The sequence below is a fragment of the Oreochromis aureus genome, linkage group 3, assembly GCF_013358895.1.
Source record: "Oreochromis aureus strain Israel breed Guangdong linkage group 3, ZZ_aureus, whole genome shotgun sequence".
Taxonomy (NCBI): domain Eukaryota; kingdom Metazoa; phylum Chordata; class Actinopteri; order Cichliformes; family Cichlidae; genus Oreochromis; species Oreochromis aureus.
Genome location: NC_052944.1, coordinates 80,921,454 through 81,065,632, shown reverse-complemented (window position 1 = coordinate 81,065,632; position 144,179 = coordinate 80,921,454). Strand labels below are relative to the sequence as shown.

General features: G+C 39.8%; 4 protein-coding genes across 9 annotated transcripts; 2 read left to right on the top strand and 2 right to left on the bottom strand.

Annotated features, from left to right (window-relative positions):
• Window positions 1-27,062: 27,062 nt before the first annotated feature.
• LOC120437698 (carcinoembryonic antigen-related cell adhesion molecule 1-like) lies at window positions 27,063-85,414 on the top strand. Of its 5 annotated transcripts, XM_039608214.1 has the most exons (9): window positions 27,063-27,273; window positions 71,811-71,868; window positions 71,957-72,067; window positions 72,345-72,683; window positions 73,709-74,035; window positions 75,849-76,187; window positions 77,666-77,728; window positions 80,904-81,239; window positions 83,499-85,414. In XM_039608214.1, the coding sequence occupies exons 3-9, from the start codon at window positions 72,007-72,009 to the stop codon at window positions 83,705-83,707; spliced, it is 1,674 nt and encodes a 557-aa protein (XP_039464148.1). In that variant the 5' UTR covers window positions 27,063-27,273; window positions 71,811-71,868; window positions 71,957-72,006; the 3' UTR covers window positions 83,708-85,414. The 5 variants fall into 5 exon arrangements, with proteins under 5 accessions (XP_039464148.1, XP_039464150.1, XP_039464149.1 ...); XM_039608216.1 differs by lacking the exon at window positions 71,811-71,868 and having other exon boundaries at window positions 71,976-72,067; XM_039608215.1 differs by lacking the exon at window positions 71,811-71,868.
• On the top strand, window positions 52,849-54,830 carry LOC120437700. Of its 2 annotated transcripts, none has more exons than XM_039608220.1 (2): window positions 52,849-53,219; window positions 53,355-54,830. In XM_039608220.1, the coding sequence occupies exon 2, from the start codon at window positions 53,448-53,450 to the stop codon at window positions 54,645-54,647; it is 1,200 nt and encodes a 399-aa protein (XP_039464154.1). In that variant the 5' UTR covers window positions 52,849-53,219; window positions 53,355-53,447; the 3' UTR covers window positions 54,648-54,830. The 2 variants fall into 2 exon arrangements, with proteins under 2 accessions (XP_039464154.1, XP_039464155.1); XM_039608221.1 differs by having other exon boundaries at window positions 53,355-53,484.
• Window positions 54,838-57,249, bottom strand: LOC120437699. The gene is made up of 3 exons (XM_039608219.1): window positions 56,882-57,249; window positions 56,146-56,737; window positions 54,838-55,745 (listed from the first exon to the last, which is right to left on the bottom strand). The coding sequence occupies exons 2-3, from the start codon at window positions 56,516-56,518 to the stop codon at window positions 54,865-54,867; spliced, it is 1,254 nt and encodes a 417-aa protein (XP_039464153.1). The 5' UTR covers window positions 56,519-56,737; window positions 56,882-57,249; the 3' UTR covers window positions 54,838-54,864.
• An 8,810-nt stretch (window positions 85,415-94,224) lies between the features above and the next one.
• Window positions 94,225-131,488, bottom strand: LOC120434398. The gene is made up of 8 exons (XM_039602471.1): window positions 131,322-131,488; window positions 130,186-130,596; window positions 130,010-130,095; window positions 129,407-129,543; window positions 128,882-128,941; window positions 128,335-128,534; window positions 95,013-95,136; window positions 94,225-94,241 (listed from the first exon to the last, which is right to left on the bottom strand). The coding sequence occupies exons 2-8, from the start codon at window positions 130,366-130,368 to the stop codon at window positions 94,225-94,227; spliced, it is 807 nt and encodes a 268-aa protein (XP_039458405.1). The 5' UTR covers window positions 130,369-130,596; window positions 131,322-131,488.
• Window positions 131,489-144,179: the final 12,691 nt, after the last annotated feature.

Genomic DNA, 144,179 nt, shown 5'->3' with positions numbered 1-144,179 from the left:
ACCCTCTCAAGGTTATCCACTGCTGTTCAAGTCAGTGATTTAATGTTTAATGTATGCAGTACTGATTCTGTCCAACAGAGGGCAGTGATGGCGCTATAGTTGTCCTGCACTGCATTATGCGGAAAGAAGAAGAGCTGCAGCGGAGCAGATAGCCGGCAAGCTAGAAGAAGAACGCACCGAGCGCATTGAGTACCGAAGAGAATAAGGACTGTTTTTCTAAGTGTTAAGGTTCTTACAGTTACAGACTTATTAGGATTTGCTTACCATGCATCCCTTTTTCCAGTTGTTTTTTTACTTTGTTGGGACATAGTGCGAGAGACAGTTGCTGGATACTCGATCGGCGATTGGAAGGTGAATCCAGTGGGTTTTTTTTTTCCAGAGACGCATCGCTCCACCCAGAAGGACGGCGAACGAGGATTTTACTCATCTTTGCAGATAAGCACTGGGCTTATCCACACACACACACTACCCGGGTAGATTGACAAAGTTTTCTCAGAGCTCTGAATTTATTTTATTATTATTTTTACTTCAACACCATATTTTACTCTTTTTCCTTTCCTCACCAAACCAGAGTGGTTGGTGGAGGTAGAACTGTGATAAGAGACATAAATGGACTAATACTAATATGGAAACTGAATTGACTGACTGAAGGGGGATTGTATTGGGTTTTGTCTCAGAAGTGTTATTAACATTCTGCATATTATTGAAGTTGCTGATGGGACTGTTATGTGTTGCGTTGTAATAAATGCCATAGAGTGTTCTCTATAAGACAGCATAAGGAGGTGTTCTAGTTTTCTTGTTCCTCTTCTCCTCATTGAAAGTACCTAGAATATCCATGTCCCTAAGTTAATCAATTAAGGGATCGATTACATATACAAAAATAATACAACAGTGAATACGTCTATTCATAGGCAGAGGAAAGTTAGTGCGTAGGGAGTGAAGATAAGAGTGGTTCAGGTGTATGCGTGTGTGTTGTGAGATTCAGAAGGACGCAGCCTCTCTTCTTGTTAGGGAGCGCAGATAAGAGTGTCCAGCTCTCCTCTTCCTGGCAGGAGTGAAATAATAACAGCTTATTCAGCTGTGAGAAAGAATTTATAAAACAGTCCTGTAGTGGACAACAGTCTAAGTCATCAAAAGGTCAACATACAGTATTCTATCATATGCAAACTTATATCATTAAAAGCTTATACTGACTACTAAGTACAATTTTCCATTGACAATATCCATAAGTCTTAGGTACTTTTAATGTTGTTAATCATATTATTTGTCCATGTGATAATGTCCAAGCTATACTGTTGGAGTCAAATTGTTAAATGCTGTCATTGTTTTACTTAAATTTGTAAGTCTTAGTTCAAACATCATGATCAAAGACATTCTTTTGTTTCTGACTCCCTCACCAGCCTGTCGAATGGTGAGGGAGGCTGTAGTGTTTTATTATAGGGGACAAATCCTCTGTGAAGGTTCTGTTTTCTTGTTTAGTAAGCTTCCTGCCTTTTTGACCCTTTTGTGGGCAGGAGGTCACATATACACACCCCCAAACACACACACACACACACACACGTGGATACGTACATGTACACATGCATAAACAAATCTTAATCTTATATACATAAAATACAGGATGAATGTACATAAGGTGCAATTCCAGTCTGGCTGTGGGAGCAACCTCTTTTATTTCATGAATTAGTCTCAGTCGCTCGTTACTTTAGTTTAAATTATTTATTTGTCAATTTATGTCATTGGCAGAGAAGCTAAATCATGTGAACTTCATCGTCTAACTCAGGGTCAGACGTGTATGGAAGAAATGAAGTTTGCTGGATGAGAATTATCATGTGCAATGCTCCAGTTTGACCACATGGGGGCAGTGCTGTTACACACTCAGACTGTAGGACATAATAACAGTGTTGGAGTGTGAAAGTAAATCAGCTTTAAAACATAAACTGTCTTTTTTTTCTGAGTATTTCCAGAGTGATTTCTGATGACATCAAACTATTTGTGTGTTTGTTGTCACAGCAGCAGCAGCCATCAGTGACACCAGCACACACAAGCAACACAACAGCAGGTCAAAATACTCAGAGGTACAATTCATTTCTAATGTCTGACCAGTTTGTAGTTTATGTGTCTGAGTTCAGTTTAAAAACTTAAAAAAACTGATCACAAGTTTCAAACAAACAACATATAAGAACATAAGATGGAAACAAACACACAGAGGTGTGAAACAGTGTTTGTTTCCTTCCTGGTTTTCTGTTTTTTGTATGTTTGTCACATTTAAATGTTTCAGATCAAACACATTAAAATATTAAACAAAGAAAACACAAAATTAAGTTCGTAAATGGAGGTGTTTGTTATTAAGGGAACAAATCCAATTCTACATGGTCCTGATGAGGGCTTATAGAAAATGTGAATAAGGACTCAAAGTGTGTGCAGAGAGCCGTCATGTACTTGATAACATGACAACAGGACAGCCCTGAGCCCTCAGAGGCCTCAAACCCATTAACTGCAGATGTTTGTCACACATATGATTCCATGAAGGGACAAATGATTGAAGCCTGCATGTATTTCTGTGCATTTCTTTAAGAGACACAGAGCTTTGGGATTATAGCAGAAAAAGCAAAAAGTGGAATCAAAACATGAAAACAATGTGTTTATGTGGTGGCTGTAGCTCAGGCGGTAGAGCAGGATTGGAAGGTTGGTGGTTCAGTTCCTGGCTTCCCCGTAGTCTGAATGCCAAATATCCTTGGGCAAGATACTAACCCCGTGTTACTCTCAGATGCATCCATCAGAGTGTGAATGTTAGATAGGCACTAACAGCTTAGAAGAAGTGAATGGATTAGTTGTATGAAGTACTTTGAGTGCTCAGATAGAGTAGAAAAGCGCTTTATAAGAACCAGTCCATATACCATGGTGGCTCACACACACACACATGGACATCAAGTCATGACATGGAGCTTTCTTTCTGACTTGATGCAATAACATGATTCTGCTCAAACATCTATATACTCATATTCATGAATCCCATGACAATTGGGGGGTTTCATGATTTCTTTGAACTTTTGTTTTTCCAGGGTGTAATTATTGCACTTCAATGTTTTTTTCAATAATTTTACAATGCAAATCACTTTGTATTGTAAATCCTAAAAAAATCCTAAATGTATCCACTGTAACTTTTCTGTTGAGAGGAAGTTTCTGGGTGTAATTATATTTTTTTAAAGCGGAGATTCTCGTGTGGAAAACAGCAAACACGACTCTCCAGCTGCCCCGGAGCAGACAGCAATCATTGCACTAGACATGCTTTAGCATGTTTCAGACACACCTTCGTGCTCAGTGCAGCCATTACCTGTTTTCTCTAAAAGACAAGAAAACCTAAATGAATCACACAGATGTGAACTACAAAGACTGTTTCACTGTAACTGCAGGAAGTCTAACAGTAAAACATCCCTGCCTTATGCCCGTCGGCCTGTGGCAGTTGCTGCTGGGAGCGGTTATTACTGAGAGGGAGATGTTATCAGAGCTGTCATCGGCTCAGAGTCGTTATCACAGCACCAAAACTTTGTCTCTGTCAGTGAACTGGGATGAGCTTCTTCTTCTCTGCTGGATCTGAAACAAAGGCAGCTGTTACTGTGTTAGATTAATGTCTGAATGTTGAAACATCTTATTAAAAGTAAAGATGTGCGCATACAGGCACGTGTCACAGTGATGGCTGAGGATCTGACAGTGAGTCGTGCTCTGTGCTCTTCTGCACATCACAGAGGTCACTTTATAATCATGCAGCTCTCACAGAGTCTCAGTCCTCAGAGTCCCCTGGCCAGCATGAGATTCCATATTTTCTTAAAACAGAGCCTAATGGGAGCATGTAAAGGGAAAAAAGTACTGGGCCAAGGATTGATCCTTGAGGGACCCCACAAGTAAGGGGGTGGATGTGGATGAAGAGCCACCAGAACAACCTCTGTCAGTTAAATAAGACCCAAATCATTCAAGTGCAGTTCCGTTAATACCCACGCAGCTCTCCATCCTTGACAGTAGAATCCCATGATCCACTGTATCAAATTCAGCACTCTGCTCTAAAAGCACTAAAATGGCAGAATTACCTGAGTAAGCAATGAAAAAAGATCATCAAGAACTTTTAAAAGTATCGTTTCAGTTTCTATGTAGCACGTTGAAACCAGACTGAAATGTTTCTGAGATGCCATTAATTTCCAGAAAAGCCTGAAAACAATTTTCTCCAGGACTTAGGACAGGGAGGGGAGTTTAGAGAGTCTTCTTAAAGATGGTGAAAGATGTACTCTTAGCCCCTCCATTTACGGCCATTTACGTGAAAAGAGACCAACTCTGAATGGAGGAGGGGGCCTAAGAAGAGTCTAGGAGGAACTTTTACCTTTTTCTGATGATTTGTAACCAGCTGACAGGTGGAGCGTGATCATGGGAGGATTCATGGACGGTTCCTGTGAACACAGTTGAACCATGAGGACACCTTTACTCATGGCTGTCTGTGAGCTCCTGATGAACACATGAATGGAAACAACAGCATGAAAAATAACCTGAACATTAATAAACACGTAGAGAAGGAAACATCATGATGGCAGCTGCTGGATTCTGTCAGCTTTTTATTTCAGGTTGTTTATATAATCGCTGATCCTATAAAACCCAGAAACAGCAAATTATTCTCTGATCATCATTTCAGAGCATGTTGAAGTAAAGGCTGTGGTTACAGCAGATCAACAACTTCGTTCTTCTTTCTTCTCTTTGACAAAGACAAACATCTTCAGGACTGAAAGGTTACAGGATATTTGACACAGTGATGCTGATGCTATCAGATGGTCACTGTGACAATGATTTCTATCAGAGAGTTTTCCCTGAAATGTAAATCAGATGAATTTTCCTCCATCATCTTCTCATTGATCTAAAGGTTCTCACAGCTTTCAGAGAAAAACATGTAAAAGCTCATCCTCAAGTTTGATGATGTTTGAGCCTCTCGTTTGTGCTGCTTTTGGCACAATGCTGGTCTTAGTAGACAAATTAATGAACAATCTTGGTAGATCATCACAATAATTGACATAGAAAATTACATCCATCTTATTTTTTATATTTACCTGCTGTGATCCAGAGTAACTCCTCTCCTCCTCCCTGTTTAGGATTTCTGTGACTGCAGTAAAATATCCTCCATCACTTATGCCCTTACAAATTCATTCATGGTCATTTTAAAGGCTGCAATACAACAAAAGGCATTGATGATTACACAGAACCTTAAACACATTTATCAGCTCATATACTGTTAATCTTTAGAGAGCTTATCTAAATCTATGTTTTAAATGAATTATGTTCATGAATGAATTAAGATGCAGTTTGCAGTGGTTTTTTTCCAGGTCTTTCTGTTTCCTTGCAGTGCAGACACAGCTCTGCAGCACTCTCTACATATGTCTGTGAAGGTTCTCAGTCATCCAGGCCATCGTAGTCTAAGGAGCTTGGAAAGAAAAGCGTCTGGACTTCTTTAAGCATCTTGAAGATGTTTCATCTGAGAAGCTTCTTCAGTTCTAAGAGCAACTGGTGGAGAGTCCCACATTTTTAAGACCTGCTGGCAGTGTCCCTAAGAGGGTTGTGGACCCCCTATTGTATAACCTTGGCTGATTGTGATCTACACCCACCTACACCTTGGCTCATGGGATTGGGCAGATTAGGCAACGGGAGCTCCACGACCCTCTTAGGGACACTCTCTTTAGGGCTTCAAAATCTGGGATTCCCAACCATTTGAATTTGGTCAATGTCTAATTAAATTCACATTCAGATAAAAAGGCCTCAGACAGCACTCAGTATTTTCTCACATATAATCTGATGTTAACTATCGTGGTCCCTCAGTCCTCGCCACATGACCTGATCTCATCTTATTGTTTTTGTTTTCTGCCTCCTCCCTGGTTTGTGTTTGTACTGGTCTTTGTGCATTGACAATATGAGGCCTAAGAGGAGACAGTTAAGTGACGGAAGTGACGGACAAGGTAAGCGACTCATGTTGTAACTGACGTCAGACGTCGGAGATTTTGGCGGAAAATTAAAGCGAATGGTAGTTTAGATTTGAACAAATTCCTTTAAGCTTCAGTATTACCAAATACACTTATCAATTGTCTTATAACTAACAACATTTGTCTAAATCATCTCCAACACCCTGGAGAACAACGGGGAGAGTTTGGAGGCTCTCCAAGATTACATTGATCAGTGCTTTCAGGATCTTATGATGAAGAAGGCCCAGAGTGCAGCTTCCCCAGCCAAACCTGACATGCCGTCGAAAAGACTTTGCCCGGCAGACTCCCCCGGCACAACATCGCCAGCCGGCAAAGATATTGCCGACATATTGGAGTCAATCGACCAATGATTGTCCACTTTCGACGCAAGGCTGTCCTTGGTGGAGATTCTTCACCGGGAATTTAAATGCTTGCGAGAATCCCTGGAGTTCAGCCAGCAGTAGGTGGAAACGCTCGCTGCTGAAAATGCCACGCTAAGGGAGGCGGTGAAATGTCACACAGACAATGTTACTCAGCTAAATAGAGAAAATAAAAAAAATAAAAGAAACAGTTATTGATCTACATGCTCGTAGCATGCGTGATAATCTGGTATTTTCTGGTATTCCAGAAGCCGCTGGAGAGGACGCGGAGACTACAGTAAAAAGCTTCATCAAAACCCACCTGAAGCTGCCGGAGGACACGGTGAAGAACATCGTCTTCGATAGGGTGCATCGCCTCGGCCTCATGCGGGCTGCAGCCGGGAGACCACGTCCTATCGTGGCCAAATTCGGCCACTTCAAACAAAAGGAACATGTGAAAAGCCGCGGCAGGGAATTAAAAGGAACGGACTTCAGCGTGAACGACCAGTTCCCCAAAGAGATCCTGGAACGACGCAGGGTCCTCTTCCCAATCCGACGCGGCTTCATCCAGAAGGGCTCCCGCGCTGCCATCGGTGTGGACCGGCTGTACATGGACGGACAGCTCCACCGCGACCCCGGCATCACTCCGTGGCTGTATTAACTTCACACCAGATAAGATTCCGCTACCCCATTTCCCCATCCACTCACACTAACTTGCATTAACGTCTGTTTAACTTACCGGTATCAAATCGCATCTTAGGTGTGATATCATAGCAGTATTAACACCGTCACTCTCCGTCAATGGTTTGATTGGAATGTTTCCGGTTTTTTTTCCTTCTCGTTTTTTTACTTCTCTTCTTCCCCCTCTTGTTTTTATGCTGCTCACCCTTGTCCTTGGTTTCTTTCTTTCTTTTTTTCTTATCTTTCACTGCTTCGATCACCTGCTTCCACACTCATCCACAAACAACATCCTTTATTTCGACACATACGCACAGCACGATCACGCACAGTCATGCACTCAACGGCAGCACATTTACATCAGTCAGACAGCGCACACAGTCGTATAGGATACATACACTTAAGCCAAGCATACTCATATTAGTAAATATGCAAACACATAGTCAGACTCAGGGAGCATCTCGCCACACATTTTTTCTCTCTCTCCCTCTCTTTATTTATGAACAAGTGATGTATTCTCTCCCTGCTGCTGCGGAGTCGGGGCGGTCTGCTTCTCCCACCGCAGGGAAAAAGGGTAACACCACCTGGGTCTGGGTGCAGTTTCCCCTCCAGGGCAAGGGTACCTAGACCCGGTTCTTAGAGTACGCTTGGGGAGTGTGATTGTGTGTACAGTGTCTCTCTATGTCTGTCTCCACGTTGGTTGAGTGTTGAGTAATTGCTTATGAGAGCATGAGGGTGGGAATGGATGTTTGTATCTGTGTGTGCCTGTATGTCTGTGTCTATATGTCACGTTGGGTATCAGACGCCACCTCTCTGGGGACATCTCAGGCCCTCCAATGTATGGAGGCCTATCTCCCCCCACCACTTCCCCTGCCAGTGGCAGACGCCCTCAGACATCGGTGCGTTGGTGGTTCTTTGTGTCCGGGGATGGGCGTCCAGGTACACACCGGCTCACTCCTTGGTGGCTGCTTGTCGGGGCCTGGAGCCTGGGGCTCGCTCGGGCCACTCCAAGGGTGGGGTGCCCTCTCCACACACCCTCTTTTTCCCCCTCTTTCTTTCTCCCTTTTCTTTTCCTCATTTAAGTCTGTCCCGTATCTAGCAAGTGAAAATAAAATAAAAAATAAAATAAACAATAAAAGGTGAATCAAATAGACCATTACGGCAAGGCTGGGATGGTCCATTTGGTAAAGTAAATCCGTTGGGCATCTTTCTTTGCCTTTAGACAATAATTCTGATGGCAAAAGAACCAAACGGGACAGGCAAAAAAAAAAAAAAAAAGACAATATGAGGTCTTTGTCCTGCCTTCTGATTTCCACACACCTCCACATAATATTTCAAAACTCGAAAGGGATTGAGAAGTGAAATAGTGATAATAGTAAAATAGTGAAAATGCCAGTATCCAGAAGACTCGTGTTTCTAAGCCAGTTGGCACCCGTACCGTAATATACATAAGAAAAGTGCAACAAGATTGTAGGTGAGCGTCTAGCTTGACTGTACTTTGCATGGGAGGGCTCACTTGACCACAGTCTTGCAACAGTCTGCTTCCCCATAGCTGTCGCATTTGACAGAGTTCTGATGGTCTCTGCTGAAGCTAATATATTGTTAAGTAATGCAGCTGCTTCATTTAGCAACATGGCTGCTAGCAGGTTGCTGAGTAGACAGCTGTATGTTTGAAATGGTCCACTTTTCCCTTCATTTTCCTTGTGAGGAAACAACTTCCTGTACAACTGAAATGCCTTGGTTTTCAGTGGAGTGTATGAGAGTGTTTCAGTAATAATGTCCCTTACAGCACCTCATAGATCTGACTGAGCTCAGGCTCCATTTTCTACAGGGAGATGCTCAGAGAGCAGGTGCTGCACAGAACACACCCTGTTCAACCTGTGTGTGTGACTGACTCCAGCTCAGACAAAAGGCTGGATCAGCTGGTTCAACAGATCAGCAGTTTGCATAATTTTCATCTATGCAAACACCAAACAAAGTCCTGCACACAGTGTGTTTAGTATGTTATCTATTAGTAATCATCTTTAACTCTGTAAAAGTGTCCCAAAATGTTGATTCTGTTCATCTGGACGTAGCGTTTTCACTGGGAGAAACATTTCGTCACTCATCCAAGTGACTTCTTCAGTCTCAACTGACTGCAAGTTTCCACAACCTTATAAACAATAACTTTTTCACTAAGGAGCGCAGCAATTTCCTAATGTTGTAAACCTGCTCAACATTTGGCAATAAAACCCTTTTTGATTGATTTGATTTTGATTTGATTTGTACAATGACCAGTGTTGGTCAAGTTACTTGAAAAAAGTAATCAGTAACTAATTACTGATTACTTCCCCCAAAAAGTAATCCCGTTACTTTACTGATTACTTATTTTAATTAATTACTTATATACTTAGCTAGTTTTTAAAAACACAATTTACAACCTGAATAGGTAATAAAGTGATAGATCTTTCAGCCCAATTCTACTTTTTCTGCATAATCCATCATACAAAATGTAATCAAATGAAAATGTCTCTTTTTAAAACTTTAAATCTTTTAACTTTATGCATCAAGCAAAAACTTAATTATATGCAACATTCTCTGACTGGAAGAAATTTGTTTAACATTTAAACCTATTTTCTGCACATTCCAGCACATAAAATAAAATATTTTTGTGTGTTTACACTCACTCTTTCAAATAGATGCAAGTAAAACACAGCAGAAAATAAATAAAATCAAAGACTAGCGGTCCTGTTGCTCTATTTTCACCTGTAAAGCAGGAGTGGGGTAGGCGGAGGTTTACCCTGGTGCAGGTGTGCCACAGCAGTCAGTTGAAGAATCCGCCAGTGTCTCTGTGAATTTTCCATTACGTCGTAGCGCACTCGCTGCTTGCTTGAAAGTTTAGGGGTTTTTTTCGCTGTAAAAAGGAGTTTTCTTCCCACGCACAACGGACACTAATGTTTTTGTCACTTTTTATGGAATCAAACTCAAAGTAAGGTCAGTACTTCCACGCTTTAAACGCTGCACGCTCATACTCTCTCCCGCACTGGATATATTGTCCATTGTTGATCTGCACACAGCTGTTGTCAGGAACGTCGCACTCGCCTACGTCACTGTCATGAGACATTCTCGCAAAAAAATCACGGTTTTAGTAACGCAGTAACGCAGCGTTCCTACGGGAAAGTAACGGTAATCTAATTACCATTTTTGCAATAGTAATCCCTTACATTACTCGTTACTTGAAAAAAGTAATCAGATTACAGTAACGCGTTACTGCCCATCTCTGACAATGACTGAAACCAGCTCACTAAATGAACAATGGGCTGTGAGGTGAGTTTCTGATCATTAAAATGCAAATTGTTCCATTCACAGAGAGTTGTGGAATGGCTGTTATCAAAGCATTGTAAATTCAATCAATCAGTTTATTTATAAGCACAAATAAAAACAACACAGGTTGACCAAAGTGCTGTACAGAATAAGAAGTAAAACAAACACACAATGAGAACAAAACAAAACCTCAGTCACAATTAAAAGCTAGTCAGTAAAGATGTGTTTTCAGATGGGATTTAAAAATGTCTAGTGTTGGAGAGATCCTTATTTGAAGAGTCAGACTGCTCCAAAGTTTAGGTGCAGCAATCACACAGGCCCGGTCTCTGTGTTGTTGTGAATGTATTATTGTGGGATCTACTGTACAATATAAATTCAATTCAATTCAATTCAATTTTATTTACATAGCGCCAAATCACAACAAAAGTCGCCTCAAGGCGCTTTATATTATACAGTAGATAGCACAATAATAAATACAGAGAAAAACCCAACAATCATATGACCCCCTATGAGCAAGCACTTTGGCGACAGTGGGAAGGAAAAACTCCCTTTTAGCAGGAAGAAACCTCCGGCAGAACCAGGCTCAGGGAGGGGCGGGGCCATCGGCTGTGACCGGTTGGGGTGAGAGAAGGAAAACAGGATAAAGACATGCTGTGGAAGAGAGACAGAGATTAATAACAGATATGATTCGATGTAGAGAGGTCTATTAACACATAGTGAGTGAGAAAGGTGACTGGAAAGGAAAAACTCAGTGCATCATGGGAATCCCCGGCAGCCTACGTCTATTGCAGCATAACTAAGGGAGGATTCAGGGTCACCTGGTCCAGCCCTAACTATATGCTTTAGCAAAAAGGAAAGTTTTAAGCCTAATCTCGTCACGCTGACAGATCTCTTCTTGTTTAAATAAATGTTATAAATAAACTGATGGCGTCTCTTAGGATTCACTTCTGTGTCTGAAACAGTTTTAGTTATAAACCAGGAGACGGTCTGAGGCTGATTTTCACTTCACTCTGATGGTCACAGAGAACAAAGAGCTAAATTCAGGAAACCAGGATAAGATTTACAAATAAATACTTGAAAAACACATTTTGTTAGAAATCAGCACATTTAACAGTCGTGTGTAGTGTTTATAAAACAGAAAAAGACAAAATCCTCACACACTGAACTTTAGATGATTAATCTTCCTGCTGCTAATATATGAGTGATGTGTTTAAACTGAAGCAGCAGATTTACTCTCTTTTAGAAACTGTCAGACTTTAAAGGTTAAAGAAAGATAAGAGTCCACAGGAGGCAGTGTGTGTACAAACTCTGATCAGACGGGGTGGAGGTTCATCCACCCAACACGTGCTCCATGCTGCTGATTGTGATTCGGTGGAAGCAGATGATGTAAGTGTAAAAAAAATGAAGAAGAAGGTCCTTTCCCATCAGGTGGAGAGCAGCAAAAAGAAAGGAATGGTAGCCAAGAGTTATAAAACCTCATACATACAGTATGTTTATAGATGATATCACTATTTTGTATTTTCAATTAAGCACATGCACGTAAAAATGCTGCACCAATAAAAGAAGCAATTGTGTGTGTCAAACAAAGCCCATGAAAAGGGTTTAAATTGGATGTTTCAATAGAGAAACTGCAGACACGCAGTGAAATTTAAGAGCATCACAGTTTAAAAATGTATTTAACACTGAAAAACAAGAAAAAACGTTTTATGTTATGGTCATGAATGTAATATAAACAAATGAATAACAATTTTATTGTCTGTTTGTTTCCCAAAGTAATCAAACCCATATAACAAAGCAGCCGCTAGAGGGAGCTCTAGGGCAGTTTACAACCATAATAACCAGTTTAACTTGTAAATGGCAGAACAAAATGAACAACAATTTTATTGTTTGTCAATGAGACCACATTGTGTGTTATTTTACTTTGTACAGTAAAACGGTTCTATTAAGCATAAAACTCAACAAAGAACTCAGATAAAGTACCCTTTATCACTATTTATACATTTTAATGATTATGCCGTCACTGAGGTAATCAACGCTTAAGTAGTTAAGACCAAATTTTTGTCCTCATGTAGCACAATTTTGTTTCGATACTTTCTTTTTATTGTGTTTCTTTTTAACAATATACAGGGGAGATGGGGGATAACAACAAAGAAAAAAGAGGGAGAAAAAGACCGTGTTACTACAGTTAGATCCTTTTTCGATTTCAATGTGATAGTTTTTTCCTGTCGACTTTATATATTCAGTCCATTTCTCCGACTTTCGATAGTATTGATCCTCATGAGTCCTTATTCTGTAAGTCAATTGTTCCATGATTTGTATTTTGTCTATAATTTTCATCCATTCGTCCTGTGATGGTGGGTCTATTTGTACCATTTTCTTGTATTTGCTTTTTTACAGGCTGCTAGCATAATTTTCAATATGTATCTATCTTCTTTCAAGACGTTTCACATAATGACACCAAGATATAATAGTGTACAAAACTTGGATACATAACCCAGAATTTTACCTATAACTAAGTGAACATCCTCCCACAATTTTGCGATCTTAGGACAGAACCAGAACACATGTGAATGATTCACATTTACGTCTCCACAGCTTCTCCAACACGGCTGTGGTAATGAAGTGTGTTTGTTCCTAATTTTTGGTGTTAAAAAAACTCTAATTACATTTTTCCAACAATGTAATCTCCAGACACGTAATGATGTCGTTGACTGCTGTGTTTTCCAGATTTGTGACCATTCCTCGTCAGATATATTCACTCTCTCTCTGACTGCCACTTCAGTTTTACATACGCTGTTGTAATCCCTCTTACCTCCATTATATGCCTGTAAATTGTAGAGATTATTCTGAATTTGTTTGTGTTGCAGGTTTCAGTTATGGTTTTAATTATTGAATTTTTGTTCAGATTTACACTGTTTTATTTCTTTATTGAAAAAATCCCTAATCTGCAAATATCTATGGTGATCTTGATTACTTAGATCATATTTTTATTTAATCTCCTGGAAATTCATGAAGTTCCCATTTTTAATTAATGTGCATATTGCTGTTTATCCATTAGGAATCCAATGTTTAAATCTCTGGTCAATAGAACCAGGGATAAAACCCTTGTCATCAGTTATCCACCTAAGCAGTCTGAGCTCTTTTTCTAGCTTTTCGTACCAGATTAAACCATATTTTTAGCATAAACTGAGTGACTATATTCACCTGTTTAATTACACTCATTGCTTCTTCTTTGTCTCCAATAAGACTTTGAATTTGTCTTCCTTGTACTGATTTTTCTCAATTTTTCCATTTAGCAACATAATCTTTGTCACACCAACAGATTACAATTTGTGCAGCATGAAAATATCCCTTAAGGTTTGGGAGTGCCAAACCCCCCTAATCCTTACTTATCTGTAGTGTTTGATTCTCAGTCTGTGATCATTCCATATAAACTTGGAAATGATTTTGTCCCATAGTCTGAATTGTTTTTCAGGTATTTCAATGTCTAATGGAAGGGCAGCCCACCTGTCCAAATCGCTCTTAATTTCTTTGTCTAGTTCGACGTAATTATGTTTACATAGATCCTCAGTGTTTTGTGATAGAGTGACCCCAAGATATGTAGAATAATTTATTTAAAACATTTATTATTATGTTGAATATTTTGGGAATGTTAAAAACACTTGTTGTTGAGAGCTAATATGCACCTCAGAGAAGAATGTATTCCTCCAGAGTTCATTATGTTTGCCAAATATATTCATATTCCACATCAGAATCAGAATCTGAGAAGCTGTATTAATCCTAGAGTGAAATTGAGTATTCATAGCAGCACACATACAACAGACAACAAAACAATTGTATATAATGTTGGGGCGATCGTGAGTTAGGAGTTCGCCTTGTAATCGGAAGGTTGCCGGTTCGAGCCCCGGCTTGGACAGTCTTGGTCGTTGTGTCCTTGGGCAAGACCCTTCACCCGTTGCCTAATGGTGGTGGTCAGAGGGCCCGGTGGCGCCAGTGTCCGGCAGCCTCGCCTCTGTCAGTGCGCCCCAGGGCGGCTGTGGCTACAATGTAGCTTGCCATCACCAGTGTGTGAGTGTGTGAATGGGTGGATGACTGGATGTGTAAAGTGCTTTGGGGTCCTTAGGGACTATTAAAGCACTATACAAATACAGGCCATTTACAATGAAGTGAGGGAGTGGAGCTATAAATAGATTAATATATATGAAAACAAACATAAATATAAACATTGGGACACAAGTATTAACTCTAATGTTTCAGGGATATAGCAGATAATATAAGTGTACAGGTGTGCAAGTAAACATTGTGGCATACAAAGTCTCAAAGTGCAGTAAATTATGTTTAAACCAATTCAATATGTGTGTCTGACACAAGTGGATGAATGAAAGAGTCTAATATCAGCAGGAAGGAAAACCCTCATGTATCATTCCCTCAGAGAGCTTAAAGGAATTTAAGGTTAAAGGAATTTTGGTGCTGAAAATGCTCTTCAGATTGTCTTGTGTGTTATGGAGGGGGTGGGAGTCATTGTCCTTGATTACCAGCAGTCTGTCACTGACCACCTCCTCCAGGGTGGAAGCATCACATCAACAACAAACTCTGCCTTCCTGATGACTTTTAGTTTGTTTACATCCTTTTCTTTCACGCCTGTATTCCAGCTTGAAAAAGCAGACTGATTGAAGATCAGCAGACCACTGCATACACTGAACAACCAAAGGCTCTGTAGGAAGTAAAGCCACCCTCGACCCTTTTTGTTGACAGTGGGTGTGTGGGCAGACAACTCTGGCTTGTCACCCAGTTTGATTCCCTGGTATTTGTAAGATGGGACTATCTGCACATCAAGACCATCAAATGTGACATTAAAAAAATGACATGATGACATTGCCCTCGGTCAGTTTACCGAGCATTTCTCAGTTTTGTACTTTATAGTTCTGTTTATTTTATCACTGTTAGTGAGTCATGGATTATTTAATGTTATGCTGACATTATGTGTTCTTTTGTTTTCAGCTTCATATTGCTTTTCAGTGTAGTTCACTTTCAGTGTTCCACACGTGGATGGAGGACCTGTTAAAACACTCTAGTGTTAAGTCACTTTTGTCTTCATGTCTGTTTACAGTTCTGTCAGTGTCAAGCTCGTGTGTCTTAGTTCAGGTTTTGTTTTGGTGGCCTCTTGTCTCTGTCTTGTGTTTAGTCTTACTTCCCCTGTCTTGTTATTCCCGATTTATCCCTGCTGTGTTACGCAGCGTCTCCAATTCCCCTAAACACCATCCTATGTATAAATGTGGCCAATCTCCCTGTCTGAAGCATCAATTCATCTATATATTGTGTTTTCCTATGCCTTAATTGAGCGTTCCCTGGTGTCTCCCAGTTACAGTGTGTGTTACTACCAGTAAGGTGGGTAGTTCACGAGGTGCCAAAAACACACAAAAGGAATATATCAGAATGAATATATCATTTGAATTTATACAGTTTAATTCATTCTGGTGTTAGCAATTAAATTTTATGTGTCTAGCACCAAATCACAAAAGCAGTCATCTCAAGACACTTTATGTTGTTGGGTAAAAATCCAACAATAATACAAAGAACAGCCCAACAATTTAATGATGTCATGGTTGGCTGTGTGGCAGGCAGGCAGGAGAGGTGGATCCAAAATGCAGGACTCAGACACGGGAGTTCAACTTAAAGCGCAGCTTTATTGCTGGGAAAAAACCTTGAATTAACTAAACTCACCAAAAAGACAACAAAAGACGGAACAGAAGAACTAAGGTCTGAAACACTGGAAAACAAAACTAAACCTGAGCAGATGACTAAACGCAAGGAACACTGGAAACAGAACACACAGCTAGTTGAGGGTACGACACGACACTGAGCAAGGGCAAACACAGGGCTAATATACACAGGGTAGTAATGAGGGAATGGGCAACAGAAGGGAGACACAGCTGGGAGAGATCAGGGCTGACGAGACAGGGGAACCAAGCTGCACACACTAACATAAGACAAAGACTTTCACAATAAAACAGGAAACATGAACCCAACACAAAGACGCAGACTCGACACTGAGAGACAGACAGAAAATGACACCTGGCACTAAACCCACACAAAACATGAGAACACAAATCCTAATCACAAATAAACAGAAACAAGAACCAAGTAATCATCATCACCACCACCACCATAATCAGCAATACAAGAGAATGAGAAATCCATCATTCAAAAATAAACCAAAACATAATAAACTCAAAATACTGGGTCCGACGGACCCAGAACCGTGACAAATGACCCCATACACTGTAAGAAGTCATCTATAGAATTTACCCAATAAATCTGAGGTAACAATTTGCATAGACGTTTTTGTGGTAGATTTAGTTCAATATATTGTGTATAAAATAGCTTCAATAAAAAGCTATGAAACACTTAATTAAATTGGGTAAAATTTACCCCATATTTATATATACATTCAACAGCTACTTACTCATTGAAATTAGGTAAAATTATCTCCTGTTTGCTAGTTGGTAATACCTGATAATTACTAATAAAATTTAATTATTATCAGTTGATAAACATTACCTATTCATATAAGGTAAAATGTACCCCCCAAAAAAGATATTCAAATGGTTCATCATCTCAATGTTTTTATTCCATAAAAACACAGAATAAAGTGCAACACAACAGCTAATGCAGACAACACTTTCAAAGGCCACTTAGTCCATTTTAAAAGCCAAAAGCACAGAAACTCTACAAGGTTGTTTCTGTGCATGTACATTATCAAACATATGTATAGATAGAACAGAACACTAACACCAACATTCAATAGTTTCTGTGCTTGCTGTCAGAAGAAAAATTACAGCTCCATCAAGCTATGTCTGGACAAAATATCCTCTGGGAACAAGAGGGGAAATGTCTGTGCATTGCATAAGCTTATTTTTGAGGCCATGGACCTTGTTCAGTAGTTTCGCCCCGTCAGGTTCCAAAAATAGTTTTTGAAAAGTGTCAAATGTGTTCTTCAGCTCCTTCGGATATTCGAGGTTGAGGGCATATATCAGTCCCATCAGTTGTACACATGCCTTTGTTCGGCTTCCACATCCCTCCATCACTTGGTTTCCCTCAATCACAATGAACACATCTGATGGATCCTCCTCAGCCATGATGTTGTGGATCACGATCACCTTCATCATATTGTCTGTGTAATCCTCACATTCCTACATGTTAAAAAGAAAGAAACAAACAGCATACACATGTTTTATTTTATTTAAGATGCTTTTTCAATATATTTCAGTTGACCTAAAGAGGGGAGCGGACAGAAGATGAATGGAGAAGGGGAGAACAGGGGATAGGAGAGGACAGGAGAGAACATTAGGATCCCTTGAGTTAATAAGTAATCTGTTATCAATATGACATACCTGGCAGTCATGAAAAAGATCTTCTTGTCTTTCCCCGAGGTAGCTAATGAGGCAGCAGATAACAACATCCCTTTTCTTCTCAATGCTCTGTGTCTGTAGGGAGATACAATTTCGTGAAAAGACTAAGTCGAGTGATTTACTTACATTAAGACTGAATTCAAAACAAAAACATGGCTGATGCCTCTCTCCAGCTTTCAACAGGTGAGAGGCTGGGTACACCCTGGACAGTCAATCACAAGGCAACATAGAGACAGACAGGATAAACGACCATGCACGCACACACACACTCAAACCTAAGGACAATTTGGAGAGACCAGTTAACCTAACAGCCATGTTTTCTGACTGTGGGAGGAAGCTGGAGTACCCGGGGGGGAACCCACACATGCACAGGGAGAACATGCAAACTCCATGAATAAAGACCCTGGGCCAGGATTTGAACCCAGGACCGTCTTGCTACCCAATGCAGCCCTCCATAATTACATATTTGTGAAAAAAGTCAAATAACATACGTCATTCAAAGTGTCCAGCAAAGGTCTCATCTTGGAACCAGCAGCTCCTCTTTTGGCACGCATAAGCTGCAAAAGACCTGGTGTGTACTCATCAAGTTTCAGGATGAATGTCTCCACCAAGGAAACTGTGGTGATGCGTCTGAACTCTTCGATGATCTAAGAAGTAAGGGGACAAAAACAATGAAATTTTAAATGACAGACTAGGTCTCATAGTTATAACATGAATGTTTTTTTATTTATTTGTTTTGCTGCTGAAAAATCTCCCTATAGCTGGAGTTCATGATGCTGCTGTGTCCTAGTGTTTCCACGCAATGCGATCAGCTGAGCGGATAATGAAGCATATACGTGAGCAAAGCTGTATCTGCATGACAGAACAAGCGACTACTGCCGCGCACATTTTTAAATACAAGCAAGCTTCAGAGCTTTTTCAGAAAGTTCTGGTGCTGCTAAAACAAAGCCGCCAGTTACAGCTGGGAGAAAGCTTTCAGTGAGCTCTCCGCGATGATGAGGAGCTACAGATCAATGGGGAGACGCAGAGAGATGCAACAGCTGACTGTTGGGAATGATCTGCCCAATGTTCATAGAATCTCAAAGACATGCAGGATTTAAGTTTGTTTACCTGTTTTATGTGCTGACCCAGAAGCAGAGCCACCACAACTTAAGGATTGCCCCTCTCATTTCTCAAAAAAAAAATCGTCTGACGTCCATTTTCTTTTCCATCAAGGCAGGAAAGTAGTTTGCAAAGACCGTGATTGTAATTATTGGGGGTGTCCAAATTCACGGGCTGCATCCTCCTGGGGACGCATTTGTAGACCGATTACGCCACAGCGACGCGCCGAAGGCTGACCAAATTCGTGGCCTCCTCCGAATGTAGCCGACAAATGCATCCTCCTTTTCCTCGAATTTGAAGGATGGGTCGGGTGTGTCCTTCGTGGCCCACCATATCCCAGAATTCATAGCGTGGCCCAGCCAAACTCCAGTTTCCGGCAATGGCGGCCGCTACTAAGTTTTAAAATTACTGTTATTAATCCTTCTGGGTCACAAAATAAACCTTTAACATATTTTCAGGCGAGAATGTGGGTGTGCAAACTGCAACTATCTGCTCCGTTTATCGAGACATTGCATATTTGCAAAAGTGCTTCGAGGGCAGCACGGTGGCACGGTGGTTAGCACTGTTGCCGCACAGCAAGAAGGTCCTGAGTTCAATTCCACCATCAGGCCGGGGTCTTTCTGTGTGGAGTTTGCATGTTCTCCCCGTGTTTGCGTGGGTTCTCTCCGGGTACTCTGGCTTCCTCCCACCGTCCAAAGACATGCAGCTTGTGGGGATAGGTTAATTGGATAATCCAAATTGCCACTAGGTGTAAATGTGCGAGTGAATGTGAGTGCGAATGGTTGTCTGTCCCTGTGTGTTAGCCCTGCGACAGACTGGCGACCTGTCCAGGGTGTACCCCGCCTCTTGCCCTATGACAGCTGGGATAGGCTCCAGCGCCCCCCGCGACCCTGAAAAGGATAAGCGGAAGTGAATGGATGGATGAAAGTGTTTCGACGTTTTCGGAGATGTCTGTTACCCACCAGCTCGATAGCTAGCCGAGAGCTCGAGGGTTACTAGAGCCGCCGAGAACGGCACAATCCCGGCACATCATTTTCAGATCACCGCGGTCTTTCGCTACTCTAGTTAAACATAGGTTTACATCCGGCCTATCCGACCTTCTGAGGACCGTCCCATGTAAGCCGGTGCACCGGGTCCTCAGGAGAATTCAGCCCATGAATTTGGACACAACCTCAGCGTTCCGATTACCAGTCCGGGACTGGTCATGCATGCTGACTGATAAAAAGCGCACCACGAACACATTTCATTGCAACTTACCGACAGTTGTCTAGACGGTTAACAGACAGATTCAAAGTTTTATTTCAAGTAATGGTCCATTACACAGACGCAAGCAATACAAGTGAAGTGTAATAGCTCATTACTTCAAAAATTACCATTTGCATGCGCTATTATATATTATTCACCCTGTTTAAATAGCTTACCTTCACTTCTGTGGTTTGATGGAAGCCGGAGAAAGGACCCAGAATTTGCTTGCTGCCCCGCTCAGTCAAAAAGCGCGGTCTGGCACATGCGCAATTAGGAACATAAGACTCATTATTTGGGGGTATATTTTACTGCATTTTTTAATGTAATGTTGTTACTGTTAGGAAAAGGGTATAATTAACCCATTACTTTATAATTCCTTGGCTGAGTGCAATAATGGAGTAAATTTTATATGATTTGCATAGATTATATATACCTCTCTCCAAAATAGCTTTTATCAGTGTATGAGGAAGCATTTAGTCAAAGTGTCACGGTTTGCGGGTGCAAGCCGTGTGGGAATTAATTAGGACCAGGCAGCGGCAGCTCAAGTGCAGGTGAGAATTTATTAACAGTAAAATAAACAGAAATGGCGAGTGACACTAACAGGTAAACCTAAACTGGGAAAACTAACAAAGCAAACCAGAAACGAAGATGCAGGGAGGTCCGAGGAAACACACATGGAGAGACGCAGGGAGATCCAGGGGAAACAACACAGACGAACCAGCAACGAGGACAAGTGAACACACACAATAAATACACACCAGTAATCAGGGGGATGGGAAACAGGAGGGAACACACCTGGGAGACATAACAGCTGACGAGGTGGGGAAACGTAAACAGGACACACTGACATAAGACACAGACCGTCACAATAAAACAGGAACTACACATATAAGGACACACACGGGCCGAACAGAGAAAACACTAAACAGAAGAACAGAACAAAAATCACACTAAATAGAAACACAAAATGCTGGCTCAAACGGACCCAGGATCATGACACAAAGTGAGAAAGAAAAACTCCATTTGTAAAGGTAGAAACCTCTGGCAGAACCAGGCTCAGGGAGGGACAGCCATCTGCTGTGACTGGTTCAGGTTGATGGGAAGGAGGCAGGACAACATACACACTCTGGAAGAGAGCAAGAGATACATACTAACTAATGATTAAATGCAGAGAGGTGTATAAACACAGAGCGAGTGAATAAGAAAAACTACATACATCATGGGAGAGCCTTCAGTTTTCAGGCCCCTCTTCTGTGGAACCAGCTTCCAGTTTGGATTCAGGATACAGACACTATCTCTACTTTCAAGATTAGGCTTAAAACTTTCCTAATTGAATATACCAGGCACTGCATCTACAAGGACAGCACTCCCTTCCACTCTTTACTTGAAGCAGCTAAAGGTGAGTTTTTTTTTTCTCATTTAGTCCAAAGTTCAATAAGGCAGATCTGTAGTCAGTCATCTGCCTCTTTTCACAGGTGTTTGGTTTCTTTCTGTTCTTTACATCACTACCACTTTCCCACGTTGTCACTCTCAATACTTTTGTAGTTACTCTAGTTCAGTCATTTTCTTGCCTGCCCTTCAAACTTCATGCAACTCACATCCTCCCCATCTAACACAGTTTATTTTGAGGAGATAAACAGTCCGTCTGTAACTCTCCAATTGTTTAGTTTGTCTAATAGTAAAAACAGAAACACTGTAGGATCACTGGTGGCTGTTCTTACATGCACACAGAAATGAAAATGAAACACAGGGCTCTAGAGTGTGGTCACACTCTAGAGCCCGTAACATTTTTCAGTGGTGCGACAAAAAAAAAAAAAAAAATGTTAAAAAAAAAAAAAAATCTCTGCAACTCTCCGTGTGGTCAACAACAGACACACGTTATGCCCCTATCGTGGACTAAACCAATCCGAGATAGTCAGGGGCGGGACCTCTCTGATTGGCCGTGGTCCAGTTGAAAGTGCAGTTGGAAGAGGGAGGTGAGTAGCTTGAATAAAGCGATATCGATTCATTAAATCCTGAATTGACTTTTAAATATAACTGTGTTTTGCCAGAAACGCCAGATTCTCGGATTAAAGCTCACAAAACTATTTCAACAACCACCAAACAGCAAATGAGAGCAGGTACACGGATTCCACACAAAGACGTAAACACAGACCCCACGCATCAGAATCAGCTTTGTCTTTCTCGGCTTTCTCACCCCACGGCCCTAACACGGACACGCTGTCGGAGCTCAGTGATTCTGATGCGTTGGGTCCGCTCTGTGTTTATGTCTTTTTGCGCTGATTCTAAGCTGCAGGTTTTGTCTCTCCAACCAAAATTCACCGAGCCAGCAGCAAAAGAAGCAGCAAGCTACGCTTCATATTTGATGATGTCGTCATGAATTCCCTCTGACTTTTGCTGTTTTGCTTCCACCACGATAAAAATCCCACTTCATGCACAGCTCTCTCTCTCTCTCTCTCTCTCTCTCTGTGTACTTCAAGAACAGTTTCCCGTCTCAAATCTCTGTTTTCTGCATTATTCATTCGCTTATTACCCACCAGTCTACCGTTGTTTACAGCGCTGTCTTTTTCTTTTTTCACTTAAATGACCTCGGACAAGAAAGCTTAATTTCTGCTGTTCAGTACTGAAGAAATTTGAACTTTTTAAAATTATGCAAAATTGCAGAATATTGCAGAATATTTTTAAGGTTATCTGCTATAAAAAGCCAGACCAGGAAAATCTCCTTCATGTTTTTCTGTGTTTTATTCTCAGTTACTTTGACACAAAGGCATCTGCTGTGATGGTCACAATTCTGATGAAGTCTCATGTGTATCAGTACTGATAAATGATCAGAATTATAATATTTCTGACTGTCTGAGGCAAAATTGAAACGAATCAGGACTTTGAGAACCGGAATCGAATGGATTATAGAAATCAGTGATGATACCCAGCCCTAGTGAGCAGCCTAGGCCCAACAGAAGTGGATGTAGCTGTGGGTAATAAGGAAAGATGAAAAGAACTATTGATAACTTTTTTGTTAAGTTAAGGCCTGATCCGTCTGAAATTCATAGCCAGCTCTGAAACGCTGCCATTAATCTATGAATGCTGAAAAAGCAGCAGTGTATCCAGAAAACACATTATATACTGCAATAAATGCACTGCCCAAGTGTCCCCTCTCCCCACTGCCTTTCAGCAGCAGGCAGCAGCAAACAGGTCGTCAGAGGAGGCCGAGATGATGATTAAGTTTAACATTTTCTACAATATTGACAAAGCACTTTAAGCACAAGTTTGTTAGTTAATCATTTAGAAATGAATATTGTCTGTATGGACTGCAACTTCCCCCCAAAGAAAGTGCACAGGTAAAACTGCGGTGTTAAGCGATGCGGTTGAAAAATTTGAGTGTGCCTAACTTTTGTGCCGGTACGCCTAACTTTTTATAGTTAGGCGTACCGGTGCGCCCATGTCAAAAAGTTAGTCTAGAGCCCTGAAACATGTTGTTTCTTTTATTTTTGAGATCTGACACACACACAGATTTACCCACATATGAGACAAACAAAAACCAACAACAAGGAAAAAGGAAAAATGAGCCCTTAATACAGACCATGAGCAGGGACCAGGACAAACCACAAACCAATCACTGCTTTAAGACTGAGCCAGTTGCTCCTCTGAGATTTTTAGGGCGGTTCCCCTCACAAACTTTATAGTGTAAGACATCACTGTGTTCACTTTGGTTATTAACCAGTTTGTGCCCTAAAATTTAATTCAACATCATTCCACTTTATTTTATTTCAATTGGCAAATACATTTGTAGAATGCATGTTGATGTTCAAAATAAAAATGTAAAAAAAGATTAGAAGAAAACATTGATTATAATTACAGAGCTTCTGTTAAAAAAAAAAATCAATATCATGGTCCACACTCAGATTTCTCAGACCATTCTACTTAAATACTTGGACTTAACAGAACTCACTGCTCTCAACTATTAATTTAAATTTGTAATCAGACGAGACACAGTCTGTGAACATGGATTCAGAAACTCATGTTAAACTGTATTTTATCAAAGTTGTCAAAATTTTAAAGAAATTTCATATTCAAATACATCATCTCCAACAAAATGTCGACTGTGACAGACAAACAGAAAAATCAGAATATCAGACAGCTACACCCTCAGCATCCACACAGTCAGACCATGAAACCTATAAATCATGTCTTTAGCTCATTAATCCACTATGTCCAGTGACTGCCATCTTAGGCCTTTTCCCGACTGATTATCAATCATGGAACACATAAAAACGACTAATAGTATGTATTACACAAAAACAAGCTAACAGCTAACTGAATTGGGTTTCGGTACAGATGTATGTTCGGTATCTACTGTGATATTAAAAAAGTCAAATAGTGTCATTTAGCTGGTTCAGGTATGAAGCCTGGAGTTTGTCTCATCCCCAAATCATTAAATATGGTAAATGGACCAGTTTCATAAAGTGCTTTTCTACTCAAGCATAAAGTGCTGATATTACATAGAGATTTATTCCAGGCTGCATAGAAAGGCTTTTATTAACATCAGGTGTAGCCTCTGCACGAGGGTGGAGCCTATTTACCGCCTTTAACTCAGATAAAACCAAATCTGATGTTCCAACAGTGTTCATGCTGAAAATTATTACCTGCAATGCTCCAGTTTGACCTCACGGTGGCAGTGCTGTCTCACTGTATAATGGCTACACTCAGACTACAGGAGAGAACAAAGGGTCTACTAAAACTGATGTTTTATGACGTCTTTACGACATCATGCTGATGTCAGCTGATGACATCATCAGGTTTTATAGATCATGCTGATGTCAGCAGTGTTAATATGTAAATCTAGTGCAGTATATTAATCTTTGTGTCAGTGTGAAGTCACATAATGTTGCACTGAAAAAAATAATATTTTAAAAAGCTCCAAGAAAGTGTTCATGATCTCCAATGACTAATATAATGCTTTAATGTTTGGAGATGGAAACTAAAGCTTTGTCCTCATTCACGTGACCCTGACCTTTGACCTTTGTATTTATTATCTTTACCCACATGATTGGAGCAGAACTGCAAATCTTTGGCTTCTATAACCTGTAAAAACTTCAGATTTTAAGATGTTTTCATGCAGTGTGTGATTTTGTGACACTTTATGGCGTCAATGTGACGTCGTATTGAAAAAATAAACTGTGTGTTGTTCAGCTCTCTTCATGTCCTTTCATATCACACAACATGACAGTGGTTGTGTGTCTGTTGTCACGGCAGCAGCAGCCATCAGTGACACCAGCACACAAAAGCAACACAACAGCAGGTTCAAACACTCAAAGAGCTGCATTACATTTGAATGTGTGACTGGTTGCTGAGCTGTTTGATGTTATGTGTCAGAGTTCAGCTTCACATGTTTGAAATAATAACACATTTCTGGGAGCAACAATGACAGAATAAGGAACAGGACAGACGATGACGACCTTCTTCTGTTGGACATGTGCACATCAGTTATATGCATTCATCCAGTGCTGTTTCACACACACACACACACACACACACACACACACACACACACACACACACACACACACAACAATCAGTGCTTCTTGTTGCTGTTGTTGGTTTTTAGATCTACAGATGTAGACAACAACAGTACACTACACTAAAAGCTCAACTTGCCAAAAGTACAGCAAGGATTTTGTGGAAATGTTCTATCCTGTGCAGAAAAAAACAAATTTACACTCAAAATTGCTGCTGGATTTATGACTCAATGTGCACAATCATCAGTTTTATTTTGGTTATTTTGGGATTTATTTTTATCTGTAAGGAAGTTGTGGAAGTAAACTGTTACTCTGATACCAACAGACACAAGACTAAGACCCCTTCACAGGGATGTTGACGGGGGTTGTGATATCTACAAGACAACAGGGCCATAAATCTGCTGTTATGGAAAGCAGCCTTCTCTAACTCTACAGGCCTCATTGGACAGTGATAGATGGTTGTCATGGTAACAGGAGTGTTCCTGACAGAAGGGGCATCCGTGGTTCGACCATGGTTCAGGGGGTCTGGGAAGATCATCTTTTAACCGCAAGGTTGCCGGTTCGATCCCCTGCTCTGTCTGTCCTGGTCATTGTGTCCTTGGGCAAGACACTTAACCTACCGCCTACTGGTGTTGGCCAGAGGGGCCGATGGTGCGATATGGCAGCCTCGCTTCTGCCAGTCTGCCCCAGGGCAGCTGTGGTCACAGCTGTAGCTTGCCTCCATCAGTGTGTGAATGAATAGTAGAATTGTAAAGTGCTTTGAGGGTCTTGAAAAGCGCTATAAAATACAATCCATTATTATTATCATCTCCAAATAAGGAGATTCCCAGAAAGCTGTAGAAGAAGAAACATAAGCCAAAGTGCTGGATTCAGCCAAATAAGGAGGACTGTGGCCTTTCTCCAACTTTTGAACAATGACCTTAGTATCCTGTTTTTCACACATAATGAAAAGCATTTACTGCCTGGCAGCAGCAGCCTTTTGTCTCTGAGCCGGAGCGAGAAAGTCCATGGCGTCATCTAATACTAATTTTAAGTTCTAACCATTTTGATAATAAATTGTGAAAACTTATTATTGAAGTGTGTTTGTTTTCTCTCTCACATAAAAACCTACAGTTACCAAATCAGACTCATTCTAAATCAACCAGCATTGAAAAGCAGGAGCAGTGACAGTATTCATTTTAAAGTCTGTCTGAATTAAACTCAGGTATAAAAATCTTGATGAATGACTCAAATGTAAAATGATTCATTTAATCATTACTGTCAAAATCATATTAAGCAAACATTAGAAATAAAGGTTCCTCGTGAGCTCCCACATGAGCTCTCCTTACAGACTGGAAGTTTGTACTTTGGAATTTAGGCCCAGTTTCAAGGTCATATCAGAAAATATTTACACAAAGCAGACCCGCCTCATCCTCTGTCCTATCCTGTCTTTTATAGTTATAGTAAAGGCTTTGCTTCACTCAGTATCAGAGTTACAGTCAGAGAGGTCAGAGACCAGGACTTCATCAGGATTATTCTGTTTACTTCAGTTTTACAGTTTGATTCACACTCACAGCTGATTTGGACGGATTCCATTAACACGCTTTTTTCAAGTTTTCACATTTTGATTTTTTTCCCATCACAATGAGGAGCAGAAACTGAGGATTTCCCTGAACTCCTGACAACAGTAAGTGATCTCACATCTGCTGGTTTATGTTGTTCAATTCAAAATCCTCACATACAAAGTCTTAAATAATCAGGCCCCATCTTATCTTAATGACCTTGTAGTGCCATATCACCCTATTAGAGCACTTCACTCTCGCACTGCAGGCTTACTTGTTGTTCCTAGAGTATTTAAAAGTAGAATGTGAGGCAGAGCCTTCAGTTTTCAGGCCCCTCTTCTGTGGAACCAACTTCCAGTTTGGATTCAGGAGACAGACACTATCTCTACTTTAAAGTAGAGGCTAAAACCTTCCTTTTAGCTAAAGTATATAGTTAGGGCTGGATCAGGTGACCATGAATCCTCCCTTAAATGCTGCAATAGGTGTAGGGGGACTCCCGTGATGCATTGAGTTTTTCTTCCATGTGTTAAACTCTAGCTCTCTTCCAAAGCATGTCTTCTATCCTGTTTTCCTTCCCTCTCCCCATCCGGTCGCAGCAGATGGCCGCCCCTCCCTGAGCCTGGTTCTGACGGAGGTTTCTTCCTGTTAAAAGGGAGTTTTCCTTGCTCGGTCATAGGGGGTCATTTGATTGTTGGGTATTTCTCTGTATGGACTATTGTAGGGTCTACCTTATAATATAAAGCACCGTGAGGTGACTGTTGTTGTGATTTGGTCCTGTATAAATAAAATTGAATAGAATTGTTCAGGTTATTTAGTTGATGTTAATCAGTTTATAATAATGTTCAAAAGTTCCAGATGTCTCAGTGCATCTGTTCACAGTTCTGGACAATGAAGCAGCAGAAACACACACACAGACATAAACAGCAAATATTCTGCAGACAGAGGATGTTTGTGTTTCAGCTCTTCCTTCTTGATGGAAATGAGAAGAATGTGAAATCAAACCAGTTTGTCTTTCTGTCAGGTTTAAACAGCATTTATTATTAATCCCTCATGACTACAGCTAAATGCTGCCTCCTCCATGAAGTCATTTTGAAGTCCTTTGGCTGATGATGGTCTTTAGTATGTAGCTGATGATTGATGATGAGATACATTATGTTTTGTGTTGTTCTGTGGAGATCATTCAAAAACTGAACCTGTTAAACACTCAGACCTGCTTTAGATTATTTATTTGTCACATGCATGGTTATACAGATATAACACACAGTGCAATGTGACCTGAAACGCTCCTCAACTGTGCAAAAAAGAGAGAACTTTATACACAGTGAATGAGTGTATATATATATATGAGTATATTTTCTGACCCACTTTACGATCGTTCTACAGTTCAACGTAACACGTGGCTCAACTTTCTTAAGATATGAATCTGACATTTTGAGATCAAGCGATTGGCTAAAAAACAAATTTTGATCTTTATTTAAACCTTAAATGTAATCTGATGTAGGTTTAAACTCAGGTTCAGTTATTCACTGAAAATACCAACAGACTCAGACATTTAGAACAAACTAAGAGTCAGATCAGCAGAAACAGAGAACACGGACATGTAGGGAACTGAGGACTTAAATACTCTGACTGATGAGGATGATAATGAGAGACACACAGCTGAACATAATCTGACACATAGAAAGTAGAACTAGAACTAATGACACTGAGGCAGAGACAGAGGGCTGGCACGGTGAAGCGGGAAACATGAATGTGGAAAATAAACTGAACATGAACTGAAAACACTGAGTCAATGACCCAGGAACCCTGACAAATTCACAAAATACAAGATTACATGACTGGACTTTTTCACTCATTTCTATTTCAGTCCTGCCTGACATTATTCAGTGAAACTCAAGTGACTCTTTGACAAGCCAATTACCTCTAACCTGTGAGTTACTCAAAAAGAAACCTGCCAACATAAGGCATGTGTTGCGAAATCAGTTTCACCCCGGTTCTTTTTATTCCTCGGGCATCCAGAGACGGGACCGGACTCAGTAGTCATTTTCACAAAAACTTTTATTCATCTTCAGTTAAACATGCATCTTCTAGAAGGGGAGATGTGCAAGGCCGGTGTCCCTCTGCAGATCTTCCACCTCTTTGTTAGTTACAGTCAGCTTTATAGAAGTGACTCCATCATAAAACCCCCATGGTGTGCTGCAAACTCTGTGTTTGTGTATGTATGCGCGAGCACGTGAGTGCCTGTGTGTGTGCATACCCGTGTGTCTATGTGAGTGCACGTGAGTGACTGTGTGCACGTACCTGTGTGTATGTGTGAGTGCACGTGAGTGAGTGTGGGTGTGTGAGTGTAACAGTCAAAGCACTGTGTGTGTGTCTCTGTGTACGTGACTTCCTGCCGGTCATAAAAGTAATCTCCTCACTCAATCTACACCAAATTCCTTTAGACAACATACAAAACAGAGTTAACATATTACAAACACTGAGACCCCCACTCTGCATCCACTAGGCCATTGGCCTCTTGTTGTCTTACATTTACATTTACATTTACATTTAAGGTGGATGGTCTCCTGCAAACCTACTTCCAAGTTATGGCAATTATGAACTTTTATTAAAGGTACAAGCATCAGCATCCCCCAACTGTAGCTTCCTGTCTCCTTTTATGACAGCAGATCCCCAGTGTCAATAAATTCCTTTCCCTGTACACAATTACACACTCTCTCAGGCCTACAGCTAAGCCAAACTAAAACACACAAACAAATCCTTCCCAAACTGTTTAGGGCTGTATTTGCCCCAGTGGTGGTTCTCAAGGCTTCTTGAAGGAGCATCCATATTGACTTTAAATATTTCAGCATTATATACTTAATAATACTAGAGTTTTTGTTTTTGCCTAAACAATTATTATTATTAAAGATATTACGTATTTGTTAAATGTGATTTTGTGGAAAAAGTATACTTCTCAAACCTGTGTCGTGACAGCTTCAGCCTGCTCTGTGGGCACATCTGAGTGTGGCGGTTCTTCTTGCTGATCCTTAGAAAAATAATAAAATTACAACTTTACACAGAATAATTAACACTGAACACATAGAGCACATGAAAAATATCTGTCTCAAGCAGAACTTCAGTTAATCACTCTCTACATTACATGAACAGGTTTTGACAATATAATTTATCTTTATCTAGTTTTATATGTTGTCACATTTAGAAAGAATGGTAAGTGATAGAAATGTAACACATGGATAATCAATATAAATTGATCGCCTTCTATGACAGCAATAACTACCAATATTTGTAATTAATTCACTGACATCATGTATTTTATGAGCTAGCTGTGGGCATGTATAAAGTTTACAAAGGGATATCATGATGATGGTTCTAAAAGTTGTGGAAGAGTAATAATGTTTTTAATTATAAAATGTATTATGGCCAGTGTTGGGAAGGTTACTTTTAAAATGTATTCCATTACGGATTACAGAATACATGCTCCAAAATGTATTCTGTAACGTATTCCGTTACGTTACTCAATGAGAGTAACGTATTCTGAATACTTTGGATTACTTAATATATTATCATGCTTTTTACAACTATGTGAATGTACTATTGCTGTGTGATTTATTACTATTACTGAAGGTCCGCGGCTCCTAACCATAGTAAAGGGACCTCTGACTAATACAGTGGGTTCCGTGTCGGGCTCGTAGCCGAAAAATAGCTTTACTTTGTTGTCTGGGTCAACTTTGCTAGCGAGAGACAGAGAGAGGCGTTGAAAGGCTGCTCCAACGGAACTTATTGTTTTCGGAGGAAAACACGAACACAGTGTACAGTCGAGTCTTAATAGCTTACTTACAAATGGGCTCCTCAGGCACTCTTCTTGGCTGCAGTGGTTATTATTATATTTACATGCTTCCAGCTCCCGTTTTTGCTCGATGACAGCTCGTACTTTTCCACTCTCCTTTTTCTCCCTCCCTTGCTCACAGACACATAACGGGTATGGCAGTCCATTCTCCCTGCAGCACGGACTACACTGCCCATGATGCTACATTCTTTAGAGCTATTCCTTTAGCATTCTGCCTATTAGCTTAGCACAACAACAACAACAACAACAAAAAGGCTGTAAGCCTTATTACTAAGGCTTATTAATATTATTATTATTAATTAATTATTATTAATATTACTTATTAATCTAATTACTAAGCAGTAATGCTGCCGCCTGGAACAACAGAACGTAGCTGTCAAACAAAACCCAAACAGTCCTGACCCGCGACAATATGAAACAGGAAAGTAACGCAGTGTAATCCATTTATTTTAACAAAGTAACTGTATTCTAAATACCACCTTTTTAAACGGTAACTGTAACGGAATACAGGTACTCATATTTTGTATTTTAAATACGTAACGGCGGTACATGTATTCCGTTACTCCCCATACGGTAAAAAAATACATTTTTCCTGGCCAAAATATATTTCAAATATATGGTAAATATATTTTGTATTTGTGATGCTCCAAAAAATATATTTTTGAAATTGAAAATATATTTCTTTCAAACCAAAATACATTTCAAAACATATTTTAGGGTGAAGAAAATACATTTCCAACCTTGCAGTAGAATGTATATCAAAGTATCCTTTATTTAAAATGTATTTAGTGCAATAATGATGATAATAATACTAAAAGTAACATGTTTTATGCACATCTGCAAAAAACAGTTGGATTCAAACAAAACAGAGTCAAAGGTCTATCACGAATTAGGTTGTTTATTCATTTGCTTACAGTATTTCACATTACACAATATCTCACTATAATGTAGCGTTCATTGACTTTGAAATTATCTGTCAGTGATACAGTAAACAAGATACAACAACTGCTATGTACACTTTAGTTTTGACAATATATACAATATAGTACTTAAAGGAACACACTCCACTTTTTTTTGGAAATAGGCTCATTCTCCATCTCCTCAGAGTTAAAAATGCAGCGTCTTCTTTTTAGATCCGTATGTTAATAGAACTCTGGAGCGTGATCTTACGGGATGGGGCGTAGCCAGGATTTTTGGTCGAGGCGCCATATTAGCAGGCCAAACAAATGCTTGCTGTGTGGCCGGTTGTAATGTTAGATTGCACTACCGGCAAAGGAATAAGCTTGAAAACAGGCTCTCTTTTCATTGTTTCCTCACCTGGAAGCATCATGAGGGAGCTTATGTGTTGGATGTTACCAAAAGAAGGCGTCTAGCCTGGATAGCAGCTGCGAAACGAGCTGATATTCAGTTCTCTACCATCCCCAGATATCTGTTGGTGTGCTTCAGTATTTTCATTCAGGTAAGTTCTAAATAAGTTCATATTATTCTTTATAGCCTGTTAGTTTTATTTTCAATGCGCTCTGAGATCATAGCACAAACTTAGAACAAACATGCAGAACTACCTTCTATTTATAGAGTTGCTAATTATTTGGCATTATTGCAGCAAACCAGCCTATGAAATGAATGAAACAAATCCTGACTGGGTTCCAACACTACACACGGGGCACTACAAAATCCCTGCTTCAAACTACATGCTACACACCACCATACCAATCAGATTACTTCTTCCATGTGTGGGTAAAAAGGTGACCCTCCTGGATAAGATGGCAAAGGTTTGCTGCGTTTTGGTGAACATGTGCCCCAGTGTGGTAGTAAAACCAGGGAAAAATGCTCTTGTTAAATACTCTTAAGTCTTGTGCTGTTTATGTAGTGATAAGTTTTCAAAAGAGACAGTAAATTACAGAATGCTAGTAGTGGGTGATATTATTTAAATGCTGTCATGATTTTATGTGAACATTTTGTCATTTGTAAACTATACATAACATTGATTCTACATTGTAACTGATTTGATGTTCTACAAAGTGCTTTTAATTAAAAATAGGCAAACATTTCTTTGTTTCTTTATTCAACTTTTGAACAGTGTTACTTAGTAAGTACATATTCAGTAAATGCAAATTATTTACATGCCCCCCTAAATTAAAATATTATGGGTTATTCAGAACAGAACTATGCTTGGAAAATATTGTCCCATCAGTTGATCCAACTCCTCCACAGTAGCAGGTGGAACTTTTCTTTTTTGAGGACGGCTTCTTTTACCTGTCACTACAGATGGTCTGTTTATGTTTTGATCGAGAGCCTTTTTTGGGCAGCTGAAGAGGAGAAGTCTATCTTATGGCCAACCTCTGGCTGTGTCTTGGTCATATTACCAGGCAAAACCCAGTATGCAGGTTCATCTGTAACAGTCCTTGTGCCACAAATCGGCACTGTTGCTTCTACATTAAACAGAAGAGCAGCAACATGGCTGCAGGTCTCCACGACTCCGGCCATAAAGGTGCAGTGGGCGGCTTCAACCTTCCCTGTGATGCTCACAATCACCTGTGGCTGCAATGCTGCAATTCAGTCTTTAAGAGTGCAGTACCTGAAACACACACAGACAAAGTTCATTTAAAGACAAGAACTTTAATAAGCCAAGGCCGACATGAATGTGTTTTATCTACTTTCATATCCATTTATCATAAATGTAACAAATAAAGTGTTTTTATGTATCCATCTATAGAACGCTGCATGTTATATTCTAAATCTGCCTGTTTCTTTTTAGAAACCTAGCAGCAGAAAATGAACCTAAAGTATGTAATGCAAGGATGTAATCACTTTCAAGAGGGAGAAAGCATAAAGTTCGACTTTAAGTGACAATTATGGACACCTAATATGATAAGGAGATTCTGCAGGTCATTAATCAATGTATAAAACTAAAACAGATTGTATTTTTAGTGACACAGGACACAAACAAGGAAGCAAGATGTGTAATTAGGATTATTTATAATAAATATGAATTAATTAGGGCAATTTCTTTAACCATAAAGAATAACTAAATCCTTCAGGACAATGTCACATCAATGCACTGAACTCACTATGTTATCCCTCTAACAGAGCCTCTACATGTTCTCACTGTAATTTCCCCTCATGAATGAATTTATGCTGCACTAATTTGAATGTTCGGGGGGAATCAAACGCATTTTACTCGCAGTACTCAAGCTGACTTACCTTTGCTTGAATGACGGCGTACTCACAACGTGGAGGCTTAAAAATAGCCAAATCTTGTACCCAGTCCTTGGTGAATTGGATGTGCGCCTCCAGAGATTTATAATTGCGAAATTGGTGCGCCGTGTATGCGCTGACTCCACAGACAAGGTATGAGAGTAGATCATGCTAAGTCAATAGCGGTTTGGTCTTCAGGGTTTCTACTCCACGGCAGTATTTCATACGGGTCCACATTTCAACAATCAAGTACCGTCTCTTTGCATCTGGACACAATCTGTCTCTATACCGTCATTTTCTTTTGAGCTACGTTTCAGAATGGTTCGTGGCAATCTTGTTTTGATTCGCAGCCTGCCAAGATGGTGCTGCGCTCCCACAATGCATTGCGACATTACGTCAACTCCAAAGCCCTTGCGTGCAGGAGTATGCGCATGTGCATTGCCATGGTGGTTTAAAAAATAAAGATATAATGAAAAGTAATTAATAAAAATTTAATATTTAAACATTCCCACAAATGTGCAATGAACGTGCAAAAACTCTCTTTATTAGTTGTTGCTTTTCTTTTTTTTTTCTTTTTTTTTTTTTTGAAAATAATGACCTCTCTGAGGCCGAATTCCGACAGTGAGAGGAACGGCCGGATACAGGAGACGGGAAGAAACAAGCCGATTATGTTCGCGTTAATTAAGTGGTTGGAAGATGTAAAATTCTCAATCCTGCCAACTGAACATATACACGAGATTTTAATGAGGATGAATAATTAGCCGGCATGGAGGAAAGCGGACCTTTATTTGGTGGAGTGGCGACAAGAAGCCAAAAGACGGGTGGCGGTCTATGAAGCCTCCATCATCAAGCTAGCAGGTGCCTTTTCTCATATAATATTACTTTATTCTCGCTTATTTGGCGCAGGCGTGAGAGCTGCCACCCAGGACAAAGAGAAATATAAGTATATCACGTTATAACGTGAAAAGTTTATCGTTCTAACAATATACTATCATGTTTATACAATATACTTTTCGTGTTTGGACATTGTATGAACAATGTACATAATTATCACATCCGTACAATATTGTGCGAACGTGATAATTATAACGTGATATTATATTATACAAACATGCAAAGCATAATGTTAGAACAATAAACATTTCACGTTATAACGTGATATAGCTCTATTTTGCTTTTGCCTGGGTGGCAGCTCCACGTTTCCATAATTTGGTAATCAAAATATGTAACTTAATTAATTATGTTGTGACGTACTTTTGCCTTTTCTTATTATTCTGCCTTCTCAGAAAGGGAAAAAAATACAAATAAAATTGTTTACACTTGTTATATACAATAACTATCAAAACCTATTCACATTTAATTTGGCTTTCACAGAAATCCCACCTCTCCTTCTGGCTACAGAGGACTTACTTACCAAGGTTAGAAACAAAGCACAGTTATGCTTTATTAATGTTCGCTAATTACAATGTTCCACATTTCCTTGCTTTTTAAGTCATTTTAGGCTTTTTAGAGTTGTTGTTTTTGTTTTTTAGCAGTAATGTTTCTGCCTATTTATTTCAGCCCATGAAATCGAATGCAGATCTTCCTGATGTGAGATTTACATAAATGTAAGTAATTTTGTTTGTCATTGTCATTAATGTTGTTGCTGTTGTTGTTTTTGTGAAGTTTGCAATATAAACCTAGCAAGCATCAGTCAGCACAGTGACTAACCTAAACAGATTCTTGCTTTATTCACATATATTATATGTAATTATATATACCTGCACATTGTACCTAGGGTTGCAGCCACTTGGCCCCACCCATTGTTGTGACAGCCCTGACTGTACACTGCATCTGAACAGGGAACAGTCTGCCACATTAATGTATTTTAAGTGACTTGTTTGTAATACATGAATTTGCTTCTTACAGATGTCAAAGTCTCAACCTCATGCTGCCCTCCCCATCCTCCTAAAGTAAGTATTTGTTGTTGTAGTTTTTATGCAGTGTCTGTGTCACATGCTAATCATAATTATTGAAATAACTGTTTTCTAACAGATTTTCCAAAACACTAGTTATGTTTGTTGTCATTCAGACTAATACTACTGCTTAGACATTGCTTAGTGGTCATGCATGTTTGACAAGCTTGTTATGATACCAAAACAGTAGGCCTATCACAATAATCGATATATTGACTTAACACACAATACATGTACATGACCTCAATAATTGTTGATGATGCAATTTATCTGCCATTATATAAAAAAAAAATATAATAATAACAACACAATAACATTAAATAACATTGTTTTCTATTTATTAGAAAATTTACTATTTATTCAATTTTTATGGTATCTAATATTTTGATACCTAATTTCCATGATCTAAATATTTTCAAAATTAGATGTTGGTTTGTCAATTGAAAGTGTGTAGATCTTGCATTATTATGGTGTTATATTATGATTATACATTCAAAGACATAAAATGGTCTTAAAATCACAATGACATAACTTGTCGCTATTGTTTATGGGGCAATATACAGACCAACAAAAGTTGTTATCGTAACAGGCCTTCAAAACAGACGGTTTTATGATTGATAAATTCAAAAATAAATACATTTAATTTCTCTGAGATTCTCTAATATTCAGTTACAGTTCACAACACAGCTACCTGTACATGCAGTATTATACTGTAAATATAAATCTCTGCATTTAGCATCCCACTAGAAGAGTCACAGTTACTGCCTCTTTTTTTTTTTTTTTTTTTTTTACAAATACCTGTACTATTACTAACACATTTACTGTTTTACTTTTAGCCTGTGGATACAAATGCAGATTTCCTTAATGTAAGTTGTGCATTTTAATTACATCATGTTATTTTTATTATTATTTATTTATTTTATTTTACATTCAAATATTTCAAGCTTCTTGGTTAAAGAAGCTTGATTGCTAATAGGTAAAGAATAGTTCACCTATAATTGATATTCCCAATTAATTTCTCACCTCTGATTGAATGCCTTTGTTTGTTTGCCTTTTTTGACTATAACAAAACATTTTGCAGGATATATATGGTGAATATATATGCATAGATACAGTCGTAGTGCTTGACACATGCACACAGCAGTAGATGTACTAAAAGGAAATAGTTACAATCATGATGTTGATTGCTGATGTCAGTATATATATTTTAGAGGAATGTTTTGTTTTTCACCCAAAATGAACTATATTGCTTCAGAAGAGATTTATTACCCTACCTGACTCTTATATATTGTTTTTGTTTTGTTTTGTTATTTTCAGGTTCAATGGTGCGTGTTCTTCTAATGGCCGCCTTCCCACTGGAGGTTTTGATCCACAGCAATTTAAAAGGTAAACAGCTTTGAAAGTCAGTTCAAATGGTTAGCTAATAGTATTCTAAAAAGCCTACTTCTCTGTCACCAGTTTCTTTACCAAAAAGTACCCATAAAAGTATCTCTCAATAGCATATCATTGTAGTTCAAATGTTTAGTTGTACAAATATCAGATTTTTGGAAATCTAAAACTAGTCAAACACTCAAATGTTTATGCCTTTTATAGGAGGACAGAGCAAAACGGACATCGGCACAGAGTGAAGAACTGCCCTTCACAAGGACACTATGACAGCCATATATAGTAAGTGAAGACTTTCTGTGTATCTAAAATTGCATACAGCACAAGTAACTTACTGTTAGCGCCATTTATAGTTATTACATGTTTTATTTTGAAAAGCCTGAAAAAGATGTGGTGCTTTTGTTGTGAAAGGTTTTGTGAGAAATAAAACAAGCGAATGGCGGAGCGACACGATGGTTTTACTTAATGTAATGGCTATGTTGTTTCTTCTTGGAGTTCTCTATTTTTCTTATATCTAAAATAAGAGTCTGGATGGACAAGAGGCTGTTTTCTGGCGTCGTTGTTGTACAAACCGACGCGTAAAACAGCCTCTCTTGTCCATCCAGACTCTTATTTTAGATATAAGAAAAATAGAGAACTCCAAGAAGAAACAACATAGCCATTACACTTGCTTTGCAACCATTAAAATAGGTTGTAAAGTAAGTTACCAATACAAATAGGTGATGATGCATTGTGGTGGGTGGTCTCAGACAAAGAAGGTCAACAGATTTATGAATGCTGGAGGGTAAGGAGAGACAACCAAAAGGGGTGTTAGCATTACTATAATGTGAACTGGATAGACTTTCCATCTAGGAAAAAAAAGAGGTAAAATTATGCGTAAAATATATCTGTATTAATATCTGTATCTATATAAACAGAAATATCTGTTTGCTAAATGAAGCCAGCTAACATAAATCATATTTTTATTTTAACTCTGATAAAAGTAATAGAACTGTGACTTTTGTTTGTTACAGTGGCAGTAAGGAAGAGGTTTCCCAATGTGTCCAGAAGGGCTTTGAGGATTGCAGTGAAAGCTGGGGAACTGAGACTGCTGGAAAAGGAAAAGAAATTACATTTTAAGTATGTTGACTTATGTTAATACAATCACACAGAAAAATATACACACACACACACACATATATATATATATATATGTGTGTGTGTGTGTGTGTGTGTGTGTTCTTTTAGAATGTTTAAGTATGTAATGAGAATAAAATTATAAAATTAATATTCTTTGCTTGATTGATATGCTATATGTATGTTTTAAACATCAAATAAAGATTTCTTTCAGCTGTTACATGTGAATGTTTTCTTAGAAATATATGAAGGGTTAAATTGATATATTTTTGAATGATTTTAAATAAGTTTAAATTGTATTTTGAAATATATTTTATAAATATATTTCAAAATATAAAAAACAAGCCAAAAAATATATGTGTTAAAACACATTTCAAAATATATTATAAATATATTTTTAAATATATTTCAAAATATACAAAAATGGCCAAAAATATATGTGCTAAAATATATTTATATTTTAAAATGTATTTTAGCACATATATTTTTGGCCATTTTTTTATATTTTGAAATATATTTCAAATGTATTTTAAAATATATTTTTTACCGTATGGGGATCCCCAACACTGATTATGGCACATAGCATGATTATTTAATATATACAAAACACTTTTAAGACATGGATTACTTAGAATTACTGTCCAGTCATCGACACTTAACATCTTACATTTCTTTCATTAAGATGTTGAAAAGGAATTAAATCAAACTATTGACCACAGAAACGTTAACAACATCATTAAATTATTGGCTGTATTAAAAAGTGCTCTTACTTGATTTGAATGATCCAAAAAGATACATTTAAGTTTGAGTACAACACATAACGTTTCAATATAAAAAATTTAATATGAGATGCATAGATGAAAGAACTGATGCTACCATGTTTTTGACTTGTTTTGCAGGTTTTTCCATCAGAGAAGTAACGTAGAATCCTTTTTACTTCCTACTTTTTTTCTTCCACTTCTCAATCTCCACTTGGTAAAACTGAAAAGTACAATTTTGCGATACAGACAAATAATTTTTATGTCAGATATTCAGAAAGAGTAATAAAATCAGAAATGTCACTCTCACCACTTGTAATGCAGTTCTCAAAACAGTTTTTTTTTCATAACACAAAGTCACAGTCGCATTAACAAATATATTTAAGACTAAAGCATGCACAAGAACACTCACAATTTCTACTGTGAATGAGAATATGCAATACTGATCTGAGAACTGCATTATTAGCAGTGAGAATGACTTTTTCTGTGTAAAAGCTGCACCAAATCAATCCCAAACTAGTAATTCACCTATTTAATCCTCACCTTCTTTCTTTTCTTTCCAACATCAGCACATTCTTGTAGAGCATCATGCGTCCGTTGGTATATCCTCACAAAATCATCTAGTCTAGTGAGACGCCGTCGTTCAAACTGAATTCTTTTCAGGTCCCATTGACTCTTTTCCATTATGCCTTGCGTCCGATCGTCTTCAGTGTAGTTCTGAAAATGGAAATTAAATCATTTACATTTACTTTTGAAGGTTTCATTTACTTTGCTAACTTATTCTACCTGCTTCTTCAACTGCGACACATTATTGTACCCTTTACTGAGAAAATTATATCCTGGGCCTTTCCCATGCCGTCCAAACTCTCCTATAGACAAACAGCATTTTTATCCAGAAAGCGCTTCAATAAATAAATATAACTGTTGACTGACCAAAACAAGACAAACCAAGCAGCATTCCAGACCACAAAGTGGCATGTGGTAGAAAGTATTTTGAAATACTTGAAATGAATGCTGGTGCATGGTACACGTTCGGTGGTCCAGTAACATGAAGAGGGGCTCTGGCAATGACTTCTGGGAATTGATGTTTACGCGACAAAGGACCTATATCCACCTGAAATAAAAATTTAGATGTCATATAAGTATAAACATGTTTTATTACTACCAATGTTACTGGTGTCACACAATGTCATGAACACAGTTAATATCTCAACCATTGACAGAAAAAGCTGAATTTTATAATTACCTTCTAGTCCTCTGGAACGATGCCTGTGTCTCCAACATCAACGTTCCCCCTCAGATCCATCAGCATTTTGATGTTGTTTACGTGTTTTTTAACTTCTAGTCCACTGCATGGACTTTTGAAAAGGAGTGTTGCACTTATAATTATGTCATCCATTTCTTCCAAGTTGGAAGAACATGCCAGAAGTCCAAATATGTGCCTGCCTAATTTGTAATTATGGGGAATTCTATGTGAAATAAAGCATATAAACAATAAACATGTATATTATAAACTACATTATTTCACAAGATTTAAAGAAAATCTTTAAATCTTTGCACCAAGATACACAATAAGAATGTCAAAGCAATAATACTAAACACAAGCTAAGTAGTGTAACAAAGTCTAGTCATTAACAGAAACCATAGAAATCAAACTGCAATTCAACCATAAACTAAAAGGACCAGAATCCTAACACCATATATTTGTGCCCTTAATATATATAAAAACTGAAAGCACACAAATAACACTCACACTCACAGACTGTAGCACATGTACCTCTTTTTGCAAAGATCCTTTGCGTTCTTCATTATGTGGCTTAAACATTGGTGGAGAATGGTTATATCAAAGTTGTCTTTGTCTAACTGTCCAGTGATACGTTGAAAGTATCTCTCCAGAAGCTCTTCCAAAGTTGCTCCACAGAATGTCACTGAAATGGACTGTAGAAGCACAAGAGAGCCATCACATATAATCATCCCCGGCCTTTTGTTTGCCCTGCTTCAATACATTCTTGTAAGCTCTGTTTGAAAAGCTTGAAGAAAATAGGTCACAGAAGCAGTGGTGTGATCACATGTCACATATGTTGCTATTGGTAATGGTGATGATCCCTTGATTGGATTTCTCATGATGACTTCATAGACATAGCACGGAGCAGCAGAACTATCTTTACAGATAATGCTTCCTAAAAGATGTCTTCTTTGCACCTCTGGTAAAAGACTGAAAGAGTGTTTTTGGACAACAACATTATCCCTTTAGGATGCAGGAGGACTCTCTGAAGGACTTCATTTGGAAGTCCTTGCTGTCTGTCTATCAACATCTGCAGACTGCCCATCTCATTTAAATGTGGTCTCTGTGTTTTTTTCTGAGACCATGAAATATTTTTAAGGACATCTTTAGATGGTGCCTCATCCCAACACCCTGACTCTAACACTTTGTGGAATTTTATTAAGAGAATCCAGGTAAAGACTTTGTGGTAATTTTGTTTCTGTTTTTTCCACAATTACATTTCTGGACTGTCCACACACAGGTCTTGATTTTATTTCTTTTGTGTTTTGGCACACCTGACCTCCTTGGAAAAACACTTCAGTCTTCAGGGTTTTCTCATCTTTAACCTCCACTTTTACAGTCACTGGACAATCCTGAAAATGACAGTATGACATACAAGAGAATACAGGTGCCTGGCTTGGTTGACTGACTTGTTTTGATACTATGCCTCTTAAATCCAAAACTGCAAAAGGGGCGTACTGACTTTATGCCTGCGGCTACAACATGACTCCACTGCAGACCTTTGAAAAGCCTCGATTTCTGTGTTTTTTTTAGGTCTTTTCATTTGTTAAGGTTCAAAAATATAGGGAAGGAAACACAGGAGGAATGCAAGTAACCACACTGGTCCAAAGGGTAAAGACGATGATTTTAATGAAATGACACGCGTGGGAGAATGAGCGGACTCTGTAAGCAGACAGCCCCACAATCTCATCCTCCTAACATCAAAATACAGTTTTATATGCATCAGAGTATATTTAGTGACGCCCCCTCATTGCGTCATCACATACATCAGCTTCAAAACCACAAATGTTCTATTTGACAACTTAAGGCACAATTAAAAGTACATTGGCTTCCATCTTCCTTTCTATATATATCCTTTCTACATATATAATCTCCAATATTATCCATTTGAGTCAGCGAGACTTTTAACATCCTCATAAAAGCTCTCCTCTACCCTAGAAATAAATCTATTTACTATCTGTTTCTAAAGCCTACATTATAACAACATTCTAACATTATGTCACTGTGACATCTTATCCTAAAATCAAAAGAAATCCCACATTTTCTACTCATAAAATCTTCACTATTTTCCCCAAAGCATATCCTTTATTCCCACAGTTTCCCCTTTAAGTTTTGTATACAACTTCTTATTAACACCAGCAATTTATCTTCTAAACAGAATTCAGTTCATTTTAATCCTTTCTTTTAACAAATCCTCAGTTTTACTATATCTAGATTATCAAACAACCCCAATCATTATAAAATCCTAGTAAAACCCTTTCAAATTAAACAAATTAAATCTTAAATCCTCTCTTTTTGACACATCTCATGTGGCAAAAAACTCAACATCTTCACCCAAGCTTAGGAAATTAAAAGGAAAAAGGTTAGTCATTTCATTTCTCAGAACAGCTCAGCAATTCTCCTCTCCGGTGTTTTGCTCCAGCCCTGAAAACCTGTGTTTAAGGAACAAAATCAATTTAATCATCATGTCAAATCTTCTCCAACTCGTTGCTCCATTGAACTCTGGATCCTTGGAACTTCCTGGAAACAAAACCTGTACTTTACATTTCATACTCTCCCTCTATGATCCAGTCTGCGTCATGACAAAAACAAACTTAAACAAAACAGTTATTAATCATGAGTTACCTCAGTTAATGGTAACTTGAATCTCATCAAACAATGTTCCCCTTTTAGCATTTTGCATTCTCCCAACAATATAATGTAATCCCATAATCTAACCCCAGTAAAAGAAATTTTCTCCAAACATACATCAGCAACCCAAAATCAGCATCCCTTTCTTTTCCTCACATAGTAAATTTGTCCACATTTATTCATCCCCACCTTAGTCTAGTCACTCGCATTCACTCAAATGCATTCACACATGATATTTTTTGCTGATCTGCAGCCTTCTGCGCACGTCATCAAATGCTCCACATCAGCAAAATGAGCTCAATCATTTGTTTTATTTCGTTTTCCTTTTTAGGAGAGTAGTTCTCTATATTTTTGACTGGATTGACACGCTGCAATCATTTTTTAGACAGAGACTTGCCGCCAATCAGTCTCTGATTGTAATCAATTATAATTCTGTAATGCCCACCTGATTTTCGTACTTGGTAATTTTGTCAACGCCGTCCGTTCACTGTCTTCCAGGCCTGCTTAGAACAAAAATGAAAAAAGAGAGCTGATTATTAGCTCATCAAAGTACAAAACAAAATCACCTGACAGGTTTTTTCCTGAGTGCACTTACTACTACAAAAAATTTTTGGGGCCCCTCTCAGACATATCCATGTCTTAATCAAACACCCTCTCTGGAAATAAAACAACAGCCTCAAAAATCTGAAACAATCTTAAATTTCACCCATTCAACACACCGAAAACCTCGTCAAAAGATCAAAGACCGTTTGCACAATGTCACCCTTCCTCACTTTGCCATATGTTTTCATTCAGCACAAGATAAAAACCAATTTCAACAACGTATCATCCTTAACTTATAAATTTCCTGTCCAAATCTGCCCCTCTGAACAGACCTGACCACCGTAATCAAATATCCTGATACTTTACCATTATATTTCGCCCAATACTCTTCAACAGCCACCGCTCTCTCTTGAACTGAACTGAAAGCCTCCAACACACACGCACACAGGAAGTGTCTCTGCTCATAGACTCACAGCTCAACAGCCAACTTAACAAGAGGAATACATGTTTAAACCTTATCACATTATTGAATTATTTTCATTTTCTTTCTATACTAATCACTTACTTTGATCAATCAGTGCAAGAGCACTCCTAAGTAATCACTTCTCTTTTGTTTTGTTTTTTTCCATAACTCACTCCCTTGTCATACAGCTTCGTTTGAGTTATTCCACAACAACTCTATTTTATCCAAGTGTGTTTTAAGTGTATTTTCTTCAACATTCACACCATTTTAACCCTTATGAACTTAACAGGCTGATTTAATTACATATGTTTGTGTTCTTAGCCAAGTTTTAATCACTATCTCTGCATTACTCTTCATGAGCTTATCTCTGTAAGGTTAGTGCATTTTCTGTTTGTATGTGTGATTTTTATAAATGTTTCTTTTGCAGTGTTTCAAACTCCTTTGACAGGGTGTATTTTCTCTCTCTGGTTCATCACTGGTCATTGTTAATGACATTTCCCCTTCGTCTGTGCCCAGTGGCCTTACCTGTTAAATCCCGTCTCCTCCAGTGACTCCAAGGTCACTCCGGGACTTAGGTTCAAGCAATCGTGACTGCGCCTTGCCTTAGGTTGTCCCAGGGTTTCGAGGTGGGATCTTACCCGTCATGGGCTGTCCAGCCTTCCATGCCCGCCTACTACAGGGGCCAACTGGGCAAGAGTGTTATCAGATCTAGGGGACACACTGGTTCTGGAAATTAAAGGAGTGTAAACTGCTTTCTTTATTAAACTTTCCAACAATAATTTCACATGTAACAGTTTGTGTACGTGCGTTTTCAATTCATTAATGTAATTGTTAGTTCATGTATTTATTTCTCTCGGTCTGTCTCTTTTCTAAAACCTGTAATTAATATAATTTTATTACTTTATTACTTTTTCTTAAAACATGCATTCGCTTCATCTTCTTAGAATTTAACTCTGTCTATTTCTCTGGGTGCTCCCCTGACATCATCAGTCACACACACACCTTCCTGTTTCTTCAGGCACCAGGCAGACTCTGTCTCCCTTTAAATTTCACAGTCTACAAACAATCAGTAATTCTACTAAATCTTGATTCAAAAACAATACACTTTCATTTCATTCACACACATTTAAATAGAGCTCTTTCAAACATCAGGACAATCAACACTCCTTCTCACACAGGACCATTCTTTAGGTCAGTTTCATAGCATCAGTCACCCAATAATCTCTTAACTGGGTTTCCCAAGTATATATACTTATGTATTTTCAATCGGAAAAATAAACTCAACCTGTCATAACATCTCTCATGGATTTCTTGAATTAAAAGCACTTTCAAACTTTAAAACATCCTACTTTTCATCACAAAAGAAATATATTTCCCACTCCTTTATTTCATACACACGTTTAAAAGTTTTAACCTCTTTAGTCATTCAGTAATCGTCTCACACACTGCCTTTTCTCTCTCAAACTTCCATTTTCCACTCACTCAGACAAATCATGCAGAGTCACTCAAATCAAATACTGACAGCATTCACACAGTTAAAATCACTTAAAATACACTTTCATACGAGTATTTTAAACATGCCTTCCATGATCAGAAAGGGCAAGTCAAAAGAAAAAAGAAAAAGAAAACTGAAACCTCTGATCGTCTCGCAGCTTCTCCCCACACACACACAACTGAAAAATAAAACACACCAACATTTATGGCTCACGAAATATACATCTATCAAAATTCAGTCATTTACTATACATCCACACTAATATATTCAAACTGTATTTACACTCTCATAATAAGCAAAACCAACCTCTTATATACAGGCATTTATCGAAATTGGTAAACAATAGTCATAAAGCTCAAATTTCGAAACTGAAACCACCCTCTCTGCGCGTCTCCGCTGCTCATTTGCATTTACACACCATCAGTGCACATCCGGCTGTGTATTACTGACACAGAGACTGATCTTACTCATAGATCTCATATTTTATATTACAGACGTCTTTAATTACAACTGCACAGATTTTTTAGGCCTTGTCGCTCCTACAAATTTCGAAAATTTTCCATAACCGACTCGAACGGGCAAACCTTCAGGTTTTTTTGCGACCAATTTAACAGACCAGACTCGAACTGCTCTGTCCAGATTTCTAGCCCCTAACTTAATTTACCGGTAGCCAAAAAGCGCAAGAATAGGGACTTGAACCCCTAGCAATTTCGGAGTTTCCCAACCTCTCCCCGCTGTCGACGGTACTATCCCTACTGTCCAGTAGGTCTAAGGTCAGCGTCCTGCCTTAGCGCAAAGCGTTACCAAGGAGAAAATGCGCTTCTTAACAGACGCGCTGTCGTCCTAGAAAAATTTACAATAATTTGAAACAACAATCTACACCGGATCAGGATTAAGATTGAGGCAGATCTCCGTTGTGGACATAAGGGACTTGAACCCACGAACTGACCATCACACGTAGATCAAATGACCAACGGGCTTCACCCCACACAATGACCAAATTCCCTATCATTCTAAGTTCACTTAGCAGTCCAACTGCTTGGCAGTCCAACTGCCTTAACTCTCTTCATTCCTTTATTCTCATTAACTCAGTACTGTCACTTATAAACTTCCATTTCATTATCATTACTTCAACCTTCAATTTTTCACCAAAATCAAAGCAGACATCTACCAGTAGTTTCAGTGAGTAGACTTTCAATTTACACAGCCCAATTTGACACACTTTGGTTCATAAGATCAACAGGTGGTGCCTACCTTTTGTTATATGCCGGCTTGTCACTCACTTAGACCACTGACCAATGCCTGAGCGCCTGACGCCTCGGACCTTTCTCCATCCTGTCTCACTTCCCCCCTCGGACGAAGCCCCCAAATGTTAAGGTTCAAAAATATAGGGAAGGAAACACAGGAGGAATGCAAGTAACCACACTGGTCCAAAGGGTAAAGACGATGATTTTAATGAAATGACACGCGTGGGAGAATGAGCGGACTCTGTAAGCAGACAGCCCCACAATCTCATCCTCCTAACATCAAAATACAGTTTTATATGCATCAGAGTATATTTAGTGACGCCCCCTCATTGCGTCATCACATACATCAGCTTCAAAACCACAAATGTTCTATTTGACAACTTAAGGCACAATTAAAAGTACATTGGCTTCCATCTTCTCCCCGGTGGTTTCCCGTAAGCCAGCTCAGCTCTCGCATCGTGCATCTACTGCTTCATCAGTCAACTTTCACCTACACCCTAACAGTGTGTGTGTATGTGTGTCTGTGCGTACACGTGCGAGGGCGCGTGCATGCTGTGTACTGCGTACGTGTCTGGATGTGTATGTCTCGCCCTTAAATGCTCTCTTTGCTTTCAGTTTCACTTCTGCAAAAGCTGCAACTTCAAAGACATAACTTCCTGTCTCATTTTGGCACAAAGTGTATTTTCCTGTCTCTGCCCTCTACACAGAGATCATAAAAGCATTAATAACATTTAAATTATAGATTCAACTCAACCATTTAAAATGGTTCTTCTTTGGACCTGTAATAAAGGCTAATATAATACCAATATGTTTGAACATCTGAATGCATCTATGAAAGCAACATCCCTATTAACATGAAATGGTAATGATGATTATAAAAATAGCAGCAAATAATAGCAGTAAAATATTTCTATTCCTGACACATTCTTTCTGATCAATGAAAAAAAAACATGGCAGTGGCAAAGAGCATCTGAAAAAGTCCTCTTCAGCGTTACTGCTGTCAGTTCTATTGGTAGAAGAATTTGTATATTGTGTATATTTGTAGATAGTTATTATTTCATGTGATAAATAGTTTACCTTTTCAAGTGATGAAGATGATTGTGAAGGAGAAACATCACTGCGTGGTTGTTTCAGTTCAGCAGGAACATTTTGAACAATGCCATTGTCCTCACTGGCCTCCAAAATATCTTTTGAATAAGAGTAGATTTTCCAAACAAGCATAATTTGTAACTAGAGACATTGTGTTCATAGAGTGAAAGTAGTTTAAAGTAATGAAAAACAAAATCCAACGTGTTTGAGGGAATACAGAGAGTCATTGTCTTCCTTTGAAGGTGGAGACATCTTCAAGTCACCAGTGTTTTCTTCATCCTGAGTGTGAAATAATTAATAACACAAGAGTTCACTTAAATAAAGAAATAAATGTTTCAGTTTAAAATATTTAATCTAGCTCCTACTCTCTAGCACAAATATAATAGAGGTTTAAATTTCAGTCTTTATTGATTTATTTGGTGCTGTTCTCACACAGGCAATGTCATTCTCAACACAGTTAATGCAGTTATCAAAACATTTAAGGCATACTGCATAAGTTATGCTCACAAAAACCAGTAAAATGACCAAAACCTTTCACATATATCAAAACATGGAAAATCAAATTGTAAAGGCCTGGAAACAGGGAGACAGTAATGCCAAATCAGCTGCTCTGTATTGCACGGTGCTGGCTGGCCCAGCAAGTTATATCACAGAGTTTAATGTGTTTCTTCAGCACCACACTGTTGTGAAGCTGATAGTTATTCATATGGCTTTTATATGAAAATTTGATCTTATGCAGTAGTGAGCTAATGCAAGCACTGTAATTTGACACCCACAAATATAAAACATATACACAATTTAGATTTGTTTGATGAGGGATTTCAGCACGAGCCAGGCAGTGCTATAGGTATTGCTTGTTGATTAATTCACATTTTTGAGTAAATTGTGAAATCTGTATGAAACTGTGGTGGATAAATGTGTAACTCCCAAACAGAAAAACATAGAAATGTCTTTAATAAAAGAGAAGCAATGAAATCCAACAAATGAATATTCTTACTTTTGCCGGTACCTGATTTGAATGGGTGCATCACAGTGGGCAAATCCAAACACACTTGCCTTCCAGACACAACACTTCCTGGGTCTCTATCCATTCATGAAGTATTTCTCACGTGTCAGGTGATCTTGATAACCACTACACTATGGAGTTACCACCACAAGTTTGATCATTAATTGAAAACCATGACTTAATGTCTGACCAAGTGTTTCACCATGTGATATGATGAATATTTACATAAAAATAAAAAAATGTAATTTGTGAATTCAAAATAACCTGTAACATCAAACAATACGGACCAAAGATGAGCTCATCTCTTTGGAGGTCCCACCATCACCTTCAACATCAATAGTTTTTTGTTCAGTTTGGACGTCCAGGGTTTTCTGTTTAATACATATGGAGTAATTACATTTTCATCCATCTGTAATGTCACACAGTATCCTTCAAAAAAATTATAGTTTTATATTAAATTTTTTTGTATGATTTAACATCTTTAAATCATTAAGTTAGACTAATGTCAACATAGATATGATAGAGAACTTACCTTTTGATATTGCAGAACGACATGATTACGTTTTTTCTGATTTTTACAGTTATTTGGTATTCCTAACTCTTTACACACGTTACTCCAGAATGCATCTTCTCTGTGAACACTGTGTTTCTTTCTGTTGTCACCTGGTTCTGAGAAAGTGTCAAAGCACTTTATTATATTCAATTCAATTCAATTTTATTTATATAGCGCCAAATCACAACAACAGTCGCCTCAAGGTGCTTCATGTTTCAGAACAATTTCCCGTGTCTGTAAATAAAAATAAAGAAAATCAATAAAATAGAATCATCTATAATTGTCAATGTAATTTTTATTTTTGTGCATTATAAGTGTGTAATATCAAAGTTTATTTAATAGGATATTGTTTTCAATATATTAATTAAAGTTAAAACTGGCCTTTCCAAAAATCTCGATATACCACATTTATTACGTAACTTCTGCATACTGAACAAATTAGTACTTAAATACATCTAAAATGTAAATAGAAAAACTTAATCACAGTAACCAAAAACCATAAGAAAAACATAATTAAAGTTTTTGTCAAGTAGGCAAGCCCAATGACTTGCGGCTAAGGCTAAGTTTATGCTTACCTTATCTGTTGTTTTGTGTTGCTCAAGATTGTCTGGTGCTGAACAACAGAAACTCATATGAATCCTCTTTGAAGTATACAAACTTAGCTTGTGTAATACAATCAAGCAAAATCGTCAGTTTCTACATTTCTATTGTAGCAAGATGTGCACGTGTCTCACTGCCACTGCAAGTACCTGACTCCTTTGACCATCCTATCGCTATTACCCTTGGTCAATGTCCCAGATCACAGCGCAAAATGTACTTCAAATAGGTGTGACAAAGTGAATGAGCAGTTGCATTTCTCCCATAAGTGTTGACCTTTTTTTTTTTTTTTTGCACATTATGCACATTATTCTATTTCTATTTATTTGCTATGATTTGCTATTTGTCAAGTAACATTACTGCACTCACTATCCCAGGTTTGTTTGTGTAAGCGTTCTGTTGCCAGCAAAATCAAACATTCTGCAAATTAAGGCAAATACACAGTTACATGTTTCTTTATATTTTATTATGTTACAGATTAAGACATTTGTTCATACTTACTTTGTTCTTTCTTTTCAGTCTTCACGAGTAGAGCTGGGTATCGTCACTGATTTGTAGAATCGATTCAATTCCGATTCACAAGGTCCCGAATCGATTCAACTTGAATCTGGGAAATTTTGCCTCAGACAGTCAGAAATATTATAATTCAGATCAGTACATTTACATATTTTTGTATCTATAAAAAGGAAGCTGACACTTGCAAGACTTTATCAAAGGTGTGAGCGTCACAGCAGATGCCTTTGTGTCAAAGTAGCTGAAGATAAAACACAGAAAAACATGAAGGTGATTTTCTTGGCCTGGGATTTTATAAAAATATTCTGCAGTACATCAAAAACGAAAGAAAACCATTAATCAACTTATGAACATTACCTCTGAAGTTACAGCGGTTTTATTAGAGACACGGCTAAGCGGTTTTCATTTTGCATAATTTTAAAAAGTTTAAATTTGTTCAGAAGTCTATTGAACAGCAGAAATTAGTTGTTGTTTTTTTCGGAAGTAAGTAAAAGGGAAAAAAACAGCGGCCGACAGCGCTGTAAACAATGGTAGACTTGTAGGTAACACACAAGCGAATAATGCAGAAAACAGATTTTTAGACGGGAAACTGTTCTTGAAGTACAGAGAGAGAGAGAGAGAGAGAGAGAGAGCTCTGCATGAAATGGGATTTTATCGTGGTGGAAGCAAAACAGCGAAAGTCAGAGTGAATTCATGACAAAGTTTATGCGTAGTTTGGATCTTCTTTTGCTGCTGGTTCAGTCAACATTGTTTGGAGAGAGATAAAACTAACAGCTTCAGAATCAGCGCAAAAAGGGCGTGAACACAAAGCGCGGACCCGCCGACAGATCAGAATCAGCGAGCTGTCGGCTTTCAGCCCCGACCGTGTCCGTGCCGTCGGGTGAGAAAGGCGACATCTCACTGATTCTGATCCGTCGGCGGGTCCGCGCTTTGTGTTTACGTCTTTGAGCAGAATCCGTGTACCTGCTCTCATTTACTGTGTTAGCTGTTTGGTGGTTGTTGAAAATTTGTGAGGTTTAACCTGCGATTCTGGCGTTTTTGGCAAAATAAATTTATAATAAAAAAATCGATTCAGGATTTTAATGAATCGATATCACGTTATCCAATCCAGATTGATTTTAATCGAGAAATTGATAATCAAAACCCACCCCTATTCATGAGGGTCAGGTGTGGGGAAACGCCTGCCTAGCATTTCCTCATTTTAAGTCTTGATGATGTCACACATGACATCAGCAGGTCGAACCAAGTGGAGGGGTTTCTTTGTCCATAGAAATGCTTCCTTTTGTTTGTTTCAAGGTCTGAAGGGGTTTGTTGAATCTTTTTTTTTTCCGTTAATACCACCATTTTGTTGTGTAAATGTGCTAATTAGAAGTGTAAGGTTTTGTGTCATTTTTAATTATCTGTGTAGAGTTTTAGATCCCTCAGTTCAAGTTTGTGGTACTGGCTGGTAGGGATGGGTATTGATTAGATTTTAACGATTCCGATTCCATTTTTGATTCTGTTTAACGATTCGATTCTTTATCGATTCTCTTATCGATTCTTTTTTTTTTTTAAAGGAGAACACTAAGGTCGATTAGCTTAGAACTTTGTTTTATATCTTCTCTTTGAACAAGATAGAAATTTAGGAGTAACATGGCTTATAACATAAATTATTCTTTAGCAATTATACAAGAATATACAGCAATGTCCCTGCCTACAATTAAACACATTCACTTACCGAAAATCAGTGCAAGCCTTTGACCACAAACTTAGTCACTGCTCGGTAACATTCGTCTATCCTGGCCTGAAAGGAGACGCTACTGGTAGACTGCAGCGAGAACTGCCAGCATCTGAGCCAGCCAGACTCTGTCTGTCTCTCATCATGGTCACCTAAATGCACAGTAATGGCAGGTTTTGTAATGAGGCAGATCGCGCTAACATAATATGCACTGTTAGTTGATTATAGGGCTTTGGAGTTGACGTCACGCCGCAGTGCATTGTGGGATCGCTGCGCCATGTCAGTAGGCCGGAAAGCAAATCAAGCGCACAGTGTTGGAGTATTGGAATCGGGACTGACAGAAACATGCTCAAAATCAGCGCAAAAGACAAAGGGCTGTATCGCGACCGATTGTGCCCAGACGCCAAGAGACGGTACTTTGAAAAAATTGCGTGCATCGGTAATGTGGACCCGTATGAAATAAGGAAGTGGAGTGGAAACCCAGACGACCTACCGCCTTTGTCCTATCCCGATATCTTCGCATACCTTGTCTGTGGAGTCAGCGCATATGCAAACCAGTTTAAGAATTATAAATTCCTGGAGGCCGACATCCAATTCACGAACGGCTGGGTGCAAGATTTGTCCCTCTTTATGCCTCCACGCTGCGAGTACGTTGTCGTTAAGACAAAGGTAAGTCGCTTTGAACTTGATAACTTTCTAAACAACTTCCTTGTTACAGTTTTTGATTTGCACGTACAGCCAACCCATCTATATTAGCCTCTGTTAATTACAGGCCTTTTATTAAAATGTTTTTGTGTGTTTCAGGTACTGCACTCACAACGTCTGAATGAAACTGCATTACAGCCATGGGTCATTGTGAGCACCAATGGGAGAGTTGAGGCTGCTCACTGCACATGAATGGCAGGAGTTGCAGAGACCTGCACCCATGTTGCTGCTCTTTTGTTTAAAGTCGAGGCTACAGTGCGTATCAGAGGCACCAGAACTGTAACAGACGAGCCAGCATATTGGGTATTGTCCGGAAATATGACCAGGATACAGCCCGAGGTTGCACACAACATTGACTTCTCATCAGCAGCTGCCCAAAAACGTGGTCTTGATGAAGTCATAAACACACCCTCTGCATCAAGAGGCAAAAGGAGGCGATCACAAAAAAGGCACATTCCTATTGCAACGCTGGAGGATTTGTCACCATTACTGGATACGCTGCAGAAGCACAGCAAAGCAGTGACTCTGTGTGGAGTCGAAAACTATTACACCAACTACACTACACAGTCACCCACATTACCCCAATCACTGGCGTGTTTACACAACAGAGACGCTGAGTCCCTTGGCCTCCCTGATCTTCAGGTGCACTGTCTAAAGTTTCTTACGGCAGCAAGTGTTACAGAGGCGCAGGCAGAAGAGATTGAAGCACAGACTAGATCGCAGCACATGACCCCTGCATGGTTTCGCTGGCGTGCAGGGAGAATCACAGCTTCGGCTATGCATGCTGTTTTGGCTACAAGTTTGGACACTCCAGCCAATAGTGTTGTGAATCGTGTGTGTTACCCAGAAAAGACATTTTCTACTGTGCAAGCAAGGTGGGGTATCGAGCATGAAGAGGATGCAAGAAAGGCCTACAACGAGATAACGGCATCGCATCACCGCAATCTGCAGGTACGTTTATGTGGTTTCTGTGTGAACACCAATTTTCCGGAAGTAGGAGCATCTCCAGACGGACTGACAATATGTGACTGTTGTGGTAAGGGGTGCCTGGAGATAAAGTGTCCTTTTAAACAACGAATGGCCAGCATTAAGGAGGCTTTGGCTGCACAGGACAAAGACATTTGCTTGGAGGTAGCTGCTAATGGTCTTCAGTTGAAGCAGGCGCACCCATACTACTGCCAGGTACAAACACAAATCTTTGTTACGGGCGCCAACCACTGTGACCTCGTTGTGTGGACACAGAGAGACCTTGCTGTGATTCGCGTCTTCCCTGCTGTGGATTTCTGGAAACCGCGCTTAAAGCAAGCACAAGACTTCTTTCGTATAGTGTGCCTTCCTGAACTTGTTGGGAAATACTTCTCGAAACAACGTGCTGCTCTAAATAGCCTGTAATGTTTCATGTTGTGGTTAAAGACTGATGACAGCTGTGTGGTGCGATGTAAATAGTTTGCATTTCATTTTTATGTGATTGCTGTGTACATGTGAATAGATCAATAATAAAGAAAAACAAACAAATATACTATTCTTTTTTGTTTTAATAAAACAACTTCACACAAAGTACAACTATTTACAATGTACTGTACATTCAAAAAAACAGCTGTAAGAATACTCAACAGGAGCAAGTGTCACTTGGCCCAGGTTTGACAACAACACTGGGGCACATATTAACAAAAACACAGCAAACCTTAACGATCTTATCAAGAAGTGTTGTGTCTTCACCCTCACATGATAAGAGTAATCGGATTGGCATTGTAGTGTGTAACATTTTGAACTTGTTGCGCAAACTACCTATTACTCGCTCAACATGAATTCTCAGGTGGGCAATTGCTCTCGTTTGTTCAACGTCCCTTGCATCAAGTTGACAGTAGCCTTTTGTGAAAGCTGGAATCTTGACCTCCGCACACATCATTCCTACAGCATCTCTGATGTCAAAGCCTCTGTCAGCCAATACTATGTCCCCTGGTAACAGCTTTTGAAGAATGCCACATCTCTCTGTGATGTGTTTATCTGATGCACGACCCCCCCATCCCCTGGAAATGAAAGAAATAGCTCCATGGGGTGTAATCCCAATGAGGTATTTTATGGTGTGTGTACCCTTGTAATGAGAGTATGTTTGTGCGCATGCCTTTAAATTAGATGGTCTTTCTGTTTGAATCTCAAAACAGTCTAAAATGATGGCTACTCGTTTTCCAAAAGTTTCAGTAAACTGTGGAGGCATTGTGGCCTGCAGACAGTGCCTCTCAGGCCAGTGCACCAGTGCTCCTAAGCGGGCATACAAAACATCAATGGTATCGGTGAAGACAGAAGACAGTGTTTTGTGGGACACATCGAATAGATGACAAAGATGCTGGACTAGAAGATCAAGTCTCAGACGCATTAGTGTGAGTAAGAGCATTTGGAAACCTGTCAGTTTCTTCGATATTGGCAGGAAATCTTTGACAGTGTTGAAGAGGGACATTAAGACAGCATAACAATGTAGTCCAGTGTAATGTCTTGATGCATTCTCAATCATCCAGGAAAGTAAATCTCCAAAAGTTGAATCTGTTCATCTGGACGTAGCATTTTGTGGGAGAAACGTTTCGTCACTCATCCAAGTGACTTCTTCGGTCTCAGCTGACTGCAGGTTTCCCCAAACCTTATAAACAGTACATTTGCATAATGACTGAAACCAGCCCACTGAAGGAACAATGGGCTGTGAGGTCAGTTCCTTAATCATAATTATGCAAATTCCCATGACCATTGATCAACCACTGACCAAAACCCACTGATCAAAGAACACTGATCAATGGCCATGAGTACCATTCACAGAGAGTTGGGGAATGGCTGCAATCACAGCATTGTAAGATGGCGAAAGATGTACCCTTAGGCCCCCTCCTCGATTCAGTGTAATATCTTACTTTTTCGGTATCGTCCTTTAAGAAAGTTTCATTCAGCTCTGTCTTTTGCAACTGTGCTCGAAGCAGTCTGTTCTCCTCCAACAGCCGGTTTATTTCTGCTCTGCCCTGTTGACTGCACACACAATCCTTCGTCTGCCCTTCACCTTCCGTGACGCTGTCACTCCCATCACCACTGTCCACATTTGCAGCTAGTACGTCAACCTCCACTTGTCCAACACAACTGCTGTCCACTGCCTCCATGACATGGTTATTTTGTTGTTGTTCTTCTGTCAGACCTTCATCGATCATCAAGTCTGTAACAAAGAAATAGTGCATAGACATAAGGTTAATGTACATCAATATTCCAATGACAGGTGTGTGATTCATCTTTAAGTTATGTGCGGATTAGTGTACCATAAGAGCAATTTAGTATGTTTTAGAGGGGGGGGTTTACCTGCAATGGGTGCTCTTTTTCGCTTCCGCTGCATACGCCTTGCGTGCCGGTCCGAGTCTGACACAGGTTTGTCGTCGTGCCCCATGTGCAGTGTTCATGCCCAGTCTGGATTTGTTACATCCATTTCATATGATGGTTTGCCTGCAATAATGCTAAATCAAAAGCTACTCAGTCGACATGACGTGGTTCTGCAGCATCACACATTAGCATGTTTTATCTCATTATCTATGACAGCAGCGCATTGAAAAAAACACTAAAAGCCTTTTAAGAGTGATATGAATTAATTTAGAACTCACCGGAGAGAAAATGCCGCGAGCAAACCAACAAAAAGCTGGGGATTGCACGGAACTCGATATCCGCTCATCTCACCGCTGCAATCCATGCCTGGCGTCTTTGTTTGGTGATATCGGATACATGGGATCCCTCACGTTGCCGCCAGGATGGAAAATGATGAAAAGATAGCCCATTATCCAGTTTATTGCCTTTACGATCGTGAGATCTAACGTTGCAACCGACTACACAACACGTACGAACCATAGCTGAAGCTGTATCCTTTGTCTGGCCTACTGACATGGCAGCAGGGGGCGTGGCCCGCCTCCTGTGACATCACGCTCCAAAGCCCTATTTACCTGCCGCATTAACGGGAGAGGACGTACAAACGTTACTGCTGCTGCTGGGTTGATATTCAGTCCGGAGCGGAATTAAAAACACGACATTCATTTGGGGTTATCGCGTGTTTTGTGAGCAAATGCTTTTGCATATTCGTAGTGTTTCCTCCCTTAAATGAAATATCTACTTTGCAAGTATTGCAAGTTGCCCTGTTGTCATCCGTTCTCGTAAAGTATAACCAAACTTTTTAGCGTTTGAGCCGCCATGTTTCCTTCCAGGTAAATGACGCTCCGCAACGTGGTGACATCATTCTGGGCGACTGGAATCAATAAGGGAATCGATTGCAAAAATGGCAAACGATTCCAAGGAATTGAAACAGTGGGAACCGGTTCTCAACAAGAACCGGTTTTCGATACCCATCCCTACTGGCTGGGCTAATTGAAGGGAAATTGATGGCACTATTTAAAGCCAGTCTCTGCCAGATTCAGATGAGAGAGGAAAGGTGAGCTGTGTTACCAGATCCATGTACTATTGAGTTTTGTTAATTGAGTTACTTTAGGGGGAAGTTTTGTTAAGTTACACATTGAATGGAGTTCACTGTAAATAAATTGCTCACCGTTCCAGTCCGACTACTTCACAAATGGTGGCAGCAGTGTCTCCAGGCCAGTAGGTAGCAGTTGTGCAGAAAGGCACTAGACCAAAAAAGCACCAAGTGCCAATGGACTCTGCAAGTGAGGAGCCTCCAGTGCTCAATCAGCTAGAGGCTGCAGAACAAGAGCAAGGTATTAAACCGCACAACCTTGCTGAACTTTCTAACCTCCTCCGTGGTTTATGAGGCAACAAAGTGACAGAGAGGCCCAATGGGAACTGGAGAAGCAGCGGCAGGAAGATCGCTGGCGGAAAATTCAGCACCATTTCACTCAGCTCCAGCAGAAGTGCAATCAGAACGTCGAGAGCACCAGCTGCTGTTGGAAGCACCCTGTTGGAAGACGCGTTTGAGGCCTACTGCGGAGCATCCGGCAATGCCTAGGCCACAATCGAACGTGATGGAGGCCACTACAGCAACTCAGTCTTCCTCCTTAACAAGACCATCTGCTTGGAAAGGGCCTAAAATGCAGCCTTATAACGAGGACGAAGACATTGCACATTACCTAACAACTTTTGAGAGGATCGCAAGCGGGTGCCAGTGGCCACATGAGGATTGGGCACTGCATCTTGCTCCACTTCTCACTGGTAAGGCATGAGCTGCTTTTGTAGCCATGGACATTGATGAGAATATGGACTATGTAAAGGTGAAGAAAGCTCTTCTTGAAAAGTTTGACATATGTGCAGAGACTTACAGATTCAGATTTCGCTCACTACATTGGGCGATGGTGAGACACCTAAAGAGTTAAGGACACACTTGAAAGAACTGTATGATAAGTGGATAGTTCCAAAAGACAAGTCCAAAGATGAAATTGGTGATGTCATTGTTTTGGAGCAGTTCCTGAGAGTTCTCAATCCTGAACTGCGCATGTGGATAAAGGAGGATAACCCAACCACGTCTAAGCAAGCAGCAGGGCTGGCTGATGCTTTCCTTGCAGCCTCTCGGCCACTAAAGAACTATGCAAGTCCCAAACAATTAGCCCCAGTGATAGCGGGTAGGACAGAGAGCGGGAACAGTCAAAAAACTAGGAATTTCAGGCAGGGTTCCCACAATTCCACTAGTAGCTGGGCTAGGGAAATCAAGCAATATGGGCCTTTAGTGTGTCATTCCAGTGTTGCCAACTCCTCAGTAAAGAAAATCTCTATTGGCTGTCCTAAAAGTCGCTAGAAGTGATGTCATCGCCTAATGTGCATAATTGGTCATGCTAATGTAATTGTAACCTACATTGTTGGAGAGAGAAATAACATTATGGAAGAGGCATAAAGTGAGTATAAAATGTCCTAATTGCATTTAAAATTTATTTAGAACTACAAATTAAATTTCTTTTAGCAATTATTGTTTTTTAATGTCACAATTCCAACCCTGCTCCTTTATCCAGGCTTGGACCGGGAAAAGTGACCTTAAATTGGCACTCTGGAGTTGCTTTGTGTGTGTGCGTGTGTTTATAAGTAGTTTTAAACCTTGTGGTCCACCAAACAACATAACAGTAAAAGAAGAACTGACTGCATTACAGTCAGTGCGGGAACTGCGGCTTCACTCATGCACGATTCATTTGCAGTTTGGACGCATAGGTGTGAACATCTCCTGCCCTGATAGCAGCTGGGGGAGGACTATCCTCTGCCTGTGAGCGCTTTGGCACAGGCGAGGTGCCCACGGCAGCACCGCTGCTTGTTGAGAGTTCTGTTTTATATTACTGTGAAGCACTTTGTGGTTTTTATCCTGTGAAAAGTGCTATATAAATAAATTGATTTGATTTGATTTGATTTGAAGAGCGATACGCGTTTTCACGTCAAAAAGTCGTCATAAATAAGTCTCCAATAACACCAGAAAAAGTCGCCAGATTTGTCGCTAGTCGCTTTTTAGAAAAAAAGTCGCTAAGGGGGTCTGAAAACTCGCTAAATATAGCGACAAAGTCGCTAAGTTGGTAACACTGTGTCATTTTTGTGGTCAAACGGGTTATTTTAGGGCAGATTGTCCAAGTCAGACTGTCCGTAACACATATATGTGCTTTTCTTCAAGGGGTGTTGAAGGTCAGGAAGAGCATGAGCGCACCACATGCGTTTTTATTGAGGAAAAGCCAAGTGTGGCTCTTCTGGATTCAGGAAGCAGCCATACCTTGGTTAGGCAGGAATGTCTTCCCAGGGATGCTACTTTTTGTGGCAAGGAAAAGGTTTGGTGCTTTCACGGTAATGATGTGGATTACCCAATTGCCAACATTAATATTCAATTGACGGCAAGCTGTATTTACTTTCAGTGGGAGTTATGAGTAAACTGCCATATCAGGTTGTTTTGGGCTGTGATCTTCCCATTTTGCGAGGTCTGATAGCCAGGGGAGAGGAACTTTGAGCTCGCTAATCCGGTTCTCCGAACACACCTGTTGTTGACGATTAGTACAGCTGGATGAAGTAATGCGAGATCACTGGGTGGCTTAAAAGGTGCTACGCATCGATAGTAGAAACATTGATCGGCAACCCTTTGATTGGTCGGCGAAGATGTCGAAGGGCGCGCTCAGTATTTTACTGACAGCAGAGCAAGAACTCTTGATTGAGGGATATCAGGAGTTTCAGAGTTTAATTAAAACGCAAGGGAACACTGCAAAGGCTGCAAAAGCAAGGAGAGAGGGCTGACAGAAAGTTGCTGACAAATTAAACTCATAAATAATTTATTATATTATATTACATTATATCCTCTTTCACATTAGAGCCACAACAGGACTCACTAGAACATGGGAACAAGTAAAAGTGAAATATAAGAATATTCTACAGAATGGTAATATTTATCACTTATATTGCTTTTAGTCTCTTGAAAAGAGACCCTGAAATAATCTGTTTGTTTGTTTATAACAGCAACCAAGAAAAGGGCAGCGCAAATAAAGACAGGTGGTGGTCCTGCACCCCCTGTGTGTGTGTGTGTGTATGTATATATATATATATATATATATATATATATATATATATATATATATATATATATATATATATATATATATATATATATATATATATATATATATATATATATATATATATATATATATATATATATATATATATATATATATATATATGTATGTGTATATATATATGTATATATGGAAGGTTCCTGTCTGTCCCATCTATCCCGCAATATACGCTGAATTCTGAAAACTCTCCTCATCAATCTTGCACCTTCCTTGCTCGCATACAAAGAGACAGGACATGGCTGCGACAGACTTCCCAAATCCACCTTCGCTTTTATAGCCGTGGTCTCTCATCTTGATTACACGAAGTAATTTACTATTACTACTCTAAAATATGAATTACATCTGAAATAATCAAATACATGTAATAGAATGATTAATAGTACATTTCCCTTTTTTTAGGAAATGACCTGTATGTATCTGTATGAAATCAATAAAAGAATCAAATACTGCATTATCTTTAGTTACATTGATAATATTTATTTATGGAGAAACAGTGGAGAAATATTGCTGTTGCTTTCGTATAAATGAAGCGGACATACCTGAGTTGCCGCGATCTAATCCTGTTTACATAAAGTAAGCCTGCTCCCGACCAGGTTTACGCTTACGGATCTGTTGCTATGACAGCAAGTCCCGGATGAGCTTCGGAGAACCGAACGATCCAAGATCACGCGAAATCGTCAACAATCAAATCCAGCTAACTTACTTAGCGAGGTACGAAGAACGGACCCCAGGGTTAAAGGAATTTAGTTGCTGAAAATGCTCTTCAGATTGTCTCGTGTGTTATGGAGGGGGTGAGAGTCATTGTCCTTGATTGCCAGCAGTCTGTCACTGACCACCTCCTCCAGGGTTTGAAGCATCACATCAAACTCTGCCTTCCTGATGACTTTTAGTTTGTTTACATCCTTTTCTTTCATGCCTGTATTCCAGCTTGAAAAAACAGACTGATTGAAGATCAGCAGACCACTGCATACACTGAACAACCAAAGGCTCTGTAGGAAGTAAAGCCACCCTCGACTCTTTTTGTAGACAGTGGGTGTGTGGGCAGACAACTCTGGCTTGTTTTGGGCTAACCCTAACCCAGGGGCCTGTTCTTCGTACCTCGCTTACTACATCCAAGATCAAATGACACATCCAAGATCAAATCATCGCGCTAACTTTGAGCTCGCTAATCCGGTTCTCCGAACACACCTGTTGTTGACGATTAGTATAGCTGGATGAAGTAATCTAAGATCACTGGGTGGCTTAAAAGGGGCTACGCATCGATAGTAGAAACATTGATCGGCAACCCTTTGATTGGTCGGCGAAGATGTCGAAGGAGTGCGCTCAGTATTTCACGGCAGCAGACCAAGAACTCTTGATTGAGGGATATCAGGAGTTTCAGAGTTTAATTAAAATGCAAGGGAACACTGCAAAGGCTGCAAAAGCAAGGAGAGAGGGCTGGCAGAAAGTTGATGACAAATTAAACTCGTAAGTGACCCATGATATTACATTATATCATGTGATATTATATTATACCATATTATATTATATTACATTATATCCTCTTTAACATTAGAGCCACAACAGGACCCACTAGAACATGGGAACAAGTAAAAGTGAAATATAAGAATATTCTACAGAATGGTAATATTTATCACTTATATTGCTTTTAGTCTATGACAAGAGACCCTGGAATAATCTGTTTGTTTGTTTATAACAGCAACCAAGAAAAGGGCAGAGCAAATAAAGACAGGTGGTGGTCCTGCACCCCCTCGTGTATATATATATATATATATATATATATATATATGGAAGGATCCTGTCTATCCCATCTATCCCGCAATATACGCTGAATTCTGAAAACTCTCCTTATCAATCTTGCACCTTCCTTGCTCACGTACAAACGGACAGGACATGGCTGCGACAGACTTCCCAAATCCACCTTCGCTTTTATAGCCGTGGTCTCTCATCTTGATTACACGAAGTAATTTCCTATTACTACTCTAAAATATGAATTACATCTGAAATAATCAAATACATGTAATAGAATGATTAATAGTACATTTCCCTTTTTTTAGGAAATGACCTGTATGTATCTGTATGCAATCAATAAAAGAATCAAATACTGCATTATCTTTAGTTACATTGATAATATTTATTTATGGAGAAACAGTGGAGAAATATCGCTGTTGCTTTCGTATAAATGAAGCGGACATACCTGAGTGGCCGCGATCTAATCCTGTTTACATAAAGTAAGCCTGCTCCCGAGCAGGTTTACGCCACGGATCTGTTGCTATGACAGCAAGTCCCGGATGAGCTTCGGAGAACCGAACGATCCAAGATCACGCGAAATCGTCAACAATCAAATCCAGCTAACTTACTTAGCGAGGTACGAAGAACGGACCCCTGTACAGGCTCTTGGTAAATGCATTGAGGAAATTAATGACTGGTTGTGCCACAATTTTCTCCAGCTAAACAAAGACAAAACTGAAGTAATAGTCTTTTGTGCCAAAGAAAAACGATTACAGGTCACCAGAGAACTTCAATCTTTACACTTAAAAACCACAAACCAGGCGAGAAATTTGAGTGTAGTGATGGATGCAGACCTAAACTTAGAAAAACACATTAAGACAATAACAAAATCAGCTTACTATCACCTCAAGAATATTTCAAGGATAAAAGATCTAATGTCTCAACAGGACCTGGAAAAACTAGTCCATGCATTCATCTTTAGTTGGCTTGATTACTGTAACAGCATCTTTACAGGTCTACCTAAAAAATCAGTCAGACAACTACAGCTCATTCAGAACTCTGCTGCTCGAGTCCTCACTAAGACCAAAACAGTGGACCACATCAGTCCAGCTCTGAGGTCTTTACACTGGCTGCCTGTCCGTCAGAGGATAGACTTTAAAGTCCTGATGCTGGTCTATAAAGCTCTGAATGGTTTAGGACCAAAATACATCAGTGACCTCCTGACCCAGTATGAACCTTCCAGATCTCTCGGGTCATCTGGATCCGGTCTTTTATCAGTTCCCAGAGTCAGAACCAGACACGGAGAAGCTGCATTCAGCTTTTATGCTCCTTATATCTGGAACAAACTCCCAGAAAGCCTCAGATCAGCTGAAGCACTCAGTTTATTTAAATCCAGGTTGAAGACTCACCTGTTCTCAGCTGCTTTTGAATAAAGCACAAAATCCACACTTTTAAGCTTAAATTTCAAAATTTACATTTTAACTACTGATTTTATCTACTGTTTTGATTTTATCTACTGTTTTGATTTTTGATTTTATATACTGTTTTGTTTGTTTGTTTGTTTGTTTGCTTGTCTTAATCAATTTTAAATCATGCTTTTTATCTGTTTTGTTTTTAATGCCTCTGTAAAGCACTTTGAATCACCTTGCTGTTGAATTGTGCTATATAAATAAACTTGCCTTGCCTTGCCTTGCCTTGTCACCCAGTTTGATTCCCTGGTAATTGTAAGATGGGACTATCTGCACATCAGGACCATCAAATGTGACATTAAAAAAATGACATGATGACATTGTCCTCGGTCAGTTTATAAAGCATTTCTTAGTTTTGTACTTTATAGTTCTATTTATTATATCACTGCTAGTGAGTCATGGATTCTTTAATGTTATGTTGACCTTATGTGTTCTTTTGTTTTCAGCTCCATATTGCTTTTCAGTGTAGTTCACTTTCAGTGTTCCACAAGTGGATGGAAGACCTGTATTCTGCCCTCACTGCTACACTGGACACAGTTATGCAGATAGATAAACTCCTCGACAACTGACAGGTGTATCGTCCCTTTTATTGACGCTGCCTTCAATTATCAACAGAGTGAAACTACAAACAGAAGAAAATAAGCAATATTCAGTCTATATATTCACACGATAATGCAAATCAGTTGACTAAACTAGCTAACATTGGAAAGAAAGTAAATCTGAATACAGTACACCTTTAACCATAAAAGTGCATAAATAATAGCATATATAGTTGCATTAACTCTTGTTCAACTTAAATACTCACAAGTGATGCTTTCTGTAACACAACGAAGAGGATGGATGCAGATGTTTATCAGAACAACATGCTGAGTCAGTCTTTTCTCAAAGTGTGCTGCATACTAACTCTACAGCTAATAACAAACAAAACTTGGCATGAAAGAACTGTAGTGACTCCTGCTGGTGGGAAGAAGAACTACACCAGCACACTCCCCGTCTGACATCAATTGGATGTCATCACCATCTTTAAGGATCAATGTCTCTATTAGTATTTCGCAGCAGGAGTACAGTCTCTGTCACTGGTCGTAAGAAGGTTTTAGATGTACCTCCAGAAGCGACCTTTACCTCAATCTTTCTGACATGTCCGTCTTGGCTAGGAAAGGTCTCAACAACCACCCCCATGGGCCAGTGGTTTCTTTTAGCTCCACTGTCCTTTAGAAGAACAAGATCTCCCTTTTGAAGATTTTGACTCACAGATTGCCATTTCCTTTGCTCTTGGAGTGTCGGCAGGTACTGTGTTTTCCAACGGTGCCAGAAGACATTTGAAAGATGCTGCACTTGTCTCCATTGACGTCCGAACAAATCTTTATTACCAAAGTGCCCGGGTGGCGTAGGTGGTAATCCAGTTTTCTGCGTAAGGAGGGTAGCAGGCGTAAGAAGAAAGGGGCAATCTGGATCTGATGAGACTGGTAGTAGCGGTCGAGAGTTTACGATAGCGGTTACCTCTGCTAGAAGGGTGACGAGAACTTCATGGGTCAACGGGCGAACTGGGTTGACAGTTAGCATAGAGTCCAGTATGCGCTTCACGATGCCAATCATGCGCTCCCAACTTCCTCCCATATGAGAACTATGAGGAGGGTTGAAGATCCATGTGCATTCATTCTTGGATAAAAAGTCTTGAATTTCCTGGTTGTCGCAGTGTTTTGAAGTTATGCCGAGCTCCTTGCACGCTCCCAGAAAGTTGGTCCCACAGTGGGACCTCAACTGCTTTACTGGTCCTCTGATAGAGATGAATCGTCTCAGAGCATTGATAAAACTAGACGACTCCATCGTCTCGATGACCTCAACATGAATGGCCCTGATGCCCAAGCAGGTGAAGATGACGGCCCAGCGTTTGCTGCTGGCAAGACCTCCTCTTGTTCTCCGAGAGCTTACTGTCCACGGTCCAAAGGCGTCAACTCCGGCGTAAGTAAGTAAGGGGGCAGACTGTCACACGATCAGAGGGTAAGTCTGACATTTTTGCTTTTCTGTGTTCCACCTGAGCTTGCGGCAAATTACACAGTGGTGGATGACTGAGCAGATGCTCCGTTTCCCACCAACAATCCAGAAGCCAGCCGATCTCATGGCTCCCTCTGTGAAATGGCGCCCTGGTGCTGCACCTGTTGGTGGTAGTGTCGGATTAGTAGGGTAGTTAAATGGTGGTTACCTGGGATGATAATGGGGTGTGCTTCGCCGCTTTCCATGCTGGCTTGTGAAAGGCGACCACCAACCCTGAGACAGTCTGCATTGTCTTTGAAAGGAGAGAGTTTTCTGAGAAGGCTCTGTTTGGAATGTCCTTTTGGGCTCGAAGACATGTGAAGATGTCAGGGTAAACCTCGTGTTGAAGACCACTCAGAAGAACGCTCTTTGCCTTACTGTAATCTTCTGGACTAAGACTTTTGCAGATATGCCAGCCATGACACTTTTTGGGGAGTGCTGTTCCTGTAACACCTTGCAATATGAATGAGCCTTGCTATTGCTCTCAACAATGACCCCCAAGTAGAGAAAGACACAAATCGTCTCCTTTTGAGGAAAGAAGCCGCGACATTGGTTGAAAGTGATGTCACTGTTGGACGGATCTCAGGATCTGATTCAGGATTGACTAGTTCAAAGGTGTGTTTAGTCACTTCAGGAGTTGATCCCAGTAGGTAATCTGGTCCTTGAGCCATGGGCTTGATGAGGCGCACTAGCTGGGATTGATCTTGAAGCTATGTCGGCCGGGTTAAGGTCTGTTGGAGCGTAGTTCCACTGCTCTGGGTTGGACGATTTTCGAATCCTCTGTATGCGATTGCATACGTGAGGCGTAGAATCGTCTGGATTCATTCTGTATGTATCCCAGTACCACTCTGCTGTCCGTGAAAAATCTTGTAGAATGGAAGGGAACATCGATTTCCTCTGTGATAATGTCAGCAATCTCGACAGCAAGAACAGCTGCACATAGCTCGAGCCTGGGGATTGTTATTTCCTGCTGCGGTGCAAGTTTCGCTTTGCCAAACACGAATCCCAGTTCGCTTTTGCCTTCTGAATCTGTGAGCTTGGCGTAGGCTACTGCAGCGATAGCTTTTGTAGACGCGTCACAGAATATACAGAGCTCCCTTTTTTCTGCACCACTGAAGGATATGGAGGTGTACATTCTTGGTATTCTGACTTCTTCGAGAAGTTTCAGGGACTCTTTCCATGCGCTCCACTCTTGGAGCAACTTTTCTGGGAGTGGATCATCCCATTGACATATGTCTGTGGAAAGTTCTCTAAGGAGAGCTCTGCCTTTGATGCTGACGGAGCTGCAAACCCAAGAGGGTCAAACAGACTGTTGACAACTGAAAGTACCCCTCTGCGGGTATAGGGCTTCTCAGCAGTGGACACTTGAAACGTGAATTTGTCTGTTGCAATGTCCCAGCTTATTCCGAGGCTTCTTTGCATGGGTGGAATGTTGGCTCCTAGGTCGAGGTCTTTTAGACCCTTGGCTAGATCGTCTTTGTGGAATGCCTTCATTACGTTCACGTCATTGGATGCAATCTTGTGTAGCCTCAGATTAGATGAAGCCAGAGTGTCTTGAGCGTTTTGCATAACAGCAATGGCATCAGTACTTGATTGGAAGGAGGCAAGACAATCATCTATGTAAAAATGTCGCTCCACCAGATGTTGTGTGGTGATGTCTTGCTTGTCTCGGTCTTCTGATGCCCTTCTGAGTCCGTAAGTTGCAAACCGCTGGCGACGGGCTGTTGCCAAAGACATGTACGGTCATTCTGTATTCCACAATCGGTTGATCCATGTCATTGTTTTGGTGCCAGAGGAATCTCAAAAAGTTCGGTGGTCCTCCTGACCACGAAGCAATGGAACATTTGTTTGATATCGGCTGTGACTGCCACCTTTTCTTCACGGAGTCGCATCAACACACCCAACAAGCTATTGTTGAGGTTGGGCCCAGTAAGAAGAACATCGTTGAGGGATACTCCATTGTGTTGCGCACTTGAATCGAAGACAATGCGTATTTGTTCCGGTTTGCGTGGGCGATACACTCCGAAGAAGGGGAGGTACCAACACTCTTCTTCTTTAGTGAGTGGTGGCGCTATCTCAGCGTGGCCGTTATCAAACAAAGTTTGCATGAAGTCTGTAAACTGACCTTTCACCTGAGGGCGTTTGTTCAGCATGTGGCGTACTGACGTAAGGCGTTGCATAGCTTGCCGCTTATTGTTCGGCAGGCGTGGCCTGGGCGAACGAAAAGGTAGTGGCGCAACCCAACTGTTGGCACTGTCCTGGTAGACCTCCTTGTCCATTACCTGTAGAAAGGCTCTTTCTTCCTGTGAGTAGCCGAGGCTCTCGTCCAAACTCGTTTGTTTGAAAACTGTTTCTCCAATCGAAGAGTGCTTTGTTCGCATTGGAGAGTTGACCTTGTTGTAGCCTTGCGAGTTGAAACTTTCCTTTACTTGAATGGCATTTTTGCATGGAAGGAAGTGACTTGGACGACCATTGTCTAAGATGTTTGTTTTGAAAATGTTAGCACGCGCGGGTTTGTGAGCTCCACCCAGGCAAACGTTCCCAATGATCACCCATCCAAGAGCTAGCTTCTGTGCAAATGGCGCGTTTGGAGGTCCATTGCGCTGGTCGAGAACTTTGTGTGCTTGAATAACGTCCCTTCCAATGAGCAGCAGGATCTGAGCGCTCTGGTCGAGAGCTGGAATTTCGGTTGCAATTTCATGAAGGTGGGTGTGGTTTCGAGCAGCTTCAGCTGTGGGAATCTCACTGCGATTGTCGGGTAGCATATCACACTCGATAAGTGTCTGGAGCTCAAGACGTGACGTACAGTCTGCCGATTCTACAATGAAGTTGAAAGCTCTCCTCCCTGTCACTTCCTCCAATCCGGCACAGGTTCTCAGTTTATATGGAAAGGAGTTCCTGGTGACTCCAAATGTGTCAAAAACCGATGATTTTGCAAGTGACCTATTGCTTTGGTCATCTAGGATGGCGTAGGCCTTAAGCTTCTTTTCAGGTGAATTCTTTGGGTAGATGAACACAAGGCAGATCTTGGCACATGAGTGACTTTCAAATTCACTTCCACAGACTTGTGTGCATGTCGAGATAGCTGTGGGGCGTGTAGCATTGCACTCCCCGCCGTCAGCTTTCACGGGCTCTGCAATAGTAGCTGTCACAGTAGTCGTTGGTGCCAGTCCCGGATGCAGAGCTGTAATGTGTAATTTTGAATCACATTCTGTACAATGTATTTCTGACTTACATGTCTTTGCCTGGTGGTTTGTAGAAGCGCAGCATTTGAAGCAAATCATGTTTTTCTTAAGATAGGCCTTTCGCTCCTCCAGTGGCATTTCCCTGAATGCTCTGCATTTTTTGAGAGCATGAGGTTTTTTGTGGATAGGACATTCTTTATTTGGGTCCTCAATGTTTGTAGGAGTTGGTTTCAGCTCCGTGCTGACAACTTCGGTTCTGATGACTGAGATAGGTTCTCTTTTAGTGTGTTTTTCGTAAAGTTTGTTTGTCTTTGAAAGGGCAGGAGGCGGCTGCACAGACTGCCTAAAGCTGGGGTCGTTCCGCATCTTTGCTTCTCTACTGATGAAAGCCACAAATGCAGAGAACGGCGGAAATGATACACAATGGTCCTCTTTGTATTTAGAACCATAGTTCATCTATTTCTCTTGCATAGCATAGGGGAGTTTTTCCACCACTGGATTAATGCCTCTCGCTGTATCGAGGTAGAGTAGACCTGGAATGTAACCTTCACTCTTTGCAGCATCTATCTCTAGGAGCAGGTCTTGTAGTTCTCTCAACAGTTGTGGATCTTTGTATGAGATTTTTGGGAAACGGTCCAGTCTGTCGAGCAGTGCGTTCTCTATAGCTTCGGGGGAGCCGTAGCACTCATTTAATCTTTCCCACACCTTAGCGAGTCCTTCAGAGGGATTGTTAATATGAACAGCTGTTAAACGATATGCATATTGGACTGATTCTGCGCCGAGCCATTTAATCAGCAAATCCAGTTCCTCACTGGCCGTTAGGTTTGTACATGCTTCGGAGTTTTTACGTGTTTTGGAGTTTTTACGTGCTTCGGGGTTTGTACATAGGGTTGCCAACCGTCCCTTTAAAAAACGGAATCGTCCCGTATTTAGAAACAAAAGTACACGTCCTGAAAAGGGATGCACTTTGTCCCGTAATACAGTGAGAATCAAAAGTAGTCTATAACTTTTAATGGAATTAACGCTTTGTTTGAAAACATAATTCCCAGCCCCTCTCCTGCTTTGTGACCAATGAGCTGACAGCACACTTATGACAATTCGAGTATGACAATTCAGATTACCGCTTATTAGGAAAGGTCGCTTATGGAGAAAATACCGGAAGACAACAGATGACCACAACAAAAAGCATGGCCAACAGGGAAACAAACGCCGAGTTTTGCAAGTCTCTGACGACAGTACACCTAAAGCTGGGCAGACACTGTGCGATTTTTTCAGTCATGTTATTCGGCTCCTGCTTAAACTGCACGATTGACTCGCAGGGGTTATAAGTTCGTAGGTCATGATGCAGAGTCTCACACTATACGGCCCGATGCTCTGATGCGACCTGAGTGGTCACACTGTGCGTCCATAAAATGAAGGTTATAACAGAAAATCTGTTGCTCGCTCTCCCTCTCTGTCTTTCACTCACACAGACACACACCACCACCACCATCAACATTGTTTTGGGTTTTTTTTTTCTCTCACCCTCTCTCTCTCGCACTTTTTTCCCGCGTAACTGCGCACGCGAGCCTTGTGCTTTGCTGGGCAGAGGGGGGAGGGGCGGTAGTTACACTCTCAGTAGCACAGGAACAGAGCGTGAGGGAGAGAGAGAGAAAGAGAGCCAGGGACAACAACGTCACATTAGAAAGGTATAGTAATCATCCAAAACTATTTTCAGTTGCAGATGATAAAGGATACAGAAAGTTTATTCATGCAGGCCCATATGACAGAGAATATGCGTCTTCTTTTTGTTTTCATATTTTAATTTATATTTAATTGTGTTGTGGTTTGCAGTGTTTTGTGTTGTTTCACTTTAAATTTGTTTAAAAGGAAAAAGCTGAAAATTTAAATAGTTAAAAGTTGAAATGTGAATAGTTGGTTTTTGTATTATATGATTTATTTATTACATTTTATGTGGAGTGAATAAATAAAAGTATATTTACGGTGGCCCCTAGAGACAAAGCACGTAAAAACTCCAAAACACGTACAAACTCCTGAAGCACGAACAAAATACAACAGAAGTGCTGAGCTTTGTTACCTAGTGGCAACACAAGCCAGGAAGTACCAACGACCGGATTTGGTGTGTGGTAGTAACAGGTAAATGAACATGTAGTTAATGCTAGAAATGTGTTTTGGAGTTTGTACGTGCTTTGTCTCTAGGGGCCACCGCATATATTTATATATAAACATATATAAATAAAACCAATTCTTTTTTTACATTAGTAATTCCTTTTGTGCATAATTTTATATTATTGTTAATAATAAATTAATTAAAGCAACAAAACAACCTGAAGAGCCGGTTCGGAGCCGAAAGAGCCGGCTCTTTTTAGTGAGCCAAGCTGAAAGAGCCGGTTCTCTAAAAAGAGACGGAAATCCCATCACTAGTGAGTGAATAAGAAAAACTACATGCATCACGGCAGAGGTTTATTAAAGCAAAGAAGGGAAGATTTGGAGTCACCTGATCCACCCTGACTAGGTTTTAAGGATAATCTCAAAAGCAGAGATAAGTGTTCGTCTACTGAATTCATATTGGAATTGCTTTTTCCATAGAAGACGAGCCTGAGAGCTGAAGACTGTCTACTTTTCAACCTTAAAATAGGAACCAAAAGTAAGCTTGCAGTTATTTAAACTTTAAATTTAATCTCATGTTGTGAAGTTTTAAACTAAGGTTCTGTTATTCACTGAAAATATGACAGATTTAAACAATAAACACAGAGTTGGACCAGAAGAACTACAAGACTTGGAAATGGCAGCTGGACCACAGTGGCTCTGCGCAAATTTGCTGTTTGTCATGTTCGTCTCTGCAGGTGAGATTTACTGTTAGAAACCAGACTGTGGGTGGACACTTAACATCTGTAATCCAGCTGTGACAGAGACAAAGAAGTGTAATGTGTGTGTCAGTGTGATGTGTTGTAGTGTCAGGAGTCAGTATACAGCTACAAAGCTTTTTGTTCAGTGTATACAAACAGCTGTAGCTCCATAAAGGCAGCATGCAGAGACTCACAGTGTCTTATAATGAGAGGCTGCTTTCTCTCACACATTATTACCTTTAACCTCTCTGCTCTGTGTTGTTTCCTCTTTCAGACGAGAAAATCATCCCAGCTGAGTCTGGACAGGATGTCACTCTGACATGTCGAGCTACAAACAAGAACATCTACACTTTAGAGTGGAGTAGAGCTGACCTGGGAGGTAAAAATGTCCTTTTCTACTGGAAACATCACTTTGATCCAGCCAACCAGCATCCATCTTTTAAGAACCGAGTGGATCTGAAGGACAGACAGATGAAGGATGGAGATGTGTCTCTGATTCTGAAGGATGTGACAATTGATGACACTGGAAGATACGAGTGTCGTGTGGTCATGGAACAAACACGCTCATGGGGGTTCATCAGCATCATCAACCTAAGAGTTGTTGTTCCTCCAGGTGAGTGAGTAGAGTTGAGTGTGTGTGTGATCAGAGGTGAAGCTGCTTCCTGGTTGTTGATGTTTGTTTGTTGTATGGATGAGCTGGTGGATGTCAGAGGTAGACAGATGTTTGTCCAGCTGTTGTCTTTGTGGCTGGTAGTCTAGAGTTGTAGAGCAGCATTGTTTGGGTAAGGTTAGAGCAGAAACAAAGACATTTATGAATCAGTCTCTTCTTCTCTTGCTCTCTAACTCGTCTGTAAACATGTGGGGAAACTCAGTGGCTCCACTGTGAGAGTCACCTCAGTCACTAAGCAGCATATCAAAGATATTACATTCATATGAATTAATTACATGCTGTGTGGTTAAATGTTTGTGCATGTTGGAGGTATTTCCCCTCTTTGTTGTGATCAGTGTTGTTACTCAAATAAAGTAGTTATTACACAGAACACTTTAATGCAGTTTGTTACTTAGTTACTCCCAAGAGAAAGTAATTAGTTACACTACTCATTACTTTCACATTTCTCCCTAAATTCACCTGAAACACATTTTCTCATAGTTACCATTTAACGATATAAATGTATGAGCTACAGACCAACACACCAACACAAATCCCTGAGCTAATGCATAAAATCTTTCTCTTAGTATTTATGTATGAACACAACAGTCTCCTCAAGGAATTTAATATCATAACAATAATAGAAAGAAAACCCCAACAATCAGTGACCCCCTTTGAGAGAGCGATTTGGCAACAACAACTTAGTTACTGAATGACTATATATATAATAATGACTGAAACCAGCCCACTGAAGGAACAATGGAGGTCAGTTCCCTCATCATAATCAGTCATTATGCAAATGTACTGTTTACAAGATTGGGAAAACCTGCAGTCAGCTGAGACTGAAGAAGTCACTTCAATGGGTGACGAAACATTTCTCCCACTGAAAACGTTACGTACAGATGAACAGAATCAACCTTTGGAGGGTCCCTAATAATAATTGTACTTTGACCTTTAACCTCTCTGCTCTCTGTTGTTTCCTCTTTCAGACAAAATCATCCCAGCTGAGCCTGGACAGGACGTCACTCTGACATCTCAAGCTCCAAACAACAACATCACAGCTGTAAAGTGGAGCAGGGCTGACCTGGGAGATAAAAATGTGCTTTTGTACCGAGATGGGAAGTTTGAAACAGACAACCAGCATCCATCTTTTAAGAACCGGGTGGATCTGCAGGACAGACAGATGAAGGCTGGAGACGTGTCTTTGATTCTGAAGAATGTGACGACAGCTGATACTGGAACATACGAGTGTCGTGTGGCTCAAAAATCAGAAGAAAGGATGAAGCTCAGGAGTCGTCGCAGCCTGATAGTTGCAGGTGAATGTTTTGTTTTTGTTCATTTGTTTGATTTCATATAAATGGTGAATGTTAAAAGTTTAACATAAATTAAATCTCAAAATTAAAAGGAATTAAATATTTAAAGTAAATTATTGGTCATATTTATACTTTCATCCCTTTATACCAGGGGTAGGCAACCTTTCTGATGGCGAGTGCCATTTAAAATTTCCTCAGAGGTCAGTGTGCCATATGATTGCATTAGCAATAAATTTAATAACGCTCTATATTAACAGTTACACACTATATAGAACCACTTTATAGATTTATATTTGTTCGCAGATGTTGGCAGCTATCAGCGAATAGTTATCAGCTATTTCGAAACAAAAAAAAGACACTTTTTATCAATAACAAGAACTCCATGACGGCAAATGAACTGTACAACAGAAAATACAAATGCTATTTATGTTCTCCTCACAACAATGATAAGAAAAAAAAACTGGGCCAATATGATATGTTTGTTAATACAGGGATACACATGTTAATGTGATCTCTGGTCTCCCACTCAGAGACACAGGTCTCCGAGCGGCTAAGCGAGGACACTCTTCATGTGAGAGAAAATCTGCTCACACAGATATGTAGACCCACGTACTGTCAATAAGGCCTCTGCAATGTTCTGAAGACAGTTAAACTTGTCAGGTAGTGATGTCCAGCAGGTGAAAATGCAGCTCCATGAACACGCACAGCTGTGGATTCCAGCTGCTTCGATGTTGCATTAACTTGATCAGAAAATAAAACATTGGTCCATACACCTGAAAGTCCCAAAAACGCATTGGGAATTCTGTCTCGAGTCTACGGATGTATCCGTGTATCTCCGTGGTGCTGATGCTGTGCTAAGCGGAAAGCTCCTGAAGCTTTTGAAGTGTCGGAATGTGGAAAGCTAACAACGTCCCCCCTCAAACAAGAGAGATCAATGATCAGCCGATCAGCTGATCATTGATCAGTTTCATGATTGAAGTAGCAACAGGAGGGGGAGAGAATGAGAGAAGAAGAGGCAGCTGTGCAGCGTAACGACAGATAAACTCCAGCTTTGTGTCTTTTTCCATTGTAGCTGAAGTCCGGGACAAACTGTGTTCCTTTTAAGCTCAATACGAAACGCGTAATATTTTCTCTGAATACGAGATGATTCCGTCTTTTTACGGGACGGTTAGCAACTCTACTAACCTTATGAATAAAATAAAGTTCGCTACAACAATGCTGATGAAAACTCCGTCATGCTAGCTAGCACGCAATACGAGTTATTGTAACTGACTGTAAAAAGTCAGCACAACGAAAATAAACTCCACCTAAACTTGGTTTATATCTGACCCAGATAGACTGCAGGTCATAACTTCTTACCTGAAGTTCAGTTCACCTGACACTCGGACCGGTGCTGCCTCGGGTCTCTCCTCCTGCCTCCCCTTTCCCTCATCCACCTGCTGGCCTCATCCACTTGCTAATGTTACTGAATCAGTGGAAGCTCCGCCATAGCCACCACCAAACAACTGAGTTATTTTTACACACCGGCCAGAATCTGGCCAATCCACCACCTTTCATTGTTTATACCGCTAAAAAAAAAAAAAAAAAAAAAAAAAAATCATCGGCCCACCAAGCGTGCCATCAGTTAACCCAGGGGTCGGCAACCCTGGGCACACGTGCCACAGCTGGCACGTGTGCCCAGGGTTGCCGATTTCGCTTTATATTAACAAACTGGTTAAAAGGCTAGTTTGGAGCAGCACTGGGAATAAGACGATGACCCATTGACAGTCTTTGATAACACTTTAACCTCTCTGCTCTGTCTTGTTTCCTCTTTCAGAGCCAAAAACTCTCCCAGCTGAGTCTGGACAGAACGTCACTCTGACATCTCGAGCTCCAAACAAGAACATCTACACTTTAGAGTGGAGTAGAGCTGACCTGGGAGGTAAAAATGTCCTTTTCTACCAGAAACATCACTTTGATCCAGCCAACCAGCATCCATCTTTTAAGAACCGAGTGGATCTGAAGGACAGACAGATGAAGGATGGAGACGTGTCTTTGATTCTGAAGGATGTGACGATTAATGACACTGGAAGATACGAGTGTCATGTCTTCATGACTGAAACACGCTCATGGGAGGTCACCAGCTTCATCAACCTAAGAGTTGTTGATCCACCAGGTGAGTGAGTAGAGTTGAGTGAGTGTGTGATCAGAGGTGAAGCTGCTTCCTGGTTGTTGATGTTTGTTTGTTGTATGGATGAGCTGGTGGATGTCAGAGGTAGACAGATGTTTGTCCAGCTGTTGTCTTTGTGGCTGGTAGTCTAGAGTTGTAGAGCAGCATTGTTTGGGTAAGGTTAGAGCAGAAACAAAGACATTTATGAATCAGTCTCTTCTTCTCTTGCTCTCTAACTCGTCTGTAAACATGTGGGGAAACTCAGTGGCTCCACTGTGAGAGTCACCTCAGTCACTAAGCAGCATATCAAAGATATTACATTCATATGAATTAATTACATGCTGTGTGGTTAAATGTTTGTGCATGTTGGAGGTATTTCCCCTCTTTGTTGTGATCAGTGTTGTTACTCAAATAAAGTAGTTATTACACAGAACACTTTAATGCAGTATGTTACTTAGTTACTCCCAGGAGAAAGTAATTAGTTACACTACTCATTACTTTCAGATTTCTCTCTAAAATCACCTGAAACACATTTTCTCATAGTTACCATTTAACGATATAAACGTATGAGTTACAGCCCAACACACCAACACAAATCCCTGAGCTAATGCATAAAATCTTTCTCTTAGTATTTATGTATGAACACAAAGCCGACAGCTCAAAGCAGAGATGAAAACCAGCACAAAGAGACTTTAAAGCGATCGCCAGGGGCGATTTTTGCCCATTTTTGGGGGTGCCTCTATTCATTTTGGGGGTGCTTCAGCATTTTAACAACAAAAGTATAGATAACCCCTCCCCCCTCCCAAAATGGTTTGTTCCAGCTCACCTCTCCCCTGCTCTGGCTCTAGTATCCTCGCTGCTGGAGGGATGGTAGCTGAGACGCAGCGGAGCGGAGGTATAAGTGCCTGGCGTAAAACAGGACATATTAGCTGCATTTAACCTTCAGTTACTCTTTATATAGTTGGTAGGAGTCAGACCATGTTCTGAAATGTATACAGCCTTTTTAAAATCTAAAACTTAAAATTGTTCGTAGCCTACTTTTGTTACCACTGTCCTGTTGAAATGGATACTAACTAGCTAGCTGACTGGATGCCCATTAACCTTATAACTCCTGTTGTCTGTGTGTGTGTGTGTGTGTGTGTGTGTGTGTGTGTGTGTGTGTGTGTGTGTGTGTGTACAGACAGACAGCCAGGTTCATAATGGATATTAGGAAGTTGATGTGTTTTGTTTTTTTGTTTTTTTAAAAAGGAGCCACATTCAGGTAAAAGTGTAAAATCAAATGATCTGTCAATCAAGAATAATGTTGGATCAGTGTTTCAATATTTATATCTTTTATTAGATGCACATGTGGTTTGGTTATTTTCCTTTTGGTTGAAAGTACACTGAGAGAGAACCTTTCGTTAGTGATGTTAATAATATTTTTTTTTCATATTAATGTAACTTTTCATCTAATTGAATACAATCTATTTGTGTATGATTGTCAGTGCAAAGAGGGAGAGAGGAAAGAGGGGAACATGAGGAGAAAGTACAAGGTCAGGAAGAACCAGGTAAGAAAACAGACAGGGAACAGTGACAGGCAAAACAGAAACTGTTAAACTGACAAAGAGAAAAAACCTGATTTTACTCATACAGTCTGGAAGTTGTGTTCTCCCTATATTAAAGCTGCTATACAGAAGCTGCAAAACAAACTGGGTTGAAACATTTTTGACCCTCTTTAACAACATTCCAACATAACATTATCATTGATTGGGGAGATGAAAATTAATGATATATTTTTATGTGGTTCAGCCACAACTCTGCTAAAACCTCAGCCAGTAATAGGTAGGCCAACTTTTGGACTGTCCAGTTGTCTGTATGACTGCTGCAGTACGTACATCACATTTGCACACTATCAGAAAGTGCCAAACGGTGCCCTGGTGGAGTGAGGAGCTGTAAAGAGAAGCAGAGCGCTCTGTTTATATTCTAAAAGTGTTGTAAGCTTGTTTCAAAGATTCTGTACTGCAGCTTTAAATGTTTTCCAAAAGCAGACATACACTTATCAGTGTTTCTCAAACTTTTTACAGTGTGAGAAAATGTCAAGCTCTCCTAAGTACAACGATGAAAGCATGAAACTCATAAATCTTAGAACACAAAATTAGTCTTATTGAATTAGTAAAATTAGTGTCTGCAGTAAAAAAAAATTCATACATTGTATACATTCTACCACAGGCAAAGTTGCCTCCATTTTTATAATTTTTTTTATTAATATTTTGTAATAATTTTTTGTGCTTTGGGATCATTTTTTATGTATCTGTATTATATTATACATTCACATTAAAAGTGAATCTCTGTCCATAAATTGCACTAAGTTTACTTTTTGCTCACTATGAGCATCATTCATTATTCTCCCCCAGTAATTAAGGTTAGGATATGTATTTTTTTTATTCCAATCCATTCTTCTTTTGCAGCATTTAAATAACCTTTATCAGATTTGATGGTTTTGTTACAGACTTTTCAAAAGTCGTTTTGTTTTTCTTTCACAAATATGGGGATTAAATTTGTGTTAAAATGTACAAAACACTGATGTCATGTTTTGTGACGAGGACCCAGGCACAGAGAGACTTGATGAATTTAAGAATCTTATAATTTTATAAAGAAATTTGCAGACTTGCACAGAGATGGTAAAATTTTGATGACTGATAACGGAGACGAAGACAACAGACGATGAGGACAGGGAGGAACAGGGGTTTAAATGCACCAAGGAGACAGTCAGAGGGAACTGGAGACATTTAAGGATGCAGGGACTGACAGAGACGGGGAAGAAGTCTTATCGTGATGTGTAACGTTTATCTTGCCTGACTGGGCAGCTGTCTAGGTGCTTAGCACCCCCAAAGCTCTGATCCTAGAATCGCCCCTGGTCAGAACATGGTATGAAATGTTTAGGTATAAACTAGCGAGCTAACTTCCTGTTAACTTCTAACTCTGTTAAATTTAATAAATTCTGTTTTCATGGATGCCTGGATGTTAAACTTAATTGTTACACCCGATAAAGCAGCAACGCTGATGATTTAATTAAAGATGAAAGACTTTAGACCGTTTTTAACTCTTAGTGTTCGTTTGACTTTGGGACCTGAACTGGACGGGGTTTTGGACCCAGATTACTCCGCGAAGCTCCTCACTACGGCAGCCGTAATGCTCTGACAGTCCATCAAGCAGTGCGGCTTACCAAAGTTGTACTAAAACATTTTTTAACAGATTTCTGCACGCCAAAATCGGTTCGAGGCCAGTAAGCACAACCAGAATTCAAGGCACACTCTCTATTTTTGAGAAAATTAAAGGATTTTAAGTCAAAATCAAATCAAATCACCTTTATTGTCACATCACATGTGCAGGTACACTGGTACAGTACATGCGAGTGAAATTCTTGTGTGCAAGCTTCACAAGCAACAGAGTTGTGCAAAATACAATAACGTGCAACAAGCAAAATATAAAAATGGTTAATCTAAAAAGTAATAAATATATGTACCATATATAAAGGTATATACATTACTGAATGTGTGTACTAAATATGTTTTTCACGTGTGTGTGTGTGTGTGTGTGTGAGTGTGTATATACATGTTTTACAAATGAAATAGAGTAAACAATAAAATAAGATATATAAAATATAAATATACAGAGGTAGGTATGTGCAAAACAGTGGCATTAATGTACAGTATGGAGTGCATAATGTTGAAGTTCCAGTAGTGAGGGTGAGGTGTCTATGACGTGTTCAGCAGTCTGATGGCCTGGTGGAAAAAGCTGTCTCTCAGTCTGCTGGTACGGGACCGGATGCTGCAGAACCTCCTTCCTGATGGAAGTAGTCTGAAGAGTTTATGGCTGGGGTGACTGGAGTCCTTGATGATCCTCCCGCTTTCCTCAGGCACCGCTTCCTGTAGATGTCTTGGAGGAGGGAAGCTCACCTCCAATTATCCGTTCAGCACACCGCACTACTCTCTGGAGAGCTTTGCGGTTGTAAGCGGTGGTGTTGCCATACCAGGTGGTGATGCATCCAGTGAGGATGCTCTCAATGGCACAGCGATAGTGTGCCTTATAGTGTGGAAAATACCTTATCGCGATATGAATTTTAGGCCATATCGCCCAGCCCTACTCACAACCTCACACTTCATCTGATCAGGTTTAGACTCAGGTTCTCTGTTAGTCACTGAGTTTACAGACTCACACATTTATAATAATGTAACATCAGCAGTAATAATAACACACAAACGTCTGCAGTAACTGTGTCAGTCTGCTCCACTTTGCTGTTTGTCTCTCCAGGTCAGATGAAGCTGTTAGAAACCAGAAGTTCAGAAGAATTATTTTCATATTGATTCAGTTTGTGTGTGTGTGTGAAGGCATCATCAGGGTAGATGGAGTCTGTGTGGGCTCAATGTCTCTCACTGTAATCTAGAGCTGGGCGACGAAATGATAAAGATAATTATTGCAAAATAACTTTTCCTCTGTAGAAACATGAAACATACTCAATAGAAAGTCTGATCAGCTTTAAACTCAGATTCTCTGTTATTCACTGGAAGTACAGACTTTTATTATGGAAGATTGCAAGAATTTAATAAATAGAAGTAATAATTAAATAATAATTAGCTCCTTATTTATTGTAGGTACAGGTACAGTATGTACTCCTTAATTCCTTTAAGTAGGTCTACTCCGAATTTTAACCTCTCTGCTCTGTGTTGTTTCCTCTTTCAGGTCAGAAAAACATCACAGCTTTGTCTGGACAGGACGTCACTCTGACATGTCGAGCTCAAAAAAAGATCACTGTTTTAAAGTGGAGCAGAGCTGATCTCGGGTCAGAATATGTGCTTCAGTACCATGATAATCAGTCTGTTCCAGATGACCAGCATCCATCTTTTAAGAACCGGGTGGATCTGCAGGACAGAGAGATGAAGGATGGAGACGTGTCTTTGATTCTGAAGGATGTGACGACTAATGACACTGGAACATACGAGTGTGGTGTCTTCATGGAAGAAACACGCTCATGGGAGGTCATCAGCATCATCTACCTGACTGTTGTTGATCCTCCAGGTGAGTGAGTAGAGTTGAGTGTGTGTGTGATCAGGGGCCCGTTCTTCGTACCTCGCTTACTACATCCAAGATCAAATCATCGTGCTAACCTTGAGCTCGCTAATCCGGTTCTCCGAACACACCTGTTGTTGACGATTAGTACAGCTGGATGAAGTAATGCGAGATCACTGGGTGGCTTAAAAGGTGCTACGCATCGATAGTAGAAACATTGATCGGCAACCCTGTGATTGGTCGGCGAAGATGTCGAAGGAGCGCGCACAGTATTTCACGGCAGCAGAGCAAGAACTCTTGATTGAGGGATATCAGGAGTTTCAGAGTTTAATGAAAACGCAAGGGAACACTGCAAAGGCTGCAACAGCAAGGAGAGAGGGCTGGCAGAAAGTTGCTGACAAATTAAACTCGTAAATAATTTATTATATCATATTCCATTATATCCTCTTTCACATTAGAGCCACAACAGGACCCACTAGAACATGGGAACAAGTAAAAGTGAAATATAAGAATATTCTACAGAATGGTAATATTTATCAGAGGTGAAGCTGCTTCCTGGTTGTTGATGTTTGTTTGTTTTATGATTTAGAGCAGCATTGTTTGGGTAAGGTTAGAGCAGAAACAAAGACATTTATGAATCAGTCTCTTTTTCTCTTGCTCTCTAACTCGTCTGTAAACATGTGTTAGATTTGTATTGTTGGATTGTCATATATGCTTAGAGTTGTATAATCAATGTCATGTTGGTAGAGGGTTGATCCTTAATAGTCTGCAAAGGCATTGTGTGCATTCCAGAGTGTTCTGGCATTCACACCCACATCCTGGAAGCATGGGAGAGGGCATACCTTCTCTTATTGTTTTATGGTAACGTATCTATGTCTGTTTTAGTCTAAGTGCCTTTTGTTTAGATGAACTGCTGGACTTCCAGACCAGCAGGTTTAGGGAAGTCATTTATGGGGTCACACACACACACACACACACACACACACACACACACACACACACACACGCGTATACTTGCACACACACAGACAGTACTCTTTGTTCACATGTATACCTATACTCTGTCTGTGCTTCCTGTTTTATTTTGACAGTCTCTCGTCCTGTGTTCAGTGTGTTCAGTTTTGCTTCCTCCTGTCTCATTGTGTCTGATTACTTCCAGCTGTGTTCCCTCCTGTTTCCCATCCTCTCGTTATCCTCTGTCTATGTAAGTCCTCTGTCTTCCTCTGCTTGTTGTTGTGTCGTCCATGTTGCTGTGTTGTCCTGTGTGCCTTGTGTCCCTCACGCCTCCTAGGTTTGGGTCCTACTCCTGCTGCCACACAGCCAGCCTCGACAGTCGAGGACAAAAACATAAATAAAATTCTGTATCAAGTCTTGTAATCATTTGGAGTGACAGCTCGGTGGTGTGGTGGTCAGCACTGTTGCCTCAGAGCAAGACGTCTAGTCTCAGTCTGGCTGAGCACTTAGTTTGTGAGTCAAAAGTGGCCTTGCTTTACAAGCCTACATTACTAAAATACATAACACAATATAATCAGAAAAGAAGCACTAAGAATTATTATTATTGTTTATTCCTTAGTCCTGAGTTTGAATCCTTTCTATGTAGAGTTTGGATGTTCTCCCTGTGTTTGTGTCTGTTCTCTCAGGATACTTTGGCTTCCTCCCACAGTCCAAACACATTTAACTGATGATTCTAAATTAGTGTGCTCTGTGTTAGCCCTGTGATAGACTGGTGACCTGTCCAGGGTGTATCCTGCCTCTTGCCCTGGGACAGGCTTCAGCCAAAAAATAATTCTTTAAATGAACTTAAACTAATCATGGAAAGGATTTCTACGTCAATAAACGTCTTTCTGTCAGCATTAAGTACTTTAGTTGGACTAATGTAATTTGTGTGGGTTGGATCAACTCAGTTAATTAAGTTGATTCATCATTAATTAATTAAGTTGGTCCAAACCAAGTACAATAAGTTGGAATAACAGAATTACATAATGTTAAAACAAAACAATTAAATCATGTGGAAATCCTTTTTATGACTTTTGTATTCAAATAGTTATTTTTTGAGTGTAGGAGGCTGAGGGGTAACAATGGTGCCCACCAGTTTTATTTTAATCAATGATCCAAGAAAATCTACCAGGGTGGAAACTTTCACACTTTATTCACATGTTTTATCTTTTTATTTACTTTTTCTCCTGCAGTAGAGGAAATGGATTCTATTCTGTTAGTTACTCGTCATTTACCTCCATCCACAGCTGACACTTTGTTTCTCTCCTGCAGGTCCATCAGGAGGAATTATTGGACTGATCGTTGTTGTTCTTCTTTTTCTTGTCGGTGTTGTTTTTTTGATCTACAGAAAACATAAAGTGTCTCGATATTCATACAAGGTTCCTACTGAGAATAATGAGGCTCCTCAGTCTCCACAGCAGGACTGTGTCAGAGGACAGACAGAAGTGAACTATCCTGAGCCTCCAGCAGACGGACATTAAACATCCACAATTAGATTTTTCTGATTATCATCATGTTTATGGACATAAAGTGGGAGTGGATTCCCACAGATTTTGCGTGTCAGTGTTGGTGTGGGAGTTTCACCTGTGATACAGAGGAGCTTGTTTCTATGGAGCCAGCTGCAAGGAGAAGGGTCTCCCCTGGATGCCAACACTGAGCTGAGCTCTCCCAGTAAAATATTACAAATAACATAAAATGTGTCGGTGCTGTAATATTCAACTTGTTTGTTTTTTCATTCCAAGGTGAACTGTTTGTTGTGTGTCAAGCAACTGCTGTACAACAACACCTCATTTGTGGGTTTCTCTTCAGTGTTTCTTTCTCAGTCCTTACATGATGTTCACGTCCAATTTGAGATAAGAACAAGATAAACTTTATTCTTCAGCCTGAAATACAAAAATACACAAAAATGAAACTATAAGAATTTTATATTGTTGTACTGCTGCTACATTTTTGTACACTGATGCTGAGTTTTAGCACCAGTGTGTTCAAATCAGTGTGTTTTTCTAGGACAGTGGTGACAGAGGTCAAAGGGGACTGTGTGTGTTCCCACCACATTTGTCCACGTTACCACGGAGACAGAAAACTGCAGGTCTTTGAAGGATCATGAAGGAATCTCCAAACAGGATTAGGAATAATCATATATGGTACACATAAGGAACAGGGCTCATGCAGAGGTCATAGGGGGCCTTGACCCAGGAACAAGATCTGTAACAGGAAGTAGAGCGGGTTAGCACTGTCCTTTCACAGCAAGGAGGTTCCTGGTTCAAATCCCAGCATGTACTCCTTATGCCTGTGTGGGTGCCCTGAGTGTAATCGACGTCCTCCACAGTCCACAGACATCCATGTGAGGTAAAGGGTGATTAAACTGTCTGTGTGTGTTTAGTAGATAAAGTGCTGTATGAAAGTCTAGTTACGAGTGGTCAGCAGGACTAGAACAGCAGCAGTGGTTATATAACACAGCCAGCAGCAGGATACAATACTAAATGGGCCGTGCATCACAGTTTAATGTGTGACTGGTTGGCTGAGCTGTTTGGTTCAGCTCAGTTTAAGATTTTTACAATAACATGTTTCTGGGTGCAATAATTACAGAATAAGGAACATTGATGGTGACTAACTTCTTCTGTTGTGCGCTTTAGTTATAATGTTGGATCCAGTCCTTTTGGGTGGGTTGTTCCTGTCCTCTGTAGCGGTTTACTGCTTTTTCCAAAGCTTTTATTTCAGAGCCTCCACCCACACAGAGTTTAGTATCACAGTGTAGGAAGTGACTCTGCAGAAAGAATTTCATACTCTGACCTCCAAACACTTCCAACAATCTGACTCTGTGCTTTGGAATTTAGGTCACAGTTGAAACTTGGTATTATAATTTCAAACCACGCCTCCACAAATCAAACACTCTTCCTCTTCACTTTTCTTCTCAGCATATCTGTTTACAGTTAGAGACAAACAGACAAAACAGTGCAGAAAACAACCATTTACAGCTAAATGCTGCCTCCTCTTTAGTGCAGTACAGAGAATTCATGTGTTTACAGCACACGGCAGCTTTGTTCCTTATTTTGATTCATATGTGTGAAATAAATAAAACAGTTTTTGGTTTGTGACTGATGGATGAGACGGACTGTGTTTGTGTTCTGTGGAGATCATGTAAGAACTGAACCTGTTAAACACTTAAATCCATTTTATATTTCTGACTGTTTTGTTTTGTTTAATCAGCCTTGTGCTCTGTTATACAATGATTTGGGATGCTTAGATAAATTACTATCTTAAGCATTTTGACCTGTATATCCCATTTGTGTTGAACTATATATAAAGGTTAAGTTTATATTTGCGTCATACATTTAACTACTGATGCATCAACACCTGTTCAGCAGTTGTTTTGCAATCTAACAATTTGTGCAAATAGACATCTATAACAGTTTTATGTTTCATTTCAACAGCTTTATAGATTAAATGATTTGTAGAATCAGGTTAGCAGCAATTATTTATGAACTACGGCTCATTTTGACAACACAAAGTGTCCCAAGTTGTAGAAATTTCTAATTAGCAAGATTTAAGTTTTATTTTTGGTCATGCAAACTGTCTTAAAGTCAAAAATGTCAAGCAAGAGTAATTATCTCTTACTGTAAAGCTGACATAACAGGCGTTACTTCTAACTTTATGAACTCAACTCGGCCATAAACCTGTCAAAGGTGACTGTAATGAAGATCTATAATAAGGTCTGGGAAGAATGACCAGAAAGTTATGCAACACAAGCATCAAGAATCAATATCCTAAACTTTCTGCTTTTCTCTTAGTTTCTTCTCTGTCTCTCTCTCTTACTTTGTCGTTATGTTCATTTTCAGCTGGTTCATGTGTTCCCACTTCCCTCATTAGCCTCTTTTGTGTATTCAGTCTGTGTTTTCTCATTCAGCCTTTGTCAGGTCGTCTGTTGTTTTCCATGCCATGCTCCTAGGTTTCCATGTTCCATGTTTAGGTTATTTATGCCCAAGATTATCTGTGTCCATGTTAGGCTCTTTCATATTGTGCTTTAGTTCACCAGTTTAGGTTTCAGTTTCGCCCAAACCCTTTTTGTTTGTAGTTTTTTGCCAGACCTCAATAAATGGCTCACTTTTTAAATTATATATTACAATTCTGTTATTATTATTATTAATATGATCTTAATTAATATTAAGTTTTGTTTCATGTTCATTCGTGTCTGCATTTTGGGTTCACTCCTCACTCCATACAGTCTGCCTCAGCCAGACTGTGACACGAGTATGTGTCAGCATGACCTTGTGAAAACTGCTTAGCTTTGCTTAACAATGTTTCACTATGTTATCTGCTGTTGGGGAGTAGAAGGACGAAACCCCCAAGATGACCGGTGCCAGGAGCTTCCAGGGGAAAGAGAGTGGGAGTTGCTCTCTGCCCAGTAGCTTGAACACAGCTCTTTCCCTGTTACAGACTTTCTTTATAAAATTCCACCGCAGCAAAAATTTCTGGCACAACTTCACCTGCTTCCAAGGTGCATGAAAGAATTCACAAAGCAGGAGCTCCAGCAACACTTGAGGGAAGGTGAACAACTTTAATACTTGACCAACGCGTTTCGGCTTGTGGTCTTCATCAGGGTCATAGTAAAACATTCTAAAAAATTGCTTAAATACAAGACAGGAAACAGAAAAAAATGTAAAATTAACCAGTCAAAACTTCATAGATAGGTCAGCTGACATATAATAGGTAGGTATTGGTTAATTGGCTATATCACGCCCAAGTAAATAATTTTTTTTCTATTTCCTGTAATTCAAATTTTGCTCTTTTTTTTTTTATTACTTGTAACTACAAATCTGTGATTACAACCTCTCAAATCAGTGAAGTGCTCAAACGCCCTCTGATGTAATAAATTCACTTTGTGTGCTTCGACATTTGTAACACTTCTTGAGGAATGTGTTGCAAAACTCACACTTGTAGCTGAAGGAGGGTAGGGGGGTAATGTGGGTTTGGGGGTGGAGGGAACAACTGGAGTTTGACCAATCAGAATGCAAAGATCAAGACCGAAATCAAGACTGTCCTTTGCCCACCATGCTAGATACACAGCCACAGAGCACAGACTCATGTTAGTGTGAAGCTGATGAGCTTCTCACTGCAGTGTGTTCTGGTTTGATTAATAATCGTCTTCATGCTGTGAGAACATGTTTGCTTTGAGCTCTGTGCTGAAGACTGTCAGTGTGCCTCTCAGAAACTCCACAGTTCTTTGTGGTCACTCTGAGTTTCACAGCAGAGGTGTTAGGATGGGAAAAAGGAAAGAAACGATACTGCAGTTTATAAAAAGGCAACAATTTATATCTTCAAAAGGTCACATAAAACAAAATAATAAAGTGTATTGATATCACAGTACTGTTGCAGTTGTACCTGCAATAATTTTCATGTGTTCAGGCTGATTCAGCTGTGATCTACTCAGCAGTGAGAGCTGAACACGTTAGTTATGGACAAACAACCATCAGAACAAGGAGGCCCAGGTACAGCTGCTCTTTATCTGTGACTGTGGACAGAGACAAGCTAGCTGCTCACCCTGTTTACAGACATCATGCTAAGCTAAGCTAACCACATCTAAAACCACTAAAACCATTTCAAACTGCACAGAGCAGGAGGACAGGAAGAGACTGTGATTGCAGCCATTTCCCAACTCTCTGTGAATGGTACTCATGGCCATTGATCAGTGGGTTTTGGTCAGTGATTGTTGATCAATGGTCATGAGAATTTTCATAATTATGATTAAGGAACTGACCTCACAGCCCATTGTTCCTTCAGTGGGCTGGTTTCAGTCATTATGCAAATGTACTGTTTATAAGGTTTGGGGAAACCTGCAGTCAGCTGAGACTGAAGAAGTCACTTGGATGAGTGACGAAACGTTTCTCCCACAAAACGCTACGTCCAGATGAACAGAATCAACTTTTGGAGATTTTTATGTTGTTTTATCCCTGAATTAGACTCTGATCACCCAGAACTACTTACTGGAAGTCACTTCATTGACTTGATGTCTGTTGCCTTTGTTCCCACAGCAGTTTCTCTGCAGGATTAATAAACTTTTAGTCTCAGATGTTTCCTCCTGTGTTTCTGTGGGTTTCAAAAATGCGTCTGATGGAGAATTTGACTTGTTCTAATTTGGTTGTGGCTAACTGACACACACCTCTCTTTGCTGAAGAAAACAAAGAATAAAGACTAAACCACAACCTCAAGCTAAAAACAGGCCGAGCATCATTCAGTGTGTTTAAATCGCACAGAGAAGCTTCAGTGCAGGATGTTTGTTTTTGAGACTGAAGACTTTTAGCTCTTTGTTTCCTCAGTCAGCTCAAAACCAACCAGCAGCCACTGACATGGTGAACATTTCAGTTTTATTAATTGTTTAATTTTTATTTAAAAATAAAAACAATTCTGCGGTAGTTAAAATGGATATTTGCTCATTTTTTTTAGTTTTATATGATTAATTTTATCTATTATTAAACTGTTTTTAAATGATATATTTTGTTATCTGTCAGGAAAAATAAAACCATATAACGACTTTGTGTACAGGGAATAAACTGTTTCTTTCCTTCTTTTGTTTTTATTTAAATAAAAAGGAAATGTTGCAGTTGTGTTTTATTAAATTACATAAACAAGGAGGTAAACGTGGGGCAAGGACAGGTGAGCAGTGTTCTTTAACAGTTGCTGAAAGTCACTTCATTGACTTCTACCATGTCTGCCCATGTAGATGATTTGACATTAGTTTATTCACAGTCATGAAGGGAAAATGTCTTCTGTTCTTTGGTGGACTCTTTAAACACACATTTTACTGAACACTGTGGCTAAAAGTATAAAATACAGAAATTGTTGTTAAAGGCAGCTTTGTGTTTTTAGGGCTCTGAATGTTGTAATTTTTACAGTAAAGAAAAAAAAACACGTAAAACCTGCTCAGAACAAAGTCTGGATTTTGGTCTTCCATGTAAGTCCAAGACACTCAGACGCAGGTCAGACTTCAGTGTATCTGAAATGAGGTAATCAAGGTGTTTAGAGAGTCAGTCAGCTCTTATTATAGCTGCAGATACTTCAGGGTCACTGCAGGAAGGTAGAAATCTGGAAGTAAAGTGTCAAATGAGATCAGATTCTTTCAAAATAAAACAAGAAGTAATCAAATAGAGACAAGATGCAAACCCAGGCAGGGAGGCACATAAACATTAAGGGACCAAAGACTCACCAGAGAGAGAAGAAAATAATAGATTGAAAATGAAACTAGAAACATTGAGAATAACAAATGAGTCCAAAGTGTGCGGAGGACTGATGTTCCAACAGTGTTCAGGCTGAGAATTATTACCTGCAATGCTCCAGTTTGACCTCATGATGGCAGTGCTGTCTCACTGTTATCATGGCTACACTCAGACTACAGGAGAGAACAAGAAACTCTACTAAAACTGATGTTTTATGATGTGTTTGTGACATGCTGATGTCAGCCTTGATGACATCATCAGGTTTTATAGATCATGTGCTGATGTCAGCAGTGTTACTATGTAAATCTAGTGCAGTATATAAATCTTTGTGTCAGTGTGAAGTCATATAATGTGTCACTGAAAAAATAATATTTTAAAAAGCTCAAACACAGAAAGTGTTCATGACCTCCAATGACTAATATATTACTTTAAAGTTTGGAGATGGAAATTAAAGCTTTGTCCTCATTCACGTGACCCTGACCTTTGACCTTTGTATTTATTACTCCATATGTTTTCTTTACATTATTATTCAAGCTACAACTTTGAGCTTTGGCCCTAACATCAAAGGTCAAAAGCTTAGCTGAGCTAGGCTACACTGCTAACACACAGGCAGACAACATGAAAGTGTTTGTTGTCATGGCAGCAGCAGCCATCAGTGACACAGCACACAAAAGCAACACAACAGCAGGTTCAAACACTCAAAGAGCTGCATTACATTTGAATGTGTGACTGGCTGCTGAGCTGTTTGATGTCATGTGTCAGAGTTCAGCTTCACATGTTTGAAATAATAACACATTTCTGGGAGCAATAATGACAGAATAAGGAACAGGACAGACGATGACGACCTTCTTCTGTTGGACATGTGCACATCAGTTATATGCATTGATGCAGGGCTGCTTCACAAGTACACACACACACACACACACACACACACACACACACACACCCCAATCAGTGCAAGAGCACAACTACAGAAACTAGTTATGATCTATGTAGAAAAGTATAATGCAGATTAAGTACATGATATATGACACAGTGATGCTATCAAACAACAACACAAAGAGTCCAGATGAGCAAACAGTCACTGCTCAGTGTGACCAGGATCGTCTGAGCTCCGTCCTGAACCTGAACAGCTGTTCACCAGAATCCTGCTGATTGCTGCTCAAAGCTGCTTTCAGAGAAAGTGAAGCTGTGATCAGTGTCAGTGTGTTACTTTATTACAAAACACTAAAATGTTACTTTGTGTCTCTGAGGGTTTCTGTCACATGTGAGTGTGTTCTCACAGCAGATCATTGAGTCGGCCTCAGATCTTCTTGAATCTGTAAAAACTGGAATCACAGGCTGTAGAATCACAGAGCAGCTGACTGGTGTCCTCTAAAAGTTTCACCTACAACATTCAGTCAAAGAGGAAAAACTCTGATCTGTGCTGACATCACTTCCTGGTTCAGACTGAAGGAGAGGATGAGGAGTTCACGCTAACACTTAAACACTGAGATGGTGTCACATGTTCATATGGTGCACACAGCAGTGGGACAGCACTTTGTAACATGTGATGGGACTTTGATAAAGATGAAACGTTTTTCTTATTATTGTGACTTTGAGACATTGATGTCACATGTTTTACTCTCTCCACACTCAAAGAGCTTGAGAGTGTCTGATTGAAACATCTTCAGGCTCTGACCTCAGAGGAGGGACCAGAAGGAAACTGTCAGATCATCAGTCTGATCATTATTGTCTAAACTTCATTAAGCAAACCTGAACAAATATGAGAACATGTTCTGCTTTCCTCTGACCTTTTACTTTGTGTGTTCCTCTCATCTTTGGTTGTTCAGAGTTTTTGGAGACTTTTTCTAAACCTTGTTGTTGTAGACAAGAACTGACTTTAGACAAAACCTTCAAAATAAATAAAGGTAAATAAATGGCTGATAATTTGTTCCACACAAACCACATAGACATCTGTCAACAATCCTCAAAGTCTGTGATCTGATCAAGCAGACGTTACATGAGCCATAACGGCTGATTTCAAACATGAACACAGTGCAGAGCTGGAGCAAAGGTGGAATTCACAAGACGTCATCTATAGATCTAATTTCTGTTCAAGAAACTTTGACATGAATGAGGACGTTAGAATATGTGGTGGCGCGAATGACGGGTAACCAGGGACGGTAACTAAGATGTTGACAATGCCACCTGGGGGAGGGAGTTACACCCCAGGAAAGATTTCTCTAGCCAAAGTAAGTGTTACACTGGCTACCAAAGCCCACAGACTCGTTATTAACAGCAGAGGTGAGACAGATGAATTTTACAAATCAAAATTTATTAAGAAGAACTACTAAAAGCATAGAATTGCAAAATCAGAAAGGTACCTAAGGTAGCAGGGTTGAGACGGCAACATAGTTAATTAAAACACTTTATTAACAACCGATGATTAAAATGACCGGACTCCCTACCACGATGCTACCCTAAAACCATCACAGCATGATAAAAGAATAACTAAACAAAATAGTGGAGACAGGGAGGAGTGTCCAAGGGTGCCACCAATTACTCACCTGTGTAATTCCACTGCAGACCTCACCGTCACTCACACTGAACTCTATGGTGCAACCTACCTATGCCCGGTGTGTACACTCGCATGCATCGGGGAGGGGATTCCACCTCACGTGCCTAGCCCCTCAACAAGCAGCCGCACCTCCACTAAAGCAATAAAACAAAGCATAAAACGTTACACACATTAGTAAAAGAACGAAACGCTTGCTGATTAGGACCCACACCCGCTTTCACACCTTGGCTCATGTGATTAGGTAGAGGATCATCAGGGGGTCCTTTGTCCCCCATTGGGGGGGAAACTCCCACTAGGTTTAAATCTGGGACTCTCTACCACTGATCCTTAGAACTGAAGAAGCTTCTCGGATGAGAGATAAAACGTCTTCAAGCAACTCAAGAAGTCCAGACGCTTTTCTTTCCAAGCTCCTTAATCAGTCCTTTAAGCCTTTCACACATAGTGGTCACTGCAGTGGACAAAAATGTGATTGTTTGTCTTTTTTCAGTGTTTTATTTGTTCGTGAGTAAATCGGTTTGGCTGAAATTAAAGTTATTAGATTAGATTAGATAAAATAAAACTTTATTAATCCCCCGGGTGGGTTCCTCCTTGGTTTTCACACAGCTGAATAAACATCAAACAGAAAACTGATTAAACAGAAGTGTGAGACGGTTGAGAATTTACATCAGTGTCCTGTTATATTTTAGATAGCAAGGAGCAGACGGCCGAGTTTATTAAACTCCACCGAGACCGCGGCGATGCAGATCTAAAGGCTAGACCGTCCCGTTTCACAGCCTCGGTCTTTGAAGGACCCGGCCCACGTAGACCACGAAGGCCAGGTCCTCCGAAGGATGCGAAGGTTTTGGGACACAGCTTAAGACAAGAGAGCTTCAGCAGAGCAACAGGATGGAGAAGCCAGACGGATTTCAAGGCTCTGGAAGTGGAACTGGTGTCAGATATGAAGAAGCTGTAACCAGTAAGAAGACTTCTGACAAGTGAAAAGAGGGATTTCTGTGATGGTTGGTGCTACAGCATCTGTTTCAAGACTGTCGTACATGTATATAATAGATGAGGCTTGATTTTAATTTGTATTATTTTTGTAATTAAATTATTTGCTGCACTTACGTTTTGGTCTCCTTAGCAACCACCCCCTTTTATTTTTAGCTGGTCTCCACCTGTTGGAAAAGGACCTCCCTCTTCTTTCTCTTTCCCCTCATTACAATTACACTGGAGGCGTTTTCACATGGATATTCTTTCTGTCTTTCATAGAGCTGTTCACCTTCTTCTGAAATCCCTGCTTTAAACATTTTACAACAGGAGCAAAGTGGCAGAGACTTCCTGTCTGTTCCATGCTGAAACATCTCAGATGTCATATTTGGGGTAAATGTTGCTGGTTTATTGTACTTATGACAGATTATTAAAAACAAACAAAATGCTTTTGGCAGAGACTACAAGAAATGATTAAACAGAAGTGTGAGATCACAGAAATCCCTCTTTTCACTTGTTAGAGGCCTTCTTACTACATACATCTCTTCCATATCTGACACCAGTTCCATGGACACTTCCAATTATCATTATTTAAACACTGTTACATGAACTGTGTTTATTTTCCAGCTTCTTCGACCCTCGTTTATCCTCCTACACGTGTGTCCGAGCTGTCAGACAGTAAATGAAGGTGACACACGGAGGAGCAGGAGAAATGAAGCTGCTCCCGCTTCTCCGTTACTCCTCACAGACAGACAGAGGAGTGCCGTTATCTCTTCATCTCACTCTCCTTGCTCCTCTTCTTTAACTCTGCAGTGAACCTGTTGCAATATCACTTCCTCCTTCCTCTAGGAAATTAAATATGTGGAAATACAGGAAGTAAAATGGCCAAAGACACGTGAGGAAAATAAACTTTCAAAGTAAAACAGGAACTAGCTCGAGTCAGCAAACTATGAGCAGCTTGCTGGGTGAGAATTATCACATTCAGTGCTTCAGTTTGACCTCATGGTGGCAGTGCTGTCTCAAACTCCCCCAAACTCAAACCAGGGCTCTCTGTTTGTTAAGAGGAAACATCCTTGGATACTTCACAACAGTCTAAGAGTCAGAGCTGCAGATGCGGATGTGGAAACATGTGGATCACTCTGCTGGAACTTCCTGTGTGTGCTGTTTGTCTCTGTGGGTGGGTGGAAGCTCAGTGTTGATCATCCTGACACAGTTTATGTCTGAACATCTTCTTAGAGTTAGTTTCACCTGGAAACCTTCATGTAGGATTTTTACCTGTTTGACAAACACAAATGTGAGAGATTTAATCACAAAGGAAAATCTGCTGCTTGAAGGAAAAACAGTTGTGAATGAAATTCTGTTTGTTCACTGGTGACCAAAGATAACAGCTCAATATCTCAGATGTCAAAGGAAATAATCAACATATTAAAACTTAGATGAAAATCCTCTTTTACCTTAAAGGCTGTCGTCATTATTTCTACAGTGTCAGATTTGTTACAAAAACTCATACTAACAAAAAAATGCCACCTCCCCACAAATGGCTGTAAAAATACTCAAATTATTTAGTAATATTTTTTTTTCCTTTAAATGACTCAGTGTTTTCAAACCACTTCAGCCTGAAATATAAATATCCAGTATTAATTATAGATTCTGGATTTTAACCCTTTAAAGAAGAGAGACTCCAGCTGAGGTGGAGCAGAGGCTGCAAATGGACACACTGTGGTCTTTACATGTCAGCTTCACACATGGTGCTGCAGCTCTTCTTGTTCTGTCCATGCAAACGTCACACTGCCCTTACATTTGATGATGGGAGGGGTTTGCAGCGTCACTCTGCAAGTTCTAACTGATTCATTCTTTGGCCTGTAAACAATGCACAACATAAGCCTGCAGTTCCTCTGTTCCTCTCTAAACGTTTCCAGTGCAGGTTTGTCACACAGGAACCTGTGACTGCTGGGACGTAGCAGAGTGTTGCAGTCGTAGTGAGAGACCTAAATATGGAGATGGAGAAGTCCATCCTGTCACTGCTCCAATCATCTCCTGTCTCACCTTCAGATGAGTCAGAGTTGGACTCCAGCTGGTCTGTTTCCACCTCTGATCCTTCCTCAGAGGAGGACGAGGAGCCATCTTCACAGTCAGAGTGCACTCGGTCATTTCCACAGCCTCCTGTGTGCTGTAAGGGTTTCCATCTCCAAAATGACTGCTCATGCTTCTAACTATGCACACACACACACACACACACACACACACACACACACACACACACACACACACACACACACACACACACACACACACACACACACACACACACACACACACACAGACACACACAGACACACACACACACAGACACAGACACACACACACACAGACACAGACACACACACACACACACACACACACACACACACACACACACACACACACACACACACACACACACACACACACACACACACACACACACACACACACACACACACACACACACACACACACACACACACACACACACACACACACACACACACACACACACACACACACACACACACACACACACACACACAGACACACACACACACACACACACACACACACACACACACACACACACACACACACACACACACACACACACACACACACACACACACACACACACACACACACACACACACACACACACACACACACACACACACACACACACACACACACACACACACACACACACACACACACACACACACACACACACACACACACACACACACACACACACACACACACACACACACACACACACACACACACACACACACACACACACACACACACACACACACACACACACACACACACACACACACACACACACACACACACACACACACACACACACACACACACACACACACACACACACACACACACACACACACACACACACACACACACACACACACACACACACACACACACACACACACACACACACACACACACACACACACACACACACACACACACACACACACACACACACACACACACACACACACACACACACACACACACACACACACACACACACACACACACACACACACACACACACACACACACACACACACACACACACACACACACACACACACACACACACACACACACACACACACACACACACACACACACACACACACACACACACACACACACACACACACACACACACACACACACACACACACACACACACACACACACACACACACACACACACACACACACACACACACACACACACACACACACACACACACACACACACACACACACACACACACACACACACACACACACACACACACACACACACACACACACACACACACACACACACACACACACACACACACACACACACACACACACACACACACACACACACACACACACACACACACACACACACACACACACACACACACACACACACACACACACACACACACACACACACACACACACACACACACACACACACACACACACACACACACACACACACACACACACACACACACACACACACACACACACACACACACACACACACACACACACACACACACACACACACACACACACACACACACACACACACACACACACACACACACACACACACACACACACACACACACACACACACACACACACACACACACACACACACACACACACACACACACACACACACACACACACACACACACACACACACACACACACACACACACACACACACACACACACACACACACACACACACACACACACACACACACACACACACACACACACACACACACACACACACACACACACACACACACACACACACACACACACACACACACACACACACACACACACACACACACACACACACACACACACACACACACACACACACACACACACACACACACACACACACACACACACACACACACACACACACACACAGACACACATACACACACACACCATTATTCAACATCAGTAGTGGCTTACAGTTGATCTTCAGCTTTTGGCCTTAAGATAAAATGTGGTGGTTTTTGTGTAGCTTATAAATTTTAAGCCATTTTAATAATTATGATCATAACCCTATTCCTCATGGTGCAAACCCTCAGCTGTGCTGCTTTGTGAGCCTCATTTGTAGAAAATGTCTTGAAACTTCTCTGTTCACCATCTGGAGGCTGGGAGGAAGAGCTGGTCGTCCAGTCGGGGTCTTTGATTCTCTTCCTCTGTGGGTCTGGAGCGGACTTCTTGTCTCCAGCCCAGAGTAAAGGGGACCATCTCCTGGGTCTGGGGGCATTTTACCCCTCTGGGGGTGCTGGTGCCTGGTAGATTATGTTTGGGGAGTGTGAGTGTGTTTACAGTATTCAGTTCTGTTTGTCTCCATGTTGGGTGAGTGCTGAGTATTTGTATATGCGTGCATGAGGGAGGGAATGTGTGTTTGAGTCTGTGTGTGTCTGTTTGTCTATGTTTATGTGTCAGGTGGGGTCTCAGACTCCACCTGCCTTAGAACATTTCAGGCAGCCCCCACAGGTGTGTGGGCCTTTCTGTTCCCATCACACTCTGTGCCAGTGGCTCCTGCCGGTGCGTTGATGGTTATTATTATTATTATTCTTATGTATTATTATTACAGTCATCATTTCTTCTTTACTCTTAGTTATGCACATGTTGTTGCTGTTGTTTCTCTGCTGTGTTGAAGTTGATTCTCTGCATTTTCTCTCTATCCTGCTTCTTCTGTAATAAAATAAAAAAAATCCTGATAAAGTTCTAATAAAATGACCATCACGTGGAGCGTTACAGTGAATGCTGTAACGCTCCACGTGTGAAAGTAAATCTGTTCAGACAATCCTGATTGCTACACTGTCGAACAGGACAGGGGGAAAGTCTCAAAATGTGTCCCAGAGAGAGCTCATGTTTCTAAAGTAGGAAAGGCTGCAGAATCAAAGAGCAGCTGAGCGATGTCCTGTAAAAGGTTTTAGTTAAAGAGAAAAAACTCTGATCTGTGCTCTGGTAAAAACAGGAGAGGGATGTGGAGATTGTTAAGATTCAGAAGTTAAGGAGAGATATACAGGAAATCCAAATAACAACACTTGTCTGGCAGGGTGGAGTCAAACGATGATTTTTAATAAAGACACGCAGCGTGGGGAGATGTAACACTGTACGCAGACAGCATCAGATCTCCGCCCAGCAACTACACAAGAATAGTTTTATAGCATCAGGGTTTAACGCCCCCTCTTGTGTCAGATAAACACAATACATGCATACGTCAAATCAAAACCACAATGACTTTTAACATAGTTTAAAAGAACATTGTCTTCATCTCCACGTCCTGCCCGCGCTTATCTTCTGGAACATCAGGCACACGTTCTGCACAAACTGTCACATATGCACGCACAATTTTGCAGCCACAAGCAAAACATGATTAAACTTTCACCTATAAATAAGTCTATCTAAGATGTGTGCGTATGTGTGTGTCAGCCTCTGCTTGCACTCATTTTCACCTCTCACCTCTTCAGCTAAGACTTACACAACTGAAACTATATGTGTAATATATCAAATACATGTTTTAATCAAGAACCTCTACTAAAAGCTTAATCAAAAGATATAGATACATAAAAGATGCTAAAGAATAACCTGATTGTTCATAACCTGCTCAAAATACTCACAATACTCACCCACTCAGACTCCGCTTTCGGTTTCACTTTTGCAAAGCATGGCGTTTCCTGTCAGCCTGCAACTCAGTCTTTCACAAGAGTATAAAAACATTCAAAAGCCTTTAGGATTATAGATTCAACTCAACAGTTTAAAGTGGTTCTTACTGGACCTGTAATAAAGGCTAATATGATACCAGTATGTTTGAACATCTGAATGCAATATCCATAGTGTTATTAATGGAATGGTAATGATGATTATAAAAATAGCAGCAAATAATAGCAACAAAATATCCGTATACTCTACACTCCCTCTCCTGGTGACTCTCTTTAGAGGGTCACCACACTGCACTTGTGTCATCTCTCTGACCCTCTCTCGCCGTCCTCTGACTTAGCAGATCAGACAACAACCTCATGTCATCTAACTGGTCCAGCAATAAAACACCAGCTCCCCCTTGAGAACACTCATGCTTGAGGTTAATCACACCAAAGTATCAGTGAGCCTAAAGTTGGTCCGAGGCCGGAGAGAATTGGAGTGCGAGCAGAGCTCAATCAGCACTCCTCCCTCACCCCTGAACTCACTCACACCCGGTGAGCGACCCCTTACACTTGTGAATCTCCAGTGATCTGTCCTTTTATGGGTCCCTCTCTTTATCTTCTCGTGTAAGGGATAAAAAACACCTTCTCCCTACTATGCTCTTCCCTGACTTATGTTCGTCAATTTTCTCTTTATTCAAAAGCATGAACCTAATTGTCTTCTGACTGTCTGACTTTTGTTCATATATAGTCTTAAACATCACTCATCTCAGTCCACAGCATTTTAACAGTCTTACAGCGCTGCTTTCACGGCTCTGCATATGTTTCCTGCTGCTCCCCTTATCTGATCATCAACACCCTGTACACAAAACTGTCGCTGCTGCAAGTGCCTCCACTCTGATCTAAAGTCACCTTTCACAAGAAAAATCATCATAAACACTTATTATACTAAGGGATCCAAAAAAACAACCATTTTAATCAACTAAGTGTAAACATGTTCACACTAACTTCATTTTAAAACTCACATTCCTGTGTCATAACCTGTTTTGGTATAGCATTTTTCATTTTGCTCCTCTTAATGTAATGGTACATTCTAATTATACTTTATCAGACTTAACCAAAATATATAAGCTTTTCCCCCTTTGGTCCTGGTTTAAAGCAAGAAACCTTGGTCACTTCAACAAACATATGTTATTCTGTAACTGCATTTTATATGCTAAGACTCATGTAGAGCTGCATGTGTTATCTCAATATTTTACATGTCACACAGTTTAGTTACAAGCAAAACTCCTATTCAGGTCCTCTTTTCTGTCACTTGTTACTGGGCCAACTCAAATTCAGATAGAAGCTAAAGGAATTTCAGGCCTTTGGCCTGGAATCAATACTATCCTGTGTGTTTATGGAAATCATTTATATGTATATAATCTTAAATGCTATTGATTTGGGTCAGCGGCACTTTTAACATTCTCATAACAAGCTCTCCTTTACCCTAGAAATAAATCTATTTAATATCTGTTTTGTTACGTTCCCCTGAGGGGTCTAGGTGGTGAGAGGGAAGTAACAAAAAGTGTCCGGGTCAGAAAAAGGAGTCAAGGAGGCAAAAGGGTTAAATTAAATAGTTTTATTAAAGTAGCTCAACTAAAAGAGACGGACAAGCCGCTATCACCATTTAAGAAAACAAACAAAACTCAGGCGTTGGTCAATAAAGTAAAACGTAAGCCAAAAAGAGAGCAGCTCACTAGCTACAACCACCACAAACACACACAGCTCACTAGCTGTACACCGCTCACATGGCACTCTGGCCCAGAGCTCACCTTTCCCTGGGCTTAAATACTTTAAATTACTGATGTGAGTCAGCTGTGTAAAAGGGAAAGGTGGCACTTCAGGCAGAAGAGGTGGTGGGACACGCCCACACAGGCACCTTCAGGAGGAGGCCCTGCTAGGGCCGTAACAGTTTTTTAAAGCCTACATTATAACAACTTATTCTAAAAATCAAAATGAAATCAAACATTTTCTTGTAGTAATTGGGGAAATATGCTTTTCTCCCCAAAGCATGTCTTTTATTCAAAGTGTCCTGCAATTCCCTTTAATTTTGGTGTACAGCTTCCTATGAACACCAGCATTTTATCTTCTAAACAGGATTCAGTTCATTTTAATCCTTTCTTTAAAAATAACAATTTCTGCCTCAGTGCTACCATATCTAAATTATCAACAAACCCCAAAATATTATTAAGATCATCCTAAAACCCATTTCAATCCCCCCTTTTTATTTGGACTTCACATGTGTGTCCAAATAAAACTCAAAATGCGTCACCCGGGCTTAAGAAATTAGGGGGAAAAAAGGTTAGTCATATCATCTCTCCAAACACCTCAGCAATCCTCCTCTCAGGTATTTTGCTCCGGCCCTGAAAACCTGTGTTTAAGGAATAAAATCAATTTAATCATTATGTCAAATCTTCTCAAACTCCTTGCTCCATTCAAAATCTGGATCCTTGGAACTTCCTGGAAACAAAACCTGTACTTTAGATTTCATAACCAACTCTCCCCCTTATGATCCAATCTGTGTTATAACAAAAAATAAAACTTAAAACAGAACAGTCATCAATCATATGTTACTTCAGTTAACGGTAACATGAGTTATATCAAAAAATGTTTCCCCTTTAGCACTTAGCATTCTATAATGTAATACCATAATCTAACCCCAGTCACTAGAACAGAAATTCACTCAAAGCAACTCAAAAGTCAGCATCCCCAGAATTAAGTCTTCCACTCGTCCTGCTTATGACAAAAGCGAAACAAAGCATCCCATTTCTCTTGCTGACATGGTAACTTATTTGTCCACATTTATTCATTCCCACCTTGGTCCAGTCACACACATTCACTCCCATGCATTCACACAAGATATTTTGCTGATAGTGGAGCCTCCTGCGCAAATAATCAGATGCTCCACAATAGCAAATTGAGCTCATTCATTTGTTTTATTTTGTTTTTTCTTTTTAAGAAAATAGTTCTTTATGGTTTTGACTGGATTGAATCGCTACAATCCTTTTAGACAGAGACTCACAACCAATCTGGTCTCCTCCTCAGCCAATTATAATCTGGAAAGCCCACCTTATGTTTGTTCCCCCAAGAAATTTGTCAGCGCTGTTAGTTCACTGTCTTTCAGGCCTGCTTCAGAACAAAAATGAGAAAAAGAGAGCTGATTATTAGCTCATCAAAACACAAAACAAAATCACCTGACAGGTTTTTTCTAAGTGAACTGTTACAAAACTAATGGGCCCCCTTAGACATGTCCATGTCTAATAAAACTCCCTCTATTAAAATGCAAAACAACCCAAACCTAACTGACAAAATCAACCCATCTCTACAACATCTTAAATTTCACCCGTTCAATACACCGAAAACCTCGTCAAAAGCTGCACAGTTTCCACACAACAATGGTCCCCCTTAAGCACTTCACCCTACTTAGATTCAGCCTAAGATATAAACACGTTATAACAATGTGTCATCACGAAATTATAAATTTCTTGTCCAAATCTGCACCTCTGAACAGTCTACGTTGCTTCCTTTCTTTAAGGCCTGAACCACACGGACACACAGGAAGCGTCTTCGTCACCAGTCATTTCAGCTAATTTGCATACTGAGTCATATCTCAACAAGTTGCCGTGACAAGAGAAATGCTTGTTTAAACCTTAACACATTATTGAATTATTTTCATTTTCTTTCTATAATAATCACTGGTTTTGATCACTCAGTACAAGAGCACTCCTAACTCACTCTTTTAAAACTACTTTAATCACTTTTCTTTTCCATAACCCACTCCCTTGTCATACAGCTTCTTTTGAGTTATTCCTCAGCTTCAAACTCAAGTGTATTTTCTTCAACATTCACACCATTTTAACACTCATGAAATTAGCAAGCTGATTTAATTGCATGTGTTTGTGCTCTTAGCCAAGTTTGATCAGTGTTGATGCATTAATCCTCATGAGCTTGTCTCTGTAAGGTTAGTGCGTTTTCTGTTTGTGTGTGTCATGTTGTATTTCTTTGTATTCCAGTGTTTCAGACTCCTTTACAATTCTCCACTTAAACAGTCAGTTTGCTCTTTCCCAAATTTGCTAACCCAAATTTTCATTTCCCACCTTAAGTAACAGCATTCCTTGTCTTCAGCCACGAGTCAGAGCTTGCTCGTCACGTTCAGGAACACATGGCTGTAAACAATTCAACCAGAAACGTGCCTTAACATGTCCAGTCATGTTAACCTATAACTTCCTTCCGACCGCTGCATTTGGAAAATTGATCCAGGTCTGCTTGCCCATGACAATAACAAACTGAGACATTTTCATTATTATCATCAGTGCTTAAACGACCCATTTCTCTCTCTCTGGTCAGAAATACCAATTATGTCTTGTATGTAAGCATGCTCTTCCTTGCGTTATGGGGTCATGTTAATTCAGTGTAAGCTGTTTCCTTCGTTTCATGTCCTTCATTGTGTTCTTCATTGCATTTTTATGTATTCATGTTAATGTACACTAAGTGTAAGCTGTTTCTTCATTGTATCTTACGTTATAATCAGGTTTACTTCATGCATCTTTTCTCTGAGCCCTGGATTCAAACTATCTCACTTCTGCTTCTCTCCAAAAATAATTTCACATGTAACAATTTGTGCATGTGTGTTTTCTATTCATTAATATAGTTGTCAGTTATTTTCTTTCATTATTTTTACCTTTTCTATTGTTTACCTCTTTGTTGTGATGTGGTGGACATCCCTAAATCACCATGACTTCAGGCTTCAATTTCAATTCAATCATATCCTGTATACTCGCACTCGAACTTGTCCTGGCTCACCTCCCACTGGTCCTTGTCCCTTTTTCACAGTGTCCTTGTTTGGCCTTCAAAGCTCCAACAAACACAGTCTGTTTCTTCTCTGTTTTGATCTTTCAGTATTCTTCTTTTACGTTAGGTTCCAGCCCGGCAAAATATCACATTCAGTGCCTTCGACTCAGTGCCCCCCAGTCATGTGACACTGTTCTTTACCAGCCTCCAGTTTCCCCCTGCATGTTTTATCATGGGGTTTCCTCATTCTGCTTCTGGAGTCGTCAGTCAGTCTTATTTTTATTTGCTCTGTTTTTCTTCTCCATTCATCTTTTCAGTCTTCTCTTTCAAAATTACTTCAAGCATGGTGAATATGAAACTCAATGCCCAGCGCTTTTCCATAGTTCTTTATCCCACTGTTCAACTGCCCAGCCTGTAATTCACAGAACATGTTGCATCACTTGCTTTTCTTACATGCTGCTGCTGGTGTTGTCAGTCTTAATGGTTCAGTTCCACTGCCTTTTGCCTCCTGTTAATTCTTCAAGTCCACGATGTTCTGTCGGTCTTCACCTTTTTAGATCCAATTAAAATCAAGACACTCAAAAAGATGCTCTGTAAAAGAGTAGAATTCTTGGAACAGAGTTTAAAAATGGTAAATGGACTGTATTTATATAGCACTTTACCAGTCCCTAAGGACCCCAAAGCGCTTTACATATCCAGTCATCCACCCATTCACACACACATTCACACACTGGTGATGGCAAGCTACGTTGTAGCCACAGCCACCCTGGGGCGCACTGACAGAGGCGAGGCTGCCGGACACTGGCGCCACCGGGCCCAAGGACACAACGACCGAGACTGTCCAAGCCGGGGATCGAACCGGCAATCTTCCGATTACAAGGTGAACTCCCAACTCTTGAGCCACGATCGCCCAGAGTTTAATACACTGAATCATATGAACAGCAGGAAAAATACATACAGACATTTAGCAAGAGAGTTACATAGCAGAAAGCAAGTAAAGCAAAAGGTGTACAGCCTTAAGCACAGACAGCAGAGCAGCACAGAGACGGACAGAGAGCAACAGCAGAGGGGAAAGTGCTGGGGTGTCCTCTGGTCCCCTAATATACAGGGACCAGTATCCCCGCTCCTGCTGAGTAACTTTCCCACACCCCCAAACACAGCTGCAGGGGTCAGGTACAGGCCAGGGTAACGGGCAGGGCTCTGGCTGAGGGCCCTGCCCAAAGGGACACCCTTAGGTTAACCCTTTGCTTTGCCTTCTGACAATAGGTCACAGCCAAAGGTCAAAGGTCACACACTAATCCTAATTATTAAATTTTCACAATATATAATCTTATAACTACATAGGTTCTTAAAACACTTCAATGTGTGTGTGTGTGTGTGTGTGTGTGTGTTCTGTTACAATGTTACTGTTTTGGTTGTGCTGCATGAAAGACGTTGAGTATTAGGGAAGGTTAGTTAGCTGGAGAGTAAATTATGCAGGAGAACTCTCAGCACCATTAACTGCCCTGTTACTGTAAAACCTTAATAAACCTCAGTGAAGCAAAATGTCTTGTGCTTAAGACTCTACATGAAAGTTAAAATATATATGTTCAGTGCACATAGATATATAGTGTATGTAGTTACATAGTCTTACACATATCACACAAAAATCCACCACAATCCCCTCCTCCTGTTTAGGAATCTGAGTGAAATTACAGAGCTCTTCCCCTCTGACTGCATCAACAGTCTGAAGAAGGTTTTTGTCTTCTCAGTAACAGAGTCACAGCTGGATCAGTCGGGTCCTGTTCTGCTACTTTCTGCTTTGGGACTGATTCAAGAGAAAAGAACATTTTTATTTTATTGTTCCATCGTGATGAGCAGCAGACACTGAGGATCCTCATGAAGTCTTGATGCAGGTCAGTGATCTGAAACCTTCTGCTTTAGATTATTAATGTTAGTCAGAGAGTTCCTGATAAATATGTTAACATTAGACATTAGACCTGTGCATGTGGCAAACACACAAGACACAGAGAGACTCACTGCAGTCTGAACTGGTTCAGGTTTGATGATGAAAATTCCAGATGTCTCAGCACATCTGTTTACAGTTAGTGTGATTAAAACAGTTCAGAAAACGACTGAAACACAAACACATGAGAGGTTCTGATTTTGTTCTGTGGAGATCGTTGAACAACTGAACACTCAAACTTTTCCACTTTTCCTCGTTTGTTGTGACGCACTTATTTCTGCGCATCCTCAGTCCAACCTACCAAACGTCACTCTAACGTCACGTCCTCAAAGACACGGAAGAGTTTGAACGGCAGCTTTAACTTTATTTAAACCTTAAATTTAATCTGATGTGTTCAGGTTTAAACTCAGGTTCAGTTATTGAGTGAAAACACCAACAGACTCAGACATTTAGAACAAACTAAGAGTCAGATCAGCAGAAACAGAGAACACGGACATGTCTGCTGTAACTGCGTCACTCTGCTCCACGCTGATGTTTGTCCTGTTCGTCTCTGCAGGTGAGATTTAACTGTTAGAAACTAAACTGAGTTTATTTCTGAGATAAAGACTCTCAGTCTGGTTTACATGCTGATAATATTTCTCTAACAATTAGTTTCTGATTCATTCAGTGTTGCGATCGACACAAAGCTGGGTGGAGTCTGTGTGTGTTGGTGCAGTTTGCAGCACAGAGACAAAGAAGTGTAATGTGTGTGTCAGTGTGATGTGTTGTAGTGTCAGGAGTCAGTATACAGCTACAAAGCTTTTTGTTCAGTGTATACAAACAGCTGTAGCTCCATAAAGGCAGCATGCATGCAGAGACTCACAGTGTCTTATAATGAGAGGCTGCTTTTTCTCACACATTATGTTCACTTATTATCAGCACATGTTGTTGTTTGTGCAACAGAGTTATTGTAGTTTTGTATTTTCTCATTAGTTTTTATTCCATTTGGACTTTTTGTGTTTAGTTCAGTTTAGTTTCCTGATGATTTTCTTCTTTTCAGGTTTGATTATTTATTGCTTGAAGAGTTTTTAATGGTTTTATTCTTTTTCATTCTTACTGTTTGGAGGTTTGTGTCAGAGGCCAGATTTAGGAGCATCAGTACAGCTGTTACAATAAAAGCAGTGACTCAGTCTGACAGACGTCCAGAGTCTCAATGAACTCGTCCATCAACAACATTTGATCAAACTAACAAATTCTAAAACTAAAGATTTGTTTTATTTGTTCACAAAATGGTTTCAGATGATGTTTTCATCCATCTCAGTCTTTCTCATGAACTTTGTCTCCAAACCTCTCAGCCTGAGCTTCCTCTGATCAACTCGTTCATAATCTCGTCCATTCTGCTCTCAATGAAAATCTGAACATGTTCAGCTCGGCCTCCTGTCTTTGTGTCAGAGTCTCCAAAGCAAACATCACAGCAGCTCACTGCCATCTTTAAAGCTTCCTTTCACTCTTGCTGCTGTCCTTCTGTCACAAATCAGCCCTGATGAAGATGCTCGGGATCAGGTGAGGAGGAGGAGAAGACTCGCTGTGGTGACGCCTGAAGGAGCAGCTGACACACAAAGAGACACAATCAAAGATCATCATCTAATAACAGAAGACAATCTTTTATTGTGTGTTTCTGATTGGCTGCTGTAGAAGTGAACAGTTGTACTTTGACCTTTAACCTCTCTGCTCTGTGTTGTTTCCTCTTTCAGATCAGAAAACCATCACAGCTGAGTCTGGACAGGACGTCACTCTGACATGTCGAGCTCCAAACAACAACTTCATAGTTGTAGAGTGGAGCAGAGCTGACCTGGGAGATGAACATGTGTTTGTTTACAAGGATGAGGGGTTTCATTCAAACAGCCAGCATCCATCTTTTAAGAACCGGGTGGATCTGCAGGACAGACAGATGAAGGATGGAGACGTGTCTTTGATTCTGAAGGATGTGACGATTAATGACACTGGAATATACGAGTGTCATGTTGTCCAGATAGGAACAGAGCATTTGAAGCTCATCAACACCACCTACCTTCATGTTGATCCTCCAGGTGAGTGAGTAGAGTTGAGTGTGTGTGTGATCAGAGGTGAAGCTGCTTCCTGGTTGTTGATGTTTGTTTCTAAAGATGTTGTTGATGAGACTTTGTAGAAAGCAGCTGGTCTGAGTGATGTGATCAGAGTGCAGTAGATAATGTCTGACAGCAGTTTGAAGAGGAAATGGATTCTGTTCTGTTCTTCACTCATCACCTACCTGACAGCTGACACCTCACACCTGTTTCTCACCTGCAGGTCAGACAGGAGGACAGGAGAAGGATGGAGACAACAAAGATGGAGGAAAGGAAGACAGAGGGAGGGAGGACGGATTTGTTGGACTGAAAGTTTCGTTGTGCTTCTCGTTGTTGCCTTTGTTGGTTTTTTGATCTACAGAAAATATAAACAACAACAACAGAGAGTGGAAACAAACCAGCCTCCTGTTTAAGTGCAGCAGGTTTAAATGTCTCAGAGTTTTTCCAGCATTGAGTCTGCTGCTGCTGTTCAGAGTTCTGGGTGTTGTCAGTGTTTAAAATCCTGCAGAAACAGATGAACTGAGCACAGACAGCAGGCCCACAGTACTGTAGGTTTATTTCATTTTAATCTTTAATGGCTGCTTCTGTTTTTGCTGACAGCTCATCTCAGTGGACGAGTTTCATCTTTGAAAGCAGTCTTTACATTCCAGCTCTGTACCGTATTTTCCAGAATATAAGGCACACTTAAAATCCTTTAATTTTCTCAAAAATCAACAGTGTGCCTTATGTATGAATTCTGGTTGTTTTTACTGTCCTCCAACTGATCTTATGTGCTACACGGGGCTCAAAAATCTGTCAAAAAATGTTTTAGTACGACTTTCGTAAGCTATGCAGCCGCACCACTTGATGGATTGTCAGAGCATTACAGCTACTGTATCAGGAGCCTCGCGGAGTGATACGTGCTGTGCTTCAACATAATATTACCGTATTGTGTGTATAAGGACCCTAAAATGGCACCTGTTAAGAGACATGCTGACGAAACAGATTTCAAACTCAAGGCAGTCAAAGCTTTGTAGCACACACCTCTGGAGTTCATATTTTAAAAACAGTTTGCAAATCTTGAAATAAGATGTTGTTAAAAATAAAATAAAACAAACTCTGAAAGTTCTGTCAGCAAAAACAACTTGACTTTTCTCCATTTACCCTTGAAAAAAATGAAGGGAACTCTTGAACATTTTTGACTTTGATCGTATTGTAGTCACATTTGATCTCATCAAATTACACATTTATAAAATATATTCACACCTCTGACTGGAAAGTATTACTAATTTATTTTATTTTAATTGCTAAAATAGTTGCACATGTATTAATATTAAATATTTTATTCATTTGTTTTGTCTGCTTAACTTTATAAATGTGTCGCACTGATTGGTTGGTTCCTGGTCATCTTCACTGGTGCTCCCACAGCAACAACACAACTTGAAGACTCAGTGTTCACACAGTGTCTGTAAGCTGCTATTTGACTTTTGTTAATGTGCTTTTGTTTTTTAGTTTATTCATAATGTGACTCTAAGCAGTATTAACATTAACATTGACCTTTTTCCTAAATGACAAACTGACCAAAACTGTAATCTGTGTGTTTGTAATTGCAGACAATAAAATGTGTTTGCAGAGACTTGCTGAAGTGTGTCTGTATGTGAGAGATGTGAACATTTATATGTGGAACAAATTTGCACTAACAAGCAGTTGAACAGAGGAGTGACACCAGGGTGGAATCTCATCCCTGTCTAAGCTAGAATATTTAAACAAATTGGAAACAGCATTGTGTTGAAAAGTACATCTTTAAAAAAAAAAGTTTTAATTTTTATTAAACGCCTGAAGGCTGCAAAATTTGGGTAATTTAGTTACTACTATGACAAACTGATCCAGTACATGTAAATAATAAAAGCAGAACACATTGAAACAACCAGACTAGCTCCAGCTAGCATGTGGATGCTAGCCTCCATGTGAAATACAAAGACAGTTAATGAGCTGCAACAGCTCACAGAAAGCATGAAGTGGACATATCTGACAGAGAGTTTCATTCAAAATACAAGACATGAAAAAGCTGCACTACTCACAGCTGCTTCATATACACACAGAGGGAAATAACTACAGATGTTGATGGTCCTTCAGAGCAAGAAGGGTCTGGCTGCAGCTACTGTGGAGCGCCATATTGTGATCTCCACAGTAGCTGGAAACACGTGGTTTTGATACAACAAATAGTATCAAAACCACATTTTGCATTTCCTGCTGTATTTTTTGTGCCTACCTTCTACTTCATACATTTTAGCTTGAGTATCTGTACTTTGTGCTCCCTACATTTTAAAATCAGGGTCATTACATTTGTCCCCTTTATTCATGTCTTTCATTCCACCTGCATCAACATTGTAAAGTTTGTCACAAAGAGATTTATATATTTATAAATAATAATATTCTCTACTGCCTTTTTATTGCCCAGATTTTAGTTTGTCTTTGTTAAATTGTCTGTTATATGTCAATAGTAAGTCACAAATAAATGTGTCTTGTAAATTCTGTTTTTGTAATGAAGTTTCTCCCAAACCCTTACATGCTAACTGTAACGTCTTATTTCTGCTAAAACCTGAACTTAAATGTGTATATGGTGTTTATCTGTTTTTCTCTCTTGTAAATGCACATATCAAATTGGAATTCTGCCACTAAGCCAGAATTGCAGGAATGCACCACGTGTTGGCTGTTTCACTGCCTTCTGGGCCCCACTCTCAGCCCTACTGTCAGGGCAAAGATTGAGGAGCATATAAATGGACACATTAAAAATGATTTGCCTTTCAAAGTTATGTTGGTATTAAAATTACTTATAGTTATAAATATGCGCTTCTTTTCAGCACTTCTGCTCTTTGTTGACTCGAAGTTGCTATTCACGTTGTACAGTTCAGTGCATTCATCAGCAAGAGAAAAACAAATGTGTTTTTATTAAATATATTTTTATTTCCAGTTCACCACATTTCCTGACAGCTCTTGTGATCCACACCATTTTGCTTTCATTATTGAGCATGGCTTGGATATTTTTGTCAATATGTACAATGTGATTGTAAGATAAACTGATTGCATTCTATAAACCTACTTTTAAATTACATCTGTTTTTTTTTCTCTCTTACACACAAAATGATATGCCAGCTGCCGTGTAGGACGACAGGACACTTTCCCTGACCTCTCTGTAACATGACAATCATACTGCGTGGGGATATGAAAATGCATTTATTGTCTTGTCAGCATTCTTCAATGCCAAGTCATGCCTATCAGGACTGCTCCCCACTGAACTCTAAGAGGAGCCCCGTCTCCCTTCTGATGTCTTGTCTCTAGTATGTAAACTATTTTCTGAATCTTGGGTAGAACATTCATGTGTTCTGCCCTCTGTGCTAAATCAAACTGCGACTTATGGAAGGTCCATGAAAATGAAACGCCCTCACTGTAGCCTTAGTCTTCTTACAAAAAACTTCAAGGCTCACATGATGAGGAGGCATTCAAACCGATCGATGTTTGTCTGGCCTGTCATCTGCAGTATGTGTGTGTCAGAGGAAAACATGGGGGAGATCTCACAATGTCAGATGTGAGCTGGGGGAATCTCAGCAATACCAGTTGCTGGCTCAGCGGAGCGGACTAGGCTTCAGTTTATGTGAGCACATTTGCTCAATAGATTACTGCCGAGAAACTGTGAAAGAGGTATTTCTTCAAGAGCACATCGTGATGGAAATGGTGGACCTGAAATTCGTTGGAGAGGCCAAGGCTGCGGCATGCATAAGGAGACAGAAAGCTGCCCAGATGGTACATGCTCCACTTTGTGTGAGGGTAGATGTTGGTGGATCCTCAACACAGATATGTCTCTCTGTACAGCCCGAAATATACAGTTTCTGCCATCTTGGCAGAATTCTTCTGCTTCTAGAAGGACTTTGCTGATTTGTGATGTTTAGCATGTTTGGAGTGTGTAGTTAAAGTGTAGTTAGTGTGTAGTGTAGTGGATAGTTTTGTGTTGTGTGTCAGAACAATAAGACGACTGCTGAATGTCACAGTTTCTGCCACAAAGCCACCAAAGGCAGATTACAGTGTAAACACTGTCTCCAGGTGGAAAACAGGAGGAGTGACGGCGCGTTCACACAGAAAGCAATAGATGCGACCAGAGCTTCAGGTTTGCATGTAAAGTCAATAGAAATCTGCTTCTGAAGTTTCACGCGACTGGGGGTAGCGTGAAACTTCAGAAGCAGATTTGCGTCGCAAAAACGCTTTTCTGCCTGATTCGCGCAACCAAGTAGCGCGACTGACACGTTTGAAGCACAAAGTAAGATACACGCTGCAGTTGCTGTCAGACCTGGAGTGGCACAAATAATTTGTGTGACATCTTATTTGATGCAGAACAGCTGATTGTTCAGTAAATAGTTTGAAAAGATTATAAAAAAACGCCTTGGCTTTATTTTTAGGTAAATGGCTGCATTTAACTTTGAAAAACTTGTGCATAGGCTTTTAAAACTTAAAGTTTATATTTGTCTTGGTCCCTGTGTCTACCCATCCGGCCCCAAAGGCTACATATGTTTATTGTTTTGCTGCTCTCTCCCACTCGTCATTCTGCCTGGGCAGGCTCACTGTGGGCTTCTGCTTTTGGCCCACGCACCTGTCTCCAATAACTCTGCTGTTGTTTCTTTGCCATTTAAGGCCGGTGCTCAGATTCTCTCAGTGCTGGATGATTGTGCGAGACACGTTAGTGTTAAGACTCAAGCTTTCATGAACGTTTTCTTTGTGAGTCTGTTTCCTCGTTGTAACTACCCTCTCCTGTAAACAGTTTCCCCGGACCTTTGTAATCTGCCGTTTGGGACGTGACTGAGTTGGTTTGTGGAACCGTGAGGTGGAGCACGGGTGAGAGAGAACCATTCCCTTTCTCCAACCTCCCTTTTGGACCCTTGGAACCCCGGATTTCCCCCACATGTATATATATCACACCTGGTGTTTGTGTAAATAAAGACCTGCATTGAACTGTGAATTTAAGTCTGCACCTGAGTCCGCTCTGTTGCATGTGACAATATTTGCATTTCAAGTTATGAAAATGATTCGTTAAACATGTTTGTGGTTGTTACTGTAAGAAATATAACTTTTTCTAGACAGATTTTATGTTTTTTGTCTGATTTTAGATCAATATGTCAAAATCAAAAAATCACTGTAAATTCAGACATGTGAGGTTGTGCTGCAAACAATGATAAATGGCCTGTACTTGTATAGCACTTTACTAGTCCCTAAGGACCCCAAAGCGCTTTACATATCCAGACATCCACCCATTCACACACACATTCACACACCGGTGATGGCAGCTACATTGTAGCCACAGCCGCCCTGGGGCGCACTGACAGAGGCGAGGCTGCCAGACACTGGAACCAGTAGTCTCCTGTAGTCTGGCTACACTCAGACTACAGGAGAGAACAAGAGGGCTCTACTAAAACATGTTTTATCATGTGTTTGTGACATCATGCTGATGTCAGCCTGATGACATCATCAGGTTTTATAGATCATGTGATGATGTCAGCAGTGTTAATATGTAAATCTAGTGCAGTATATTAATCTTTGTGTCAGTGTGAAGTCACATAATGTTGCTCTGAAAAAATAATATTTTAAAAAGCTCAAACAAAGAAAGTGTTCATGACCTTTGACCTTTGTATTTATTATCTTTACCCACATGATTGGAGCAGAACTGGAAATCTTTGGCTTCTATAACCTGTAAAAACTTCAGATTTTAAGATTTTTTCATGCAGTGTGTGATTTTGTGACACTTTGTGGTGTCATTGTGACGTCGTATTGAAAAAATAAACTGTGTGTTGTTCATCTCTCTTCATGTCCTTTCATATTAGATATTATACTTATTGAGAATAGAAATATTTCCTGCTATTATTTGCTGCTATTAGTATAATCATCATTACCATTTCATGATTGAGAGTGATGTTGCATTCAGATGCATTCAGATGTTCAAATATATTGGTATTATATTAGTCTTTATTACAAGTCCAAGGAGAACCACTTTAAACTGTGGAGTTGAATCTATAACCGAAATGCTTTTGAATTTATAATTTTAATGTTTATGCAGACTGCAGGGTGAAAGAGTAACTCTGTGCTAAAAGAAGACAGGAAGTTATATGTTTTGAAGTTACATGTTTTGCAGAAGTGAAACTGAAAGCAGAGTGAGTGCAAGCCAAAGAGCAGGGTGTTTATTATGCATTTATTGCGGATTAAGCTTTAAGTAGGTGGATTAGATTGAAACAGTTGTTTATATATTTTACATATAAGTCAAGATCAGTACACACAGGATGGCTTTAGCCTGGTTGCCTAAGTTGAGGTCAACTAAGGTGCAGAGAGCAGATGCAAACTCTGCACGCACAGACAGACGTGACATACACATACAGACACATATAGTTAGAGAGGTCATGACACGCACGCAGTACACAGCATGCATGCACGCCCTCGCACGTACGCGCACACACAGATAGACTCATTTAGTAGGTAAGAGTTTATGACTGCAAAGTTGTGCATGAGTGACATTTTGTGCAGAACGTGGACCAGATGTCCCAGAAGATAAGCGACAGCGAAGACAGCTGAGAGGAAGCGCTTGGCGTCGACCCGAAGAAGATGTTCTGTTTTAGACTATGTTAAGAGTCATTGTGGTTTTGGAGTGACGTATGCTTTGTTTAACTCTGCCTGGTAACAGGAAGACTGCCAACCCTATAAAAGTCTTTGTGCTGACGATTGTAGTCAGTCCAATACTGAATCTGAACAGTATTGGCTCCGCATATGTGTATTCATTAAAATGCCGTCTAATTGCACACCGGACCGGATCTGTGGTTATTTTGGATTCCTCTCTCAACATTTGAACCTTAACATTTGGGGGCATCGTCCGGTGAGAGAGAGGGAGGAATTTTGAGAGATCCGGGGTCCGTGGTAATTGGACGGGCAGACGGTAATCAGTGGTGAAAGTGAGCAGGTATTCCCCGGGGCATTTAAAGGTAAGACACTGCCTGTTGAAATATATTTCCAAAAGGTGTCACATTGGGCATGTCAAATTAAAAGTCTACTCACTGAAATTACTGGTGAAGGTCTGTTGTGATTGTGGTTTTGAGTTTGATGGGAATTTCATGAGCATGCTGGTTGAAGTAATGATAAGTGATAAGTAAAAGTACTGGGTTCAAGTCCCAAAGGAAAGGAAAAGAGTTAAAGTGAGTTCAAGTCTCACGTAGAACGTAGGGAAATTGGTCATTTCTGTGGGTTCAAGTCCCGCTGGACATTGGGTCTATCTTGTGATGGTCATCTCGTGGGTTCAAGTCCCCTATGTCCACAAAGGTAGATCTGCCTCAATCTTAATCCTGTTTTGGGCTTAGATTGTTGTTTCAAATTATTGTAAATTTTTCTAGGACGACAGCGGCGTCTGTTAAGAAGCGCACTTTTCTCCTTGGTAACGCTTGCGCTTGGGCAGGACGCTGACCCTCGACCTACCGCTGAGTAGGGATAGTACCGTCGACAGCGGGGGAGAACTTGGGAACCTCCAAAATTGCTAGGGGTTCAAGTCCCCTATTCTTGCGCTTTTTTGGCTACCTGTAAATTAAGTTAGGTTTAGAAAATCTGGAAAAGAGCAGTTCGAGTCTGGTCTGGTGAATTGGTCGCAAAAAACCTGGGGTTTGCCCGTTCGAGTCGGTTATGGTAAATTTATCGAAATTTGTAGGCGCTAAGAGGCCTAAAGAATCTGTGCAGTTGTAAATATAAAGACGTCTCTGTGTAATATAAAATATGAGATCTATGAGTAAGATCAGTCTCTGTGTCAGCAATGCACAGCCGGATGTGCACTGATGGTGTGTGTAAATGCAAATGAGGAGCGGTGACGCGCAGAGAGGGTGGTTTCAGTTTCGAGAGTATTGAGCTTTATGACTATTGTTTGCCAATATTGCTAAATGCCTGTATTTAAGAGGCTGGTGTTGCTTATCACGAGAGTATAAATACAGTTTGAATATATTAGTGTGGATGTATAGTAATTGACTGAATTTTGATAGATGTATATATCTTGAGCCATAAATGCTGTGTGTGTGGTGAGAAGCTGTGAGAATGATGAGAGGTTTCAACTTCTTTTTTTTTCTTTTTGACTTGCTCTTTCTGATTATGGAAGGCATGTCCAAGATACTCGTATGAAAGCGTATTTTGAGTGATTTTAACCGTGTGAATGCTGTCAGTATTTGATTTGAATGTCTCTGCATGATTTGTCTGAGTGAGTGAAAAAGGGAGAAGTTTGAGAGAAAGGGCAGTGTGTGTGAGACGAGTCATGGCGTCTGAAAGAGGTTAGAACATTTAAAAGTGGGTATGAAATATATTTCTTTTGTGATGTAAAGTAGGATGTTTTAAAGTTTGAAAGTGCTTGTAATTCAAGAAATGCATGAGTGATGGTATGAGAGGTTGAGTTTATTTTTATGTTTGAAAGAGCTCTATTTAAAAGTGTGTATGAAATGAGGGTGTATTGTTTTTAGACCAAGACTTAGTAAAACTAAAGAGGGTTTGTAGACTGTAAATATGAAAAAACAAGTGTTTGATTAATCTGTAGAAACAGGAAAGAGAAACAGGAAATACTGTGCTGCTGTGTGTGTGAGAGGAAGGTGTGTGTGTGACTGATGAGGTCAGGGGAGCACCCAGAGAAATAGACAGAGTTAAATTCTAAGAAGATGAAGCGAATGCATGTTTTAAGAAAAAGTAATAAAGTAATAAAATTATATTAATTACAGGGTTTAGAAAAGAGACAGACCGAGAGAAATAAATACATGAACTAACAATTACATTAATGAATTGAAAACGCACATACACAAACTGTTACATGTGAAATTATTGTTGGAAAGTTTAATAAAGAAAGCAGTTTACACTCCTTTAATTTCCAGAACCAGTGTGTCCCTAGACCTGATAACACCCTTGCCCAGTTGGCCCCTGTAGTAGGCGGGCATGGAAGGCTGGACAGCCCATGACGGGTAAGATCCCACCTCGAAACCCTGGGACAACCTAAGGCAAGGCGCAGTCACGATTGCTTGAACCTAAGTCCTGGAGTGACCTTGGAGTCACTGGAGGAGACGGGATTTAACAGGTAAGGCCACTGGGCACAGGCGGAGGGGAAATGTCATTAACAATGACCAGTGATGAGCCAGAGAGAAAACACACCCTGTCAAAAGGAGTTTGAAACACTGCAAAAGAAACATTTACAAGATCACAAAGATCATAAAGAAACATTTATAAAAAATCACACATACAAACAGAAAATGCACTAACCTTACAGAGATAAGCTCATGAAGAGTAATGCATAGATAGTGATTAAAACTTGGCTAAGAACACAAATATATGTAATTAAATCAGCCTGCTAATTTCATGAGGGTTAAAATGGTGTGAATGTTGAAGAAAATACACTTAAAACACACTTGGATAAAATAGAGTTGTTGTGGAATAACTCAAACGAAGCTGTATGACAAGGGAGTGAGTTATGGAAAAAAACAAAAGAAAAGTGATTAGTGTTTATAAGAGTGACTCAGGAGTGCTCTCGTACTGAGTGATCAAAACCAGTGATTAGTATAGAAAGAAAATGAAAATAATTCAATAATGTGATAAGGTTTAAACATGTATTTCTCTTGTCAAGTTGGCTGTTGAGCTATGACTCAGTATGCAAATTAGCTGGAGCAGAGACACTTCCTGTGTGCGTGTGTGTCGGAGGCTTTCAGTTCAAGAGAGCGGTGGCTGTTGAAGAGTATTTGGCGAAATATATACTGGTAAAGTATCAGGATATTTGATTACGGTGGTCAGGTCTGTCCAGAGGTGCAGATTTGGACAGGAAATTTATAATTTAGTGATGGTACGTTGTTGAAATCGGTTTAGATCTTATGCTGAATGAACACATGGCAAAGGGAGGAAGGGTGACATTGTGCAAACGGTCTTTGATCTTTTGACGAGGTTTTCAGTGCGTTGAATGGGTGAAATTTAAGATTGTTTAAGATTTTTTGGGGCTGTTGTTTTTCATTTTAATAGAGGGAGTTTTGATAAACATGGACATGTCTAAAAGGGCCCATAGTTTTTGTAACAGTGCACTTAGGAAAAACCTGTCAGGTGATTTTGTTTTGTACTTTGATGAGCTAATAATCAGCTCTCTTTTTCATTTTGTTCTAAGCAGGCCTGGAAGAGAGTGAACTGACGGCGCTGACAAAATTACCAAGTACGAAAATCAGGTGGGCTTTACAGATTATAATTGATTACAATCAGAGACTGAGTGGCGGCGAGTCCCTGTCTAAAAATGATTGCAGCGAGTCAATCCAGTCAAAAGTATAGAGAACTATTTTCCTAAAAAGGAAAACGAAATAAAACAAATGATTGAGCTCATTTTGCTGATGTGGAGCATCTGATGACGTGCGCAGAAGGCTGCAGATCAGCAAAAAATATCATGTGTGAATGCATGTGAGTGAATGTGAGTGACTGGACTAAGGTGGGAATGAATAAATGTGGACAAATTTATCATGTGAGGAAAAGAAAGGGGATGCTTTGTTTTGCTTTTGCCATAAGCAGGACAAGTGGGAGACTTAAATCTGGGGATGCTGATGTTCCCTTGAGTGAATTTCTGTTTTATTGATTTGGGTTAGACCATATTATTACATTATAAAATGCTAAAAGGGAAACATTGTTTGATGTAATTCAAGTTACCATTAACTGAGGTGATACATGATTAATAACTGTTCTGTTTAAGTTTATTTTTTGTCATGACACAGACTGGATCATATAGGGGGAGAGTTGAGTAAAGGTTTTGTTTCCAGGAAGTTCCAAGGATCCAGACTTTGCATGGAGCAACGATTTGGAGAAGATTTGACATAATAATTAAATTGATCTTATTCCTTAAACACAGGTTTTCAGGGCTGGAGCAAAATACCGGAGAGGAGGATGGCTGAAGTGTTCTGAGAAATGATATGATATGACTAACCTTTTTTCCTTTTGATTTCCTAAGCTTGGGTGAAGCATTTTGAGTTTTTTGCCACATGAGATGTGTCAAAAAAGAGAGGGGTTTAAGATTTAATTTGAAATGGGTTTTAGTATGATTTTATAACGATTGGGGTTGTTTGATAATTTCAATATGGTAAAACTGAGGCAGAGATTGTTAATTCTAAAAAAAGGAGTAAAAGGAACTGAATTCTGTTTAGAAGATAAATTGCTGGTGTTGATAAGAAGTTGTACACCAAACGTAAAGGGGAACTGTGGGAATAATAATAATGGGGAAAAATAGTAAAGATTTTACGAGTAGAAAATGTGGGATCTCTTTTTGATTTTTAAAATAAGTTGTTATAATGTAGGCTTTAGAAACAGATAGTAAATAGATTTATTTCTAGGGTAGAGGAGAGCTTTTATGAGGATGTTAAAAGTCTCGCTGACTCAAATGAATAATATTGGAGATTATATATGTAGAAAGGATTTTTTCTTACACATTGCAATCGTGCTCATTAACAGAGTTGATGTTCGGTCCAGTTAAGGTCATAAGCTTCGATGAGCGTTATGTCTCAGTCGATATAGTGTAGGGGACTTGGAGCAACAGAAGGATAAACAGCATTCACGCTTACAAACACATATGGTTTAAACATAGGTGAGGCCTAGGGCCTGAAATTCATTTAGCTTTTAACTGAATTTGAGTTGGCCCAATAACAAATGACAGAAAGAGGAACTGAATAGGAGTTTGGTTGTAACTAAACTGTGTGACATGTAAAATATTGGGATAACACATGCAGCTCTAAATTAGTCTTATTACATAAAATGCAGGTACAGAATAACAAATGCTTGTTGAAGTGACCAAGTTTTTGTTTAAAAACAGAAGCAAAGGGAAAAAGCTTATATATTTTGGTTGAGTCTGATAAAGTATAAATTAGAATGTATCATTACATTAAGAGCAGCAAAAATGAAATAAAATGATATATTAAAACAGGGTATAACGCAGGAAATGTGAGTTCCAAAATACAGTTAGAGTTCAGCTTTTAGCTATGATGAAGTTTATCTAGGAGCAATTAACTATGTGCTTACACTTAGTGATTAAAGTGGTTGTTTTTTAATGATTGTCTTGATACATTTTCTTGTGATAGGTGACTTTAGATGAGAGGCCCTTGCAGCAGTGACAGTTTTGTGCACAGGATGTTGATGATCAGATAAGGAGCAAGAGGAAGCACATGCAGAGACGTGCTTCCTTTGATCCTCTTAAAGGCAGTGCTTTTTAGAGTTTTACAATGCTGAGTACGGTTGAATGAGGTATAAAAATAAAAGTCAAAAACCAAATACGAAATTAGGTTCATGTTTTGAGTAATATTAGGTTGAATCAGGTTTGAATAAAGAGAACTAGAGAGGGTCAGAGCTAAGAACAGTGATCCTAATGTCCATGACGTCAGGGGTGGACAGGGAAGCAGCTGAATGGGCCGAGGAGTGACCCAACATAATGTATGGCGACCTCTGGTGTGCCAGAGGTCGAGAGAGGGGATTGAGAGGAGTAGGAATGTTTTGCTGCTATTATTTGCTGCTATTTTTATAATCATCATTAACATTTCATGATTGAGAGTGATGTTGCATTCAGATGCATTCAGATGTTCAAATATATTGGTATTATATTAGTCTTTATTACAGGTCCAAGAAGAACCACTTCAAACCGTGGAGTTGAATCTATAATTTTAAATGTTTCTGTGTAAACTGCAGGGACAGGAAATACACTCTGTGCCAAAATAAGACAGGAAGTACATGTTTTTGAAGTTACATGCTTTTGCAGAAGTGAAACCGAAAGCAGAGTGAGTGCAAGCTAAGAGCAGGGTGTTTATTTTGCATTTATCTTTGATTTAAGCTTTAAGTAGGTGGATTAGATTGAAACAGTTGCTTTATACATTTTACCTAGAAGTTAAGATCATTACACACAGGATGGTCTTAGCCTGGTTGCCTAAGTTGAGGTCAACTAAGGTTCAGAAAGCAGATGCAAACTCTGCACGCACAGACAGACGTGACATACACATACAGACACAAATAGTGAGAGAGGTCATGACACGTACGCAGTACACAGCATGCACGCGCCCCCGCACGTGCACGCACACACATATTAGATAGAGTCCTTCGAGTAGGTAAGAGTTGAATTATGTCTTGCTTGCGACTGCAAAGTTGTGCATGAGTGACATTTTGTGCAGAACGTGGACCTGATGTCCCCGAAGATAAGCGACAGCGAAGGCGGGCTGACAGGAAGCGCCTGGCGTCGACCCGAAGAAGATGTTCTGTTTTAGACTATGTTAAGAGTCATTGTGGTTTTGGAGTGACGTATGCTGTATAAATCTGCCTAACAACAGAAGAGGGGGTGGTACAATTCTCACCTCTATAAAGCCTTTGTCTAATTATTGTAAGTTTAGTTCGATGCTGAAATCTGCACAGCGGTCGGACTCACACATGTGTTCATTAAAATGCCGTCTAATTGCACACGCCTGGATCAGTGCTTATTTATGGATTCCTCTCTCAACATTTGAACCTTGACAGTTATTAGACGCTGCTCCAGCCACAGAGAATCCCCCGCCGCCCCGCCCTCTCCTCCCTGTGCCGCAAGCAGCAGGCGCACCTCGCAAACGGAGGGTGCCCTTACTCCCAGCAAATGGGCGGTATGTCATCCCTAATATGCGCTGGCTGATGTCGGGGCAGCATTTTTTCTTTTCTTTTTTTTTTGTTGATGCCCGTGATGCCGCCCCCCACCACGATGCCGCCCCGGGCAACCGCCCGTGTCGCCCGTATCTAAAACCGCTACTGCACGAATATGAAGAAATCTCTCTGCAAAGGAAAAACTACGGTGGTTAATTCTTTTTTTTTTTTTTAATTTTGTTATCCTGTAAAAGCTTTTTTTAGTGCTTGTTAAAAGAAAATTGTACATAATGTGATCAGTTACATGAAATGTGCCCTTTTATGGATCACTAAGCAAACCACATGTCTACGTGACCTATAACCTAATAACTTTTGTGATGATAAACGTATTTTAGCAACTAAGAGCTTCCTCTTTTCTGAGAACATACAGACGTAGAAAAGGGAAACCTCAGCTCCGAGTTTTTGTTATCTTTGTACACACGTGTAACCAGCTTGTATGAATAAAGAACGCAGACAGTGACAGAGCGCGAGTCCGTGAGTGCCTCTTGCAAGTACGAGTGCTCTATGACTGCCCTCGCAAGTAAAGACAACTGCAGTGTTTGTGTTTTCTTACTCAGGTGTCTCAGCTGAGGAACTGTGGGGCGATTCTTAGAAATCCCCTGTCAGTGCTGTTTGACATGTTGAACCAGTTAATGAAGTAAAGATTCATTGATTTTACTCATGCAGCTTCAGTCAGTCCAATAAACCCTGACTGTCGAGGTGCTCACTGAGACCGCCTCCCTGCAGCAGAGATGAACCTGAGATTTGAGTCTCTTCCTGTCACATGGATGGAGGATCGTTCACAGAGTGGAAATCTGCTCTGAAGCTGCTGTGAACAAACTGAAATGATGTTACTCGTCCTGCACTGATTCACTCTGAACTAGAGGCTGATTTGAACAGAGAGCAGACGAGACGAGTTCAGGATATTTGTGACTGGTGGAGGGTGACCATAGTGACCACGAGTGAGTTATCAGCTAAAGCTAGTTAGCTCGATTATCAAGCTGCATCAAAAGATGGTACAGGAGCTTCATACAGACTGTCATACCTGTTAATCAACATCCCCCCAGAAAACAGTCCAGAGGTCAGAGTACAGAAAATAATAATGCAAACTTTAAGCTTTAATACAATTTAAACAGGTGGACTATATAAGAAATAATAATATAATAATAATTACACACTGTACAGTTGTTATGAAGGGGGGTAGTAGCGAATGGGACCAGAGAAAGTTTGTTTGTCTTGTTTTTTTGTAGTGTGATGCAAACATGTTCATTTATTTTAACATGGAAGTCTGTGTGGCCTCACTCACTTTGGGTTTTCTCGCTCTCTGTGACTCAGTCTCTCTCTCAGGGCGGTGACCTGTCCAGGGTCTACCCTGCCTCTATGCAGTCGGTGAATTCAGCTATGTGATGGCTGCATGCAACCACACAATTGAGATACTTAGGTAATATTCATTTGGTCTCTTGTCTTATGTTTACCTCCAAAAGTTGAATCTGTTCATCTGGACGTAGCGTTTTGTGGGAGAAACGTTTCGTCACTCATCCAAGTGACTTCTTCAGTCTCAGCTGACTGCAGGTTTCCCCAAACCTTATAAACAGTACATTTGCATAATGACTGAAACCAGCCCACTGAAGGAACAATGGGCTGTGAGGTCAGTTCCTTAATCATAATTATGCAAATTCCCATGACCATTGATCAACAATCACTGACCAAAACCCACTGATCAAAGAACACTGATCAATGGCCATGAGTACCATTCACAGAGAGTTGGGGAATGGCTGCAATCACAGCATTGTAAGATGGCGAAAGATGTACCCTTAGGCCCCTCCTCGATTCAGAGATGGTCTTTCCTTTTCACGTAAATGGCCTCCTTGACTCGGCGCTCAAACCAGCGTTCCTCCCTGTCCAGGATGTGTACATCCTCATCGTTGAAAGAGTGTCCACTGGCCTGTAGGTGTAAATAGACTGCAGAGTCCTGGCCTGATGAGGTTGCTCTTCTGTGTTGTGCCATCCGCTTCACCAGAGGTTGTTTGGTTTCCCCGATGTATAAATCCTGGCAAATATGTTTACGTTATACTCTAAAGCTTCTGTGATCATAAGTTAACTAATTTGTTATTTTGAGTTTACCTGTAATGCATGACAGCACTAAGCTATAGCCCAAATGGTGGCAGAGACTCTGCTTTGCATTGTTTGTTGTTTTATATAGGTATGTTATATTGATTATATTTCTACTCTTTCTGAGTTACCTGACCTCCGCTCCAGTCCTTCCTGGTTTGGCTGAAAGAGGAGGCTGTGGGTGGAGCTGGTTTAAATGCAGAAGCCAATAAAGTGGACTGGACCATCTATTGTGATCATGCAGGGGGAATGGGGTTCTTCTTGAATGATGGTTAGCTGTTATCTCTTTAGTTTTCACCTTTGGTGTATATAATGGTTTATTCATTTGCTATATAACCGGAGCTGTTTCTCATTTGGGCAGGTCAGTTTGTTGAGTTATGTTTTTGTTAAGTGACTTTTGAGTAAAGTTCTGTTAAGTTAACCTCTTTTATGGGCCCACTTGGTTCTTAAAAAAGTTTATTTTTGTTATTTTGAATTTTTGTAATCATCTTGTCCTTTTTGGGGTATAATAAAACCCATTTTTTTGAAGATTACATTTGTGCCTGTGTGTTCCTGGCCGCTTGGATCCTGACAAGCTACAACTCTCATATTACAGAACTCATGTTAGAATCTCAGTCTATTCCTTCCTGTCTGTACTTCATTTCATTTCAGTTCTGGACTTATGCCTCGGCGCCCAAGCAGGTGTGACTTTCCCTACAACGATGCTCAACCGCCTGGTTGTGCACAAGGACAAAACATGGGGCTCTTGATGTGCTATGGCCGGATTCAATCCGTTGAGGAGGAGCGGTCCGGAGTCCCACTGATCCCCTGCAAGTGTCGGTTAAGCTCTCTCCTCGCTGGAGGACGCCCATCCTGTCAACCATGAAGGTGTTTCTGCCACCCTTCTTCAGATGAGGAAGAGGGGCTGGGTAGTTCAAGGTTCCAGGATTGTACAGAAGGTGATCGATTCATGCATACGCTGCAGAAAGTGCAGGGCCAAGCTATACACTCAGGTGATGAGTGATCCTCCTCCCGTACGCACTACACCAGCAGCCGCTTTCGAGTACACTACTTTGGACCTGTTTGGTCCGTGTTTTGTCAGAGGCAAAAGAAAGGAGTGATTATGATAGGGTAAGACTGTAACAAAACAATCTATACACATAAAATATGCATGTCACACAGTTGTAACTATCTTTTAGATTGGTTTTGTTCTGGATTTAGTGTTTATTTGCATGATTTTATTCTAATGACAATCTGACATTTCCCAATGTCGTCTACGTAACATCGGCTGCAGGAAATATTAAAAAATTTAAATTTTGTAGATATTGTAACGTTTATTTATAGCAGGTTTAAAAAAAAGTGCTGTGAGTCACACTGACAGATCTCTTCTTGTTTAAATAAATGTAAAAATGTATATTTGTAGATATTGTGAAGGTTTTTTTTTTTTTGCTTCCTTTAAACTTACTCACATGTTTGAGTTTTTGTCTTTCCCTGTTTTTTTTGTGATGTGTAGTTTTTTTTGTAATCATACACAGGCTGTGATGTGAGTCACACTGACAGATCTCTTCTTATTTAAATAAATGTTGTAGGTAAACTGATGGTGTCTCTTAGGCTTTACTTCTGTGTGGAAAATAGTTTTAGTTATAAACCAGCAGATGGTCTGAGGCTGATTTTCATTTCACTCTGATGGTCACAGAGAACAAAGAGATAAATGCCAATGAAACCAGAATAAGATTTACATAAAATGATTTAAAAACACATTTTAGCACATTTAACAGATGTGTGTAGTGTTTATAAAAACAGACAAAATCCTCACACACTGAAGTTTAGATGATTAATCTTCCTGCTGCTAATATATGAGTGATGTGTTTAAACTGAAGCAGGAGATTCACTCTCCCTCAGAAACTGTCAGACTTTAAAGGTTAAACAAAGATATGAGTTCAGCAGAAGGCAGTGTGTGTACAAACTCTGATCAGACAGGGTGGAGGTTCATCCACCCAACACGTGCTCCATGCTGCTGATTGTGATTGGGTGGAAGCAGATGATGTAAGTGTAAAACAATGAAGGAGTTATAAAACCTCAGCTCAGCAGTTAAGAACATTTGATTTATTTACAGTAAAAATGCCCACATCATTAAAATATAACAGCTAAAACCAATCCAGCAGTCTAGCCTTATACACATGACTGCAACAGTCTCTAGAACCATCACAGTAATCAGCAGCGATGGGAATAATGCCGTTCCTTTTTCAGTAACTAGTAATCCAACAGATTACTATTTCTGTTGTTACAATATCGTTACTGTCATTAACAAGAAAATGTGGATGCGTTACTATTTTTCAACACACAGACGGTTGAAGCTGTCTACAGCTTACCAGGAACTGCAAGTTGCTACATCAACCCAAGAAAACCCTGAATGTCAACATTTGTGTTAAAAGTGAGGACTTCAAACTATATACCAGTTTTTAAATTGAGTTGATAGATCGCGCTTGAAAGCACTTTCTGTTTATGACCCTAAAAAAAAAAGAGAGAAAAACAAAACAAAACAAAAAACACCTCCTACCTGTTAGTGGCAAAATGTCTACAAATCAAAAAATGATGTGGCAACATGGCATTTGGGTGTTTGGGAAGAGTGACGGCAGTGAGAGAGCAAAAAAAAGAGAAAGAGCAAGGGTTTGAGATGTGAGAGATTTGTGACATTTAGTGTGTTTGAAGTGTAGTTAGTGTGTAGTGTAGTAGAAACTGTTGTTTTGTGTGTCAGAACAATGAGGTGACTGCTGAATGTCACAGGTGCTGCCAAAAAGCTACCAAAGGCAGATTACAGTGTAAACACTGTGAAATACCTCCTGCTGTCAGGCCTGCAGGTATCAGGCTTCTGATGTTCTCCTTTATCTTATTAGTGGACAGAAATTATTTTTGGAGTGGCAAAAGTAATATGTGTGGCATCTTATTTGATGAAGAACACATGATTGTCCTTTAAATAGTTTGAAATCAGAATCAGAATTGCGTTTATTGGCCATGTATACGAGCAGACACATGCAAGGAATTTGATTCTGGTAGATGGTGACTCTCAAGCACAACAAAATATGAATTATATAACAGAATATAAATCACAACAATATGTACAAAACACAATACACCCACCCACACACACATAGATACACACACACGCACACACATACACGTGGATACGTACATGTACACATGTAATAATGTAAAAACAAAAAAAAAAAAAGAAAAGGTCTACTAAAATGAGGGGTACTGATTGATACAGCAATGCTGCTAATGTTAAACTTATGAATCGAACAAACCAACCATAAACCTGTTTTAAATGCAGGTGCTGCACAGAGCACAACCTGTTCAATCTGTTTGTGTGACTGACTCCAGCTCAGACAAAAGGCTGGGTCAGCTGGTTCAGATAAACAGGGCTCAGACAGCACTCAGCATTTCGTCACATATAATCTGATGTTAACTATCGTGGTCCCTCAGTCCTCGCCACATGACTGATTGTCTTTGTTCTCTGCCTCCTCCCTGGTTTGTGTGTTTGTACTGGGCGTTGTGCACTGACAATATGAGGCCTTTGTCCTGCCTTCTGGTTTCAACACACCTCCACATCTGTCTAATATTTTGAAACTCGAAAGGGATTGAGAACTAAAATAGTGAAAATAGTAAAATAGTGAAATGCCAGTATCCAGAAGACTCGTGTTTCTAAGCCAGTTGGCACCCATAATATGCGTAAGAAAAGTACAACAAGATTGTAGGTGAGCGGCTAGCTTGACTGTGACTTCGCATGGAGGCCTCACTTGACCACAGTCTTGCAACAGGCTGCTGCCCCACGGCTGTTGCATTTGACAGAGTTCTGATGGTCTCTGCTGAAGCTAATATATTGTTAAGTAATATGGCTGCTTCATTTAGCAACATGACTACTAGCAGGTTGCTGAGTAGACATCTGTATGTTTGAAATGTTCCACTTCTTCCTTCACTTTCCTTGTGAGGAAACAACTTGCTGTACAACTGAAAAGCCTTGGTTTTCAGTTATATGTATGCAGTGTTGGGGAGTAACGGAATACATGTACCATCGTTACGTATTTAGAATACAAAATATGAGTAACTGTATTCCGTTACAGTTACCGTTTAAAAAGGTGGTATTCAGAATACAGTTACTTTGTTGAAATAAATTGATTACATGGCGGTACTTTCCTGTTTCATATTGTCGCGGGTCAGGATTGCACTGGAAAAAATGGCCCTCCAAAAACAAGAAAAAAAAAACTTAATACAAGATATTTTTGCTTGAAATAAGTGAAAAAAATCTGCCAATGGAACAAGTGAAAATTCTCTTGACAAGATTTCTTGAAATAAGACAGTTTAATAAGCCTTACAAGATCTTGAAATTAGCCGGAAAAACTCATTCTTAGCTATATTTTACTAGTGTTGTGAAGTTTGTGTGTCTCATAATAAGTTTGTGACGCTCAAAAGTAGCATTTTCCCCTCAAAAGTAGCTTCTTTTTTTAAACCTTCCAACATCACACTCTTTGTTTTAAGTGTATATAACTTATTTTGAGTTCTAAAATGTGACACTGTTCTAGATTTAAGTACAACACCTTACTTGAAATAAGATTAGAAACTGGCATTTTGAGACAAAATTTATTTAAGTTAGCATTTTTTTACTAGTATTTTTGTAATAATTCTCCATTTCTAGTGCATTTACCTTTCTATACAGCAGTAATACTGTTCTAGATTCAAGACATTTACCTACTACTTATAAGACAAAAAAATGAAAACTATAGATTTGCAGAGCAGCAACTTTATTGGTAAAGCCCCATAAACAGAGAGGACTGCATTAAAGAAGCCATTTTGCAGTGACTTTTTGTTCTGCCCAATCTGGCCCTTAATACACTGCTAAAATCTGTGCATTGCACAGGCACAATTCAAAGCACATACAAACACACTGCTAGGCATACTAAAACTAGAACCTTTTTGTGTCTGTCCTCCTCGCGAATAGTATTTGAATCAATAAATGCTCTTCTGGCTGAAAATTCCAAATCCAGGAGCTGAGAGACATCCTGGTGGTTTGGGTTTTTTCTTTTAAACAAAGTTTGTAGGGTCTCGTAGTGTTTGGCCAAGGTTGCTGGACAGTGGGTGTCTGGACTGTTGATATCTGCAGGCTTGTTTGCTGCAAGACACATAATTACATAAATAATGTCTCTCACTTAAAAAAAAAAAAAATCTTATGTCATTAAAATGACAAATGTCAGAAATATGCCATAAAAAATATAGACTATACTTTAATGGAGTGAAATCTTAAAAAAAAACAAAAAAAAAAACAAAAAAAAAAAACTACAGCTCTGAACTTAACTATTAAATACTTATTCATTTTTCAAAATATTTACCATGTAAATGCCAATTTACATATGGTCATGCAATCATATACAATTATATGTAGGCACACAAGTGCACCCCTACAAAGATGTGCACACACACACACACACACACACACACGAGGCAGTTGGATGGACTCACTATTAGGACTTGGCAGGGTAGAGGGTTCTTCTTCAAGTAGGTTTTGTGCTTTCCTTTTTCCTTAAAGACATAGCAAAGAGATATTTTGTGTCAGGGTAATACATTTTAAAAATTATTTTGGAACCTAAATTAAAAAACAGTTAAAAAGAGACAAAAAAAAAAAGCCTCTAGTGATGCACATTGTTTTTTAAAAACATTACTTTACATGATATACTGAGTGGTTATAGACAGTGATGTTGGACAGACTTATAAACACACCACAGTACCCAGCTCTTTAAATTTATAATATACTGGCTTTTATTAATACCAATCCTTTATTAACATTAATTTCCACAGAAATGTTAACAAACTGATGATAAAACAGGAAAAATGTGATGTAGTTATCATTTTCTGATGCCCATTTTAAAGCCTTTTACTTCTGTCATGTCAGGACTGCCACCTTGACTCAACATGCAGGTATATTTGTTTTATTTTTTTATGATGACCACACAGTGACCAGTTTGTAAATGTAAAGTTGAAACTCACCTTCTAACTCACTTGTTTTACTGGCCGACTCTGGGCTGCTCCTCCCTTCTGTGGACAGATCCAGAATGATTGTTGAGTCACTTGAATCCATTTCTTCTACGTCACTTGGCTGATCAAGACGTCGCCTCTTGGCAGAGCTGCAAAGATTAGTCAGTTAATCAATTAGTTATCAACTATAAATTCAATCAATTCATATCTTTATTGTATAGCCATTTTCATATATGCTAAGTGTAACACAAAGTGCTTCTTCCTTTTATGCTAAAACAGGTGAGGAAACTAAAGGCAGGTCACCAAATACTTGATTGATCATTTTGGATCACTTCTTTCTTTCTTTCTTTCTTTCTTTCTTTCTTTCTTTCTTTCTTTCTTTCTTTCTTTCTTTCTTTCTTTCCTTAATAAAATGCCCAAATATGATTTTAGCTTTTTTGTTTGTCCTCTATCGTTGAAATTAAAATTGTCAGGTTGTGGACAAAAGAAGACTTTTGAGGAAAAACTTTCACAACTTTCAGACATCGTACTGACTAAACAACTTATCAACTAATGAGGAAAATGAATAACAGAATTATCACTGCTAAAATTTAAATTAATTAGTTGCAGCCTTACCTCTTTGAATGTCTCCCATCTGGAGTGGCTTTTTGGGGGGATCTCACATTTTGCAGTCTTTTGTTTAGCTGTGTGTACACGGTAACCTGTATAGGACATTTAATAAATTTTTCCAACCACTACTAAAATGTCCAACATGAAACACTTTGGTATTGACGTGGATGCATTTCACTTACCCATGTATTCTTGATGCCTTGGTCCTGTAGCATAGGGTAGTACTGTACTATTCTCTTTGCCATTGCTGTAATTTCTGGTTTTGACGGGTATCTATGCGATTCTCCATCCCCTTTTGCCCTCAGGATTGCAATCATACTAGTCATGGTGTTTCGGATGAGCCAACATCTGAGCTCCTTTGACATTTTGCAGCAGCGCTCTTCACCTTTCTTTGACAACTCAAAGTATTGTTGGCGGACTTGCTCAAGCTCAGTGTCAGTGTGCAATACATATTCTGGATAGAATAACTTCACAACCTTTTCAGGGCTTGTGCATTTTGCAGGAGTTGCATTTACAGTAGTGGATGTCTGTTGCTTGGGTGACTCATTAATGGAGGAGCTGCTTGAAGATTTTGAGTCATCTTGGCCAGATTCCTGTAAAATAAATAATGAATAAAAGCAAAATGCAACATCTTTGTGTGTGTGTGTGTGGGGGGGGGGGGGGAATAGTGAACAGCCATTCAACTCTGCCCACGGTTAAACTAGTTGTAATCGGTGGTTTGATCACATTCCAGAGTTGAGAAACTGGTGAACTGATTTGACAATCACACTGGTTGTTACTCTGCAAGTGTTTTCTATGATGGACGGTGGTTCCTACAATGTAAGGCAGCTTCAGGGGGACAATATTTTCTATTCACAACTAAGTGACCATAGACTGACCATGATGTGACTTATTTATCAAAGTTGAGGTTTGCAGATTGATTTATTCAATACCATAATTTTGATGTAAAAAAAAAAAAAAGTGTTATACTTCACAAGTCTATAAAATTCCCTCTTTAAATTGTAATGATTACCTATATTGCACCCTTCAATTCTATATAAGAACATACAAAAGAAAATTCAGGTAACAGTAGTATATGTGGTTTGTAGTATTTTAGTTGTGATTAATCACAGAGTCGTGTTGTGATTAACTGAGTGCATTTTGTTAATCAGTTGACAGCCCTCATTAATAGCAGGTTGATAGCAGGTTCATTCCATTATTCCCTTAAAATAAAACGGGTAGATTTGGTGACTGGTGTTAAAACAAAAAAATAATTACAAAAGGAACAAAAACACGACGATGCCAATTTTAAGAGGTGGTGAGTGACTGAGAAACTGACCTCCAGTACATCCTGACAGGCACGCCAGACAGCTTTTCTCCGTAAAAAGTTCTCTGGGCCTGGGAAAAGATCCTAGAAGTCTTCACGAGACAGGGTGCCCATCATTCCCTCGCTGATGTTTGCAGCTATGAACACATTGGAAGAAAAACATAGCAAGATGAAATTATGCCCTAAAAAGGAAACTGCATGAGAGACGAGACTATGAAAGTTGACACTTCATTAAAATTTTGTTGCTATTGCTAACTAGTTTAGTATAGAAATGTGGATACCTCATTGTCTGCTACTGTTTTTTGTATAGAGCTAATGATCAACATGCTAAAAAGACTGTACTTAAGTAAAAGTAGTGTTACTTCAAAATAAAATGAAGTAGAAGAAAAAAGTATTCTCCTCAAAAAAATTACTTAATTAAATTAAAAAAATATATATCTGCTGGGCTAACTGCTGTGGAAAAATTCTGTTTACAGACAAACATAAATCATCACACTACTTTAGTAGCATTGTTGACCTCATTTTTTATATATTGGACACTGAATTTTTATCCAGCTTTAGGTATTATTAAAGGAACTGAGCTTTTTTGAATCATTCAGGTAAATAGGTTTACATAGGTCGCTATCATGTTTACATATAATGTGTTCAAGGTCCACTTAGAGAATGACTATTAGGCAAAGCAAACCAAAATGACATGATTTGTTCAGAGTTACTGTCAAAAAAAATTTAAACGCACAAAAAAATACTCATCTTCACATTAATAAAAGCATTAAAGTCAATATTACTTTTATTGTCAGTATTGGTTATTTTTTTAAAGGTGAAACTACTAAATATAACATTTCAAATTGTCAGTAACTTGTCCGACAGTAAATAACTGACATAACTAATTACTTTCATACAAACCAATCAGTAAGTTATTTTGTATATTTTTTAAATGAGTAATCAGTTATAAATAACTATTTACATTTCTGAAGTAACAGTAAGACTACTGACAACATTAACTGTTACTTTTTTTTCTAAAACTATCTTTTGTTTTTCTTTTCTTGACCTTTTTTTCTTAGTAACTCCGGATTTTAAATTTTCAGGAAATGTCACAAATGAGCCAATAAACAAGTAATTCAATTTTGGTTGTGATCAGGCATGATCAAGGAATTTAAACTATACTGTACTGAACTCTCCATGTGCTTTGCTAGTCTTATTAATCTATTATCAAGTACTGCTTTGTTTGTCATTTTAGTTGTCATTTTAAAAGCTCAAATTAAAGACATCAGTCAGTAAAAATACATCTACCTTGTACCTTATGGGCATGAATCTAGCTAACCAATGAATGCAATATTGTTTGGTGATTGCTACCTATCAACGCAATTATTTATTTCTGTTTTAATAGATATATTTTTGTTATTCTGTTTCAGAGTGGATTTCAAGAAGATGGAGAGGGTCACCTGAATCTTGACATTTATAAACATGCAACTGCATTTCTTCTTCAAGCCAAGGAAACCCATCGACTGACACAGGTAATTTATGCCATTAATTTTCCATTGAATTGTATTTCATTGTTAGAGAACCTAAAAGCAATATGCTTAACTTATGCTTAACAGTGCTCAAGCTATAACTTGGGCACTATTCAGACCTGGCATCCTGAATGATCTGATCATAAATGGACAGCTTTAGGTATGTGAGTGAAACACCTGACATTAGAATGTGTCTCCATGTACTTCATGGGTGACCACTCAGATCTCACTCCCCCACTATATATGGAAATAGACATGTATGTTGCATCCAAAATCTGCCTATCACTATACAGGGAGTGCAGAATTATTAGGCAAGTTGTATTTTTGAGGAATAATTTTATTATTGAGCAACAACCATGTTCTCAATGAACCCAAAAAACTCATTAATACCAAAGCTGAATGTTTTTGGAAGTAGTTTAGTTTGTTTTTAGTTTTAGCTATTTTAGGGGGATATCTGTGTGTGCAGGTGACTATTACTGTGTATAATTATTAGGCAACTTAACAAAAAACAAATATATACCCATTTCAATTATTTATTTTTACCAGTGAAACCAATATAACATCTCCACATTCACAAATATACATTTCTGACATTCAAAAACAAAACAAAAACAAATCAGCGACCAATATAGCCACCTTTCTTTGCAAGGACACTCAAAAGCCTGCCATCCATGGATTCTGTCAGTGTTTTGATCTGTTCACCATCAACATTGCGTGCAGCAGCAACCACAGCCTCCCAGACACTGTTCAGAGAGGTGTACTGTTTTCCTCCTTGTAAATCTCACATTTGATGATGGACCACAGGTTCTCAATGGGGTTCAGATCAGGTGAACAAGGAGGCCATGTCATTAGTTTTTTTCTTCTTTTATACCCTTTCTTGCCAGCCACGCTGTGGAGTACTTGGACGCGTGTGATGGAGCATTGTCCTGCATGAAAATCATGTTTTTCTTGAAGGATGCAGACTTCTTCCTGTACCACTGCTTGAAGAAGGTGTCTTCCAGAAACTGGCAGTAGGACTGGGAGTTGAGCTTGACTCCATCCTCAACCCGAAAAGGCCCCACAAGCTCATCTTTGATGATACCAGCCCAAACCAGTACTCCACCTCCACCTTGCTGGCGTCTGAGTCGGACTGGAGCTCTCTGCCTTTACCAATCCAGCCACGGGCTCATCCATCTGGCCCATCGAGACTCACTCTCATTTCATCAGTCCATAAAACCTTAGAAAAATCAGTCTTGAGATATTTCTTGGCCCAGTCTTGACGTTTCAGCTTGTGTGTCTTGTTCAGTGGTGGTCGTCTTTCAGCCTTTCTTACCTTGGCCATGTCTCTGAGTATTGCACACCTTGTGCTTTTGGGCACTCCAGTGATGTTGCAGCTCTGAAATATGGCCAAACTGGTGGCAAGTGGCATCTTGGCAGCTGCACGCTTGACTTTTCTCAGTTCATGGGCAGTTATTTTGCGCCTTGGTTTTTCCACACGCTTCTTGCGACCCTGTTGACTATTTTGAATGAAAGCGCTTGATTGTTCGATGATCACGCTTCAGAAGCTTTGCAATTTTAAGACTGCTGCATCCCTCTGCAAGATATCTCACTATTTTTGACTTTTCTGAGCCTGTCAAGTCCTTCTTTTGACCCATTTGCCAAAGGAAAGGAAGTTGCCTAATAATTATGCACACCTGATATAGGGTGTTGATGTCATTAGACCACACCCCTTCTCATTACAGAGATGCACATCACCTAATATGCTTAATTGGTAGTAGGCTTTCGAGCCTATACAGCTTGGAGTAAGACAACATGCATGAAGAGGATGATGTGGACAAAATACTCATTTGCCTAATAATTCTGCACTCCCTGTATTTCCTTAGCATAAGCTAAGAATAGAGACAACATAATACACACAACACAAATTTTCACTTTGCATTTCCACCTATGATCCGATTCCTCAAAATGCATTATAATTAAGTGAAAACAAGGTCTTAACGTTGCATAAGGTAATATTATTCTTTACAACAAAAAAATTGGGTGGTGGAGGTAACTTATTTTGCTCATTGCATCTCACTAACTTTATGTAACTGAAGGGTTCCATTTTCAAAAATTGTGTCTCTGTGAGTTTGCATGTTGACTGTGTTTTCATATGAATTTTGTAATTAAGGATTTTCTTTTGTTTTTTCCTCTTCCACAGAGAGCTGTTAACCACATCGTGAGTGGAATCCAGCAATATCAGGCCGTATTATAGGAGCACCTAAAACAAGAAATGAGTGACATGATTGAGAGACATTCTGGGGACCTGGATCAACTAAAGAGTGATGCAATGGGGGTATTTGACCAGTTTGTTGACCCTCTCACTCAAATTGCTTCCACCCATTTGCAGGACAAGACCATCAAAGAACTGTTAAAACCAGTTGAACCAGAGATTATTGTCACAAAACAAACAGTGTGTTATTCGAAGCGTGGAGACTCCAGAGTTCTTGCCATTAAGGACCATTGTTTTCATTACATACCGTTGGTGAAAAGTTTGGAGCAGCTGCTATCACATCCAAGAATGCTTGCAATGATTGATGAGAGGCCAAAGCCATGCAAGGATGGCCAAGTTGTCACTCCAAGTGGTGAGAGGACAATTCATGGGGCACTCATATCTGTGTGTGGAGACACTCTAGCTCAGCATGAAGTGGCTGGATTTAAGGAAGGAGTGGGTTTTGCCTACAGTAAATGCAGGCACTGCGACTGCCACTTTGAAGACATGCAGGAAAAATTTAATGAAGATTTGTTTGTTAAAAGGACCATGGCCAGTCATAACAGGCAATGTAATGACATTGAGAAGGCAAGTACTGACTTTCTGAAAGACAATCTAAAAATAACGTATGGTATAAACAGGAGAAGCAAGTTAACAGAATCTCCTCACGTTGATATAATCAATCAAACCCCACAAGACATCATGTATGTTATTCTTGAAGGCGTTGCCCCATATAAAATCAAATGTGTTTTAAAGAATCTTGTGCTTTCAGGGCAAATGAACTTAGATTCATTCAATAGTGCAATTCTGTGTTTCTCTTATTCTCCTGTTGATGTGAGGATAAGCCTTGCCCCCATATCTGTCAGTGCGCTGTCATCAAATGACAAAAATTGAAACAGTCAGCTGGGCAGATGCTGGTTTTCTTAAAGATCCCTCCATTTCTTATGGACAAAATTGGAGAAAATCATTACACACAAATGCTACGTAACATGTTAGAGATCATAAAAATTCTGTTTTCACCTATTATTGCTGTCTCAACTCTCTCCAGACTGAAGCTTTTAATAGAGCAGCATTTAAAACATTTCAAACAACTGTTTCCAGATAAAAATATTATACCTAAACAGCATTATTTACTGCATCTTCCTTCTCAGATTAAGGTTCTTGGTCCTACAGTGAGGCATATGTGTATGCGCTTTGAGTCAAAACATTGTTTCTTCAAGCAGTGGGCTCTGAAAAGTAGTTTTAAGAATATTTGTAAATCTCTTGTGAAGCACAACCAACTTTATGAATGTAGTCAGAATGTGCATTTTTTCAAGTGAAGTCGACATGGGTCCAGCCAAAGAGGTGAAAAATGTTCATTATGTAGAAGGCAAGATTAAAGACTTCATTGAGCAAGTTGAACATGTAGTTTCTGTACAGTGGATTATGCTACATGGAAATAAGCATTCATGTGAAAAATCTTTGGTTATTTCTGATGTCATAAATGATGCTCCAGAGTTTGCACTTGTTAAAAACATCTATATTGTAAATGCATCTGTGTATTGTTTTGAATGCCAGCCTCTCTCTACAGTTGGGTGGAATGATCAGTATTTAGCTTATGAGGTAGACGTTCCCTGTCTAGCTCAGGCAAATATTTTTGTGGATGCTGGAAATCTTATTGATTATACAGCATACCACTATGTAAACTTTAATAACAGCAAGTACATTCCAGTGAAGTATGATCTCACTGACATCATCAAACATTATTCTTGAGTCTTTTGTGAATATGTGGGTTGAAATAATGTTTTTAAACACTGGCAAAAAAATTATTGTTCTATTTACTTTTTATTTTACTTTTGGCGCAATCTGTTCAGTGCAACACAACTGAGAGGGAAACAATTTCAATGTCACATTGATATGGTTTGACTGGTATGTAAGAAAAATAAATACACTGTGCTTAAGATACTAAGACTCATAATAATGCAATGTTGGGCATGTTATTAACCTGCAGTTCTCAATAAAGTAGATTTGATGTCCTGATTCAAGTTAGGTCTATTTCTTGGAACAAGATGATACAGCTTTTACAAATAACACAGCAGCTTAAAACGTTTATGAAATGCCAAAAAAGCTTGTTTCGTGTGAGATATGACTCAAAACAATATGTTTTCAAGAGTTTTTCACTTAACAAGATATCCAAGATGCACTGTCTAAAAACAAGTTCCTATATCTCACTGAAACATTACTCTTTAGCTGATTATGGCTTATTTTAAGTGTGATTAGATATTTTGACTTGAAATAAGACAAATATACTTGGTAAGATTTTGAGTTTTTGCAGTGTGTTTGGTTTTTGTTTGACAGCTATGTTCTGTTGCTCCAGGCGGCAGCGTTACAGTTACAGGGTGACGCGCTCTCTCTCTGCGTGTTTCCTGGGTGAGAGAGCACTTTTTTGTTGTTGTTGTTGTGCTAAGCTAAAAGGCAGAATGCTACAGGCATAGCTCTAAAGAATGTAGCATCATGGGCAGTGTAGTCCGTGCTGCAGGGAGAATGGACTGCCATACCCGTTATGTGTCTGTGAGCGAGGGAGGGAGAGAAAGGAAAAGTCCGAGCTGTCACGGAGCAAAAACGGGAGCTGGAAGCATGTAAATATAATAATAACCACCGCAGCCAAGAAGAGTGCCTGACGAGCCCAGTTGTAAGTAAGCTATTAAGACTCAACTGTACACTGTGTTCGTGTTTTCCTCCGGAAAAAATAAGTTCCGTTGGAGCAGCCTTTCAACACCTCTCTCTGTCTCCCGCAAGCAAAGTTGACCCAGACAACAAAGTAAAGCTATTTTTCGGCTACACGGAACCCACTGTATTAGCCCGAGGTCCCTTTACTACGGTTCGGAGCCGCGGACCTTCAGTAACAGTAATAAATCACAGCAATAGTACATTCATGTAGTTGTAAACAGCATGATAATATATTAAGTAATCCAAAGTATTCAGAATACGTTACTGTCATCGAGTAACGTAACGGAATACGTTACAGAATACATTTTGGGGCATGTATTCAGTATTCTGTAATGGAATACATTTTAAAAGTAACCTTCCCAATACTGACCACACATTCACACACAGCATACACGGCTAAATGAGAAACAGCCGCTTATGTTTTTGTACTGTGGGAGGAAGTCAAATACCCACAATCCACTTCAGTAGCTGTAGAGTCAGACATGTATGACCTCTGTTCATCATGTGCAGCAGGATGAATCTTCTGTGAACAGAGACATCACAGTCATGGCTGAATCAAGGCGCCCTTTGACCTCTGACACCACTGTCTCTTTAACCCTCTGGGGTCCAGGGTATAATTGGCCGTTTTTGACTACTTTTGATTTTACCTTTATATTTCACCTTTAAAATATGTTTTTTTTCTTGCCCTGTTTGGTGTCATTTTCAGCACAACCTCAAATATCTGAAATTTGAGTTATTTTTTCATTTTGGTATACTATATTAGCACAGTTGATCTAAATTTAGACAAAAAAATTCAAAATCCGTGTAGAAAAAAGTTATATTTTTTACTGTAAAACCCACAAATATGTTTAACGAATCATTTTCATAACTTGAAATGCAAATAAAAATTGTACATTTCTAAAAATTATGCACAGGTTTTGCAATCAACAAAGTTATATGGTACTATTTACCTAAAAATGCAGCCAAGGCCTCAGGCGTTTTTTATATAACCATTTAAATCTATTTACAGAACAATCAGGTGTGCTGCATCAAATAAGAAGGCACACAAATTATTTGTGCCAGTCCAAAAAGTGTAGTTTGTGTTCAGTATAAGACAGAGGAGAACACCACAGGCCTAAACCCTGCAGGTCTGACTGCTGGAGGTGCAACAGTCCAGTTCTCCATGTGGGAACAGCGTTTACACTGGAATCTGCCTTGACAGCTTTTTTTTTTTGAGAAAATATGAAATTCAGCAGTCTAACTGACACATAATACAAAACAATAACTACACAACAAACTAACTATAGCCTCCAAACACGCTAAACGTCACTAATGTCTCACATATGAAAACTCTCTCTCTCTCTTTCTTTCGCTTGCCCGCTTTCCGTCATGGTGTCACTCCTAAAACTTCCCTTCTCCCTAAACAACCAAATGTCACATGTTGCCTTATCATTTTTTTTGATTGGCTGACATGGTAAACTCTAACACCAATAGGGAAGGGTGTTTTTCTTTTCTTTTTCACCTGCAAGCAGAGAGTGTTTGCTAGCGCTGTCTGTAGAAAACGCTGTTTTTACCGTTCTTCCCGCTGTAAACACCACTGTTTTGTTCAGAAAAAAACATCGCGTGTATTTTTTATCATAACTCTGGTTTTACGTGGCCCATCGACACAATTCAAAAACTGGTATATAGTTTGAAGTCTGCACTTTCGACCCAAGTTGAAATGAAGACTCTGACTTGCTGCATCTTGTAGCTGTGTCGTCTTAAATTGGTCATGTGATTTTGACACGCCGGTGTTCTGACAAAACGTCCTACCTTGTCAAAACATCCTACCGTAGCGTAAATTTATGGTCTTGTCTATCAATCCGTGCTACCTTATCAGAATATGCTACCTTACGTGGTTAATGGCTCCATCGTATATATCTATAGGTAGGACGTTCAGATGGCCAAATCACACTTAAAAACTTGGATTTATTTCGCTAGGACGTTCAGAACATGCTTCCTGCTTGGATTTATTTAGGTAGGATGTTCAGATGGCCAAATCACACTATCAAAACGTGCCTCCAGCACACAATCATCTAATGTTGACAAAGAATGCAAAGAGACATGGAGGGGAAAAGACAGCTGTTTTTATTAGAAGTTGTTATGTGTTTTCCTACATTTTTTGCATTTATATTCTTGGTTGCTGTCTTTATATTTTGCACATGCAAAATGTGCCCATCTTTGGCAAGATTCACACTGCACCTGGAAAGGAAAAATATATAGCTCATATTATGATTGGTGAATACTATTAGTCAACATTTTAAACATGATTAGCAAGTAATGATACTAAGACTTATGTGTTTCTTTTGTTTTGTTTTACCATTTCAATCATGCTGCGATCAGCGTCAGCATCTAACATAGAGCAAACAATGCAGTAGTCCTCAGCGTTCCCTGAAACACATTCATGGTTAGGTTTTAATCAAACATTATTGATTAATTAAAAAATAATAGTAAATTTTTTCCACAAATACGTCATATGGCAAATTAGTCCCCTGAATTTTTTAAATTAGACTTAAAGATGGGTCTTATCTGAAAGTGTTTGAAAAGCACTATTTGTACTGTGCTGTTTAAAAAGCACTATTTAAATTGGAAGTACACACTCTAACGTGATAAGGACTTTACTGGACTTACCTCGATGTTCAAGTAGGGTGCAAGCTATCTGCATTCGCTCCAGCACAACTGCTTCTGTAGTGGTTAATACTTCACTGACCTCTCCAAAAGCAAGGTAGTGTTCTGCAAACTGTGAGATTTCTCATTATTATAATGTAAAGTCCTAATTGTAGCTAACAATAAATGGACTCATTTGAATAAGGGTTACCTTTAACAGCAAAACTCCGCAACTGCTGGAATCCTGTTGCTTGTTGTGTTGCATAGTGTGTAACTGCCACTCCATGGTGTCTTCATGCCCTCTCATCCTCAGAAAATTCCTAGTTGAACAAAAATGTTTGTAATGAAACAAGAAATGTTTTATCTAAGAATAATACCTCAGTATCATACATACCTCCAGTTGCGCAGAATTTTCCTGTCATAAACACCTTCATTCCCCATGGGGTCTATGAGCAGTATTTTCTGTGCAGAAATGTTGACAATCTAAAGAAAAAGTTAATAAATTAAAAATTACAATAGCTTTTGCCACTGAAAACCTATTTAAGAATAAGAAACTGCTTCACAACAAATTACGCAAATCAATAACTAAATGAACACATACCACAAGAATCCAGTGTGTACCAAAGTTCACAGGGCACAGCCACATGTCTTCAACTGGGAACTTCATCTGTGGGATTGGAAGTGCAGAGTTATTTCGATTTACTTAGGTACCTTGCGTCTCAGGGTGTTTTCAAATATAGTGTTTTTTAAAGGAACTGAACTCTGTCCTCAAAAATAGAAACGAGTCAACTTTTTGGACCACTTCTTAACTTTCAACTTACCTTGGTGAGGCATCTGAACTGCCCAGAAAACAACGAGCTTGCAACTACTGAACAGAGCAGGTGTACAGCATTCTGTAAGTATACAAAAATGTTTTGTTTTTTTTACATTTTTTTGTATTTCAATATAAGTGGGCAAAGGACATTTCTTACTTACCTTTCGTCTCTCAATGACACGGTGCAGGTATGCATCAATGACCTGTTTTGAAAAGTTAGAGTTTATACACCAACAGCAACAAGTTCTGAAGTAACTGCTTGAGTGCTGTACACAAAAACTTGGAAAGAAATATAATTGCTGATAAAGGACTTGAATGAAACTCTTGGAATAGTCCCATGGCTTCTTCTTTTCTTTTTATCACTCTCCTGTTTCCAAACAAGAGCACTCCGCCTATATTTAAAAAATGTAAATTAATTATGACATGTATTTAACCGATAATTACATTTAGTTATTTATTTACATTACAATACAGACCCTTCAGCCTGAATTTTGCGGCGTATCTCCTAAGGATTTGCCTCTGGGACTTATCGTATTCAGATGGGTAGGACCCAGACAGAAACATGAGCAGTTCCTCGTATTTGTTCTCCATAACTAAGGAGAAAATCGGACAATTTCAACATGGCTTCGGAATCCATACAGTAAATAAAACGACTACACAACGTTACCACGCAATTAACAAGTATGTGGTGCAATAGTACTTTCTTCGACATAACAACGGAGCGTGGTGTCCAGTAACTGCAGGAGGACTAAAATAAATTGAGAAGGTTTGCACAAGTTTAAAAGCACAAAATAAACACTTGAAATATGACTTCGAGTGAGCAGCTTAAGGTAAACAATTATCATCTGTAATAAAGAAGTAAAACTTATAATACAAACCTTTTTGAAAGCAACGAGATCGGCACAAGATCGGGGTAGGATGAAATAATAGGCGTGTACTATTTACACTGGAAACATGGCCGTTTTGAATTGTGCGCATGCGCAGTAACAACAAGTAGGGCAGCTTGATGGGTAGGATGTTTTGTCAGAACACCGGCGCGTCCGGCGACCCCAGAGGGTTAAAATCCACACAAACATGACGTTAACATTTTCACAGTGTCAAATGTTCCTAAAATCGCAACGTTCCTTAATTTGAGCCAAACTGGTGAATCTGAAAATCCATCTAAACTGATACGATTTAAACTGTCCCAAAACAGCAGCAATGTACAAAAGTTTGTATTATCTGTACAACAGTATAAAATATTTAAATAGCAATTTCATTGTTGTGTATTTTGTGTCAGTTTAAGAAAAGTCATCAAGTTTCAGCCTAACAAAAGTAGATTAGGGTGTCTAAGGACCTTGGAGCTCCAAGCTCCTTAGACTATGATGGCCTGGATGACTGAGAACCTTCACAGATAGATCAGGGTGTTTTAGTGGTGTCAAAAGTCAAAGCAGGTCAAATCTGACCTGAACAATGTGTCAGGTTAAAGAAAAGTTGAAGAGGTTGTCAAACTTCTCAGTGCAGGATCAGAGAGAGAGAGAAATATATAAATCTCTATATATAACAGTTTGTAAACTTTGTAAAATTTGATAAGATTGATTTGCAAACTAAGGCTACGTCCACACTAGCCTGCATAGATTTGAAAATGGCGTTTTCGTCTGAAAATGCTCCGCGTCCACACTAGCGTTTTCAGTCGTTTTCACAGAGTTGTGCGTTCACATTGAAACGGCGCATGCGTGAAACGGAAGAATATTTGACCAGCCTCATTTCTGTCAGCCGTTTATTTACTTTCCAGCTCTTTGAAGCGTCGTGGCAAAATGTTGAGGAAAAGCACCGAGTTTTTTAAATGGACTAACAATGAGGTGGAGTTTTTACTGCGAGCAACACAAATGTACAAAGTTGCAAAAGCGAGTGAGAATTAAAGAATTTGAAGAAAAGCTATCTGACGCATGTACAGACTGATATGAATCTTTAATAGGGCTGTCAAAATTGAGAGCAAACAAAACAACTGCTGTGTAATGCTCTCCGGGATCTTTGTTTATTTGGTCACATGACTGCATCACATGACTAAAATGCATCATCATTTTAGAAAGTCTCCGTTTCCACGGTCCACACTGCGACGTGAAAGCACCGTTTTGAAATGTATGTGTTTGCGAGAGTGTTTTCAAAACACTGCATTTTGCTTCAGGGAAAACAACGTCTCAGTGTGGATGGGAGGCCAAAACGGAGAGAAAACGATGCGTTTTCAAACGAAAATGCATTAGTGTGGACGTAGCCTAAAAAACGTATTATCTGCTAAAGAGAAGAAAATACAAACTGTCTTCCAGTGGGCTGGACTTGAGGAAAAAGTCACATAAAGTCAATAATTAAAAATTACACCAACATAAAAGAGTTAATTTGCTGAACCTGAAGCTCCAACACAAAAACTCCAACACAAAAACACTCACTGATTAGAGCTCATAAATTCATATATGTTTGTAACACAGTGTGACTTTGTGTCATGTTGGGCTGTGTGCAGCAGGCAGCGAAGGACCCAAACGCAGGACTCAAAACCGGGAGGTCAAACTTAAAGTACAGCTTTATTGCTGGGAAATAGTGATGGGTCCAGCAACACTGACGCACCGACGCTTGTATCAAGCTCACAGAGTGAAGCCTGTATCGGTGCGTGCGTCGCTTTAAGAAAAAGTCACGTGATCGATACAGCCGCAGTATCGCTCATTGCCAACGCGCCAAGCTGTGTTTAAAAGGTACCGCATCCGCATCTGCCAACGGAATGAGTCGCCACCAAAAAAAAACAAAACACAAAATTACTCTCGCAAAGATAAAAATAAATAAATAAATACACATCTCTCCATAACAAAATGGAGCCCGAAAGAAAAAGAAATGTTTCTGCTGTGTGGGGTCATTTTGATCTTTTGACTGGAAATACGCAGTGTTGGGAAGGTTACTTTTAAAATGTATTCCACTACGGAATACTGAATACATGCCCCAAAATGTATTCT

Bases quoted from the DNA above. Each gene is read 5' to 3' on its own strand.
- LOC120437700 (XM_039608220.1), top strand. From the start codon at position 53,448: ATGGCAGGAGTTGCAGAGACCTGCACCCATGTTGCTGCTCTTTTGTTT.
- LOC120437699 (XM_039608219.1), bottom strand. From the start codon at position 56,518: ATGAATCACACACCTGTCATTGGAATATTGATGTACATTAACCTTATG. The intron at 55,746-56,145 runs ATTACACTGAAT...ATGCATCAAGAC, and splicing joins CGATACCGAAAAAGTAAGAT to ATTACACTGGACTACATTGT.
- LOC120437698 (XM_039608216.1), top strand. From the start codon at position 72,007: ATGGCAGCTGGACCACAGTGGCTCTGCGCAAATTTGCTGTTTGTCATG. The intron at 72,684-73,708 runs GTGAGTGAGTAG...TTCCTCTTTCAG, and splicing joins AAGAGTTGTTGTTCCTCCAG to ACAAAATCATCCCAGCTGAG. The intron at 74,036-75,848 runs GTGAATGTTTTG...TTCCTCTTTCAG, and splicing joins TCGCAGCCTGATAGTTGCAG to AGCCAAAAACTCTCCCAGCT.
- LOC120434398 (XM_039602471.1), bottom strand. From the start codon at position 130,368: ATGTCAAAGGAGCTCAGATGTTGGCTCATCCGAAACACCATGACTAGT. The intron at 130,096-130,185 runs GTAAGTGAAATG...TGTCCTATACAG, and splicing joins AAGGCATCAAGAATACATGG to GTTACCGTGTACACACAGCT. The intron at 128,942-129,406 runs GTGAGTTTCAAC...TATGTCTTTAAG, and splicing joins TAAAACAAGTGAGTTAGAAG to GAAAAAGGAAAGCACAAAAC.